A 144,179-nucleotide genomic window follows, 5' to 3' on the forward strand; every position below is an offset into this window, starting at 1 on the left:
GAGGCACTGAGGCTGCTGTGACCTCGCAATCACAGGCAGCAGCCATGAGCCAGCCACTGGCCTAGGAGGCACTGAGGCTGCTGTGACCACACAAGCACAGCCAGCAGTGGGCGCTGCACACTAACGAATGAGGCAGTGAGTCTGCTGTGACCTCACAAGCAGAACCAGCAGGGGACGCTGGACACTAACCTAGGAGGCACTGAGGCTGCTGTGACCTCACAAGCACAGCCAGCAGCCATGAGCCTGCCACTGGCCTTGGAGGCATTCCGGCTTCTGTGACCTCACAAGCACAGCCAGCAGCCATGGCCCTGACACTGGTCTAGGAGGCATTCAGGCTGCTGTGACCTCACAAGCACAGCCAGCAGCCATGAGCCTGATACTGGCCTGGGAGGCACTGAGGCTGCTGTGACCTCAGAAGCACAGCCAGCAGCCATGAGCATGGCACTATCCTCGGAGGCACTGAGGCTGCTGTGAGCTCAAAAGCACAGCCAGCAGCCAGGAGCCTGCCACTGGCCTATGGGGCACTGCGGCTGCTGTGACCTCACAAGCACAGCCAGCAGCCATGACCCTGACACTGGTCTAGGAGGCATTCAGGCTGCTGTGATGTCTCATACACGGCCAGCCTCCAGGAGCCTGACAGTGGTCTAGGAGGCACTGAGGCTGCTGTGACCTCACAACCACAGCCAGCAGCCATGAGACTGCCACTGGCCTGGGAGGCACTGAGGCTGCTGTGACCTCACAAGCACAGCCAGCAGCCATGAGCCTGCCACTGGCCTAGGAGGCACTGAGGCTGCTGTGACCTCACAAGCACAACTAGCAGCCAGGAGCCTGCCACTGACCTCAGAGGCACTGAGTCTGCTGTGACGTCACAAGCACACACAGCAACCATGATCCTGCCACTGGCCTATAGGGCATTGAGGCTGCTGTGACCTCACAAGCACAGCCAGCAGCCATGACCCTGCCACTGGCCTAGGAGGCATTCAGGCTGCTGTGACCTCACAAGCACAGCCAGCAGCCATGAGCCTGATATTGGCCTGAGAGGCACTGAGGTTGCTGTGACCTCACAAGAAGAGCCAGCAGCCATGAGCCTGGCAATAACCTAGGAGGCACTGAGGCTGCTGTGACCTCACAAGCACAGCCAGCAGCCAGTAGCCTGACACTGGCCTCGTAGGCACTGAGGCTGCTGTGCCGTCACAAGCACAGCGAACAGCCAGGAGCCTGCCACTGGCCTAAGAGACACTGAGGCTGCTGTGACCTCACAAGCACAGCCAGCAGGGGGCGCAGGACACTAACCTATGAGGCACTGAGGCTGCTGTGACCTCACAACCACAGCCAGCAGGGGGCGCAGGACACTAACCTATGAGGCACTGAGGATGCTGTGACCTCACAAGCATGGCCAGCAGCCATGAGCCTGCCACTGGCCTAGGAGGCACTGAGGCTTCTGTGACCTCAGAAGCACAGCCAGCAGCCATGAGCCTGCCGCTGGCCTAGGAGGCACTGAGGCTGCTGTGACCTCAGAAGCACAACCAGCAGCCATGAGCCTGACACTGGCCTCAGAGGCATTCAGGCTTCTGTGACCTCACAAGCACAGCCAGCAGCCATGAGCCTGATATTTGCCTGGGAGACACTGAGGCTGCTGTGACCTCAAAAGCACAGCCAGAAGCCATGAGCATGGCACTGGCCTAGGAGGCACTGAGTCTGCTCTAGCAATACAAGCACAGCCAGCAGCCATGAGCCTGCCCCCGGCTTACATGGCACTGAGGCTGCTCTGGCCTCACAAGCAGAGCCAGCAGGGGGCGCTGGACACTAACCTATGAGGCACTGAGGGTGCTGTGACCACACAATCACAGCCAGCAGCCATGAGCCTGCCACTGGCCTAGGAGGCATTCAGGCTGCTGTGACCTCACAAGCACAGCCAGCAGCCATGAGACTGCCACTGGCCTAGGAGGCACTGAGGCTGCTGTGACCTCACAAGCAGAGTCAGCAGGGGGCGCTGGACACTAACGTATGAGTCACTGCGTCTCATGTGACCTCACAAGCAGAGCCAGCAGGGGCCGCTGGACACTATACGATGAGGCACTGAGGGTGCTGTGACCTCACAAGCACAGCCAGCAGCCATGAGCCTGCCACTGGCGTAGGAGGCATTCAGGCTTCTGTGACCTCACAAGCACAGCCAGCAGCCATGAGCCTGCCACTGGCATAGGAGGCACTGAGGCTGCTGTGACCTCACAAGCACAGCCAGCAGCCATGAGCCTGCCACTGGCCTAGGAGGCATTCAGGCTGCTGTGACCTCCCAAGCACAGCCAGCAGGCATGAGCCTGACAGTGGCAGGAGACACTGTGTCTGCTGTGACCTCGCAACACAGCCAGCAGGGGGCAATGGAGATAACCTATCAGGCCCTGAGTCTGCTGTGACCTCACAAGCACAGCCAGCAGCCATGAGCCTGCCACTGGCCTAGAAGGCACTGAGGCTGCTGTGACCTCACAAGCACAGCCATCAGCCAGGAGCCTGCCACTGGCCTAGGAGGCACGGAGGCTGCTGTGATGTCACAAGCACAGCCAGCAGGGGGCGCTGGACACTAACCTAGGTGGCCCTGAGACTGCTGTGACCTCAGAAGCAGAGCCAGCAGCCATGAGCCTGCCACTGGCCTCGGAGGCATTCAGGCTGCTGTGACCTCACAAGCACAGCCAGCAGCCATGAGCCTGATATTGGCCTGAGAGGCACTGAGGTTGCTGTGACCTCACAAGAAGAGCCAGCAGCCATGAGCCTGGCAATAACCTAGGAGGCACTGAGGCTGCTGTGACCTCACAAGCACAGCCAGCAGCCAGTAGCCTGACACTGGCCTCGTAGGCACTGAGGCTGCTGTGCCGTCACAAGCACAGCGAACAGCCAGGAGCCTGCCACTGGCCTAAGAGACACTGAGGCTGCTGTGACCTCACAAGCACAGCCAGCAGGGGGCGCAGGACACTAACCTATGAGGCACTGAGGCTGCTGTGACCTCACAACCACAGCCAGCAGGGGGCGCAGGACACTAACCTATGAGGCACTGAGGATGCTGTGACCTCACAAGCATGGCCAGCAGCCATGAGCCTGCCACTGGCCTAGGAGGCACTGAGGCTTCTGTGACCTCAGAAGCACAGCCAGCAGCCATGAGCCTGCCGCTGGCCTAGGAGGCACTGAGGCTGCTGTGACCTCAGAAGCACAACCAGCAGCCATGAGCCTGACACTGGCCTCAGAGGCATTCAGGCTTCTGTGACCTCACAAGCACAGCCAGCAGCCATGAGCCTGATATTTGCCTGGGAGACACTGAGGCTGCTGTGACCTCAAAAGCACAGCCAGAAGCCATGAGCATGGCACTGGCCTAGGAGGCACTGAGTCTGCTCTAGCAATACAAGCACAGCCAGCAGCCATGAGCCTGCCCCCGGCTTACATGGCACTGAGGCTGCTCTGGCCTCACAAGCAGAGCCAGCAGGGGGCGCTGGACACTAACCTATGAGGCACTGAGGGTGCTGTGACCACACAATCACAGCCAGCAGCCATGAGCCTGCCACTGGCCTAGGAGGCATTCAGGCTGCTGTGACCTCACAAGCACAGCCAGCAGCCATGAGACTGCCACTGGCCTAGGAGGCACTGAGGCTGCTGTGACCTCACAAGCAGAGTCAGCAGGGGGCGCTGGACACTAACGTATGAGTCACTGCGTCTCATGTGACCTCACAAGCAGAGCCAGCAGGGGCCGCTGGACACTATACGATGAGGCACTGAGGGTGCTGTGACCTCACAAGCACAGCCAGCAGCCATGAGCCTGCCACTGGCGTAGGAGGCATTCAGGCTTCTGTGACCTCACAAGCACAGCCAGCAGCCATGAGCCTGCCACTGGCATAGGAGGCACTGAGGCTGCTGTGACCTCACAAGCACAGCCAGCAGCCATGAGCCTGCCACTGGCCTAGGAGGCATTCAGGCTGCTGTGACCTCCCAAGCACAGCCAGCAGGCATGAGCCTGACAGTGGCAGGAGACACTGTGTCTGCTGTGACCTCGCAACACAGCCAGCAGGGGGCAATGGAGATAACCTATCAGGCCCTGAGTCTGCTGTGACCTCACAAGCACAGCCAGCAGCCATGAGCCTGCCACTGGCCTAGAAGGCACTGAGGCTGCTGTGACCTCACAAGCACAGCCATCAGCCAGGAGCCTGCCACTGGCCTAGGAGGCACGGAGGCTGCTGTGATGTCACAAGCACAGCCAGCAGGGGGCGCTGGACACTAACCTAGGTGGCCCTGAGACTGCTGTGACCTCAGAAGCAGAGCCAGCAGCCATGAGCCTGCCACTGGCCTCGGAGGCACGGAGGCTGCTGTGACCTCACAAGCACAGACAGGAGCCATGAGCCTGTCACTCATGAGCATCACATTCATCAACCCTGTTTTATTCATCTTCTTAGTTTACCATGAAGAATTAATAGATTCATAAGATAGAAATGACAATTACTTCTTATTCCGACTGCCTAATTTCTGCTATATTTTATTTATGTAGGGGAACATTTCTTGATGAAACTTAGAGGGTGATTCAGAATCCTATTTCTCAAGCACCACTTAATTCCTAAAGATGCCTAGAAATAATCAATGTGTTTGTTTTGACTGCAGAGTTGCTTAGACTCCCAAAGTCTTCTGAGTTCTCGGAAGAGCTAGGTTAGCTGTGATACAAACATGAGTAGGGAGATACCTATTCTCTGCCTCTGCCTTGGCTTTCCAATACCCCTCTAATTACATATTACTTGAGTCCAACAATATTGTGATGGATTTATAATGGAATATTATGCTGTAATTATTTAGCAGTCTCACCCAGATTTTGATATTTACAGATTTTATTTTTGAATAGAAACATTAAAATAGAAAAAAAAGTTTAAAATATACGAGTAGGCTAATATTAATCATGATCACAGAAGAACTGGATACAAGACTGCCTTGCTATTCATTGCAAAAATAGTTTAGAAGCTATTTGAATTTTTATCTAGTGGAATCTCTTCAGCTAACTCCTAATTTTGAAAACAATGGGAGTTTTATTGATACCTCCAGTGGACTGAGAATAATATCCAAAATATACAAGTTAATTTTGTTTCTTTCTGGAGCAACTTTTTTTAGAGCTATTCACCTGTTTGTTTATTTTGGTGAAAATGCAGGTTTTTAAAATGTCAGTGCAGTTTTGTGCAGTTTTCTATTTGACCTCTCACAGCTATCAATATATCAATATATAAAATATCACAAAAGCAAGTATGTGATTTAAAATATAAGCAATACTTTTCATATTATAAAACAATTATTGCTAATGAAAGGTCAGGAAGTAGTACATAGGCATATAGTCACTACTATGTTGATATTATATATAATATAGTCAAATGAATGCATTTAAAGGGAAATTATTAGAAAACACTGGTTTCACGCAAAGGCTACTGAAATCAGTTGAAGCTAATCTATTCACTTCTGTATGATTATTGATCAGTGCTAGTGACCTCTTTCAGGGCATTTTTAATAGAATACACATGCAAAATTAAATAATACTTCAGAACAGTGAGCAGTTGTAGGAATGAGGAGATTGTATAGATCATTGTCTGAGTTGCAAAGGATAGATGGAAAGAAAGTATTATATGGATATGTTTTACACAGAAAATTTTAAAACCATAAATATTTACTAGGAAAACAAGAAGTGAAAAACAAAACATAAACACAGAATGGATTCTGAAAGAATTTAAGCAATGGATATTTCATGGAAAATAATCTCATCTTCTCAGACCTGAATATTATGTTTGGGTTAGAAATGAATTAAACTGATGAACTCGTAAAATCTATGACAAGATATTAAAGAGGAAATTTAGAAAGACTAATAGAAGAGAAGATGTCAAAAATACCCAGGACTAGATACTCAATCAAAGATAGTCCATCAAGCAAAACAGGAAAGAGAAACAAAGCTGAGGAAAGGATATTGTATAAAGCATTTCTTTAAAATTATTACTTGACTTGATCATCCTGAAGAACATTCAGTGGATAGAGGGAAATGCTAAAGTCTGGAATAAGAAGATAACGAACTCAGGATACTTTGAGATAAGTTAATTTCAGCTCTGTGATCTTTCATAACTGTGGAACATTGCTTATGATCACAGAGCAAAAACAGGGATTGGCAGGACACACCAGCATTGAAAAGTAATTCATCGCTGCTGACAAAACAGAAAAGGAACTGATTAATTGCATTTGTTTTAACTATTCTTGTTTCTTTTTTAGGAATTTTAATTTCTAAAAAATTAAATATTAAAATAGTGTTTTATCAGCATAATATTTCTGAAATGAAAACTGAAAGCTTCCCACTGCAATTATGGTCCTTATTCAAAAGAAAGAAGTCTTATGGACAAATGAACCTACAGGTGACAACCTTTAATTTTCTGGATGCTGAAATGTCAGTCCCCTTTATGTGGCTAGAAATATTCTGAGTAACATTAAATTGCAGACTTCATTCATGCTACTCCTGATATCCTTCTGAAAAGATGGACATGAAAAGCAGCATTTATTTTTTGAGGTAAGAAAGGAAATAGTGGAATCAGAAAGATTTTTCACTGCTGGAGAGTGACCACAACACTTTGTACCCTACTGGCATACTGGTTTATAGCAAACTTGAATGTATGAAACTGACTGACAGAAAACTAAGATATGGGAATACACACACAGGAACTTAAGCATTGCAACCAGATTTTTAATCTAATGCCTCTGCTGGAGTCTTCAGATAGGCTGAACCATGACTGGAAGAAATATTAATATCTTTTGTGCTATACTGGGCTAGCAGATTCTTGAATTCAAATGACAAAGATCATTGCACAAGTGAATAATTGTCCCTTAATTTTGAGATTGTTAGAATGTAACAGAACATCAGGTTTTGAGATTTAACAATAAACACTTCACAATGTCATATAAGACAAAATAATGTCTTTTAAATCAGTTACCAAATAATTTGATCCCCACCCTTCTTACACTTTAATTCTATATTATCTGGTTTTTATATGGATGATGGATAAGATAATTACGTGGTTGGTCAAATGGATTCATCACTATTTCTTGAAGAGTTTGCGTGAGAAAATCCTTTATGCATTACTAATCCCTCCCTGAAACCTAGCAATTTTTCAGGAAGAATCACATTTTTTCTGAAGGACTGCATTCCTTCTCAGAAGTGCACGAACAACAACATTGCCATTACAAAATCTCTTTTGTTACCCTATCAGTCCAAAGAGATTATTAAAACTCTTCTAAGTGAACATGCAGAAATCTCCTGGGAATTCCAAATATACATAAACTTAGAAAAGCTGGTTCAACAGTCTTGCTGGGACTCCCGTTCCTTGCAAGCTGTGCTAATGCAATACCATGATCCAGTGTGCTTTGGCTAGCATAAACATCTTTAGGAGGCCCCTGCAAACTAGCACACACCAGCTCAAGCTTGCATTTGTGCTAAAATGTGTAAATAGATTTTGAAATAGAGAAGGCTTATACTCTTAACCCATACATTCACGTACTACTCATCCAGTTCAGTTGGGAGTACAGATATAGATGTTCAGCAATAACTTCCTTATGTATAGCAATGGTATATAGTATAAATATGCTGTAAGTTACAACTTAACTCAAAATCAATAGAACTGCTCTGTCTTCATACCACAAAATACCTCCTTTAGGATACAATATCTGCTTTAGGATAAGCACAATCATTCTCTGGGTTCCATTCACTAACTCTCATGGGAGCTTAGACACCACAAGGCTAATAGGCACCCACTTGTAGATAATTGTATGAGGAATCTGCATCTTAAATTTCATATCACCTAATGGGAAATGTATTCTCTGGTCTGAGAAAAGAATAGCTTGAGAGAATTTTACTATTCAGTAAAGAGTGATAGAGTGATATGACAAAATTTATTCTCACAATGATTTTACAATGATTTTTCAAATTCTTCCAATGTTAATAAAGTCATTCCTAATTTACAATTAACAATGTAAGAGCAAAATACTTCTTTCTTTGTTCTTTGAAAATAGAACCATTATGCAAAATACAATAAATTTATATTATGCAAGTGGAAAATAAGCTTTATGGAGGACACTGTTTAAGGTGTCCTGAAGAAACTCCACAGAATTTTTTTTTCCAGTTGCAGAATGTATCAATTTCCAGTTTATTGTAATCAAAGTAAATTTATACATTACTACTTCTAATTTTCAAACTGTCATAATATACTCATACAGTGTTATCACACAGTCATAGACAGATAAATATTTATGTGATGATGAAGCTTTCAGAAGCCTTTGGTGTATTAAAGTATACTCAGATCTTTACTCACAGTGCATATTAATCTGAAACAATTATTAAACATATGCAGTAACTTTGCTAAAATTTGTTACAGAATATTTTACTGATGAAATGGCTCCAGGATTCAAATTATTCATTACTTACCCCTGTTCTTTGAACTTCCAAGAAAATTGCTCTTTGAAAAGATTTCTCCCACACTGCCAACTCACTGCCAAGCTCTACATTGAAATAATGACTCTTGCCATGTCCAACCATAACACTGAAACAGTATGGCCTCTGGTCTTCAAGATCATAGTCTTGATGAATACCTAAATACAAGTTTGCTTGTAGCCAGCAATCATCAGCAAGCCAGAGCTGAAAGACATGTTTCAGTATGTGACTCTTCGTCTAGCAAAAACAAGCAGTTACGGCAACATTGTCTTCTGTAAATGACAGGTACTCACTTATTTATGTTGTTATATTAACAATTATCTTGAAGCAATGTTTTGAGAATTAAGGAATATTTGCAAAGACAACTTCTCTTTTACTTTTTATTCACTTTAACCTGTATATACAATCTGAGCTACTTCTGTACTTCCAAAATACCATCAAAGTAATCTAAGCAATACATACATTGTAATTTAAAAGGATTTTATAGTAATGAAGTTGAGGAGGAAGGGATGATTAGGAGGGTGACCAGAAGGAAGTTCTCTGACTAAGGTTAGAGAACAAGCCTACCAACGAAAGAGGGAAAGAAGGATTTTGGAGAGATACTGGGGATAAATTTGGGAGACAGCATATGGGAGTGCATCAGAACTTCTAAGAAAGCCACTGGCTGTAGAGCAGATAGCATACTATTGTTTCTCCAGAGGATGGTGGGAGAAGTTTCTTAAAAATTCATCCATGATTCCAGGTGATGACTAAAAGGTCTGCACTATCATGCTGAAGAGAGAGAGCAACACCTATTAGCAGGTGTGTTGATAATATATGGAACTATATTTTATATCCTTCCAGTTCTGTTTCTCCCCTTTTCCAGCTATCCTGTGATCAACCATTTGGAAGTGAATTGCTATTTTTTGTTTTATATGTGAACTTGAATTCAAACTTCTATAAGCAAAATGGTGTCTTACCTACTTTATAAAAATGGACTGTTTAAAATAGCAAAAATTGTGACTATGATGTCAGATACCAGTTCCAAGTAAAGCAATTCCCTCTAATTTAAATATTTTAGCTTTTGAATTTATAATCTATTATAAAAGTAAATATATAAATATATATAAATACATATTATATAATATATATTCTTTTATGTTTTTTCATCATAGGTTTTTCAAATGTCTTCATAATAGCACCCCTTTGAACTAGCATATTTATGAAAAAATCGGCAGGAAATAGCCCCTCGCAGTCAGTGGAGTTGTATCTGAGATAAATTTAGCTGACCACATACCTAGTTTAAGTTGCACAGTTAATCAAGGAACTGATTAGTGTGATTTTGTGAAACAAAAAAAAAAACACCTTTTAAAGATGAAATAAAACAAAAGACTCCCCCATATAGTGATAAATGCTTCTACGAAAGAAATTACTTTTGAAACAGACTTAAATGAATGGTATCTTATTTAAAGTGTTTCCCAAACACTAAACTCAGATTTGTAAGATTGAAAGATTGAGTTTCTTTCTCTTGAAGCACTTTTAATGAGCCCATTTCATTTTACAGTTTTGGTCCAGTCATAGATTACTCAGAGGTGACACTGAAAAGAACTTCTTATAAGCTCAAAGAAATGACATTTTGTTTACAATCAAGTGGAGGGAAATTCCTGACTTGCTTGAATGCAGTTGAAGAGCTCTGCACCAGCCTTACAGCAGAGTACAAGTACTCCACGCTAGTTGGATTCCAGTCTGCTAATGCAGTAAGTTATTAACAATCTAATGGTTATTCTGGAAATGACAACATGAGCTTACACAGGTCCCTTAGTAGCTGCCAGTGTGCCCTGCAACTACAAGGGCAGTGAAGTGAGACCCTGCTATCAACTTCAGGACAAACCAGAACTTCCACATTACTCTTTTATAACCAAAATACATCCCTGTAACACAAGGTTTTGTAAATGAAAACACACTCTTACAAGAAACTTCCTTTATGTTTCAGTTTATCATTGATTAGCACGAAAACTGAGAAAAACAAAACTAAATTAAAAAGCCAGTCTTTCCAGCTGCTTATAGATTTAAATATTTTCACCAGTTGAATTTTCAAATTATATATGTTTTAGTTTCTATATATTAGATAGGGCTCTTTCCCACCTCCCTTTCTCTTTGATGGCACAGGGAAGAGAACAGTGAAAGAACAAAAGGGACTTTGCAAAGAGAATCCCATTTGTTACGCTCTAATGTCACCTATAAAGAGCGTTTTGTTTCTGGGTTTAGGAGAGGTCTCTAGTCAGGCAGATATGGGATAAAAGCAGATGCTGGACTGGACATAGGTGGCTTTGAAAAGATCAGAATGCAGCTTTGTACCCAAGTCCTAGAATCCTGTAGTCAGAATAAGCACTTTAAAGATTTTGCATTCATTTTTCCAGGACCTATAGTAGTCTATCATAACCTACCAAAGTCTGGACCTGCAACCCATGTACATAAAAACAAACAAATAAGCAAACAACTGGGATCTGAACATCTAAATGTAATCTACAATCATGTATATAAAATAAATGCTTACAAGTTTAGGGTCCTGTGTCCTTCCTGTTCTAGATGAACACACAACCACCTTCACAGAAGAGCAGTGAAGGCTCCCTTTTCAGTAATAAAAAGCAGAAGAAAAAACTGCTCTGCTAGCACATTCTCCTCCAGGTACTGCCCCATATTCACAAACAGCACCAAACTTCTCATGTGGGAACTGAAAATTTTGCTTGTGTTCGTGAACTACTGAGTAACATAAAGCTGGCATATCTAACTTTATGCCATTTACTCAAACCTAAGCTGTGATGTGTGCTGTGGGTGTTTTAGGGGGCACCTTGGACGTGGCATGTAATACCACCAGGGTACACTGCACTTCATTGTCAAAAATGGCCCTGCAGCTATTCTAGGAGAGAATGGTCTTGAGGCAGTTCAAACCGATTTTCCCATGCTTTTTTGGACTGATGAAATGGAAGCTGAGCAGAGATTCTCCTATGTTCCCAAGTGTCACCTGTTTTTCAGCAGCCATGGACTAATAGGTATTAAGCCTACTTCTGCTTTGAGACTCAGTAATGCTTACCCTGGCTCTTAGACTAATACATATATATTTTTTTACTTTGACTGAATGTGAAAATGTGATGTGTGGAAACACTATGTATTAGAAGAAAATGAAATGTTTTTTAAGGCAGATTGATTTTTAAAAAGTATCTAATGTTCTTGCCTCTGAACTATACAGATTTTCAGTAACAGTTCCAGTAAATATGGAGTATGAGTTAAGATGTAGGGGGAAAAATGAGATAAATGAGATCAGATTTTCAATCATCTGGTTGTTACCACTAAATGTTCATGTATATTCAAGTGTGAGAATGTGAAATATGAATATTCATTCACATATTTGCATATGTATGTTTAAGTTTGCATGTGTGCGTGTATATATATGTACATATTTAAACACACACAAACCTAAAATATAGCAAGTGTTTTGTGTTAAAATCTAATTTCCATATTGAATTCTTATTTTCCATTTTTAACTTATGTTATAATCAACACGAGAAGCTTGCAATCTGATGTGTAACAACTGACCTTGCCTTAAGAACCATCTTTCCTAAGAGCCAAAATGATACAATATTCTCCACTACACCCTTACAGTAGTTCTAACTAGCTTCGGAAAATCTTTAAAAACACTCTCCCAAAACTGCAGTCTTTACAACATGAATTCCACCTTTGAGTCTGCCATGCAGAAGCTTTAATCTCTTAAGAATTTTGTCCATGTTTGTTGATTCACACAATTTCCTTCATTTGTCATGTATACTAAAGAACCAACAGAAAAGAAACTTCAGTGTTGAGTTCAAGCTTTTGTAAATTAGTTAATTTAATCACTAAGATTTGGAATTAAGCATTCATCTATTAAAATGTCAAGGACATTACGAGTTGAATTGTGGGTAGTTTATTTCCCACTTTTTCTTAATGAAAATTAAGAATTTTCATTTTTTTCATTTTTTTCAGCATTTACTTCAAGCAAATTCTTGTGATGTCCTTGAAATTAACCTTACCAGAATATTCAAGGAAGGACTGAGTATGAAATCAGTAGTAACATTTATAGGAGAGAAAACAAAAACAATGCCTACTATACAGCAAACCCTTCTCAAAAGGCTTGACGAGTATCTACTTTGTCGCTGCCCAATTTATTTATCTGGAAAATATAAGGTTTAATAAAATTTTAAGGAAATAGAATCAATAACCTGGGACAGAGCCTCTGCCCTTTGCTGCAGTGATAGGCAGTGAAGGAATCTCCTCACTCTGGCTGAAGGGCTGGAACTGCTGAACTTTTCATTTACACCAGCAAAATTGGCCACTGAAATCAGTAGAGGCTCCTTTAGCTGTCAGCTAAAGCGAATGACACCTCTGTAAAATGCAGATGTCAGCACATGTTTAAGAACTATTTTTGTAGTTTCTGTCATCTCACATATTCTTTGCTCTGTGGTTATAACTTGATCATATTTTCAAGTTTGTTCTTCTTTTCTATTTTTTTTTTTTTTAGTCATTATCAGCAAAACAAGCATAGGAAGTATGCCTGTGTTGTTGAAAGCTAGTTTGGAACAAATAGTTTGAGTGGTCGAGATGTTGTACCTATCCATACCTGTCACCCCATTCTTTAAAGAATTTGGTCATTACAGGGAACTCCATTCTGAGCCAGACAGAAAAGGGGGATCGAATGTTATTGTCAGCTCTCTGAAAGATATATTTTTTGATCTTCTCCTTCTGTAACTTGTCCTGAATAATAACTGTGTTGCATCAGAGAAGCATCCGTAACTAGCACTCCCTTACAGTAATGGAACTTAAGTCGGCGAGCTACTGTTCTCCTTCTGCAGTTACGTACAGACAGCAGACCAACCCGTCTTCTTTAGAACACTAGCACATGGTCAAAGGAATAACAGTAAGGAAAGGGTCAGCAGCTGGTCAGAATTGTTTTCAGTTGGTTTGGAATTTTTCAATGAAATAGCATTTCATGAAAAAAGACTGAATTATTATATTTTTTCCTGGGAATTCACTCATTTTTATTTTCTTCGAAATATCTCTTATTTAGGATGGCATTTCTTGATGTAATTCTAACAGCAAGTAGTCTAGTAGTTAAAGCACTCATACAGAACGTGAGAGAGATAAGTACAAGTTTTTTCCAGCTAACTTCCCATTTGGATGGCTGCAAACTGGTACCATTACTGTCTTTCTGGACATCATCCTGTGTAAACTTCATAGCTTGCAAATATAGTGAAGGAAAGTATAATTTCACAGTTAGAGTGCAGTCTGGGGACTCAGGTGAATTACAGTCTTCTTATGGCTCTACTTTCAGTCTTCTGCGACTCTACAAGCATACTTTTAATATACCTATGCTTGGGTTTCCCTGTCCAAAATGATGATGATCAAGTTATTTCCCTCACCTGCAAAGCAGTTTCCGATTAGCTGGTAAAGAACTAACTTAATCTATCTGATGGAACTTATCACAAAAATATCTTTCACAAATCAATTCTATAAACAGACTGCTAATGTTTGGCCAAAAAGTCATTCCTCAGGACAAGCTAAAGAGATAAAACATGACAACGTCTCTAGACTATGCAAAAAAGAAAAAGAAAAAAACCCTACAATACATGAATGCACCATGTTGTCCTTTGTAAGGTAAAACCAATTATAGTGTTAGTAAGTTACTCACAATCTAACAAGGACAGAATTTTGTATTCCTTATTATGCAAATTAAATAACAGTACCTTACATAGATCAAAATTACAAAGAAAGCATTTTTTGTCACAGTCATGTAAAAATCTGACTCATTAAAGAGAAATGCAATATCAAGCTTCATTATGATTAGCTGTTTGTTTCATTCATAATTGACATGGCTGGCTGTAATACTGAAAAATGTCTTCAATTTGAAAGTATTTTAGTAAGTTGCTCGCTTGGAACCTAATCCATTTGCTGTAGTCTCTTATACTTACATAGACAATGCAGCTGCTGCAAAGAATAGGCTTTATAACAACAGATAAACTACTTGAATGTTAGCTACTACCAGTTAATCTTAACTTGAGATCATCATTAACCTGAAGAGGTAAACTCTTTTTACTAAATAGCATAATCGTAATTTTTGGGAAACCTACCTTGTGAATTTTAAACAGAACCTCACAGAGATTTTTTCAGCTCGTACCCAGTCTAGTGTGCTTACCTATAATATCAAAAGAAAATATTAAAAAACATATTTCTTTTTACATATTTCTATTAAAATTATGAAAAGATGAAAAATTAAAAAGATTTCACCAATGATTATTCTACTGGATACTATAAAAATATTCAAACATTACTACACTTAATATCCAGGATTTAAAAAAGACTGCCAAATAGCATTTCATTTTTAAAGAAACAGAACCTAGAGGGTTCTTACTAAAATTAAAACATATTTAATTACATTTTTTCTATTATTACTTCAGTATGATGGAAACCTCTTTGTAATCTCTGTGGTGAGGTACATAACCGTATTTATTTTACAAAATGCTAACAGAACTTTCTCAAATTCAGAGTCATTCAAATGCACTCCCCAATTTAATAAAAATTTTAAATCAATAAACCAAGATGTGATCCTAAATTCAGCTTTGAATTCACATACACTAGAACACGAGGACCTTAATTTTATATTAAAAATGAAAAAGGACTATATATTTGCAATATCTGACATTAGAAAGAATGTCAGCTGTGTGCCTATATTTCTTAATACTAAAAAGAAATGGAATTTTTTGTTTTCTTTTGATTTTGTTACAGTATCCTGTTGACATTAATGGCTGCTATAGCTTGACAGTTGGAATGATATTTGAAGTTTTTCTCTCTAATGTCTAAGTCATGTCTTAATCATCTGCTTTATTTTAAAAACAGGATCTAGCCTATGCAGTTCAAGAAAAAAAACATGAACCTCTAAGTATAAAAAATACAAGGCGAATACACATTATTTTCTTTATATTATTTACAGCAAAGTCATGTTTTTTTTCTTGGTGAATGCACAGGTATGACTGTTCAGATACATGGAGAATGTGACTAAACCGAACTCTGAAAAGCACCACAAAACTCAGGAGCAGACTGTGGTGATTTTTGTCAGTAACTAAAAGTTATTTCACCTGAATGCTGTTTGAAGAGTAATGTGAACTCAGTGTTAATTTCTGTCTAATCTTATATGCTCTTGTGTCCACTCCAACAGGAACTAATGGGCATTATTGCCACATATCTGTCATAGCTATGAGTTTAAAAGCAGTGTTCCAGAATTTACCTAAAATCTTTCTTCCCAGCATGCAAAACATTTCACTTAAATTTAGATATCAGAAGTGTGTAATATTAACAATCTAATCTAATTCTTCATAAATCTAATTTTAATTCCCTCATGTTTGAGAAAGAAAAAAAAAAGACAAGACAGTGGTTCCTCCAAGTTGTCTCACATCCTTGCCATAGGGTTTATGAACAGACTGTGGAAATGCTTTTTCTTTTTCTGTCACTGGATATAGAAGTTGGTAACTACTTTAGATTAGATATGTAGCTTTCAGAAAACCAAACTTAGTTGAGATGAATCACATATTACAAACGAGACTGAAGACCCCTGGAAGTGAAAGCTGTATCACCACATCTTTTCAGGATGTAAAGGGACTCATATTCCATGGTTGTCCATTTGACAGTTTTTGTATTTTAAAAATTAAATTAAAAAATCACCTAAATACAATGCAATACAATTCTTTCTGTAATATTATAAGCATTGTTTCATCATAAATTAAAGCTCAAGACATTACTTAATGATAACTTTAAAAGTACTTAATACTACCTTAAAGGAACTTTGTCTAATTTTAATCTAATGTCAGCTGCTTTAGAAAACCAATTTAAAGCAATTTTAAATATTACACTTGTCCTCCCATTACTTTATAAAGTGCAGTAATTTTTGGAGTCATACATTACCGATTTTAAATATTCTGTTACTATTTTCTTTCTAGTGAGGTGCAATCAATATTTTATTTGAATTTTGATTTTTAATTATTGTTAGGAGTTGGCAATAACACAAGATTAGAAGCAACTGGAACTGAGGAATTATGGCAGATTCATAAGGGAATGCCGTACATTCAAACATGCTGACATCGGGCTAAGTACTGCAGGTCTTTCCTTGATTCTTATTTAAAGGGAAGTCTTTTTTACTTTGATAGTCGTTTTGAAAATAAACTAATTAAAGATAACAGGTTCTGTCCCATTATTGTTGACTCTCAAAAGATCTCAATGCTTCTTGCAAAATAAGATTTATAGCAGAGTGATATCTAGTTCATTATTTGGTCTTGAGTTTCTGGAAGGAAAAAATTTCTTTTCATTCTCAGTTAAAAGTATGAGAATCCTCCATCCCTATTAGTGGCTAGACAAGACATAAAAGCAGAAGCACCTGCTTAATTTGCTGTTTATGAAAGTGAACTTAATGACAGAGGGTATAACTTAAAAGTTGTCCAGACAACTGAATTTTCATTTGCTCCTACCTTCTGTTTTGATTCCTGAAGATTAATTTAAACTGCTAGGGTTTTTTGCTTCTGTTAATGATGCTGCCATGGACACTGGTAACACTGCTGTGCCATTAAATTCACTGTGAATACTTCAGAATTCTCCCCATTATCCTGTGGATCTCTTTCATCCTTTGACTCTCTGTAACCTCTTATGACCTTTTGTGCAGAGATAGCAAGGGATGATAGATCACAATCAACAGCTATATAAGCCAAGTCTTTATTTTACTGTGTGTATCAAGGAAAAACTACCATACTTACAGCCAAGAGTGAAACAGCCTGAATATCACAGTGTGCAAGGTCATCAGGAGAACACAAATGACATTTGGAGGGATTTTAAGGAAGGGAAATAAACATAATGCAAAGAGATGTTGGAATCCAAAGGGGCAGTTGACATTATTTATAGTTTTCTCCTTAGAACTATCCTAGAATGTCTAAGTTTAAAATGTTATTGTTATAGTCTGCATTGCTTTAAAAATATCGCAAGTGATCATATACTTCTAGTCAATGAGAAAAGCTGCAAAGAATCAGAAGAGTTCACAAAAAGTGCAATACACTTCATTTATTTTAAAAGATGTCTCAATTTATCATGAGCATATCCATCATAACACAGTTAATAAATAGGTCTAAGATAAATGAGACACTGAAATATATTCCTTAAGCAATAAAGAAGTTTTCCTCATTATTGTCTTTTGGAATTGTTCCTCTAAATATTCCATACATTGCAATATTTTGGAATTGTTTTAAAATGACAACATATTTACTTTTTAATAAAGCATTTGACAAAATATCTCAGAAAGTTATATTCAGAATGGGTCAATTAAGACTGAGACACACTTTCGTTCATGTGAATTTAGGTCTCACAAAGAGTAAAAACTAGTGTGAAAATATATGAGAATACCTAGTAGCATTCAGTCAGCTTCCACCTAACTCTTGTCTAATACATGAATTTATAACCAAATTTAACTGAATGCTATTATTCACAACAATATGGTGAAAGTCTAATTATACAGTATTAGAAAGAATTGCATTGTTGAGCATTTTTCAGGTGTATAGCCAACTCCTAGCTAACTCAATGCACTACCTGGTGAAAAATTGTAAAAGTTATTGAATACTGTTTTTGTAGATATTTGGTTATATTTATTCCTTCAGAAAGAGTGTAAAATAACACATTCATAAACTGGCAGATGATGCTGAGCTCAGATGAAAGGCCACATGAACACCCATGAGGACACAGGGATAATACAAATGAACAAAGATATAACCTGAAGTGACAATTCTAAATCCATAAAGAGATACTGGAATAACAGACCTGATTTTCAAAAGTGCTAAGTGTTTAACAGGTACTTTTTCCTTCAGTGTGAGTTTCTGTGAGCTCCTCATTTTTAAAAAAGGCATTCTAATGGATTTAAGAAACTAAACTACACTGTTCAAGCCTTCTCGTTTTAAGTATTTAGACCAAGTAATCTGAACATCAGTTCAGAAGAATGCTCAAATTCAAAATATACTTAGCTCTAAATGGGCACATAATTCATTGATTTTTCTTAAAAACACTGTTAAGATTTTAGAACAGGAGAGAGAAAACAACAAAATTAAAATCATTTTGACACATGCATACAGGACATATGTATCCATGTGTTAGACAACAAACTGAACAACAGTTATTCCTTAGAAGAGAATTCTGCAATGATACCCAACAAAACATACTAAAGGATTACACTACAGATATAGAACATAAAGAAGGAGATACAGTCAATATAATTTTGGGGCATATATAAGGGAGCATCACACTTAATTAAAAATTGTAGCATGACTATACCTAGACCTAATCTAAAACTCACTGAAGGCAAAAGGAACATACTCTTTGGCTTCTGTGAACACTGAACCTGATTCTGGAAATTTACAGTACCTAAATAATATTAACAAATTTTAATATATTTAAAGAATAAAACTTAGGGAAAAAATGAAAAAGATTTTAATACCTGGACTACGGAGAAGCTTCACTATCTGACAAGTAAGCAGAATTATCCAATCAATCTAAAAATATTTACAAAGGTAAAGACAAAAAGATGAAATACTTCCAGATCAATAGATTCACTTCACTGGCTTCTTCATGAAAGGGGAAAAAATCATCCAAGAAAAAATTTCAAAAATTATATATAAACTTTAAAAAGAAAAAGATATATCAAGAGATGTTCCTGATGTGAACTATGATATAACAGTAGGAACCTAAAGATGTCTAAAACAACCTGAACTAGATGCTACAAAACACACAGTAAAGAGTAGTCAGAGCCAAGCAAAGATGTGAACTAAAGAAATAAGGATTTATATGTAGAGTTAGAAAGTCCACTGAAAGCATCCATGGCTACGCACTGCAGCTCAATTCCTATTATGTTACATTGGCAATATACACAACGTACAATTACAATTACAATTGCCAATACTTACCACTTAAATAGCGGTACTCTTTCATATCAAAGTACTGTTCATGTACCAATTAAATTACCTGTACTTTTCTTCTCTGTAATTTTTTGTCCAAGGTAAAAGACTGATAAAATAGAGTATATTAGCTTCCTAACTATTTCTATTGCTTTCATAGTACTGTTGCATTTATTCCTTTTGTTAAAAATAAAAGTAGGATAGACGGTCAACTGTCTTCACTTGAGTCACTTCAGTGCTATTTATCTAATCATCTCAAAAAACACATTAAAGACTACCACAACAGCTTCAAAGATATGATTACTTTAAAACTGGAACCTAAAAATGATATTAAACTACGAGGAAGAAGAAGATAGGAAAAACAAAACAGTACAACTTCCCCACAATTACAGTACTTATTCTGTGAACACAAAATATTTTTTTCTGGAAATTTTCAAGTAAATCTCAACTACTTTGTTATTAAATGAATGTTTTTGAAAATTTTGTTCACTGAATATGTCTTCCCAATTTCTTCTAGGATATGAATTCAGAACTTTTTCAAGATTTGAAAATAGACAGAAATTTATCAGATGCTTTCGGAATGTAATAAAATAAAGCTTGCATAGTAACATAGCCCTAAAAATAATTTTTTATTTGTGATACGGTGTTTTTCATATTTGATAGTTTCAAAAGTGTGTCATAATTTTAAACTGTAAATACGGTATCTGTGAATTAAATCTGTAAATCTGTTAAATGCAGTCAGATAAGCTACTTTAGGGATGCAGGAAGAACATTCTTTGACAAACAGCCTTATTGTTTCAGCTTCTTTAAGTGAATTATGATCAATGATGTGATCTAGGAGTTTTTTTGGATCTTGGGAAGGTCAAAAAAGAGTGTATGTCCTGTTTCAGGCACATCTCTGTTGGCTGTAAAAAGGAAAAAAAGAAAGAAAAAAGAAAAATCTTTCCTTGGCATTCCTCTTGGCTTTTATAAAAAGTTCAGAAAACTCCTTTCTCACTACCTCACAAATACATCCACTCCATTTCTCTTCACCACTAACACTCTACACTACTTCATGTAGTTTCTATTTGTAGACTACTCACAAATTTTATACCAATACTTTTGTGAACTTGGGTTGTGGGTTATTACCAATACTGTCCTTTTATATCCCCCTGTCTTTCTCTATCTACCCCATATCTGTTCTCTCATTCTGTTCTCTCATAGTTACATTTCAGGTTTTCTGGAGAAGAGACCTTTTTGTTGAACCTTCTCTGAACAGCAACAAAACTCTGAAATATTGGTCCAGGACTATAATTACTAAGAACTACAGTAACAAAATAAGCAATAATGTATTCTGCTTCAGCTATTTTGCCAATTTCAAGTTACAAGTCACTGAAATTTCCATACAAAACTGAATATGTGCCTCAGTTTTGCAATTTAGCATTATTTTACCAAGCTTTTCCAATCAGTCATTAATGCCATGAAAGTTGTTAAATATTTCTAATAAGAAAAAAATTCTCACAGGCAGCAACTATCAGTGATACTTATTCAGGAAAATCACATGAAAATTAAAGGGAAATCCAGTGACCAGTGATGAGCAGAGCCTGAAATAACAGGTTAATGGCAGATAACAAAGATGATCACAGAATCAGTAATCTAACACAGGATATGGTTCTAGATGTGCTATTATATATAATAGTCAGTGATTAATGCACTTATCTGAATGAGAGATGGAGAATCTGCTTCCTCTAGACAAACATAACTCTTTCTAAAACAACTGGCAGTTTGTCTCCTGAGGGCCATCATTGTTGTCATTTCACGTAATATTCATATTCACTTTCCATTTTCCTAGTTGTTTCAGCAGAGGTGATCATCTGCCAAACTCAAACTGACTGTATTTTTGCCTTGAAGAATTTCTTGTCTTGAAGTTAATGAACATCTACATCGTGCAGCAAATTTGGTTTTCAGACGGATTTGAGAACAGGCTGTAGGTTGCTGATTATGCATTAGTTCTTAGATGTCTAGTATATTGCCTTAAGATCAAAATGAACTCTACAGAGAAGGAATTGTTTTAATTTATACATGCCTATTGTAACCACTACATTTTTTTCATTTGTATATCTATATAACCGAAACATAAATTTTGAGGATGGAGTCTTCATAATAATTTCAAAATAAAGACTCGATTTTTCATATCTTTATTTAAGAATTTTTAATTTTTAAATCAAATTATGTATACGATGAGATAACAAGATCTTCTCTTCACTGTCGGTCATGTTTATATTCTTGGATAAATTTCCACTCTTTTAAAAAATTAGCTTCTTCAGAATTAAAGTATTATCTTGCAAAAAAGAAAATCTCCCAGAATTCCTTGGATATAACTGAACTAAAATATTTTTACAGTAAATACAATTATAAGTGGAAACAGCATAATAAGAGCTTATAGAAAGCACTTTGTAATCACATCTGTTTGCTGTTTTATTTATATATGGTAACATCTAGAGGGCAATAATTCAGACTCCATCAGCTGCAATAAAAATGCATGCATTTTTAGCCCTTAATTATCCCCTAGAGCCAGCCATGATTACAGAATAATTGACAAATCTTACACTGGTAATGACTCGAAGAGTTGTTTCCCCTTGAGTTATCTATTCTGTAATATTTACGGCACCTACCATATCTTTATCCATTTTCCATAAGGGCAATCTAAAATCTAGTTTCGCTAAATCTGCCAAGTTTTGTCCTGATACTGTTGCATAAAACAGGAACCCCAATAAAACACTTCTTAGGCAGAGCAGACCTCAATACAGATATTATAGATATTCTAGTCTCAGCATTAAGCTGCAACTTCACCATAAACTCATTGGCTTTATTCAGGAATGATCTTGATCCAGAAAGATTCACATATTGTAAAGTGAGTGGATAAGAATTCTGTTACAGAGTGTATAATTAACTAACCAGACTGACATAAAAACAACAGGAAGAAATTTTTGAAATGAATGGAGTAAACACAGGCAGTAGATCCATGCTTATGCCTTATAAACACAAATTACACATTCTTCAGTTCAGTCTCAATTATAGGTCAGTGCCTGCTGCAGCCATTCCCAAGCATCTGCTTTTTGAACTTTCACAGTCCAAGCTATTTAAACTCTGAGAACATCATATCAGTCTATTTGTCTCTATAAACTACAGAAAAGATGCACTTCTAGGGCCAGTGAAGATTCTGGGGAAGAAAGTGTGCAGATGTCATGTATATTTTACTTCTACTTAAAACAGGAAAACATGAGAATATACAGCATCTGATGACACAAAAAAATGACTTTGCTAAATCTGATATGAAACCTAATTATCTCTTTTCCAAGGCCTTTGTGGATATTAAATCTATGATAGGAAGTGTCATAAGTTATGACCTATAAGTCATAGGCGTATTTACCTAAAAGACATTTCGATTACTATCATTAGGTCTAAATGTAAAAGCGTTTCAGCACATCACCAATTTCTGTATATAAAACTCTCCTGCATACAGCTACAGCTATGCACACCATGCCAAACATATGTGACAATGTTTCACTCCATCATGAACAGGTGCTGGGTTTTGTATCTGTACATGCATATCTCTGTGTACATGTAGAACCTCTCATCAGTTCATAGTGACAAACCATGCAAATAAAATTATATGCACAACTGAAAACAGAAAAAGTTGAAAATGCGCCCATTACAGTCAAACAAGAATAAGCCTATGAGCTTTTTCCAGCATGGAAGATGTTAAATAACACTTCTTCTTGGAGAGGACAGAAGATATCATACAGCCTTTTAGAAAATGGCTTGTTCCTCATCATGGAGCTAGAAAACTCCCTGGTCTACACATCACAGCTGAGTTTTCTAGCCCATTTCTGTTACTGTGGTAAGCAACTCTGTTCTTGATATCTGTTCTTCCTGGGAAGCGTCTACATTTTTGAAAGCACCATCTGAGAAACTGTTTAAGCAGAGTATAAATAGAACGCTACTCTCTATAGTAGCTTCTCTGAAATTACAAAATCCGTACTTGATCTGTACTTTTCTTGAATTTTGTTCATTGGTAGCCGTATTTTGTTTATTCTTTTGAAAGTTAGAAACTGTATTTGCCCCCATATGATCTCTTATACACAAAGAAATAGAGTAAAAATTGTATTAGATGTTTTTATAAGCAGTTATAAATTATGGATAAGGTCATTACAACTAACTATATGACTTGTACATCATCTACTTCATGTACACTACAGTGTGGCATTGTCAATAGCATAGCATCAGAGAAACATGTCTGAAATAAAACATAATGGCAAACATTTAAAGATCAGGCAAGATAACAATATTAATATTTTTGTAGTAGAACAGTCCATTTGTTATATTTCACTTAATGTAGTAAAAAAAAAATCAGTGGGGATAATAAGAGCAGCATAATTAAATATCACTAAAAGTAGTGTAAGGCTTCTTGTGGGGATTTATGTTTGAAGCTACAAAGTTACTCGTGCTTGGACATGCAATACAGAACCAGTTTCAGGATGCAACATGGGCCAGGGCCTCCCCAGGGCTGGTACTGGCAAGGGCTGCTGGTGGGACAGGGCTGGGCTTGGCCTGGCTGCTGGGGCCCGTCCCCCTGCTCTGAGGGAGCAAGGTCCTGGTGACAGCTGGGGCAGCCCCAGCCAGCTTGTGGCTCGAGATCCAGGTTTGAATTCTAAATGGAAACTGCCAATTTCCTTTTTAAAAAATTTTTTTTTATTCCCTGATATAAAACATCTGTGGTGTGATTACAGATCAGGAAAACTGGTCAATGGGTTTTGGGATTTATGCATTCTGTCATTGATATTGTACACCTAAGTGCATCTGATTACTGGGATGACGTAACACCATGACCAAAGGGGTTGCCTTTGTTCCTTTTTTTTGAAAAGCCATTGTTTCTACAAATACGTTGCACAGAAACACTGTAGAGTGTAGTAGATAGTGACAAATAAGATGGTAAAAATGCTAACAAACATTTATCCTGACTTGCCTGTTCTTAGTAGAATATGATAAATGAAGTAGTTTATTCTCAATTAGTATCATTTAGATAGATAGTTTTAATTATATCAAAAATTTTCCTTCCAAAATAGGTCTGAACATCATAATTGAAATTCATAAAGTAAAAGACACATGAATAATTGGTGTGCTATTTATTTACTTTTTTGGTTTGTTTTTCACTATAATTGGATTCTAGTAACTGAGTAAGATTTTAGTTCCTCAACTTAACATATAAACATGAATATTCTTTTGCAGAAAGAAAAAAAAAAAAACTTTTTCCAGATGTGTTCTCTCATTTTAAGAAAAGTACTATTAATTTGCCATTTATAAATGTTAGAAGTTTATAGGAATCACTGGGTTTAGAATTTCAGTCTAGAGAAAGAGACTGTTATTAATTGCTTCTGTTCATAAATAAGGTTCAAAGAGTAAGTACTTCACAAAGGTATGCTGGTGGTACACATAAAAAATCAGATTTGCTTTTGCCTCTGCTGAAGAAATCAGGAGACTGACCACTTTCTGATCAAGAATTAAGAAAGCTATTTAGCTGCAAATGTATTTTAATTCTACATTTTGTTCTTTGTGATGTATTTAAAGCAATGGCTCTCTGAAGGGAGAAAGAAAGCATAAAAAAGCTTCCATGTGGTATTTATGGGTCACTTTTAGGAGCCGAGAATTTTCCAGTTCATTTCTCTTCCCTTCTTTTAAATTAATTTTTAGTGTTTTACAGTGGTATTAGGTAAGTCATCTGTTATGAAATACGATTCTAGTTTTTAGCTATGGAAATAATCAAAGCAGGATGTTGTCACTTATTCAAACTGTACATTTAGGATTGGATTCTCTGTAATAGTTCAATCCCTAGCCTGTATGTAAAATTCACAACTTTAGTATCGGTGGTGTATTTCATGATGTGACTATCTTTAAGAAAACAGAGTAACTACCAAGTAATTACACCTGGAAAAATGCCTCAGAATAAATGTAAGATATGAAATTTTGACTATAACCAACCAGAAAAGAATCTGAACACAACAACTTAAAAAAGTAACACAAATGTTCTCCATTAAGAATTTATTGAGATATCCAGATATGGTAGGATTTTCAGAGGACCTTGAAAAAGGTTAGATATCTAAAGCTTACTGAAACATAGTGGCATCTATGGCTTTAACTGTTTTTGAAATCTCAGCTGACAACTCTACTTGGTAGGAAAAAATAAACCCAGACATAACAAACAGGTTTCCATCTACAGTTAAATCCTCCCCCAAAGTATATATATATGTGTATATATTTTTACCGGTGGAGTGCTGAAAATGTAGAAGGATGAACCCTTCAGTGCCAGAAACTTGAATTTGTAGAGCTGAGATGAATCAGTTCCTTCAAGTTTCTCATTTACCCATCCCATATGTATGACCTGTTGTTGGAAACTTGCACGGGAGGAGCCGACGGAGGGAAGACCCAGACGCTCAATATGAGTGATCAGTGTACTTCAACTTTATTAGGTGTGGTCTTTCTTTATATAGTATAGGACTAATCAGGCTCATACATATTGCAAAAGCTGAGCTCCTTATTGGTAACAGCAATTTGGTTTACCCAGCAACTTCTGCATTACATCACCCGCAAGTTCCCAGGACTAATCATTGATAACACCTTGGAGCCAAGGACAATGTGTCCTTGGCTCTAGCTGTTTTTACTCTCGTACGGGACTTGGCTCACATCAACTGTGTGCGATATGCACTTAGTTCTGCTTCCTTTAGTTGTTCAATCTTCACATGACCTCTGCCCTCAAGCCAGTCCTCCACAATTCCCCCGTTTTTATTTTGTGCGAGAAAGACCTTTTTAGTTAATTGTTCAAGCTTTTGTGTTAAGCAGCCAAAAATCACTCTTACAGCAATTAAAATTAATACAATTATGAATAGAATACGTAGCCCTTCTTTGATCAAGCTCAAAATCCAGGTACTCACATTACCAAACATCTTTCTAAACAGATCATCAAACCAATTATACTGTACGGTGATTCTCTGGGTGTGGTCCTTTAGCCATTTCAATTGCTCATGGATTGACTGTCCATGATCAGAAAGATTAAAACAACACATTCCTTCAAAATCCTCACACCCGCGTCCCTGTGCCAAAAGCAGAAAGTCTATAGCTGCTCTATTTTGCAACACTGCATGTCTCAGGCTATCCATATCCTGTGACATTTCAGAGAGAATTTGTGTAGTAACATTTGATTGCTTAACAGCCCAACAAGCAAGTTTATTTAAATTAGACATGGCATGCGCAACTGCAACGTTAGGAGCTAAAGCTGCGGCGAAAAACCTTTCCGCAGGCCCCCATAATTCTACATCATCAACACAATCTGAACCTAGTTTTTTCAATTCACGTTTGCCTCGACGATTCTCACTTCTTCTATGTTTGATTGCTGCAGTCAGATTTGACCAACGCTGATCATGTAAGTCAGGGGCGAAGAGTGTCCTAATGAGTTCGGCCAGCGTTGAAATTTTTTCTTGAATAGTTCGTTTTGGTTGTAACGGTGGTGCTATCCATTCTAGTACAATGGGTTCCGCCAACCCTCTTTTTTCCCCGTTTTTATTTTGTGTTGTGTAATGGCTCCCATTAGGTATTGTGGGCCACATAAAATAGTAAGATCAAGTGGCTGATTTTCCAGGCATCGGTGCGTAGCACGCGTAGTAATTAGCGATGCAATCTCCTGGAGTGCTCGTTGCTGTTCCTCTGTGAGCGTGACGGCAGCCGCTGGGTCTGTTCCCTTCAGCAAGGGGCGTAGCAGATTTAAAAGTTCATTAGGAATGCCGACAACCGGACGGATCCATTGGAGGTCTCCTAATAGTTTTTGAGCATCATTGAGTGTTCTTATGTCAGTCCTGATTGTCAATTTCTGTGGTCTGATGGTGGCATTCGAAATATGCCAACCTAGATACTGCCAGGGGCTGGATTCCTGTACCTTTTCCGGGGCCATCACAAGTTCCTTTTTCTTTAATTGTGTGATTAGATCAAATTTTTGTTCAGGAGAAAAGGGGGTTTTTTGTGCCAACAATATGTCGTCCATGTAGTGATATATCATGGTCTCTGGCCGCTGTTGACGTAACGGTTGAAGTGCCGCATCGACATAGAGTTGACAGAGGGTTGGTGAGTTTCGCATACCCTGCGGTAGTACTGTCCATTCAAATCTTTGGTCTGGCCCCTCTCTATTGATAGCAGGGAGTGTAAATGCAAATCGCTGTTTATCATCTTCATGGAGGGCTATAGTAAAGAAACAGTCCTTTAAATCTATGATTAGCAGGTGCCAGCCTTCTGGGATCATTGCTGGATTGGGTAACCCCGGTTGTAAAGCACCCATGTCATGCATCTGTCTGTTTACGGCACGTAGATCATGTAAAAGTCTGTATTTGCCGGATTTTTTCTTGATCACAAATATTGGGGTATTCCAAGGGCTGGTAGATAGTCTTAGATGACCTTGTTTGTACTGTTCCTTTACTAGTTCATGTGCTTGAATGAGACTTTCCCGTTTAAGCGGCCATTGCTCTACCCACACAGGCTGATCAGTCCTCCAGCTGAGTGGGATTGGGAAAGTCCAGGCAATGGCCGGTGCTATAAAGGGTGTTCCGAGGTAAGCACCATACCCATCTGGGCAAGGATATCGCGCCCTATTAATGTTTGCACTCCTTCAGGTAGGGGTAAAATGGAAACGGAGCAATTCACCACCTTGTTCCCTATAGTCCATTGTAGCGTCGATGATTTTCGGGCGAGGGTGACCCCGCCTACCCCAGCTACCATAGAGCTGGTCTCTCGGGTTGGCCAATGTTGGGGCCAAATCTTAGTGCTAATTATTGATACATCCGCTCCAGTGTCCAATAAGGCATTAGTGCGTACAGATTCTTCTTTATACTTTACAGTCACGGTTTGTCGGGGCCTTTGATGCATTCCGACAGTCAGTAATGCTGCACTTCCAGTGGAACCAAAAGCACCATAGCCTCGTGGTTGCTCTTTCGCTGGTGCCACCCCTTCAGTCAGGTGGGGAAGCGGAATAAGTTGAGCTATTCTCGATCCTTGTGGTATGTGCATAGGTGGAAACATTGCTGAAACCACAATTTGTATTTCCCCGAAATAGTCCTTGTCGATCAATCCTGTCAAAACTTGTAATCCTTTCATTGTAGCGGACGATCTTCCAATCAGTAAGGCACCTATCAGCTCATGATTAATAGTTACTGGTCCATAGACATTCGTCCGGATTCTTGTTGGCTTTGTATCCAATAAGGTGGCGTCTACCGCTGTTGCCAAGTCCAGTCCGAGACTCCCTCTGGTGGCTGGTCGAAGACAAAGGGGTTCATGCCGTTCGGAGTGGAGCTGGGCGCCGGCTGAGGTGGTTGTGTTAACTGCGGGGGTTGCTGAGTTGTTGTGGTGAAGGCCGCCTTTTGTGTCGTCGCGGGGCGGCTCGTCCCGCTTCTCCGGGCGTTTCCCAAGCCAGCCTTCCAGCAAGCCGCTCCATCATGTTTGCTGCTTTTGCAGTTGGGACACCATACTCTACTAGCTTGGCATTCTCTGCGAAGATGGCCAACAATGCCGCATCGGTAACAGCGTGCCGCAACGCCGCATCGGTAGCAGCGTGCCAATCGTCGATCAGGGGGGATATTTCCGCCGGGATTTTGCAAAGGAGCAAGGGCAGCGAATACCTGTCTTTGATTCTGTTGCATATTATCCCGCAACGCCTGTGCTTGCTCTCTCCTGCTCTCTCCTAATTGTTTCACCGCCTCTACTAGCATAGCTTGCGGTCCTACAGGTACCTGCGCCATTCTTTCTAGCCCCTCCTCAATAGTCCATGTTCCTGGGAGTGTGGCTAAAATACTACGCGTTGAAGGGTTACTATTCTGTATTGCACATTGTTTCAAGATAGTCCCTTTCAGGTAATCTGGTACCCCTGCTGCTTGTATAGCATTGGCTACTCTGTCAATAAACAAGCCGAAAGGCTCTTCCAGGCCCTGCTTTATTCCCATATAAGATGGGATACCCCCCTTTTTTTTTTTTCTTTTTTTTTCTTTTTTTTTCTTTTTTTTTCTTTTTTTTTCTTTTTTTTTTCTTTTTTCTTTTTTTTTTTTTCAAACTGCTTTTATTAGTGGTTTCTGAGTATTAATATCATAGAGAAAAACTTATTTCACATTGATAGCCTGAGATGGGTGTCTTCAGATAACTGTGGCCAAAGGAAGAGGAGAAGGAGGAGAGGAGAAAAAAGGGGGGGGGGAGAGGGGGGGGGGAGAGAGGGGGGGGGAAGAGAGAGGGGGGAGAGAGAGAGGGGGAAGGGGGGGGGAGAGAGAGAGGGGCGGAGGGGGGGAGGGGGGGGGGGAGGCGCTGAGGGAGGAGGGGGGATCTGCCGCATGGTCAATGTTACTCCTTTTGGCAGGCCTGTGTTCCCAGACCCTCCCTGGGCAATAGTAAAGGTTCGAGGGGGGTGATGGGTATGGGAACACAGGGGACACCTCTGCATGCGGGGGTTCCTTGAACCCATCGGGGCTTCCCAAATGCTCCGCGGCGGCGGCAGCTACTTTCTTTCTTTTTTTTTTCTTTCTTTTTTTTCTTTTTTTTTCTTTTTTTTTTTCCTCTTTTTTTTCTTTTCTTTTTTTTCTTTTCTCTCTCTTTTTTTTTTTTTTTTTTTTTTTTTTTTTGAGGTGCGAGAGCATTAGTAACTGCCCTCCACGGCTTCATCAGCTTTTTTGCTGTCTTGTTGTCACTTATTACTTCATCAAACAACTTGTCCCCAAATTTTTTCCATTCAGTTTGTTCGAACATGGTATCTGGGTTAACAAAACACCCCTTAGCCACTCCGTAAGCTAATAGCCCTGGGAGTTCCTTATGACATTCTATTCCTTGAGTACCTCGCTTTTCTAAAAAGCATCTTAATAAATAATAAGCCGCTTGTCGCGCCGTGGTTACTCACTTACCGTTGCAACCTTTGCAAGACCTGCGGCAAGACTTTCTGGCAGGACCCCGTCTTGTCCTGGGCACGGACCCCCTTTGTTTGTGTCCTCTCCACCTCCTCTGTAGCTCTGGCACGTAGACCCCCTTTTGTGTCTCGTCGCCTTTAGCACAGCAGGACCAGCTGTCTCTAGCACTCTGTCGACTCCTGAGTTTTTAATCACCGAGTCCCTGACCGGCAGGGTCCCTGTTCGGGCGCCATTTGTTGGAAACTTGCACGGGAGGAGCCGACAGAGGGAAGACCCAGACGCTCAATATGAGTGATCAGTGTACTTCAACTTTATTAGGTGTGGTCTTTCTTTATATAGTATAGGACTAATCAGGCTCATACATATTGCAAAAGCTGAGCTCCTTATTGGTAACAGCAATTTGGTTTACCCAGCAACTTCTGCATTACATCACCCGCAAGTTCCCAGGACTAATCATTGATAACACCTTGGAGCCAAGGACAATGTGTCCTTGGCTCTAGCTGTTTTTACTCTCGTACGGGACTTGGCTCACATCAACTGTGTGCGATATGCACTTAGTTCTGCTTCCTTTAGTTGTTCAATCTTCACATGACCTCTGCCCTCAAGCCAGTCCTCCACAACCTGTAAAACAAAGTCATTGAAAATTAAAGCTCATTTTTCTAGCGAGGCATAAGACAGACCTGAATAGGTCAAATCTTTCCACAGGGAAGAGTGTCTTAGATTTGGATGCATCATTCCCTGCTTCTAAACTGCCCTTCCATTGCTATCACACTCTTAACCTTTTAACCATTCCAGTGTGTCAAAAGTCCTTGAAGAGACATAATCCATATTGAACAGGTTTTCTGAATCCTGATTCTATTCCAGGCAGCAAAGTTGTATCCATGCTGGTATGCTGTGTGCCAGCCATGGAGGAAAGGGGAAATTTAATATGTAAAAATTAAGCATAGTTATTATCGTAAAATTAGCTGTTCTAATATGATTAATTCAACCATATTAGAAGGTTCCAAAGATAATCTCCTTTTAAAAAGTCACCTACATATGTTTCAGCAGACTCTCATTTTAGCCAGCAGAAAAGCTGGGTGTACTAAAATAGTACAGCCAGTACTCTAGATTCTACTTTACCTTTAGGACAGTAAAAAGCTGGACAACCTAGAACCTCTGTGACACATACCTCTTAAGAGAGACATCTGAATAAGTCACAAGATTTATCTGAAAAAAACTTTCTGTACGCTCACCTTTGTTGTTGCTAATAAAGTGCCTTTGTCACATTGATTCTTTCTTTATATACCTTTTTTGGATTAACTTTATCACATAAGAAGGATATGTGCTTTATGTTGTAGTAAAATTAAATGTCAGTTTCACTCATCACATAACTTTGCTCTAACAGTATTATAATATGTCCCTTTACATTATAGATTACATTTTCTGATCAGCTGCAGACATATATTTTGGGCTTGTGCTCTAAGTGTTTTACTAAAATGGAAATGTACTATTACTATTTTTATTGTAGCCACATGATGCTGTGACCAGACTACTTGTGGTAGGTCAGAATCAAAAGTCTTGGTTTCAAGTATATCCTTTTCCACACTGCAAACAGATTTTTATAACTATTAGCACCTATAAACTCAGTGATAATCTGCCTTGGTATGATGGAATCTCTTTCAACCCCAGACCAAAAAACCCAAAATTATACAAAAACATATTCACTGGACTAGATTTTGGGTGGACTGTGAAACCTTTTTGGAGAGTATGGTCTTTCTATTAACTGATTGCAACTTTGTAATATCGCTCATTTAATTTCTTATAGAAACAAGCATATGGATCATCATGAGGTCATTTATTTGTTCTATTTCTTCAAAGACTACAGAAAAAAAGAGCAATACTTCAGTTACACTTTGAATACACTGGACAGCTTATTACTCTGCTTGACTGAAATGAGTAGCCAAATTAAAAAGTCCAATTCCAGAAACACAGGATCTAAATCAAAAAACCCAAATAATATAACATCATCAAAGCAAACAGTCTTAGAACCCTGAAAATCTTTTTTGTTTTTTTGGATGATTGATTTAATGATAATTGCCAAGAAATGTCAAAACTGATTAATAGCTTTTTCGGTTTCCATTTTTTTTAAAGCCACTACTTAGCTTCAGATTGTCAACATAGTTTCTTGAATGAGGAAGCAATTTTTGTGCCTAGCAGTAGAAATAAGAAAAAATGCTTTGCTGATTTCTATCTTACAAAAGAAAATAAAAACTCACCCAGAAAAACTAGCTAGTATGTTATAGTTCAATGTGAATTTAAAGAAAAGAATCCCCCTTCAAAAGCTTTGAAAGCCTTTCAAATCATAAGGTTATGGTTTCTATATTTACACTATGAGACTCTTACCTAAGTATTAAAGGTGCCAGTAAAAAAAAAAAAAAAAAAATCTATTGGCAATTCTTGCCTTTTCTAAAAGGTATCTATTCTTACATCATCTTGGTCCATTTTTTTTTTTAATGAAAATGTGAAAAAAATCAACAAGGAGCCATTGGTAGATTGATCTAAAAGTCAAAGAAGAATACCCCTGTAGAAAATTTACTGAATGTATGAAGTCTCAGTACATACATATATTTAGGGAAAGAAATATAATATGGCTAGAAGACACGAAAAGTTTTAGTGGTTGTTTGGTTTAGAGTTTTCGTATATTTATGAGAAAGCAATATTTGAGCTGATTCAAATGCAGATTGCTCAAATGAGATACTGTCTACAAGAAGAAATAAAGTTAAGCTACGTGTTTGAAGAATGATTGCTACTGGAAGATTTGGAGTGAGCTCAGTGGGTTTAGAGCTGCATTACTGTTATTTGAATTAACTGAGGATAATAAAAGGGGAAACTAGAAAGTAAGTGCTAACGAGTATAAAAGAGAAAGAGGAAAGGCAAATGCAAACCAGAGAGACAAGGGAAAGGACATTCAGGAGGAGAAAGACACCAATATTGTAAGATGGAAAATAATGAAACAAAATAAACATGAAATTAAAATGAAAAGAACAAAAGAGAAGACACTATACAGGCATGCGAAGAAGGAAAAATCAGGGAGAAAAATAAATCTGAGAGAAAAAAAAGCCATAAAGAAAAGAGTATAACAAATTTATAATCAACTATAAAGACAAAAAATGCCTAAAAAGTAAAGAAAGAAAATAGAAGAATTTTATCAGAATCAGTGTTTAATTAACATATGTAAGTAAAATTACGCATCTTTTATAAAAAATATGAAAAAAAGATCTAACATTTGTTTACTTTCTCTCCATCTCTCCTTCTTGTTGACTGGTTTATTTAATGGTCATTTAGGCCATATGAATGGGTAGAAGAATAATTATTCAGTTCAACAGAAGTCTGTATGGAAAAAAAAACCAACCAAATATTGGCACTCAATAATAAGCTGCTTGTGGTTGATAAGTATGCTAGGGAGATTTTGACTAGACCAAAACCTTCCATTTGAAATTTTAAGGAGTGCTGATTTGGCATAACACTACAAACTACCCCATTTTCAGCACTGCTTTTAGCACTCCTTTCTTGATCAATCTCAGACTGCTATTTGAAACTGCATGGAAAAGTACCCATTCACCATTGCTGTGTTATTAATTTCCTAAAGTGTTCCAATATACTTTACAAAAGTTCCTGTAGGAACAAAATGAGCAATGGCACTCATTATGGGGTGATAATATGTCACTAACAAAATGTAATCCGATGACAGCAGATGAGTGAACATTCTTATTTGCACTTACTGTTTTGCTATAGGAACAGAGCATCTAGATGACTGGAAACGTAACGTGTGTTACATTTAATAAAGTTATCTGTACATTTTGTGTGTAGTGCTGTTAGTTAAATAGCTATGAAAAGTAAATGAAGCAAAACACTGAAGGGGAAAATAGTTAAAGAAAATCAAGTAGATCTCTGACATATGAAAGGTCAGAACAGATGCGATAGAATGCTCATTTAGTTAAAGGAGGAGAAGAATCTACAATAGAAACCAGCTTTGACTGCAAGTCAAAAACTAATGTTGTATCATAAAGCATCATGGAACAATGCAAATATAAGAAAGCTAAGAGAAGTATATATTGCGTTAATTTTAGCTTTAGTTCTTTTTCTGGTCTTTTCCAAAGCAAGTGGCAGACTTTATATTCTAACTAGTACTTGGTGTGGGGGGGGGGGGGAGAGAGGGACTAATAGATTTTTCTGTATCTTTGTGACCTGCAGGCCTCTCACATACATAATTATCATAAAAATAATAAATTTTCAAAAAAAAAAAAATCGGCCTGCCAGAAGATCTGATGCATTACATTGATGTTTTCCATTGTATTTAACTTAATCCATTTCTGTCAGAATGACATATTTAACATTTATTTAAAATAACATGTTTTAGGGATGAAACTACAGAGAAATTTAGAAATGACGATACCCTATTTTTACATGCTTCAACCCCAGAGGGAATTTTTTAAGTCCAACCTAGGCACAACTTGAACACCACAAAAAGCAACATGTCCACATTAACAGATAGGAAACCATGAAGATGGGTATACATCTGACTTCATTCATTTTCCCAGGAGCTGGCTGCCTATGTCAAATTTGGATTCAGAGTCCTTTGGGTAGTGACTACTGTTTCCATTACAGGGCTGCTGGTAAAATTGGGGATGATGTCACCCACTTTTTTTCATAATAACCTACTGGTTATTTCATAATAGCCTTCTCTTTCAAGATAGGATCTAAAACCTAAAGCTTTCTCTTGAGAACAGCTATCAATAAGTTGCCTTTGGAAAAAATCCTTTTCTGAATGCAGCAGGAAGTGATACACCTGTGTTTGCCTTTTATACAATAGCTCAGTGTAATGCCAAACCTACTGGCCAAAGTTTGAATTCTGTGGCACAGTTGCCCGCTATGTGATATGAGCGCCTGATGAGTAGTGTACATGTAGGTCAGTGTCCATGGCTAAATGTCAGATATATTTTGCCGGAGTAGGTGTGACTAAAATTAACGAAGGGTGCACACCTGTACTAAAGTCAAGACTATCCAGCTCTCAACTTCTTGTCCAGAAATGGTATGTGAAAACAGTTATTACAGCCCGTATTGCTCTCTTTGATGACATCTGGGAGCCTTTCAGAAAAAAAGATCCAAACAGAATCATAGAATAATTTAGGTTGACAGAGACCTCTGGAGCTCATCTTGTCCAACCTCCTGCTTGAAGCAGTACCAATGCAGATCAGGTTACTCAGGGACTTATCCAAATGAGTTTTTAGTATCAACACAAATAATATAACATAACATAATATGTATTTTTTTGAATATCTGTCAAAGATGAAGATTCCACAACCTGTCTGGGTAATTTGCTCCGGTGTTTGACCAAATTACCAAAAGTTCCAATATTTGAACATATTCAGATGTTCTTCTTTTGGGAGACCATATGTGGTGTAATGATTAGTGAGCTGGGCAGTTGTTCCTCTTCTCTCTCCCAAAGCAGCATTCATATCTCAACAGCTGATGGTCAAGCCTTATTTAACTATTGTGATTCTTGTTCTTCCCTATTAGTAGATGCCCTGTTCTTCTACATATTCTTGTATTTTTTTTAAAAATCAGTGGGACTACTTGTGCAGCAGGAACCCAATCCAAGTAACAGTGGAGAACTCAGGTCCTTAGTTACTCTTTTCTTAAATTTCTGTTTAGTTTTTTATCAAAATTACAACCACCGTAAAGTGAGCTTAAAAAACAACTCCTCACCTAATAAGGACTCAAATTGTTTCTTCTGCTGTTCTGGAAAATTTTTAAAAAAATCAATCTATAGCTGCTGCAAAAAGATCCTCAAAAATAAAATTCAGTCTGAAAATTTACTCCCAGCTTCCTTCTGCATGTTATCCCCTAATCAATCACATGATAATTCTGCTTAAAAATGCGTCAACATAATTTTAACTGGAGAATCATCCTGAAGGAGAAGGACTGATCTTATAGTGTGAATCCAGTGAAATCACTGTTCTATAAAACTGAGTAGAAAAGCAATTAGTTCTAAAAGCTGTGAAGAGGAGCTCCCTGTGCAGAAGACTATATCTTCTAGATTCTTTCTCACAATCATAAAGCAGAAATAAACAAATCAAATTGAGAGATAAAATAGAACTAGAAAACTACAGAAAATGGCAATACGGATGTCCAGACATAAAGACAGGAAATCTATACAGTAGGTCAGCACTCAGCCTGGAGAGCAGAAATTGAAAAGAGAGTAGGGAGAGGTCAGAATGGTATGGAAACAGAGAATAAAGAACAATTGTTTACAATTTTTTATATTCTAGGAGCTTATGGAAGCTCGATGAAATTATCAGGAAGACAGCTTTAATCAGAGAACATGATTTTTCACAAAAAACAGAATTGCATTGTTCCAGTCACTGTCAGAGTATCTGTAGACCCAGCTGACAGCTGGAAGCTATGGTCAACATATTAGGGTAAGAAATGCTGTTTAAATACTGTGTTTCATATACTTAGTTCTTCAATAGGAACTATTGGTCAGTCTTTGAGACAGAATTCTTTAGTCTGACCCATTCTAGAGTTTCTAGAATCAAATGTTTCGAAGTCTTCCAACTTTAAAAGAGTAAGCTAATACAAGCTATTTCACTAACACAAATATGTTCCATTCTAAAGAGAGAAAACTGGAACATACAAACACCATGACACACTGTGAAATGTGTTAGTTTTAGAGGGCACAGTGAGATTTTTGAAATATGTTCAGAAATGCAACAAGGATAATCAGAATATATTGATTTGTTCCATCAACTTTGACAAATTTCTTAACCTTATTATCTACAGTTTCTCCATCTTCAAAATTGGTATAATAGTGATATTACATCACAGAGGAATTACATTGTAACTATCTGACTAGAGGTTCAACTGTTTATGTGCTTTGAAGTGGTGTTTATTTGTTCCAATAACTTTTATTTTATAAGTGAAAGTGTTGAGGTCCCAGAAAAAATCTCTGAAACAGATCAAGAGAATTTCATTAAGAAGTGCATAACTGACCTTCCATACAAATAAAGTAAGAACAATTACAAAGGAATATCTCAATTCTATCTTTAAGTGGTTGCATTATGTTCAAAGGAGTTTACTCTTGCTGTTTCCAGGTGTGTGAGTCCTAAAACTATAGTCTGCAAGAATCTAACTTTTGAAGACTAACTTTTGAAGTTTGGAGAAACTAAATTTATCACGTATATGATATAATTGTAAAATGTTTTTCTTTAATTTATGAAAATGAAAAAAGAGAAATTGATCTTGTAAGAGTATGTGCAGTGTCTGAATCTGCAGCATGAAGCCAGAGTTCATGGCATGCCTGAGACAGCAGTTCTACTATGAAGAACAGTGGGAAAACCCCTCATATTTGAAAACTTATTCACAATTAGGTTCATACAATCATCAAAAACAGAGACGAAAAGAGGCTTCTCAGAAATTGTTTAAAACCTGCTCTGAAATGCAGGACCCATGATACATATTTTATTTCTAAAAGACGTTTTCTTAACCTCTTAAGGACCTCCAGTAATGGAGACTCTATAATTTCTTCCAACAATCTATTCCAGCACTTTATCAGCTTTACCAGAGATGAAGAAGTCTATTCCTCATGTCTAACATGAGTCATCTGTGCTATAATCACAATTCAAGACATTTTTTGCCCTCTCCATTAAAGTCTCAAATTGCTTCACCCTCAAGAGTAGAGGAAATAGAAACTCCTTCAATCCATAACTGGAGCAAAAATTCCATGAATCATAACATGTAGTTTGTGTAGCATCATTCCTTGCTTCTTTCCACATGTCATTCTCTGATCAACCACATAAGAACATTTATTTTCTTCCATTCTGCAAGATCAGGTTACCATTTCTGAAGACTTCTTTCATACCTCCCTGTCTTCTCTTCTTTAATTTACACAACTCCATTTCTTTCAATCTTTCCACAGAGACCATGGAAAGCCTTTCGTCAAAATCTTTTCTGCAGCACAGTGCACAAAATTAGCTGGAACACTTTGCACTTATGTTTTGCAAGGTACTCTCACCTATACATTAACATATAGGCCAGAATGCTTGCCTCTTTATCAAAGGTCACAAAGGAGACATTGTAGTTATGGTATGCAGCTCTGGCCTGAGGTTAAACAAACAAGGTAACAATGTAAGAAACTGCTGGACATTGCACACAATGTACAGGAAAAAGTGGTTGGCCAACTCTAGTCTAGCACTGCTGAACTAATAAAACATTAACGGGATAAACTGGCAGGCTAAATATATGACAGGGAAGCATCAGGAAGTCCCCTTGGGTTAAGAATATCAGAAGAAAGAGAGGTGCTGGCTTTTTGAGGATGTTGAGGATCAGTGACTAAGGCCAAAATAACCAAAAAAGAATATAAAAATGAGAAAAACAGGGATGATGAAAGATTAAAAAGTCTGTGGGTTGCTTATTTGGAGGGAGAAAAAGAGAGAAAAGGGAATTTAAGGTCAACCATGTGACTGGGACTTTTGAAAGGCCCCTGCTAATCAGCCCTGTGCCTGACTACCACAGCCTGATATAATAATAAACCTCTTGTTTTTCTGATGACACCATGTGTGTCCAACTGGCTTCTGTGGTCAGTAGCACTACGATGACCTCCCTAATGCTAGCAAGGGGACAGAGGCTGGACTGAACTGCCCAACAGACTTTATGTCCCCAAATACTTTTTGGAAGAATGAGTTGTTCCTACAACCTCTCACAAATATTTGTTGATTATTCTTGCTTACATGCTGTACCATTAACTGGCTTCCATCCTGTTTTTCAGACTCATTCTTCAATACATCAAGATCATTCTTATGTCCAATGCTGTCTTTTACAGCTTCATGTCTACAAAACTAGTACACATACTTTTGCTAATGCATCGTAGGGAAAATATTCAAGTGAATTGGATCTGGGAGATACCTTTTCAGGACTCCATCAATATATCATTTAGTTTTAAAAGTGAACCATTTACACCTATTCTTGGATTATCCAACAAAGTTTGTACCAGGAAATCTGGACAAAATTTGTTTAGAATACTCTCATGTCAAGAAGTGTCAAAAGCTTTACTGAAGTCAAGATATGTCAGCAACTACTTCTCACCCATCCACAAGATGTGTTATCCTATCACAGAAGGAAATTAGATTAGATATTAACTACTTATTCTTGACAAATCCTTCATGGCTGCCACTCATCTGCTTGTTATCTTTCATCTGTATACAAATGTTCTGCTTATTTATTTCAGATTTCTTTCAACGGTTTGAAGTTAATTGACTAGTCTCTAATTCTCCAGTTTCTCTTTCTTTTCAGTAACAGGCACTGTGTTTACCCTTTCCCAGTCTTTTGATCTGTCAGCTGGCAGTCACAAATCCTCTGAGATATCTCGATAACAGCTCTGAGATTACTTTGACCATTTTTTCACATCACAAGGCATTGAAAGCATAAGTACCACCAAAATTTTCCTTCATTTTGTAATCTGAGATCTTGCCATATTTTTCTAGTATTACTTGCAATAACCATCTGCTGCAGTTGACCTTTTTATTGAAGGCTGATCTCTGATAAACTGAGTAATGGCAAATATTTTCCTTTGTCATCTCCCTGCTATTAATGAATTCACAGCATAATTTTTTGTTACCTATATATCTCTTGCTGGTTACATCTTAATCTGTGTCCTGGCCTTTCAGGTACATGCTCTTCTTTTATAATCACTGTATCTAGAATTTAATTTCTGTATGATTTCCTCTAGCAGTCAATGAAAAGCTCATGATTTAGGCAAGCAAGTGACTCTGTTTACTGAAGATATATGTCAGAAGAAAAACAAAAGAATGATTCAAACCCCAGTTAATTCAATTAGTATGTTACTGTGCCCTTTGTAGGCCTTGACTCAGGTTGCAAAGGTCAGTGAACAGTTCTGGAATAGTATTGTCAGCAAATTCAAAAGCATGTTATGAATTGGTGATACTGTAGCAGAAACACAAATGTAAAACTTTGGTATAACATCGTGGAAGATTCACAGTTGCAGGGCTGCAGATGAGAATACCTGTGCACTACCATGCACAAGTCTGGTAAAGGACACAACTAAAGCAAGGCTCCAAATTCATGAAATTCCTCTCATGTTCTAAATCACTGATTGTTATAAATACTGAAATCCATACAATCACTACAAAAGAGCAAATGGAATATACATATGCAAACAATTACAGGGAGAGAGTTCACCTTTTCCTCCAGCTGCAAAAAATCAAAACAAACAAGGAAAGAGACATTGCAGGAAACACTGAAAATCTGTTTTATAGCATATAAAGTAAAATTATACATAGTGTTTATCAAGATCCGATGAACATTTTCTTCATACTGAGAAGAAAAGGTATTGCTTCAGTGGGGGATGGGAAATGCTCATATAGTCTTAGAAAGCCAACAACTCCGCAAGTTTTTTTTTCTGTACAGAGGGAATCACCTAATTTACTGTTTCATAAAAAAATATGCAGCAATCCAGTGGTGCATATCTTTTTGAAAATTGAGTCACAAATCTAACTGCTTACAGATAAGAGAATTAAGTGCTTCCAAGTCTCTAGAGTACTGCAACAAATTATATCAAGCAGAATCAAAAGTTATAGTGTTTGGAAAATGGCAGCTCTCCACACTCAATAAAATATTGTACAACCTAGCTCAATCTCCCTGTCTTCTTGCAGAGCACCAATCTGCTCTAAAAGTACCCAGTGCTTAGGTGCCTCATGCTTCCAATCCTCTGCGGTCTACACAGGTTACGTATAGTGTCAGGGCTTCAGCAGTGGTACTTATTTATATACACCTGTCAAATTTTTATAATTAGTCCTTGACAGAGACTAACTAGCATGACATGGTCTGGGATAACTAGTACTCTTCAAAAAATTCCCAAGAACAGTTTGGGTTTTAAGCACTGGCAAAAATGAAATTCCAATAGTTTAAATGCCTCCCAGTTTAAATGCCTCCTTTGGAGGGAGAAGAGACATTAATAGTATGAACGTAGCGAGACTGTGCCAATTAGCTTGTTGACCTGGTACTGTTTAATTTAACATTATAAATATAGTCATAATAATTACAACTGTTGCTACCACTACCTCTAGGAACCTCTTCCTAACTTTGGATCTTATATGCAGGACAAAATGCAAACTCTTTGATTAATGTCTTCTTTGGGCAAAGAGACCCAGAAATACAGCTGTTTTAGATCTGAGAACCATTAGTTGCATCCCTTCCCTCTACAGTTTTCTTAGCTATATGCCCTTGGAATTCATCTTGTTCTGGATTTCCAGAATAATATTTCCAGTTAAACCAGTCAAGGACAATATGAAAGAAAAGCGAGAAACCCAGGTTTAGTGAACTAATTTTGCATTTGTTGATGCCAAATCCTAGTTTGTTACAGACCTATGAAAAACAGAATCTGAATGGAACCTGTCCTGATCTGATCTCACCCCTTTTCGAAAGATTGGTTTGGATTCTGAAGGCAATGAAGAAAACTCATGGCAACTGACACGATGATGAAACTCAAAGGCTCTATCTAATTCTTCAGGAATGTCCATACTCAACAGGAAGGATAAATCTGCAACTATCACAAAATTTACTTAAGGAAGCTCTTCAAACCACCTCCAGTCTCTCAAACTTCTCTTTTCTCTGTCTTTTAAATCAATTATATTAACAAGAGCAGTTCAGGTTTGTACACACATTATGTAAGTGACATCAGTCTTGCCTTAAATTTTCCATTCCAGAAATTTACGTTCTAATTGCATCTTTCCTTCCTTTCATATTCTGAAGGTAAAAAGGGTAATGGATTTGTACTGCTTAACATTAGACACCTACCTTAGATAGTAAGTTAAGAGGCTACTGGGGTCTTCTTAGGACCCCAGTACAGTCAAAGCAGAAGGAGAGGCTATATATATAATCCGTATAAAGGATTATTTAAAATACTGATTGATATTAATTTCCACATTTGAATGATGCTCTGGAAAAGAATATTTTTCTGCCCTGACTAAATGGATAGTTTATAGACGCTAGCCTGTTAACCTGGGAAATCAAATTAAGCATCTAATGTTGGGTCGTATGACTGTCCTCAATATTTATTTACAAATTCAGGAAGAATACTTCTTCCTTTTTTTGAAGTATCATATTACATGCACAAAAATTGAGATGAATAAAGTTTAAAAGAATAGAGTCAATCATTTGCAGTTATCCATTAATACCAAAAAGCTCATTCTTGTATCATCTTCATTCGCCTTCTAACTCTCAGCAGCTTGAACCAAAGTCTTTAAATCCAACTCTACAAGCTGTCTGTATCAACAAAGACTGCTTCTAATGTTCCTGTACTTAGTTTAAGAAAGAGCTTCTTAAAAGCAGACATTTTAACGTCCATTAGTACTTCTGTCTTTAATAAAATAGAAGTTGGAATTCCCTTTCGAGCTTTTCATGTGAATGCTACAGTATAGCAGATTTGGCATTTCTTTGATTTCAGTACTCCTGCAGCTCCAAAAAAGTGACAGACCCAAGAACATTAAATAAATTTTGGAACATATTATTAATTACATTAGTAGTTATACCATACTGCAGGTAGGTAAGCAGGTTACAGGCAGCAATTCTCATTTATCATTATTCTTCATTTCTTTAACTTACAGATAATTAAATGTATCATTAAATTTAAAATGGGATTCAGATGTTACGAAAATAGTTACTAAAATATTTGTAGTAGGGAGTTCATCCAACAACATATATCCAAATTCAATATCTTTCCTCCTACCATTTATAATCACCTGTTTTTCATATCAGTTTGATTAATAATGAGAAGGAATAATTAAATGCTCCCTTCTTACATAGGTATTCATTTTGTTTTAGGGATAATTTTTGGGTATCTACTATGCACAGAATTAACGTTTATAGTAGTTCTTCAGGTGTACTTTTTTTTTTCCAAAATGCAGGCACAAGTATAACAAAATAAAGCAGTTTCCTGGGTAAGAAAATGTAAATGGTTAGATATTTTTAATGACTTCTAGATCAGTCTACAAATGTCCAACTACGTTTTTTAGATAAGATGACAAAATGGTGACACATGAAAGAATATACAAGCTGTCTAATTAATAACAAATATTTTAAACATTTATTTGATGTCCATACAAAATACTTCTAGACTCAGTCTTTTAATTCTGTAGTAAATTTCTACAATAAATTTCTATAGTAAAGCAGTAAGTAGCAAAAGACAACCTGGCTAATTTTCACTTTTTTAATCTGCAAACACAGCATTCTTGGAAACAGACAAGGACTGGGCTCTTTTTTCCTGAGTTCAGCACCAGATTGATGCAAGGATAGCAAATAAGTGTGAAGCTCATTAGTTTTATGATATAAAATTCAATTTATTTCCCAGAATTATAGAATTAGCCTGGAAAAAGAAAAAGAAAATTTACAAAGTAAATAGAAAAAAAAAAAAAAACAACTTTGCAATCCCACAGTAAGTAAGAAGGCTTTCCAGTGTAGTAAGTTCATTGGGTCTTTTTGACTAGCTAGAGGTGCAGCAATATTGCATCAGGCTCCCTAAGCTCCAAAAGCCCTAGACAAATGGTCACTGCAAACATGTATTCTGCACAGCATGACACATCCAAAGGATACTATTTGCAATATATTCCTGAGCTATCTATGCATAATAATGTGATGTAGATATAAAGTCACATCAATTTGTCAGACTCGCTGAAGCTATAGGCATGCAAGCATAAAGTATGTTTTCCAAGACATATTTGTAAGTTACACTGTCTCCCTCTTTCACTTATATCATGGCTCCATCTAATCCAGTGATATAGCCTTCTTTTTTAATTTTCCTTTATTTTTATTTTTTAATAAACAAGTGCAATTGGGGATTCTACTAGTTACTGTTGATTAGTGAGAATCTGCTGTGTAAACTATGACATCTCAAAATTTAAAACAGATTTTGCAAATGTGGTTTTAGAATTTGCAAACTGACTAAATGTCTGTATGTAGGCTCTACAAATTTTGCAACTTAAAGCAATGAGAAGAATTAGAAAAATTAATAATTTTTGTTCTGGCATGATGAATACATTTCATTAATACAATTAAAGTCTTACCTGGTCTGAGGGAGAACAGCATTTATTTGTCATTTTCATCTATAGAACAGAGATTGAAAAATACTCAGTTATTAATATTCTGATGCTAAAAGTTACTGTGAGGCAATTAGCACTGACATAGTTAATGCACACTGGTATTAGTACTTCAAAATTATAAGAAATTTTTATATTTTCAGTGCAGAAATACTAGATTATAATTATCCTAAGCCTAGAAAACAAAGGACTCAAAAGACAGGAAACCTTTCATCACAGTTTTCAGGAAATCCTTCATAAAGAACTGGCTGTATGAATTTACTTTGCCACTGTGAAAATATTATACTGTACTATAGATATCTCTTTTAGATCTCAGTTAACAATTATTTAAGCAGATCTGTAAATTAGGCATGTGCTCAAGTACTTTGTGAAATGAAGGACGCAGCATATAAAACAGATTAAGGGAATTGTTTAGGATTTCCTTTTGTTCAATATAAAGTAACACATCTTCCTTTTTGCTCACAGTTTAGTCAATGAAGAGGTGTGCTGATTTTGGCTTTTCTTTGACAGTCATAATTGGCATAGGTGACTGCTGAACAAACCTTGACAAACCCTTCTTTAAAGTGAAACACTTCTTAATGCGAAATATTAGTAACAGTGAACTAAAGATATGGGATTTAGACATGAAAAGATTGAATGACTACAAGAAAAGACTCCCCTATATCTAGGGATAGAACCTGCAAACAGTCACACAGCTGATGAGCCCTTCCAAACAATCTTATCATCACAAAGCATTTCCCCTCATTTTATAAAAAAATGAAAAGCTTGTGATAACAGACCAAAAGCTACAATTGCACACAGGAAAAGATACAGTCACTGGAAAAGAGCAGAAGAAATCCAAGGCTATTACCAGTATCCTAGCAAGAGCAAGAGATTTGCAAGACGAAATCTGTGGATAAACCTCAAAGGCAGAGCATGACAGTAAGAGGCCAACAGGCCTTGCATTATTCCACAACACCAGCCTCAGCTCTTGTTGGGCTTGGTCTGGATCTGTCTTGGTATGTCTGGAGCTGTGTTACAGCTTGTTTAGCTATAACAATTATCTAAAGAGCATGAGACTCATTTTTTTTGAGAAAAGTGCAGTTGTGGGGTGTAATGTTATATATATACTGTCGCGGCCCGAAAGGAGTCGTTCAGGACGACCTCCCTCCCCTTGGGGCCAAACGACCAAGTTCGTGATGCCCTTGGACTGAATTAAGGTGAAACGACACCAGCCAACCGGTTTTAAGATTTATTAACACAAAGATAAGGCATGTGGTCAAATAGGATAATTCAATGGTGAATACTGCAACTAGCTAGACAAAAACAGATCTTACCAACATTCAACAAAAGAGAGGGGGAAAGAGAGAGAGAGAGAGAGAAAGATATCACCACCCGTGGATCCAGCGGCGTCCTGTTGGTCCTCTTCCTTTGGGAGTCTCGGCAGTGGGGTGGCTCCCGTCTGGTGGTAGGTGGGTCCTCTTCACCCTGGGTGTAAGTTTTGGTGGTGCGCGTGCAGTAATTACAACTCGAGTTGGGTCCGACCCTAGGTTAGCTCAGAATGACACGCGTGCAGTGGTTGCAGCTCGAGTTGGGTACCTCCAAAGAGGGACCCTGAACAAAGAGATCCCTGGGCAATTATAGCTTTTTCAAATTAAGTTTCCCACCCCCCCACGTGGTAGTTCAGACCAATAGTAATTTTTGAGTCTGGGGTCTCCTGCTCCTTATTGGATCTCATCGTTGTTCCTAGGCAGGCTGTTTCTTTTCTCCCTTATCTTTTCTGTTGCAGTTTCTGCCGACAGGTGTGTCTTCCATCCTATAGGTGTGTCTTCCTTCCTCGGGTCCCACCATCATCTCTCAAGGTCTTGACAAAGAGGTGGTAACTCCAGCAATTAGCACTGTTTCAGCAGTGCACAGGAATGCAAATTGCTGGTAACTCCCTTATCGTTCCCGCCTGCACCAGCTCTGGGGCCCTTTCTCACCAAACTAGGGAGTGCGGCCTAAGGCTTCAGCAAATTTAGCCACTCATGCCAAGCAAGTTTTATAGAAGTTGTGCTAAAAACGGATCCCAAAGTCTCTGCCCGATTGTGGTCTCGTTCAGTGCAGGCTCGGTGTGTTCCGGGTGGTCGCAGGGAGACCATCTCGGGGGTCGCAGCAGCCCAGTCCTGTTTCCGCCAGGGACAGATGGCTTGTTCGGGGTTATGGCCTGCCTGCACCCCATGCACCAAGAAATGTTTAAGGCAAAAAATTCATTCATCTGTCCGCCACATATACATATGCAGATATTTGTAACTAATTGATAGCAATAACAAGTGCTTATTCTGTATGGAACCACCCTAAACAAAATGACCCTAGAATAAAACGCAACACAGAGGAATACAGCATGATAGCAAGGGCCTTGAATGTACACATGGAGGATGACACAAAGGCCCCAGGGCTATAAGAACTTGTCAGTCATAGGCCATAAGGGATCGTTCCCCCCACTCAGCTTTGCAACCCACTTGAACTGAATTGTGTATTTGAACCGTGCAGGTGTGCCAACTGAGGCCCTGCGTGATGAGGTGGCCAAAGCTGACCTGCCGGCTGCCTGGGGCAGCTGCCAGGCCTGGCTATCACCCTGGCAAGGCATCTGATGGTGCGCAGGGAGGGTCCGCCAGCCCCTTGGAGGGGTCATGCTACCCCAGAGGAGGAGTGGGGCCACCACAACAGAGGCAGGCCACAGACATCTGCACCATAGCTCAGGCAAAGACCAAGGATGAGCATTCCCAACATGCAGCTTCCAAGCAAAAGGGGAGCCTCCAGCAAGGCTTCTCCCAGCTCTCTCCCACAGCTCTTCTCACAGCAGCCTCATCCCCGGCTGCATGTCAGCACTGGCCTTGAGCACATGCAGCCAAATCCCTGGGATGGGGTGGGGGGTGGCAGAAATTGTTGGCCACTCTCAGGGCCTTGACAGTAACAAACTGGTGGGAACCCAAGAAACCTTATCTGTAACCTGCGTGCTACAAATTAGTGAAAAGCCCGGTGTTACAGAAGGAAGCAGTCCTCACCAGTCTGATTTGGGGGATTGGTAGCAGACTTAATCTTGGGCATTTGAGAAGACATAACAAAAAGGTATCTTAAATACTTTAACATCACCAGGAATACCATCACCCCCTGCCTATCTTCAGCTCCAGCAATTCTCCAGTGCTTTAGAGAAAAATATACACAAGAAGTAACTACTCAGAAACCAAGCCACGCACACAGAAAATACTATTTCCCTGCAGGTGACCACAGACACACTAAATTATGAGATCACTATAACATAATACAGTGCAAATAAACAGAATAAGCAGTGATCCTGTCTCCTTTCACCTTGCTTTCCAGTTAAATCAAACTATTTTAAGTTCTCTTTATAAAAGGAAGAAATTCTGTTATCTGACTTTCTACCTTACTATGTTCAGATGTGCCTGTGAAAATGTGCGTGAGACTGGCCATGCAGATTCTCTGGAGAATGACAGAAGAGTAATGTGAAGAGCATCATCACAAACAGCATCGCTTCCAGTTATTAAGGGCAATATGGAAGGATGCTTTGGATTCCACAGCTATTCACCACATAGGCTTAACTCATTCTTTATTCAAAGCAGGGATGGTTGCAGCCCTGATGTAAGCGGGGCAAGGGGAAAGATCTCCTTCTACATCACATTGTGCCCCTATGTCACTGGACTGAGCAGAGGGAAGTATGCACTCTCCATACTGCACAGCACCATGTGTTCCCTACATCCCTCCACAGCTGGTGCATTGTGGCAGGAATACAAATGGAATTTGCTACACCTTGTTGGGAATGTATGTGTTTTAAACACTGTAGTACAGTAATGGGTGTTTGGAAGAGCAGGGAAGCTAAAACCAAAAATCTGGATCTGCAAAGAGTGCGGTGGCTGAGTCAGACAAATAGAACTGTTAAACAATCATAATTACTATACTGTGTTTAAATGAATGCATAGGAATCTGCAGGGGGCAGGAAGAGAATGGGGCTGCCATGACTCAGCTCCCAGGCTGGGATTTACCTCACTTAGCTTTGGCAATTCAAAAAAAAAAAAAAGTTATACATTTAATATATCAATATTCTCTTTCTAATCAGCAGAGACATATGAGGATCTTGACAGCTGTCTCTTTCTCTTTTCGCACAGCAAGAGGATCCTATTTGATTGGCTAAATTTAGCTGACATGATTCCTACCCTTACTGACTACCCTTTACAGTCTCAGTGGTTTGATCTGATGTACTTCCAAATAGGAATTCCTGCACTGAAAAACAAAAAGAAGTGGCAGAAAAGATACATTCTCTTGTGCTACTACCCCTAGACAGCAATAGAATGGTTTGTATAATCACTGAGCAATAAGATTTGTATACCGCTTCCTACAGGTTATGGACACATAATGGATTTTGTTTTGATCTACATGCACCTCACATATTGGTTTGTAAAGAAAGAAAGGCCTACTCCTCTTTCTTTTTTATATGAATGTTCAAAGCTCATATTTCATAAGCCTCTCTCTAATCAAACTGAAATTTCACTCCACTGTTGTAGATATACATGTACATGTAAGCATAAGAGAAAATGTTTAAGTCCTACAACACATGGAAATTAAATCCACTGTCAAAAGCATATATATGATTTAAGATTAATATCCTTGTTTTGAAGCCAAATTTTAAGTTTCTATCATCCTCCAATGAGCTGCTGGAATGATTTAAAAAGATCATAAATAATGGTTAAAGTGGAACAACTGCATCTTTTTATTCCTTATCTGCTTATGAACTGTTCATTTATTAAATTCGTTATTAAATTTGAAAAACACAACACCTTGAGAACACACTGCAAAAAAGAGAAAACCTTGAGAGATCTATAAATATAAGAAATAAGTTTCTATGAGGCAAATGAATCGGCAACATCAACTTCAGGTGTTTCTACCTATCATGTCTATATTAATGTTTGGTGTTATGTATGAAAGAAAATAATTAAAGCCCATGACAAAAGCTAAAAACGTTTAATAGATAGCTATCTGAATGGTGCACAACAGAGGGGGGATTCTAAATTATTCCAAAGAATTGTCTCCTAAAAACATCTCCTGCACAGCGCTGTCACTTCCCTGCAAAGAACCCTCTAACTAAACAAACCAAACAGTAGCAGCGAGAAGCACATGCAGATCAAGTTGCTGCCTATGCTTTTTGATTCATTATGGCAGCTTCACTGCCAGCTTCTGTTCCTTTTCTTCCCTCAGTGTCTTTAACTGTACCTCCTTTTGTGAGAAAAGGGTTGTAAGAAGAAATAGATGGGAGGTGCTTACTCTCTGTTTTCTTCCTCCTCCAAAAGGTAAATGTGAAGATCTTGGAACACACTGAGGAGACTAAGGATTGAATCATAAAGGAAGAGGATAGGGAAGTTTCCCTTTGGTAGAAAAGTATGCAAAAAACAAGGGTATGGACAGAATGGTGAATAGTGGGGGGCATGGATCTTTAGAAAAAAATCTGTATTGCTTGTAAAGATGACAATTACTGGCAGGTTTTCCTAACTCAGCATACAAGGGAAATATCAGGAAGGCAGGCTGAAAAGACACGCTTACATCTTTCTCCATGTTGCCATATTCGCTGTGCTTTTCTGTCTTATAAGAACTAACTGTCTCCAGGCTAATACCAGAATCATTATTTCTCATCTACAGAGTAACACTTTCTAGCTATGCTAACATTCAGTGGTAGCATCCTTAGGCAGTGACAACTCCTCACGTCTTCACTACTGAAAGACAACTCCTCCCTTTCACTTGATCCCCTGAGAGCTTGCCTTTGCATAGAAGTTAGATGTTTCAGTACTTCAAAAGAGTAGTCTGATATTAGCAGAAGTGTCAGATTGTGGCAGAATTATTTTTGTATTGTCTACATTAGGACTGTCTTCTGGCATCAGCAGGGGATCTGGCAGAGAGCTGCCAACTGCTGAAAGGGCAAAGTGGCAAAGCATTACGATGCAGGAAAGACAGCATGCATTGTAAGAGATCAATTCACCTCCATCAGGATCTCTTTAAGAACTAAAAGTCAAAAATAGATGATTCGAATGGTATGCAAACATGTACAGCAAAGAATGTATACAGAAGAGGCACAGATAGGCACAGGTAAAGCAAGAATGACTAAGGTGCAGGAAGAGTTGCTAAAATCAAGAAGCATAAACATCATAGACATAGAAAATCTGAAAATATATAGAAGTAAAAGTGAGCAATGGAAAATATGGCAGAAAAACTTAATAATGGTCAGGTGAAAAGGCTGAAATTCTTGATGCCAATAGTCTTAGTAACAAGGCCCATTGTGATCACGTACCTAACAGAATTCATTTATCTACAGACATGACAGCATAGGACAGAACAGGAAATGAATAGGTTAAATATTTGGAGAAGCCAATGAACTCAGTGTTGGCATGTACTCATGAAATTAACCCTTGAGAAGTTAGGAAATTACCTGAACTCCAAACCCTAACCCTAATCTCTGAATCCTGATTATCTTCAGAGACTCCTGGAGAATGGCTGAAATTTTACAGGACTAAAGAAGGGCAAATACAGGAAAAATAGTCTGAAGAATTACAGATACATAGCCTAACTTCGACTTCAATAAGATGATCATAGAAAAATACTGACCATTTGTGAGATGATAATAATGTAATAAAAAGTATTCTGAATAGATTTTCAAGAAGTCTACTGTAAAGGCCTTGCCCTAGGCACTGTGGATTTGAAATAGTCCCTTGGCCCTCCCAGTCAAGGAGCCTTCCTTTACTGTAAACTTCTACTGAAATTGCATTCCAGCCTCACATTCTGATCTTTTTGCAAAAGGTTTTGCAATAAAATGGTTTCTCACTGACTTTTACATCTGTTGTTCTGATGATTAGTAATTAGTTAAAATACTACTGTGGCCAGACCCTATTCAGTTGTTCCAAAGGCTGCACCTCTGTCACAGCCTGTTAAGCACTAAATCCAAGTAAAGATTTTACCCACTTCTAATATGATCTGTGTAGAGATTACTCTCTGCCTGGCTTAGAACATGTGAATTTATCACTGCTGTTAACAAAGCTTGATCAAACCCCTACTAAAGAGGAAGACACAAGATGCAGTATTTTGTTTACAGAATTCTATATTGTGATAGATAACTGAAAAATGAAGATTAGTAAAAATACTCAGCAGATAACAAAATATTCTTGTAGACAGGTCATAACACAGTGAGGACACTATGTCAAGACACCTGCTACCACATACATTGCATTTCAAAGAAACAGACCAGAACCCTACCAGTAATAAAATATATTAATAAATACTTTGCTTGTACAGCCACTTTTACTGTCATATTCAGCTACATACTTGGAGTGACTTTAACTCATGGGATTTTTTTAGAAAGCAAAAGAATTGTGATTAGGAACTAGGAAGTGGAATTGCTCTAAAAATATTAAAGTGAACTTCTTTCCACTATTCACACAGCAGGCAATTATGAACATTCTTGAATAATGTATATTATTTCCCTAGAATTATCAAATAGAAACAATAATCTCTAAATTAGGTAATTTACTAAATAGTGCCTAGAAGGGAATATTTATAAAGGATATATCATAAGCAAATTTACTGATTTTGTCAAAGACCTCCTTAAATAATTTCAGATTAAAAAAAAGAATTAATTTAATAGAACTACCATGATCAAATATCTACCATGATAAAGTAACTTTTGAAGACCAAAAAAGTCAAATTATTATGTAGTTTGATCAAAGATTGCTCAAACCTGATACAAATCCTACCCAATATAATCTGAATAACTAAGCATCGATTAACCTGGAGTACAAATTAAAGATATTTATCCTACCAGATCCTGGTTTATAGAAGATGCTTCAGTCTTAACACATCTAAAGAACAAGATTAAAAATCTGCCCAGGTAATTCTCTCAGAGCAAACTGTGCTTGTATTTTTTTCATCATTGATTTCTACCAGTTCATAAAGACTGGTATATATTTTCAATAGTGTACATTATCAAGTTGCCTATTTGACTTTATGTTCCATTCCAGAATTTTCAATAGTTTCCAGTTGTTCTTTCTTGGAATAATAACCTGTTGTCCAAATAACGATTTTCTGTTTCTCTGGAGTTTATTTAGTACCTCTGTTTTCAATAACAAATGCTACTTTTGAATTTACAGGAATAATTTACACTGGCATAAGCACCTCTATACCTGTAGGCAAAAAGATGGAACACATGACTTTAAATAAACCAATTCCTAGACAAATTACAGACGTAAAAATACTGCCTCCCAATGAGCCCCTATAAGTTACACTTCACTAGTTACAAAATTTCCACATGCCTACTTCAAAATCAACAAATGCTAATTTCTGAAGGCATGTTTTAAGCACACTAATTTCGAGAAAGTACAAGTGATATAATTGGCCCTATCCAAAGCTCCATTATATGATTAGAAAGGGTCAGTATTTTGCCTTGAAAGAATCTTTAAAATAATAAAGGCAACCTGAACTTCTATTTCTCTCTGTTTTACAATAGTACTGCAAGTCTTGAAAACTTCAGGACAGCTTTGATTTACCAGAAGCCCTGTCTCTTCTCTTTCCTTTCTCCTTTTCCTCCCAATACACACACATTTGTTTTATATCGCCTATCTTAAATGTGAATTATTTTCTGTCCTTGGAAAATTAGAAATAATTTTAAGACAGCATAGACAAAAAATATGCAGAAAGTAACATACATTTTGAAGTGTCAAACCACTGATGTTAGTTGATATTGCTCTCGGACAGTCAGCACTCTCCTGGGCTGTATATAACTGAAGTATCCCAGTACTAACTCCATCGAGTGCCAGCACTTCAAATGCATTAGATCTGCAGTAAGAAGAAACATATCCATAAAGGAAGATATGTCAGTTTTCTGAAACTGCCCAATATTTTTCAGGGTTCAAGTGATCTTTACAATCTTTGACAAGTTTTGGGTTTTGACTTTACAAAGTAAAGGAAATGTAACAGAAAGAAAGATAATAATGGACAGTATCAGGAGCAATACAAACAATAAATACTTTCTCTGTACCAGTATCTATATGCCCTGATCATTTATTTACTAGGGTATAAATATATGTTTACAATTACTGAACTTAGTGTAGCATACTGAGGACATATGCATTAAATTTTTTGAACAACTATAACAAATCCTGAAACCAAAATGACTTTTTTTCTGCATTTCTTGCATTTTGGTTTCATTTACTAAGGATGTATAAGTTGCAAAGAATTGACTTCCCTAGTTTTAATTTCTTGGATTCCTATAATTTTCTATATAAAATTCTAAGCAATGCTTCCTTTAAGCCCCTTTATGACATAGAAAATCTGAAAAATGTACTTAAAATTTCCTTTAAAGCATCTTTCAGTGTAAGGCCCCTTTTCATAATAGCATCTACGTATGCTAATTGCTAATTGCATTTATTCACTTTCTATGCATCTTTTATATAACAACTTTATTCTGCAAATGCCAGTGCTTTCCTCATTGCTTGCAGTAAATTAGGCACCATCCATGTACTGCTGAAATCCCACACATCTGGATGCTGAAATGGGATATCATTATGCATTTTGAACTGTTAGATTTTTTGGTAGGAACAACAGAAAATTAAGTAGTGGCATGGAAGTGCACTGGTTTAGATATCTTTAAAATATGTGTCATGCAATGTTTTCAGCAACAGAACTTCAGAAAGCTCAAATACTACTATAAAAGACAATTATAAATAGTTGAAAGATTGTGCATATGTTTCTTTTGTATATCATTTGGAAAATATTGCTGCTATCTGCTATATTTGTAGTACAGATTATTTATATGCTATATTGGTTTCTTTTCAGAACTAACCCAGAAGAAAATAAGATACTGACTCAAGAAAAATGCTCTATGTGGTTGCAGGGTTTCCCTGTGATTCTCTGATCTAAGGCCAAGTCCAATAATGCTTAGTTTATGATATATGTCAAAATAAGCATTCAAAGTGACACATGGAGGTTACAAGGCATGTTTACTCATGACTTACTGAAAAAATTATTAACCTAACATTTGTCATTCATAGGCAGTTTGATGGTGCACATGAAGACTCCAATCTATATACTTGCTAAAAATGGTATTATAAAGTTCCCATCAAATACAATATTCACAAGACAGTATCCATATATATATACGTATATATACACACCCCTCTGAGATAGGAAAGTTCCATTATCATGTATGTAGACAGTGGAGCATGGAAAAAAACTGAATCTGCTGCCATGAAGTTAACCCATTCACAATGCCTACTTTAGACATCAAATTTAAATATCAAAATTAAAATACATTTAACTGAAGCAGGAAATAGTAAATGCTCTCCACTGAATCCACAGAATGCCTAGGATTCTAACTCATCCAGAGCAGATGCATGAATGAATGCAATGTGAATGCCCTATTCAAGTGGCACAAAGTTATACAAATGGCTGATGAAAGATCACAGAAATAAACTCTTAAGCTAACAACTAATGCACTAGACAATCAACATAAAAACAAAACAAAACAAATTTTATTATAAAAATGAACTAATCTTTTATTGTTTGAAAGCATGATGCTGGCAATACTTCGGATGACACTACAAACTCCAGTTGTCACATCCTTTTCCTTATTAAAATTGGTAATCAGTTATAAAAGCCAGTTGACAGAGTTCTGAACGCTTCAGTCACAGGATATTTGCACAGAATCAAAGAACATGGTGTGAGGGATCCTGAAGGTCCTCTAGTCCAACCTCCTGGCTGACTGGTTTACATTACAATTCTCTTTTCAGCGAGAGGACCAAAACTGGACACAGTATTATAGATGCATGTATTTGAGATGTGGCCTCACAAATGCAAAGCAGAGAAGAATAATCACTTCCTTCAACCTGCATACCATTTTATTACCAATGCAGCCCCATCTGTCTTAGCCTTCATCACTGAAAGTGCTTACAGCTGACCGCTGCTCAATGTGCTGTCCATTAGGATCCCCAAGCCCTTCTGCAGAGCTGTTCCCTAGCCAGTATTGTTGCATGGGCTTATTCTGACCCAGGTGCAGGACTTAGCATGTGTCTTTGCTGAACTTGATGAGATTCCTGTTGGCTCATTCTTTACCTTTTTGAGGTCTCTCTTGATGGCAGTCTTATCTTCAAGAATGTCTACTGCTCCCAATTTGATGCCATTCATGGACTTGATGAGGATGCGCTCTGTCCAGCTGAGCAGATTACCAATGAAGATGTTAAACATTACTGGCCCTACTACAGACAGCTGAGGAATAATACTTGTAAACAGCCACCAGATAAACTTTGAACCATTATCCACTGCCCTTTGAGTCTAGCCAGAATTTCATACATCTTGTAGTCCACTCATCTAGTCCATTGTCCTCAATTTGGCTACAGGGATGCTACAGGAGACTGCAGAAAGTCTTGCAAAAGTTAATATAACACCCACTGCTCTCCCCTCATCTACAGAGAGAGTTGTTTCATCATACGAAGCAATCTGGGTGGACAGGCGCAGTCCTGAGCCCCCAGAGTCTCTGTGAGGAACCTGTCAACCTCCTGTTCATCCTCCATGATGCTATGCAGCTGCTCATCTCCTTCATCTCCTCTTCAACTGATAGCTCAACCACCTCCTCCACTGACCCCATTCCTGGTCTCTAGCCAATGTGTCCCTGTAGCCTGTGACCGGGACAACTGCCTCCTCCCTCAGGAGCTCTGTCTGGTTTAAGGCCTCTGATGTGCCATAGGTAGTCACACTGTCTGGTACAGGGGACGGAGACCTGCAGTGCACCACCACCACCACCACCACCACCACCACCACTATGCTGACTTCAGCAGAAAGCTGGTTTTGCCAGAAAGCAGGCCCCTTTGAAGCAAGTGACTGAAACAGAACAGAAAAAGAATAAGCAAAGTTTACAGATGCCAACCAGTAAGTCTGTGCTGGTAAAACAGTGGTTTTGTTCTCAACATACTGAACTTTATTATGATTATTTCTTGCCTTTAATTACAGTAGTTTCCCTCTACAATTCACGTAACATATTGTTCTGTTTGTAGTCTGAAAAATATAACATATATACAGAAAAAAGTAAAAGCAAATATGGAAGCTAAAAATAAAAGCTAAGTAGAAAACTACTGAATGCTGAATTTTTCTTTTCTTTTTATGTGAAGTAATCAATAAGTAACGCAAGCACAAAGACAGCATTGAAATTCAGGAGAAAATAAATCCTGGAGGCTTAAAGATCATGCCTTTCTCCATTTCTTCAAAGCATGGGTGGGGGGAAGAGGCACAAGTATGCGCCTACTCCTTTTAGCTAAGTTTTGTATTTAATACTGAAAAACAGGTTTGAGAGATCTCAAGATGCTATGTAGTCATCTCATCACCACAAAATACGATTAGATACATCTTTTTTGGCTATTTTTTCCCTCTGTGGCTTCAAGATCATTGAAAGACAGAGCTAGAGGAAATTCCCATCTCTTCTACTTTTCCTGTTACTGTACCGATTATTGCAAATAGAACCAGAAATGAATGGACTTCAGTTCAGACACCCCCCAAAAAGAAAAAAACAGGAAACAGAAATGTAAGCAGTTACTGCTCTGAGAAAGATTGTGTGCTGGTGCTTTACTCCCAGTATCATTTCAAATACAGATGGGATGACATTATCAAGAATTTTACATAACTATTTTAAGTGACTACCAAAGCTCATGAAACTCATCTCTGAATCAAGTAAAAGATAAAGTCCTTCCAAATACAGAAGTCTCCACTTTAATAGATGCATCAACTTTATGGAATTTTTCCCACTTTGCCATGATTGGAAGTATTCTTCACTACAAAGCAGCAATCACCGAATGTATCATGTATAAATAGTCTTACTGAGGAAAGTATCACTTAAACTCCCAGACTGAGAAAATTGAAGGCCTTTTTTTCATCTTGAAAGACTGGAGTTGCATGATTTTCTCCAATGTAGCCTGTTCAAAGACAGCATCATTGTGGCTGTGAAGTGACAATCTGGAGGCAGCCATCCTTCTCCAACATTTAAAATATCTCATCTCTTCCTCAGGTGTGGAAGAAGGATAACAAACATTAATTGTTAGGCATGTGTTTCACACATTAAATGTAAGAGATCATTTTTGCTGATATGTGACTTCTATGGGGAAAAGTACAAACACTTCAGATGCAGAAAAATTTCTGATGAAAAGAGTCTTCTTTTAATATTTCATATTATGTTGTTAGTTTCTACAGCTTTCTCTCACTCTACATTTATGTAGTTGGACAGCTACTGAATCTGGCCATACTGTCTTTAACTGGACATTGCATGAGTGTGAATAAGAATTTTAGAATGTTTGCTTTTCCTAAACTTTAGGGATTTGGGCCACACTACCCTTACATTTCTTTGTTTAATAAAATAACACTGTTTTAGTGAGAGTGGCAGTCAGAATAACAGATAGGCATCGACAGACTTAAATTCAATTCCTGACTTTGACACTTCTTGGTAATTAATAATAACTAATACTAATAAAACTTAAAATGGCCACTGTGAATTTTGCCATATAGAGCCACTAGCTATTAGAGAGGTGTTAAGCAAAAAGACTTTTATAAGAGAAAACACCTTCTCAGTGCCAACTGAAATGCAAAAAGCTAAATTTCTACTTTTTTAGAAGCTAAGGATTTCAGCAAAAGATACTTTAAGATTTTCAGTATCTGAATGTGGTATGTGAAACAGTCTGTCCTTTAGATTTATCTCAAAGTTATACGGTATTTCCTTAATAAAAGCCTAGATGGTTGTCTGACAGCAGCTGTTTTATCCAAAGTTTACTAACATGTTGTTACAGACAGATACACTTGATCAGCTTTATATCTTCCCAGGTCCTAACTCAGTCTTCCGCCCTGTTTCTACATATTTTGATGACTGCCTTCAAAGTTTCTTGTGTTTCTTACAGCATTTTCTAGTGGCTTATCTACATTACTCTATGGCTCTCTTGCTAGAATTTCTACTTCTATTTAGGCTTAAGTTTTATGGATTATGGGTGGATATGAATGAAAATTCCTAAGAAAGTACTCTCTGAATCTTTATCTCTTTGAAATTTAAGAAATGAAGGGCTTTAGTACTGTAGCTTTTATATACCCTCATATTTTCAAATAATGATCAAGTTGCTCATACAATTGGGTTATTAGCAGAAACTGTGGAGCTAAAAATAAATGAAGCTATTAAGCATAAACCTGGATTGCATTTTGTGTTTGTTTTAGCTGAACATTTTGCTTCCCATGCTGTCACTTTGCTTTATTTTGTATTAAACTTGGAGTAGTAGAGTAAGATAACTGAAGTGACATAGAAATGATGCTTCTAGAGAAATTTTCTTACTAATTTGCCAGCAGAAGCAACTCCCAGCTGTATCCATCAGGTTTGTAATAATACATGCAGAGAAAAAGGAGAGGGGGGAGGTGGGACGGTTTTAGTATTGATCCGGTCTCTTTCTTACTCTGTTCTTCATGAAGTCATACAAATAGTTACACTGGCACTATGAAGAAGACAGAATAGGGTAAAACAAGCAGCTGAAGGAGAAACAAGAGAGTGGAATGCAGGTATGAGATAATTTAATTGGCTTTGCTGCAGGGAGAAAAGTCTGTGGAATTACAGTCTGTCACACTCAGCATGCTTTATTTGTATGGAAGTAACAGATCAAAGAAAGAGGTGGAGGAGTTTTGCTGGAAAACAGGAGCAGCTTGAATTACTGAAAGCTATATGCAATATCACTGTACTACTGTTGTCTCTTGAGTGCAGCATGTCTAGTAGGGCTGGTCACTGTGGTAGGCTGGAGAACAGGGTGTATGTGTACTTGTGAGCAAGTGTTTTATAATTTCAGTGTAATTATGGTAAGGCATAATTCAAGTGAGATGCATTTCACCCAATTTAGCCATGTTAAATTCTATCGCCTAAGTATATGGATGAGAGGCAACAAACAGAAGTTAGAATGTGGCAAATTACAATCAGATATTAGAATTTTTATTTTTTTTATTTTTATTTTTTTTTGCCATGGGGGCAATCAAATACTGACACAGGTGCCAGGATCAAAAACTGCCACAGTGCGCCTGTGGACTCTTCATCCTGGGAAGTGTCCAAGACTTGACAGCACAAGATGTCTGAGCAACATGATCCCATTAGACCTGCAGTGAGCAGGGAGTTGGACTAGATGACCGCCAGGGCCCCTCCAACCTAAATTATTCTATGATTCGATAAGCAAGGCATGCTAAACTCAGGAACAACTTTGTTTTATCATAAGTAAATGCACAAGATAGGTGAGGTGAATCACTCTCTGGAGATATTTATTTCTCTCCGTTGACTCCAACATGAGTCCAGGGATTAAGCACATTTGCAGACGAGCAACTATTAGATGTTGCAGTCAGATGAGATCAATCTCACTTATTAAGTCCCAATCCCATAAAGATTTTAAGCATGTGAATAGTTCCACAGAACAGCTGGAATGTTGGTTTGCCTTACATTATCGACATGCAGAGCATAATCACATTAACTCAACTTAAAAAAATACAAGAAAATATTACTAAATATGAATTGAAAATGACAAAGAAAAAAGCAGACAAGATTGATTTCATTCATCTTATTGAATGAACTGGCAAAGTAAATACAAGCAAAGGTAAGAAAAAAAGGAACCCTTCAGCTGTATTTTTAAGAAGTCTTAATGCAAGTATTTATATTTTCTTTTAGTCACTTGGATGATACAGAGGCATGTTATTTTCTAATTGGTCTTTCAGCACAATGGGAGTGTGTAGGAGATGTGAAAATTTTAAATAATAAGCCATCCTACTGCATTCCTTGTAGGAAGACTAGATTTATCTTAATGATGCCTTTACAGATGACTTGACAGGTCAATAGCTTCAATCTCTTATATATAACATATAGGTGTCTCTAGTTATTTCCTGACACATAAGATGGCTAACAAAATCTACATATAGATAACAATTATTGGACTGCCTTGCCATTGTAATGCTCGTTCATGTTCAGGTTCAATTTCTTCTCAGGCCCTGTAAGCCTTTCAGTAAGAGGACAGTCTACAGCCCACAACAACTGAATTGTATTCATCAGTGTCATGAATACAGAGAATATCAGGTACATTTTGTTTAAATTATACGCAAATGATTACTTCTTCAAGATTTTCAGCTCTCCACATGATTTAAATATATAGTTTATACGGCATATGAAATTCAGATGTGTTTGGGAGGGAAGAACAGATGTTCATGTGCATGACACACTTAGCAATGTTTCTTTGAAGTCTGCAAACCGTCTGGTTTCAGAAGGAAGACCAATATAGCTTGCTCTTATATTTTTATTATTATTATTATTATTAATAATAAGCTAACATAGTGCAAATCAGACTTTTTCCATAACACACCTCTGAAAACAGTCATTTCTTGAACAAATAGGTATTTTAAAAAACAAAAGCAATAAAGCTCAGTAATGAGCACTACGACTACTCACTTCAACATACTCAGCTCACTGGACTTATTTCTTTCCTACTTTGATGCCCAAGTTAGTGGAAAGCAAGCAGGTCTGCCACTGAAACCCAAGGCTATTTATCCAGAGGCATTTATTGAAGACATCTGGGGGCAGAGTCTTGCTGAAATAATCCTAGTGGATTAGAATTTAGTATGTTGTCAGCAAGCAGAAGAAAAGGCAAAATAAGTCTCACCACCTCCAGAAAGAAAAAGAAGTAATAATTCTTTGAGCTCAGTGGTAATATTAATATGAACAATCTTCTGACAGTATTAATCTCTTTATTTTGGGGGGTGGGGATAGGAAGATTTATTTTGCCTTTTCTTCTGCTTCCTAACAATTTGCCTTTCTGTGATCTAGGATTCTGTACTCTAAGGGATGCTATTTAGTAGAAGAAGCACAAATGAAGAGATGTGCAACATGTAACCATTGGGGATGAGGGGAAGTTCTTCCTGAATACATGGATTCTGAAAAGAATGAGGATGCTTCATTTTTGCTTGTGGCACACTTAATTGCAGTATAGATTTTAAAGCTAGAATTCAGATAACCATTGTGAGGGTGAAGATTCAAAAAATAAGCCAGTTTACTTCTCTTGCTATGCTGCCGAACAAATTAAAGGCATGTATATGAGCTGTAAAGAGCATGTAAATACACTGCTCTACACTGCAAAGAAACAGCAATTTCCTTAATTTTCATGTCATTGATTTTTTGATACATTTTTAGACTACAAATATCTGGCATCCTAAAGGATGTCTAACTTTTGGCTTAGACATTCTACTTCACTTGCTGCATAAGGAACAGGTACTAAAATGCTGAGAATCAGTACTCAGAGCTGATCTCTAATTCTGTGTGGCACAGTTCCTGTCTAGCTTTTCTTTCCTGCCTATATCTTGATTTTTCCCTGAGTTAGCAGCTCATTTTAGTCAAGGGTATGTCTGTCTCTCACTGTGGAGAGATCTGCAGAATGCCTAGCCACTTCTTGGATATCTCTTTGTTTCTATTCTGCTGAGCAGACTTTATTCTGTAGCCTGCATTTACTTGATTCCTGACAATTGATTTCCAAAATATCTTGCTGCTTGAACAGAACTGTGACAAACTTTAATCTTCCTTAAGGATCAAACTGCCCTGTTACAACATTTACAATCCCTGATGTCATCTCCCTGCACTTTGTACTGTTAGGCTGCATCCCATTTCCATTAGTTCCATCTTTTTATAAGAACATAGTGCTCCTTTTCTGTACCGATGATGCTGATTCTGTGTCACCAGTGAGCTTGATTAGTGTAGTTCTATGTTCTGCATCAACAGCAGCCAAGTTAGTTCTTAAGGCACTCTATTAATAGTATCTCTCCAAATCAATAGTTTCTTTTTCACTACAAATTACTCTCATCTTTTCCGTTTACCAGATGTTACTGTCTGCCATAGTTTCCTGCCCTACTGCCCCCTTTTCTTGAATTAGATTCCAGTTTGGCTGTGGTATTTTTCATTTACATACTCACTCTTTGCTCAATTCCTTCACCTTCCTTATTTCAAAATGGTTTGCTTAATTTCTTACTGTCCTATTTATTTACCTAATTAAAGGCATTTTGTTAACCCACTGAAGTGTTAAAATGGGAAATAGAAGACTTAAGAAAAATTATCTATCTTAAAAACCCAGTGAGCCAATTATAAAAACAAAACAAAACAAAAAACACAATACACTGCAATAATTATAATGACCAGAATATCAAGAAATAGAAAATAACACCAAAACCTAATTAAGCTGTTTTTGTAATTGGGATCATAGCTACACAGACTCATAGCCACTGTGCCTACGTTACTTCCAGTCCACACATTTCTTGAATTTAGCTTCCATCTGCTTCCAAATGAGTTTGGTTTTTTTTTTTCAGACTCTAAACTCATAATGTTTGAGAGGTTATAGATACACAATAATTCACTTCTTAAGACTCTGCATACTTTGGGTAAGAAAGACATTGATCTCAGTATTTCACTGCCAAACTTCTATTACAATTAGTGACCAACTCGATCCCTAATGTTTCCATCAACAAGTAGCAATTAACAGTATTTGCAAGAACAGAATTTTCACAGTATATATTACTGTAAAATTTACACAGAAAACAGGACATTTAAGACACTTATGGGTTGATGAGAACTTTAGGATGATAAAAGCAGTGGTGCCTTATTATAAAAACAAGCAAATAAAAAAGTTATTGATTTAGTAAGTTACCAAAAGGAGTACACCAATCTACATGCATTCAGATAAACTTCAATCATATCAACAATCCGAAATATACTAATTAGGGGTGACTTGGGTAGTTACTATTTCTTGCCCATACTCACACTCTCTGAAGACATAGCTGGAAAAATCCTGCGCCGAGAAGAGAAGAGATCTACTACATTTCTTACCTCTTCTTTAGGTATCCTGGGACTGTTTTTCTTCTGTTTTTGTTTTGTAATGGGGCAAACACACTTCATGGACTTGCCCTTTGCAGTATTTCTGATTATTCCTCTTTGAGTATAAAAAAGGAAAAAAGTCCTTCCTATTCTCTCTGGTTTCCGTTAATACCTATGGTGCTAACAAAATCTAATATATGTGAAAAAAGGTACTCTTTGGCACTAAGTAAAAAGACTTAAGACTTCATGAGAAAAATCAAATGAAAAATCAAGTGAAATGAAAAGTCAAAGGTAAGTCCTTTTCCTTATAGTGAAGAATAGAATAACAATCAAACATACAGGTTTTCCTGGCCATCTGATGACATAAGAGCTAAAAGTATGCATTTTCGTGCCAAAGTTACTGGAAAGCTCAGAGGAAGTACCAAGCTATTTAAAATGTGTAGTTTAACCACAAAGGAAATGATATAACCTAATCTGATTAGCTTAGATTAGAACTGATCTAATATCACACTAAAGTTATATTATAGTCTAACAGACAACTCTAGCTTATAAAATGTTTCTAATCCAAAAAAGGGTCAAAGACATTCAGCAAGATGCTTACATGCTATACGCTGACATACTCAATATTTTTTAAAGGCAACAAAAAGATACCCTTCAGTAACATATCAGACTCTGTTTGACCTTATGACAAGCAATCTCTTTTTTGTTCATAAGGTTGTCTGAAGGCTGGAGATTATTTACAACACTGGAAAAGGAAAGCTGAAAATTATGATGGCCAAGGAAAGAAAAGTGAATGAGGTCATCCACACTGGCTGGCAGCAGCTTTCCACATCAGAACAACAAGAATAGTTGGGCTTACACTGTACAAAACCACGTATTAAAACAAGCCACAGCAATTAAGCAATTGATTTTAATAACAAAAGAATGCTAAGTCTGCTGTGGCTATCTGCAAGAATCTCAGAGGTGAAAAAGACGGTTTTCCATTTGGGAAAGAAGGACTGAAGAATGCAGTGTGTGTTACATGGCTGAGTGGACAGACAGCAAGATACTCATACAGGCTTTAATAACCTTTCCCAAACCATAACATTTTGCACAGTTGCAAGTAAATTCCTAAAGCAAGCAGTACATAGACCATTCTGATACAGAGAATGATGCAGATCACTCTTTCTAAGTTTAATTGATGTAAAGAGCAGGGAAAAAGGCCCTTCACACAGGTCACCCAGTAGAAGAGAAAGCACACAGCTGCGTATGTGATACTACAGAAAACAGTTCCAATAGTTCTCAATGATATGGACTTAAAAACAAGAGTGGCTGTTCCAGTGCCAGTGCACCTTCTTAAGATCAACTGAGATAATCCTATATATTATCCCAAGGATAATATATAAAGTAGTATATAAAAAGAAATATATAAAGAAGCATTACAGCAAAACAAAGCCATGACAGAGAACAGGAGGGATTCAGAAAGTAGCAAGGATGACATATAGATTCATAAACTCATTTAATACTGAAAAAGTAGGCATGCTGTTTACCTAATGTATGCAGACAGACTCTAAATAAATATTCAGAGAATGGCAAAAAAAGCAAATTGGTCAGCTAGACCCATGATACATTCAAGGAAATTGGCACAGACTCATTCAAATGAATGTAGATTGATGGCTGAAATGTGAAAGGGAGTCAAGATATGCAGATATGGTTGAAAGAAGGGATTTTATCCAGACTGATGTTACCATTTATACTTATAGTTGTTTATAGGTTTCATTTCATGCAAGGCAGACATTTGATTATATAAAGTAAGTACTGAAGACAAATGCTGGAATTTATGCTTACACAAACATGGAGAAATGTAAAAGAAAGTAATATGTGGGATAATAGTAAGAATATAAGCATGTATTTCAGAGGAGGAGAGAATAGGTAAGAGCAGTCTGGTACCCCTCATATAAGAATACAACATTGGTAAGAACATGGGACTGGCCTCATCAGCAATTACTCCCAAGGTGGTCTTCCTTTAATGCTCACATGGATATTCCTGCAGGATTACCAAAAATAAAAAGCAGCAGGGTGCATATCAGTAGAAGTATCATGTGATAGTGATAGGCTCTAAGGAATGATTCCAACTTCCTGTATTGTTTAAAAGAAAAGGCAAAAGAACAGTAATAGTGGAATGCTGTGTACAGAAAGTATATATTGGAGTCAGATGCATCACAAGAGACTGTATCTATCTGAGGCTGAGGCTGAAAGCACTAGAATTCTAATTCCTTACATGAAAAATACTTAGAAGGTGTTTTATTTCAAGGCAATCTCAAAATGCATATATTGCTGACATTTTCTGAATTGGAATCCATTCGGATTGCTCCAATTAATGGACAGAGTGCACAGAATAGGAGTGAAACTGCTTCTAACTAGCAGGGTAGTAACTGAACTCAGTCGTTTAAATGTTTTGATTTCTTTCCACTTATCCTTTAAGTGCAATAACATTGATCATTAGAGTTGATGCCTAAATATGCATGCAGAGATTTGTTCATTTAACCCACAGGAGAACTTCTAAGCCTTGTTGTGATATATTTATTTTGGAATGTATAGAGGCCTGTTATAGATTTGGAAGAATGACCATGTGAACTTCACAGCTGAAGGAGGGAGAAAGAAAGCGGTGGAGGAAGTGATGAGAGACTTAGCAAAGAATAGAATTAAGAGCTAACACAAAGACTGGGGAAGAACCTAAAACTCTCCTGGACAGATTACTATTATTTGATTTGTGATGCTTTAACGCAAAGTCTGGGAGAGGAGCTGCCACCTGATTCAGGTGACAGTATACACTTTTGCTTTCACATCTTTTTGTTAGTCCAGCAAAATCAGCTCTTCTATCCTATTCCACAGATGCTTTATAAACCATTGCTTAGGTCTCTGAGATGCAAGATTTTATGATTGAAAATACTACTTTTTGTACCCTGTACTTTATAAAACTCTGTTACAGTCAATATGAGTTTCTATATGACAATGGTATGTAGCATAGTCACAAGAATTGTGAGATATCTCATTATTTTTTTAAAAAAGGTGTTAACTGACAATATCAAAACTTGGGAATATGGAATATAGGAGTATTCTCTTATAGAGCTATGGAGTGAAATGTAATACCTTAAAAACTAATTCAAGTAAAGCCAAGCTTAACCTCTGAACTATCTGCTGATGGTAACCGAACTCCCAAGATAAAATGGATTATGGAAACATATTTTATGGAGCTATGTTTACTATACTTTTTACTTTGTCATTGGTAATCACCAAGCATGCCATTAACCTCAAGGGAAGATGACCGGCATATACATATATCTTTTATGATAAAAACTAAAGATTTTCATAATGCAAAGAATTCTTGCACAGCCAATGCTCCAGAGCAAAATATTAGGTCCAGCTAACTAACCCAGTGCTTCCCTTTTTAGATTACAAACCTTAATTTATCTGTTCCAGCTTTGTACCTCGAGATGTGAGCCATCGACAGAGGAACTGATAAGGTGTCTAGCCAGCGCTTCTTGTATTTTGGTTCATTAGCTATGGGTGAAGAAGGTGATGATGGAGCCTGTACAAAACAAATGAGAATCAGTAAGCACAGTCTATCAGACAATATAGTGCATAAAGCAAGAATATGCATTTCTGGCTGTGCTTGTGTTGGAAGTGAATAATATACAGCAACAGAACTATTCAAGAAACTCAGGATCTAGTAGAAAAATGTTAAAAAGTATTTGTGTAAAAAAGAACACTGGACATCTTGATACTATACTTGTGATTTGATTTCAGTATTTCAGTAATTTTAATTTTAGTATATATATGTAAAGACTACAGTAGTCATGCAGAATACTGGTTTCTTATTTACGCATTGTGACTTTTATCCATAGCATTATTTAATAACAGATTGCAAATCCTGAGTTTCATATTATCACTAACCATATACGGACTGATGAATTTAAAAATTTTATCTTTGAAGTTTTCCTCCAAGTATTTCTTCTAGTAAAGATTGCTGGCATTATTTAAGCAGTAAAAGATGTCCAGATCTCAGAACAGTGAAAATAAATATGTACCTGTATGACCTACTTAGTTCATGTTATGAGAACAAACAAAATAATATAACATTAAATTAAATGTGTGCAAATGCCGTTGCAAATGAAGTTAGGGGAATTAGACTGGACATACTGTCATTGATAAAAGGGTCTAGCCAAACCTAAAGTAGAGATTATATGGAGATTGTTCAGCCTCCTAATATATATTGCCTCTTATGTATCACACCTAATTATTTAATTAGTTCCTGAAGGCACCACAGAATGAAACATGATTAAAAAAAAGTATTTTTTAGATTGTTAAAGGTGTAACAGAACCACTAACACTAATATATATATGCAGTGGTATATATATGTATATATATGTAGTTTGTTCTTTATGACATAATGTCCAGAGGTTTACACCATTTGTAAAAACAGAGGTTTACACCAGTGAAAGTACAGAAATATGCCCAAATTTAGAAGGAAATGGTGGCAATTGGTTTTGGTTGCAATTCAATTGATTTGAAAATTGTGTTTACAGGCAAAAATCAATTAAATTAGAAACAGCTGAGTAACTGCTGGAATTCATTGTTCAGAATACCACTCAGGATTTATGATCATGATTATGTACTGCAAAATGGGAATTATTAAATGGGAACAACAGAACAGCAAGGAGCTTCTTACAGAGTGCATAAAAATGATAACTTGGAAAGTTTTCATTGGTACTTTTATCTCCTCACTATCATGACATCTGAGCATTGCACTCTTTTAAAAAGATAGGAATACTATTTACAGAGAAGCAGCTGAGACAGATTCACAGACACAGCTATTAAGGTCAAAACTAGGCATCTATGTTCTCTAACTCTGAACCAAAATTACTTATCCCAGGTTGTAAAGAGAATTTTCTAGTACAGAATGTAGTTGAAAGCTGGCTATTTTAAAAAAAGGTCACAAATATGCACTGAGTAGTACGTACAAAAGCAGACAAACTACAGGATGACCTGGCTTCAGCTCTGTTAAGCCCTGGTGTTCAAAGGCCATAAAACTTAACTCAAAATAAAGCATATTCTGAGAATTGTTTTATTTCTAGTTCTTTTTCTTGCTCATAAGGTTTTAGGGTTAACATTTTTTCCTAAAGCTCTTATAGTCAGCAAGGGCTGATCTTTCTATTTATTTCTTTAAATAAATCAGAATAGTGAGTTTCATATTCTAACAGGACCACTGAGAATTAGTGACTGAGGAACACATTCTAGTAAATGAAAAATTTGTAATGAAATTGCCAGAATTGGTAATACTAAAATATCTCCTAGGCTTCAAACTGTTTGGGGAAAAGAATTTCATTTAGAGTATTTGCAAAGTACCTAGGAAAATCCAGCTTTCATCTGATTGAGATCTCCTGGTGTTGTTGCAGTATGAATACTTAATAATAAAGTTCATAGACTAATTCTAGTCCGTACAATTAGCCTCAAAAGGCTAAGGTGTCTCCAGAGCTTTGTATAAATTTTATAAGATCATAGTGAAGAATCTGTTGCATATTTTTGAATTCTGTACAAATGATTTTGTGACATAACCTCATGCAATCCGAAGTTGAAAATGATCAACATAATTTAAAGTGCCTATCTGGAAACTGAAATGTCTAAGCATAAACCTGAAGGTAGTTTATTACAGTCAAACATAAATGCTTGAATACAATCACTGAATTTATATCCAGGAATCAGAAAGTAAAGAAGTACCACAATTTCTGAAGCATCCTCACCTATTTTTCCATTCCCCTCCACTCTCTAGATATGGATCAGATCTAGATAATCTAAACTTAAAAGCCTGTCTGTAATGACAAGGAATAGGGAAAGGATACAAAGGGGTCAAGCTGGTGACATTCTCAAATGTCTACTTCGTACTAAAACATATTCTACTACCCAGTTTATGTTGGAGCACAGAGTAGAGCCTGACCCCTCCTTCTTAAGAGAAAAAGAGGGCATACACATGGCCATAGGCCACCATGCAAAAAGTAAACTCTGTCATAGGACCAACACTTCATTTTGTTCAGCTTGTCCTGTAACCTATTACACTTCAATTTGACACTCATCCTTTGATTTTATCCCTTCAAAATTAGTGAACACATAGATAAACATAACAAACTGGGGAAGAATCAAGTCAACACAACTTTTGCAAACAGAGGTCACGTCTCACAAATCTTTCAGAGTTGTCCAAAGCAGTCAACTAATATGAGAGAACCACTTGGTAAGGCACACTTGGATTTCCAAAAATCATTTGTCCCACACAAAGATTCTTAGCTAATTTGCTATGAAATAAGGCAAGATAAATACAGATAAATAATTACCTAAAATATAGCAAAATATAGCAATCAAAACACAGCAATTAATAACCATTTTTCACTGTGGAGGGGCATTTTCAGGCTCCCACAGACAACTGTGGCCCAACCTATGCATATTGATGAATGAACTGGACAAGGTGGTGAATGCTGGACTGACCAAGTTTACTAAGCATACCAAGTAATGAAGAACAATAAAAAGAAAATCAAAATGAAAATAAAGAATCTCATGATATTTAATATTTCTCCAGTCAAGAGATAAAATGACAGACAAAATTATTGTAAACAAATACTTGAGAAAAGACAACATTAACTTTCCATATGCTGTGGTAGGATATGAACAGATGATTACTGCTCAGCAAAAAGATCTTGCTCTTGTGGGAAAAACAAATGTTGAAAGGTATGGAATGGCTTCCATGAAAATGAGTAAGTAAACAAAGACTCATTAGACTAGAAAAGAAACTGCTGAGGGGGGTGTATGGCAAAGATTTATAAAGCCACAAAAAATGCAAAGAAAGTGACTAGGAAACAATAGTTCACTGAGTCTTTTAATATAAGAAGCAGAGATATCAAATAGAGGTAAAATGCAACAGGGTAAAAACAAAAAAAGGATGTATGTCTCCACATAACATAGAGTGAGGCTGTGAAACTTTCATCCACAAAGTTGTAGGTGCTAAAAGTTTATATGTGATCAAGGAATACAAATATATGGAATCAAAATCCAAATAGGGCTGCTAAATGCAAAGATACAAACTCCGGCTCAGGAAGTCCCTATGCCAGAAATCACTGGAGGTGTAGAGAATACACCATAGAAATAACGCTATATATTTCCTCTGGTCTTGTATTTTGTCAAGAGCATGTTTTGAGGACAAAGTCCAGTGTGCCGAGCTGGCTGCCCTTCAAGCCTTCTGTCTACTAAACAGCTGCTGCTCATGTTGCAACTCTCCACATCACCCTTCCAAAGCACTAAAAAAAATAGCTGTTTAGGGATCACCTCTGCAATCACATCTTTTATCCTCTGGTCCATTTCACACCTTTGACTTTCTGCTGAGACCACCAACAATGCTGCCAATTAATGCCATTTTGTTTGTAACACCTGTCCATTAGGAAATGGATTGAGCAGAAAAATCTCATTTTTGACAGAACACTGAACAAGAATCAGTTTGTAATGACACATAATCACTACCCACCTGGGACAGATGTGAGCTGCTGACCTGGAGGAGGGAATGATTCTGTATCCCATTAGCAATCACTGACCTATGAAGGACAATTTAGATGAGAGCTTTGTTGTTTTTTTAAACATATTCTATTACAACTCATTATGGGTCAACCAAGAAGTCTTTCCATAAGTAGAATAAAACATCCTCTGTTAAGTGGGAGCCTTAATTAGATATGTCTCTATAATCAACCTTCCACTATCAGAACATAGGAAGGGAGAAAACAGGATTGCAGCTGGCTGTGGCTGTCAACTTTTCATCTTGTTGTGATATACGATTTGCAGAGAGTGGGCAATCAGTTGTTTTACCTTGCTTTTTTTAAACTGCCACTGATTCTAAATCTCTACAGGGGAAATATCATGTTATTGGAGGAAAGTATTTCTGAATCTTCCCTAGTAATTTAATTTGCAATTTCTCTTACGGCTGCCCCTTGAAACGGTGATTTTCTAGGTTGACACAGCTCTTTCTTTAAACACAGGCTTCAGACAGGTTGAAGCTGAGTTAAGCCAGTTTTGGGAGCAGAAAATACTCAGGGTCATGCTACTCAGCGTGCTTAAGCTTGCACTTAAATATGCTCTTTACTTCATACTGCAAATATAATCTGTTTTGCAGGAAGGCAGGTCTTGCAAAGTCTTTATAGTGGATGAAGATGAAGGAATACACCTGGAATAGCAAGGTATCTATTGCAAGCATTGTCATAGCACAACTGGGCAAAAAAACAGAGGCAACAATTATTGGTAGGGTTTATTCTTAGAAGACTAAACTGACTAGCATCAAGTATTTGTTCCCTTTAAAGAAGCTATCTTTCTTTCTTTACTACCATGATGCCTTGCTCTGCTGTCACCACCTTTAAGAAAGAAAGTGAGGGCAGAACCTTTTTTTTAGCAATATCTGAGCTTTCAATGGTCTCTTGCAGTGTATGACAGTAAAGATGATAGGACAAGTCAAGGATTCAAGGCTTTCTCATTCCAAGCAATGCAATCTTACTTCTGGTGGCAAATTTTAATTGAAAAAAGGTTCTAGGAACCTCACTTCCACTTTCTGGAATGCTTCCATTTCCAGATATTCCTGATAACTGAATGCCCATCAACCTCCTGTTTTGATAGGCTCTGGCAAACTGGAGATATTTGAAGCAATTTCTGCTGCTGTTGCAGAATCCTACTGGAAGGATGTGGGCAAGAAATAGCTAGGAAGATGTGATTCTTTTGGGGGTACTCTGAGTTCCTTATCACTTCTTCTCAACCTGCTAATGTGTTTGGCTGGTACTGGTTTGTTCCTCCTATCAATGATGTTTCTCCACTGAGGATGGTAAAGGCATAAACCGATTTCCCAAAATGTGCCTTTTGGATATACCCAGCATTTACTACTCAGTAAATATTTGAATGGAATACAAAACAAAACATTAGCAATGAAAGCAATGTTCAAAAATAAAATTACAGGTTTAAAAATTTAATAAGTTGGGTTTAAAAATTTATCATGTGTAAGAAGATTTGTTTTACATAATGTGGCCAGTTATTAATGTAACCGGTGGAAATGATTTCACAAAAGGCTTGTGTTCTGTAAGATTTCAATCTTCTATCAAAATCCCTTGATTTTTGCAATTACTTGCTAACTTGCATGTTTGCAGGTTTCAAAAGACTGGCAAGATATACACTTACAACTTTCAAGGAAACTTGGATCAAATACATATGGGCAGCTAAATTCTTATATTGAAACTTAACTTTCAATGAAGTTATTGTTTTGGTGAAGACTGACAGGTAAAACTATCTACAAGAAAATGATTAAGAATCAAGTGGGATACCCACTAGGAAAAATTACAGCCTAATTTTTGTGACTTCCTCTTGCCTTCTGTAAGATCTTTATCGATAATTCAGAATTCATCCATTTTTTGTTTTAGAGAATTTATCTTTCAAAGCATATTATTAAACTCTTGAACTTGTTCTGTAAAAGTGTTTTTTCTATCAAGAACATGCATATGGAAGAGCATGACTAATACCAGATTACTGCCTGCTGTTGACACTGGATAAAATAAGAGGTTATGAGGATGATATTATTTATCTTCTAAGGCATTTTTTTGCTATTTACTGTTTAGTAAGCATTATTGAAAAGTTCTGAACAGAAAAACAAATCTTTCTCTATAAAATATGTATATGAAAATGTTAGCGGCATTAATACAACATTTGATAATACAACATTTGAAATTTATAAACGGAAACTATACTGAAACTATAAACTTAACCCTGAGGCTGAAGTGCCGAAAAGTGCCCTTATGTTCAATACTTTCATTTTCTAAAGCTATAACTGAAAACATTGGACAATCACTTTTGATGGATTTAGTAAAACTTTGAGTGTAGTAAATTTAACTTTCTTGCATCTTTACATCTCTACAAACCTCCATTACCAGATATATTACAGCATACTCAAAAGAAAGCTTTCAATGTAACAAGCTTTTCAAAGTAGGCTGATTTGTCTTACAGTTAATCTGGAGGAGGGGCTTTAGCATTTTATAATTTCCAATGAGATTGTACAAGTCTTTGAATATGCTCAAATACATTAGTTCTGATTAGTAAAATTGTGTTCAGGGGTTTGTTCAATGTAGACTGATAACTAAAATGGGAAGTGGAGTGGCAGAACTTGAGAAGTTGGAAAGCTCATCCTGTATAGTCTAAAAGCCTCAGATCCAGCCAACACCCTGTGAAGCTGCACCACTCTAAATGAGGCTATAATTTCATGTAATTTTCACTTTCTAAGGCCTGCATATTCTAGCATCATTGCCAAAACCATGCAGCACTTCCACCCTCTGCACAAACACCATTTGTACAATTACGTGAAGAAGTTTTTGCCAGCTCAGTTTTAACCTAGATCAATTCCCCAATCTAGTTCACTGCAGAAGCATGAAAAGGTACACAGGAGGCATAGATGAGAATTACTAGTTTAGGGGAAGGTAGAATTTCTTTCACTACTATTGCTGGCTAATGCAAACTTAAACGTACACAAAGCTATGGCCTTAGCATGCAGTGTCATGATCAGCTTAAGCTGATATAAAATCATGCTGGTGCTGATGGCAGTTATTCTAACCTTCTGGTCTTTGTCTCAGGCATGTTTCCTTGTTACATTTCTTGCAACAGCACCAGAAACCACACAACCCACAATGAATTGAATGACCTCTCTCTCTTCAGCTGTCAGTCAGGTCAGTGACTGAAATACGTGTATATACATATATATGTATATATGTATACCCATATATATAGGTAGGATTAGTTTCCAGTGGAACAGTGAACTGATCTGATCAATGTATGGCTGAACATTACTGATTCTTGGGAGAGAGAGGAAGCAGAGGCTGGAGACAAGTCGGAGAAGAAATTAAGACTGTTCCATCTAGCAGTAGCGGAGTCTTACATTAGCTTACATTAATCATGGAACAGCAAAATTACAAATGTTCAACGAGGAGCAGGGACATGACTTGAAACTCTTGTGATGCCCAGCTAATGAAACACACTTTTGAGATAGCTGCTGTAAACAGGAGTCAATCAGAGTGTTAGACTAGTCTCAAAATTCATTTAATGATGATATCAAAATACCTATGCATTCCTTTGATGCAGCATCAATTCAGCAGAGGGTTGGTGTTTATTTATTTTTAATGGAATGCTTAGATGCAAGTGCACAATTCTGTGGTAAAGCATGCATCACCAAATCATTTAGTAGATAGAGGCTTCTATACAGGAAACAAGGTCTTCCAGATGAAATAACAATTTGGAAAAGTAATTTGAGGTCTTTAAAATTCAGTGAAAGCAGCAACTTTTAATTACACAGCTCTATTCTACATTATTTTAATCGGCAGACACTGTTTAATTAAATTGGAAGAATGTGAAACAGCATGTGAAACAAGATATTGCCCCCTCTCTTTCTGTCACAGAAAAAAACATTTTGATTTGATTCTAAGGCTATCTCACCTGTATGCGTTTGAAATTTAATGGCTGCTCTCACAGACTTTTAATGTTTTTTTAATTTAATGGTTGCTCTTGCAGACACTGAACACCTATATGCGGTGTTTACATGAGAGTCTGTATATCAGTATGTGTTAGTGGCTTACGCTGCCCTGTTCACTGCAGTAGCTATGCATTTAAATCAGTTGGATTAGTAATTCTGCTACTAGTGAGGCACAAACTAAAAACCTTTCAATTATATGAATTTCTCCAGAAGTGATTTACAATGGAAATATTAATGAATATTTCATTATATTTGTGCTGCCAGGTACTATTACATTATTTTTTTTAATGACTCAGTAAAGTAAAAGCCTAAGATATTTTTTGAGAATAGACTATTTGACAGAATCTTGCACCTTTTTCTTTAGTTTCCCTCAGGCTAGTATCTAATTGGTTCCTGACTAACCTCAATGACCTTGCCTGGAATGCCTTTCTAGATATATTCTTTGGGGGGGGGGGGGGAGGGGGAGGAAGGGGGGAGATAGGGACGGTCATGGGGAGACAGAGTAATTTATATTTAATTTCAGCACAAAAAGCAGAAAGTAATTGTGCCGCTCCTCAAATTATAACTGCACTCAGAAATCAAAACATTATGTTGTAGGTATATAAGGAATAGAACAGTAAAGAAAAAAATGTTGAGATTAATATGAAATTATACTATAAATGTGAGTATATCCAAACTTCAGCTATTGCAGACAATTTTGCAGACAATACAAGGGTAAAGAAAATAAGCCGAGTGATATGAGAAAGGATAAAAAAACCCTAAGTAATAAACTAAGCTTTATTTATCTTCTAAGCCATTTCCTTTGTGCTACTGATGAAAAATAAAATGAAATAAAATTGTAAGAAATATGAAAACAACTTATTCACAACAAGAAAGAGCTGTTTATGGGAAAAATTTGTAGAAATAATAAATGAAACCAGAATAGCTACAAAATGCAACTCAAGTTATTGTTTTCCGCTTGGCATTTTAGTTCCGTAGTTTCACTGCTGCACTTTTTTGTTATGCTTATGGCTAGAAGTCTCAACAAAGACTACACAAAGCCAGAACCTTTCATCTGACCTTTCTTGGTCTGATTTCTTTTCCAATGGGAACAGAAGAAGACCAGTCCTACTTAAAAAATGTAAACCTTCCTCTTGGACAGTATGTGAACATTGGATCAATTTTCAGAGTTTTAACTGAATTTTTTCTACTAGTATTAGATATCATAAAATAATAAATATTGCTCAGTGTTTACTTATTTAGCAGCTAATAAGACCTTTGCAATTCCGTATTTCCATTCACCAGACGTTGCTAAGGCTCTAAGTTTAAAAAAAAATCATAAAATATATTTGAATTAAACTTCAATGGTAAATTAAAAAGTGTTTAATTTCTGTGCAGAAGAAATGACAAACAACCATCAGTTTCAACACCAGAAGAAATATGTCTGGTGAAAGAATTAACAGAATTGACTATGGGGATCAATGCAACTAAAAGATAAGACTTTTAAAGATACAATTTACTCATTTCAATAATGTCAGAGTGAAAGTCCCAATCAACTCTAATCCGAATTAGAGACATACAGTGTTTTGAACAACTAAATCTAAACTAAACAATTTTCTTACTCAATATCAAAATAATTTCATATACAATTCTATATTAGTAGAGTAAGAAGGCATTAATTAATTGTCATTTTCCAGCCTATTTTTCTACTGCTACTATTCCTGAAAGGTGTAATCAGAACAGAAAATTCAAGATTATTTTTCCCTGTATGCAGAAAAGAGACAGCCATTTCAAATTTATTCATGAAGTAAAAGGAGTGCACTTATTTGCAGTGTATTTATCTCATTTCATATAGGCCCACAGCCCAGCAGCAGTCCAAAATATTTAAGTGTACCTAGCTATGCTCATCTATTGTAACACTTTTCTTTTCTGTTCAGCAGATATTGATGACTACTTTCATGACAGGAACCAGCACTGTCCTTCTAAGTAAGGGGACTATTCTTTGTATTTGTTACATTTTATACACATACATTACTAAATGATGCAGTGTAAATTGAAAGTCAATTTAAAGCTTCAAGATCTATACCTATAATGCTTTCATTCTCAGTGAGAAAATCATGGACTTTCAGATCAAGGAATGGCTGAGTCTACTGGCATCACATGCTAAACCATTCTAATAGAAAAAGTATTGATCTGAAATCTTGAAACTTCTCCAAAGTGAGCTACAGGATGGTAAAAATGGAGAATAAAATAAAACTTCAGAATGATAAATAGTGTGTTTATACTGAATTGGAAGATGCCATATAAGCAATCAAAAAATAAAACCATTGAAGCTTTTAGATGTAGGGCAGCAACTGGATCTCAACTCAATAGCCCGATCACTTACTAAAAGTATCCGTCAGCATAGCTTTTACTCTCTGCATGGGGGTGTCCATCCCCTTTCTTGGAGCCTTTTCCTTTTTTGCCTTTTACGGGCTTGACTGAGCCATACCTTTATCTCTCTCTGAAAACAGGATCTTGCATAGCAAATTAAACATTTAGCATCTTACAGGTCCCATCAGCTGGGCATTTGTATTTTTAATTTTTTATAAGCTGTAGCAGGTGATGAAGTAGACAATGTCTTTCTTAATGCAAAACATTTTAATTTAATAGATGAAACAAAGTAACTAAGGAAAAAAGATTTTAAAGCAATTTAGAAAATCCTAAATGCTTATTTAGTTTCATCTAACCAACCAAAGTCATCATACACTTTATAAAAATGTAATTAGCATTCTTAAATTACATGAACACACAGAAAATCATGGTCTACTTTGGTCTCAGTTCACTTATCAGAATACCACTTTTAGACCATTTACCTTATCTCGAGGAAGCTGGATTTTCAAACAAATGAAAAATGACCACATTCTCCCCATGTGCCTGGCAACTATCCTACTGAATAATAATAATTCAATGGTATTTTTATTGTACCTTCATTGTATGTCTTTATTAAAAGTTATTTCAGACTTTTTCTTTCTCTTGAGTGGGCCGGCCTGGAAATCTAGGGCATCTGGACAGCAAGAAAAATATCCATATTGTATTTTCCCCATTGTTTTGTAGTTAGAATCATGGAGGTACATGACCTGTAATCACCGGCCTTGAGGCCAGCTCCTCCTTTAGCACTAAGGACTAGGTGCTTCTAGATGCTAGAGCTGATGGTAGCACAAGCTACCCCTTCCTCTATCCACAGTAGTTGGCTAGATAAAATATAGACTGTTTTGCTTTATTTCACTTCTAGGCCATAGTGTCTGGTGCTTAGGCATAGCTTCCCATGTGAGTTTATGTCAAACTTCAGAAAAAGAGAGTAAGTTCTGTATAAAAACAAATTCGTTCCTAAGTATTCTCCTTTCTTTGCTTTCTGTTTTTCTGCCTGTATTTCAAGCTTACTCAGTCTTTTGTGTGCTACCTTGTAAACTGCAACTCTAAATTAATCTTTTACAAATTTAAGTATCTCCAGCCACTTATTTATACTTTTATAATGTGTAGAATTCAAAATGTGTAATTCCCAAAGTACAGTCATAATGATTTTTGTAAGTTATTATGGAACACTCATGTTGGTACTTAAAAGGCATTAATTTACTAAAACATGCTAATGCAATCACATGCAATCCTCTGACCATAGCCCTCTTCTTATAACATATGCTCTTTGCAAAATGGATTGCTTGCAGAGCACCTGGTACACAGGCATTCTTCAGGCACTGCAGAGTGATGGACCCTGATGACTGACTGGGGTTCCTTGGTAAGACAATAACACAACCGAAAGGAAATAATTAACTGCAAACAAATAAGCATGAAACTTTCTGAACCTAGACTCAGTTTGGACCCTGGGCCCTAAGTTACAGGTATCACAGCATAGATGAATCTCAGAATTTCGATCAGACGAAAACCAGCCTTAAGGACTAGTTTAGAGAGACAATGCTCAGAAAAGTGCAAAGTTGTGGGAGAAGTCTACGGCAGGGAACAGACACTGATACCTTTTGCTGAGTCAAAAAAAAAAAAAAAAAAAAAAAAAAGGAAAAATAGAAGCAGCAGCCTGCAGTCCATTCTCTGGATATACTTTCTGTAAAATGGGCACCCAGTCAACAAGAGAAAATTAACTGTCCTACTTTCCCATATCTTCTTAATTTTATTAAGGAGAAAAAAACCCAACCCTCTTCCCACAAGAATCAAGGTCTTCTTGTCCTAATTTATACTAGTAGATGCCATGGCTACATCCCTACAAACCAAATATTGTGGATCCAGGGAGGGGTAGATTGTGCTACCATCAGCCCTAGCATCTAGAAGCACCTAGTCCTGTTCCCTTCACTCCTCCCCCAAGGCTGGAGCCATATGGAAGAGCATTTGGGGTCTCAGACCAAAGACTTACTGATTCAGCTACTGCTTTATCTTCTGTGAATCATTTCACAGGCTGGACTAGCTCTTCCTGATGGTTTCTGCTGGAGTAGGTCCAGCTGCTACCGCTGTTCCCCCTCAAGATAGCACTGTTAGCACCCTCGCACCTTCCAGTCCTACAAAATTATGCTGGGGCATGATAGATGAGGGATCTTTCCTCATCTATCTGTGCTCGAGGAACATGATCTCAATAGCATAAGCAGTCTGCTGTTGGAGGATTCACGGTGAGAGTTTGGAGGCAACCCATGAGAAGGTGAGGCAGCTGTTTCTGTAGAGGCAAAGACAGCAAATTCATCAATCTCTACTTCTGTTTAGAGGTACACAATATATTGGTAGCCAGACCCAATCTGCCAAACACCCAGTGCTACTTACAGCACAAAGTTTGCAACTTTTTATGTGGATGCATAAAGTGAATTCAGCGGGCACAGCTAAACTAGTAAGGAAAATAGTGTCAGTGCCTGTTCTTTGGCACTGAAACCAACTAGCATTGTCTGGCCATATGTATTTCTCTTAACCTCCAAAACAGGGTGGCTGGCCCATGTTAACTTCTGATCCAGGCCTGGTAGTTGTTTCAGAAAGAAATATTTGGTTTGGGCCAAGCTATGCCAAGTATCCTCTGATATTTTAACAATATTGCTGATCAAATTCCTGTGCCAAAGAATATTTGCTGACACCATGCTATTATGGACAATCAGAACACTCTAGTATGGTCCAGAAGTTCCAGGCAGCTGTGAAAGAGACAGAGATCTCTACCAATACTGGCATATCACCACTGGGTAGGACCTACCCCAAATGAAGAAACAAGCAGTCCTTGTCTCATTCTTAAGTGCCAATTAGTCAATACCCTTGCCTAAGCCCATGCCAAATCCTATATTATTGTTCATTACCCATGAAATGGGGAAGCAACCAGACAAAAGTGTTGAGAACTGTAGGCAGGTATTTCCCTGTTGTGACATCTTGTGCCTTTGCTAGCCCACTGCATGAGATAGTGTAGGGAAGGAAGAACTCTGAAAAATAATCAGGGGAGGCAAATGTTATTCATGAGGATGTACTTACAAGAAATATTACAGTAATAACACCGGTTAATGGGAAGAGACAATATGATTGCATTCAAAAGGAAAACACCACAGTACTAAAACTGCCAATGCAGCAGCTAGTCTGATTGAATGCTTGGAGGTAGGGGACTATATGCCTGAGTCTTCTGGGATGCCAGGAAAGGCCAAGATACTTCAGTTATGCATGTATACACTTCAATCTTGCAAGCAGTGTGAGTTGGGATGTACTTTATTACTTAGTATAATTGTTAATTAGCCTGTTATACGTGTCACTGATGCTTCATGACTGGAATTCCCCTTTGTGCACAGGCTTCTGAAATTTCTTCCCAACATTGGGTGCTTTGTCCCACTTCTGCTCATCTCTATAATGTCAGTGTGTACCCCTAAAGCAATCTATTTTCCATGAGACTTTAGTTTCTTCCCAATCACCACTAAAATGAGTACTTGTATCAAGTCCAAAGATCATCTTGTTCATTCTAAATACCACTTTTTAGTGCTACAATAAAAAGATTTTTAAAAAGCCAAACCAAAAAACTAAAAGCAGAGACTGTGTTCTTGAACCTGCCCCTTAATACCTTATCACTGTGGCAGGCACCAGTGAAAGAATCCAGTGTCTCTACCTTTACCACCAGCGTCCTTGTAGTAGTCCTTTGGATCACACACTACAATTCATAATCTTGATTTAGCTGTTTACAAATGACATCTTCATCTCCCAGGACGTGAACAGGAAGAAGTATGTTCAAACTATGCTGGAGGATGACTTTTCAGAAGCCTCCTCTTGAAGCAGATCACTGAATATGATCATGGTGCCAAAGGAAATAAAGCAAGCCAGAAGAATGACTCAGTAATCCTGCGGCAGGCATTCTCCCACTCATTAACTATTTCGTATGACATTAACAATGCTAAGCATAAAATACAACCCAACATGAACTGAGACTACCCAAACCTCATTGCTGAGCGCCTTTTGAACAGAATTGATGGAGTACCTCTCACCCGACTTACGCACATAGAAAATAGGGAACTCTTTATGGAGATAGAAGATGCAGGTGTGATTCCCTAAAGGTTAGATAGCTCCTCAAAACCTAACTTCCTGCCTTTTGGATTAGGTAAGTACTCTTAATCACTAGGCTATTGTATTAATAGCTTCAGAAACTACTGTATTGTATACAAAACCCAAACCTGTTAGTTTATGAGTTCTCTGAACCCTAAACAGATCTTAGGAGTGAGGTTTCCTCTTTCAAATAAATGAAAAATCTTACATAGGAAAGAAGCACTGAAAAAACAAGTATCAACGCAGCTCTGGATGTATGCAGTACCAGAAATTTAAACTTATCTACATTCATCAGAAAAAAAAGAAAAAAGAAAAAAGAAACCCACAGACTCTAAAGAACTTCAGTTCAAGGCTTTTTATTTTTTATTTTTAATTAAATAGATCACTCGCACATATTCCTAAATTCTATATGAATTTTACTTTAGCTGTTTATGTCGTATGTTTGTGTGCATGCATGTGCACTCAGGCACTGTGTAATTCAATGAACATGAGATAAGAAATATTAACCTCCTCATAGGCAGCAGATAAAGGCATCATTGACGTATTCCATCTACAAATAGTGGCTACTGACAAACAAGGGATTCCTACAGCTGCAAGCTTAGGAACATTAACAGACTTCTTTCTGAAGCATTTCTTCTCAACTACAAAGTCACATACCATATTCAAATAAGGAAATCTTTATTCTGGGTGAGAAAACTCAACTGTTATTTCAGGGAAATGCAACTTAGATAAAAATAAGAAATAAAACATCCTCCATTCTTTCAGGAGCTTTGGCAGTAGCCTACCTAATCTGATACCATATAGAATCAGTCCCTTCCTAAACTACTTGACCCATTTATCAAACCTCACTCTGATTTTGATAGCAGGCTGTGGTTGTAGAAATGTCTCTTTGCAGATCTGTCTCCAGGTCCATTGAGATCTCTTTCCCTTCTGGAGCTTCTTTCAGCCATATGGCCTACAGTTGTTCCAAAATGTTTTGTTTAGTGATTCTCATTGAATTCCCATGCACAGTGCAAAGAGTAGCTTTACAAATTTTTCTATCATTCCTCACCACTGAGAATAGCTGAGTTACACTGACAGTTCTTGAGTGTTCCTTGGTACTGAAAAACAACCCTTAAGGGATGTAACTTACAGTTTTGTGAGGAATAGCTTTCAGAAGGTTTAGAGTTTTGTATGTGCAATAACAATACAAGCAGCAGGAGGGCAGTTCACCAATATAAAACAGATCTGACTCAGTGCTTTACTGAGATTCTGTCTGTTATTATTTTAGAGATTCAGCCTGACTATATTAATCAGCACTAAGAAATGGACTGCAAGATCATGTAGCTGCACTTTATCTTGACATAGAGAGATCACCTCCAGGTAATAAAAACTAGTTTAGTTTCTTTGCCCATATAATTTCTGCCTTGCTGATAAGACTGTCAAAACCCATGTCATTTATGATTGCTACAGATGCTATTCTGAGATACACTTGTCAGTGAATCAACTGATACTGCCAATAAACACACAACAGGTGGTAAGAACTTTTACCTATACTGCCTTTTACTGCATGTCAGAAAAGCAGTGCACATGGGCAGAATATGAACTGGCTTTATTTTGGGTGAGAAAACCGAACCATTATTTCAAGAAAATGCAACATACATAAAAACAAGAAATAAAACATCCTCCATTCTCTTAGGAGCCAGTAGTCTACCTAATCTCATAGTGTGTAAAATCATTCCCTGCATACAGTCAATCTGATAAATGAACTAAACCAATTTAAAACTAAACAATGTTAAATGCAGGAGAAAACATTGTCATGGTTTGTGCTTCAAAACCACATGAAATAATCAGAACAATAAATGAAAAAAATAAACATAGTATTGACCCCCATTTTTCTTTAAATCAGTGAGAATGGTGTGTGTCCATTCCCTTTAAAAAACAAAATTCAAAAAATTCTTCATAATTATAGGATTAAGGTAGTAATCCCTGTCTAATGCCTTGCATCTAATGCCAGCACACGGAACAGATGCAATGAGAACATATTACTGCTAGGAGCCATTCAGATACTCTCAGACAAGAGCTGGTGATGTGTCAGTAGCATCCAAAATCCATAGGTTCTCTCTGCTCTGTGCACTGCCTACTCCCATCTCAGCCATCTCCTCTCCTCTGTGCATGCCAACACATTAGTCTGAGGATGTAAGTACAAGTGATTCTTAAACTATGGTAGAGTATGAATTGGAGGAGAAAGTATAAGAAATACTGTCAGAATCAATACTTTAGCCCAACCAGATTACATGTGTTGGTAAAAACATTCTGGAAATTCAGCTAGCAACTTCTGGCTTATCTCTTGCCTAGATTCCAATAGGTAATATGAAGTAGCAATTGATAAGTATTTTCTAATCTGGGGTACGGCTGCAAGCATCTAAGCACTGAAAACGCTATGGAAGGTATTATATACAAAATAACATGCTTCAGAAGAAGAAAGTAATTCCCTATTTTAATTTTTTTCGGCAAAACAGAACAACCCTACTGACCTCCCAACACAAACCTTTTCAATGAAGAGATAAGAGAGTTTGAGATGCTACCGTTTAATTAGGAGAAGAGAGACGCTCTTAACATCTTAATTCTATAAAGCAATATAGAAAACATTTTAATAATTTTTGTTTTAAGCAAACTGAATGCTCTGTGAAATTACTGGCCTTAGAAATATCAGATAATCTTCCCAATCTTTAGATCCTTTTTTACTGTACTATACCTCCTTAGAACTCACTTGAAGACCTTAGTCCCCTTCTTGAATATTATAATGACCGTGAATATGCCAGAAAGAGTCAGTATACGGTACTAGCACTAGTTATCTTAATTCCATTCTTTAACTTCAGGATTCCTCTAAACTTAACAAAAACTTACATACTGTTAACACTTCTCAAAAATCGACATGAGTGAGCCTCAGAAAAAAAAGGAGATACCTATCTATCACATTCATACTTTTACTTCATGAATAACAGTTTGGCTTCTCTTAAGGAACTTCACCGGATTCAAAAGCTATGCACAAGCTACAAGTGCATTCCATAGCATGCTGTACAATCCTGGACAATCTTTTCTAGAGAAGGGGACTTTTCATAGTGGTGCAGCTCCCCTGTAATCCGCACATACTGGTTTTCACATGAAAACCATGATACAGCAGTGTGTGCCTTATTCTCATCCCAGCCTGCAGCTGACATCTTTGTAGGTCAACTTTTTAACTTCGTATATCTTTGTATTTTTTTTTTATTCCTCTCCTTTTTGCTTCAACATTTACATTTAGTCTTATTAGGTACAAAGATTTATATTAGGGTTATTTATTATCTCTATCCCTCTAACATCTAGCAGTATAAGCTTGGAGTTAGCATGTGTACAATATGTGCACTCAGACTTGAAGGTAGGAAGTGCATCTTGGTCCTACAGATACAATCTAAAAGAATCTTCAGAAAAGAAGAAAAATCTGCAACCAATGTTTAACTACATTTCTTACATTTTAAGACACTATTCATCAGATTTGGGGGAAGTTTCTTTCTTTCAAAGAAAGTTTCTTTCTTTTAAACTTCCCCCAAATCTGATGAATACTGTCTTAAAATGACATACAGGATAAGCTGAAATTTGAATGGGGTTATCACCACTGCTTTCTCTGTTCCTCCCATTATTGCCCCAGCATTTAGACACAGTCTAAATATAATGATAAATCTTATTTTTATGTACTAGTGATATTTCTGTAACACTTGAGAACTCCTAACACAAAACAGGTACACTGTGCTAAGCAATACAGCCCACAGCAACAATAACTACATAACTATATATATACGCATGAATGTAGGTGTATATACATGTAGTGAGAACACCTGCTGAAGATCTGGTGAGGAATCAGTGACTGGCAGCGTACATAGTAGCAGGCCCATTGTGTGAAACTATGCACTGACCAAATTCCCATCAAGGTCAGGCATGCATATTCCATTTTGTCAACAACGTCTAGCTGCTTTCCAGACAGTAGCTACTCAGGTTAGCACAGCTGAGATGAGGAAACACTTCTAGTAGATTTAAGGGGTCCTTAGGAACAACAAGTTGACTCCCACCTGGGCGTCTGACCTGTGTGTCCTACCCGTGCCTCCAGCAGCCTCCCATTGGCAACCCCTCCTTGTGGTTCCTGGGGCTCCCCATGCAGTCTGTAGAGTAAGTCCTTTGTTAAACTTATCCTGCTTAACCCCTTATGAACCTTGAGTGTCTCTCTCCGCTGGTATGTGACCCTCTCTTGTCCACCTTGTGGTCACAATACACACATAAATTATATATAATATTATACATATATATATACATGGGTGCACATGTGCACATACACATACATATATATATGTGTGTGTATATATATACATGCACACATATAACCTGCAAAACTTGAGTCCTTTTTAATCGTACTGAAGGCAAAGGGTATCAAAGATTTTAAATACCTGAGCAGGAACATGACACTCACCTCACATAATCTAATTTTTCAATGTTGCTCTTACAATCAATTAAAATAGATTCTTTACTACAGTAATTCAATCCTTGTTCCTGCAATGCTAAAAAGCTGAGAATTTTTGTACTGTTTAGAAGTATTATCAAAGTACCTAAACCCTTTAGGACCACCTACAATACCAGTGGATCAGGGACTATAACGAAGTCATACTCCATAAAGATCATACCTTTGTGCATAAATAAAGTTACAAATACACACACATGTACATGTACATACATACATATATAAATACATATATATATATATATAAGACTATTCAATGTATTTGCCTTCCCTGAGAGACTGTAATTGTGCACACCCACAGGACTGTTGAGTACCTGTGGTAGCATACCTAAGAAGGTGATGTATGTTTTTTATATGTTTAACATTAATTCTTAAATAGTGAAGCTCTTTTAATTTTTTATTTGCATTCTATTCAATTTTTATGGCAAGTAGCCCAGTGTACAGTTCACAGAAAGAAAAAATTCATCATATGTTCATTGGTGAAACTGATAAAGTTCGTATTCTGGGAAGAGCAGTTGGGCTCCACTGAAGAGAATGGACATAACCTACCAAGATTTGGCATTTTTGCCTTATTTTCTGCTTAAAAAAATTTTTTTTTCTAAGGAATGTAAAAACTATAGTAAATGATAAAGGAGACTGGACTCTGGAACAGTACGTTTGTGCCACAAGTGCATGTATCCTACTGTGAAGAACAGTCACAAAAAGGTACCTAAAAAGAAACTATAAATAATGTGAACAGCCAAAATAAAACTCTTAATGTTCACATGCCTGACAGACCTGGCTAAAGCACTGTGTCTTTACAGTGAAAAAATAAACTGCTATGGTACAAAGCTAGAGAAAAAACACTATGGACACAATATTCTGCATGTTATCAAAAAATCAAAGTAGAAAGACTTACCACTTCTTCATGGGTAGCACTTTCTACATTAATACCATTAACCTAAAAGCAGATATGATAGAGAGAAAACAATTTGCAATGTGTAAGCTGGCTAAAGAAATAAACATAAAGCCAAGTATGAAACAAACGTGTCTGCAGAACAAGCAAATGTTTACTGACCTGTATTATTGCATCTCCTATGAATAACATTCCTGTTTGGTCAGCTGTGGGATTACAAAAAGAGTACATTTGAATTGAAAAAGGTAGTGAAAAATAATGCTATATTGCCTTTCAGCACTTGGTTTAGCGTACTGTTTATAACAGTCACCTGAAACTGCTTTGCTTGTGAAAAATACCAGTGGCAATCAGTTACCATCCTGTAAAGCTAATAGATTCCTTCCAATTTTAAGCAAATTAAGAGTTACTTTCCATGCACAAAGAACTTTTTTAATATGGAGCACAAGTGTAATTTCTCACTAATGAAGGATTTCATTAAATTATGTGGAAAGCGTATTTCACACTTTTCATTAGTCTTCTACAAAAGGAAAATAGGAATTTTGAAAACTGCTTAGCAGCTCCTTTCCCCCCAAACAAATTTACAGGGACTGCTATAATTAAAGAGGCTGTGCCTAGAATATAATACCACTCTTTAATATGAAGTTTGAGTTAGCTTTGTTCCTGAGAGTAACATAATACATTATTTCCGTGTGTGATTTGCATGTGTCCTGCCTTGCAGAATTAATGGGAACACTGTAATGAAACTGTAAGGAAAAATAATTCTGTATAGGTACAAACAATGACATTTCTGGAGGTGTACTCACTGATTTTTAAATTCCGTAATTTTTAGTGGAATTTGAGGACATTTACCTCTTGGAATTTAGTACTTAATTAAAAGCAAGGCTCTGATCCTACCAAGATTGATGTGGTTAACTTAAGTATATGAACAATCACATATACGATTGTGTAGGATAGGATAGTGAACAGGATTGAAATTCTAGCTGAGGTATGAGGATAAAGTCAAAGGGTGCAGGAGGCATGCCGTGCCCACTGTATGAGCTTGAGCAGTGAACAGAGAAATACTGTATGTGTTTGTATGAACAATAATGAAGCACAACAGAAATGGGTCAGCAGCTCAAGCAGCTGTTGTTGACACTCCTTATACCTATGCTATATGGGTTTCAGAAGTTTTGTTTCAGACTAGTTAGTCTGGTCTCCCAGACTGAATGGTCCCACAGCCCAGGTGAGGCAAAGCTGCCTAAGGAAAGCTATTGCACAAGCCTTCACTTTCTGGGATGTTGGCCCCTAAGCAGCCCATCCAGAGACGCACCAGCATCCTGTTGTTTGTGCCACACAGTGACATACTCCTGATGCCAGTAGTAGCTACAATGGGCTACATCGGCAGAAGTAGGCCTTACTTACAAGTGATACAATGGTACCTGCTATTTGAACCTCCTTACAGTGAAGCAGAACTTCAACTTCAGTTGAACAAAGGTGTAATACCAACAGAGTAAGATTTCAACCTTCTCCAGGAGGGCACCCTTAATGAAGCAGTCCTGGCCCTCCTGGATATTATTTGGTCTGTGTGGGGGTGATGGCAGGACCCACGCTCCAAATCACTGCAGCAAAGCAGCTGTAATCATACATACTTCAATGGCTGCCACTCAACTAACCTACAGGCCTCCAATATGATGAGGATGTCATGCAGCAGGCAGTGTTGTTTCCTTGAGGGCCTCTCTTCTTGGCTTGTCTGGGAGACCAAAGCAGCTGATGTCACCACTGGAAAGATTTTAACTGGAAATGGTGACACTTGACAAAAGAAGTACAATAAAAGAGAGGTGGGGGCACAAGGAGTTTGAAAAAAAGTTCTGAAAACAACAGAAGGGCCAGCAAGAAGGGAAAGCCTACTGAGCCAGGAGAGGTTTGGGTGGAAGATGAGTTGCTGCTGGAAGAGTGAATCATGAAGAGCCAGAGGCTGGTAGTTGTAACCGTCCTCCTAGTTGTTGACCTAGCCATGACCCACTACCTAATTCTGGTGCAGCACAGCCGTATAATCTTGACTCAGACTTCTGTGAAAACTGCTACATTTTGAGAAAGAGCTATAATAAAATATGCAGATAAGCATCATGCAGATAAGAAAGTCAAAATTGCAGACACAGGTAAGATTGTTCTGACGGGGCTAGTTTGCAGCTGAAGATGGAAGAGGAAAAACACTGACATGAAAAGGTAGAAAATCTCAAGAGAGAAAAGCAGGGAACTGGAAGATGGTAATTCAGCAACACTGAAGATCAAATCTCTTCCAGGGAACAATGGAGGCTGAACCTTCCCCACCTGGCTGATGACTTCCAGGCCAGCAAAGACTCACTAGGTGTCCCCCAGGGGTAATGAGTACTGCAATACCAATGTATCGTGTGTATTAGCCAATATATATTACAGCTTAAGAGCACAAAGCATTTATATTCTTGCAGAGTCTCTGCACAGTTGTGTGTGCCCAGACAAAGTAACTGAGAGAAGGTGGGTTACAGGATTGATACCAAATGTTCTGTGATCTGAAACAAAACATTGAAAATAAGGACAATCAGGAGATTTGCTCCAAAAATGCAATATTGCTCCAAACCAAAACAATAATGTAGAAACCTCCATGGTTGCTGTAATGGCACTAGCTGTCATCATGGCCAGTGATGGTAGTCTGGCAAACCATCTTTGAAAGTCTCTTATTTTGATATCAGCCAATGGTCTATAATTTAAAATCAAAGATGGCTTCTAACAAAAGTATTTTGCCCAAATCAAATTGCAAAGACGTGCGAAAAGATGCAGAACTCATATTATAGGTTACAAGTATATTACAAATTGATGTTATCGGAAAGACTAAACAGATACTACCCCTTTAAAACAAATAATTTTGCGACCTAGGTGAATGCCAGCTCTAAGGGAATTACTCAGTTTCTCGCAAAAATGTATAAATCTACAAAAAAAACTGACAAGAAGCTGTGGTTCAGGGAATTAACCTAGTTGCTACTAAAATAAGAGAGAAAAAGAGAGAAAAAGACAGTTCTGTTTCTCTAGGACATATTTTAAATATTGAAGACAAGTGGATATATCATTTAAAACTTCACTGGTGTTTTCACTGGAATTATATGCTCTCTACACAACAAAAACATTTCTAACTTCAAGTAAAATGTTCCAATTTATGTGGAGTCAAGTTTCACTTGAAATAATATATAATTTTGGTACCAATACCAATAATTTCAGTGATCTTGAACTGAACATGGCCAAAAAAAAAAAAAAAACTTTCAAAAGAAAATAAGCACAAAGTAGTTACAAGCAGAAATGTACCAGGCTTTAAAAGAACATTAAATGTATGCTGCAGCAATTAGTGTTAAAACACTTTTAGTCTTCATCTTAATTATCCTTTTTTTAAAAAAAAAGCTTTAAAAGTACACTGATAAAATTCACAAATGATACTGCAGTAGGAAGAAAGCATCTGGGAAGTCCAAAGGGAATGAAGTAGATGAAATGATATGAAATTAATCAAATAAAAATTTCTTACTTTTAAGAATGTATCAGACTTGAGACACTTTCCTGAAAGCAAGTTGCCCATCATTGAAGTCACTCAAAAATTCAGAAAGAGTCATGGACTATGTGAAATTATTTTGCACTTGATGAGAAGAAAAAGGAAGTAGAAGTAATTTTTTCTAGCTTTACCTTGTTTGTGTTTCATATTCATTAGGGCTGGAGGAGAGCTGTATTAAATTTTCTAAACTTTGTAAGGTTGTGAAGCTGTAAATTTTACAGAACAGATGCTAGGGAAATCCTGACTTACCACATGTTAATTCATGCACAAATCATAGTTCCTAATACAGATTCGATTCTTCAAATAGTTTATTGTGCATATTTTCCTACATTTATCAAAATAAATATTTCCATTTAATTTTTCAAAAATTGTTAAATTCCTGAATTACATAGGAAATATACAAAGCAGTAAGTTCTCTGACACTGTATTAGTTTTGCACAAAAACATGATCAGTTTTAAGTATATGATTAGCTTCATTGACTTTACGGACCTCTCAACTCATAGGCTTAACTTTAAATATAGACATAAGTATTCACTGCATGAGGAAAATGAAAATCATTAATTAAGAAACCAGATGAAATAAAACAAAGACTGGAGAAACTGGTAACCAGAGTACAAGAGACTCCTTAAAGCTGTACAGATGTGTTTTTCCCTCCTCTCCCATGAACTAGTCGAAGTGTCCATCATGACTGTAAAGAGACACTTGGTGCCATTTGTTTTATTACTATATTTTAAGGACAAACAATTTGACATTTCTAATCAATATTTGAAAGTGGAACTCTCTTACTTCAGACATTGAAAAATACCTTGTTGGAAAAGCTTTTTAAGTGCACACATTCTTTACAGTACTATGTTAAATTCCATTTCTTTGTTTAAAGCAAAAAAAAGGTCCAAATTTCTATTCTTGAATATGAGGTTCCCTCAGCTTAGTCTTCCTCCTTTTCATATGTGTCCAGTTTATCATATAAAGAAAAGCTTTTAACTCACTCAATAACAAAATGTGTTTCAAAACACCATGTCATTATTCTAAAGCACGAGGTTGCCCACACTGTAGTAAGTAAACTACTGGTAGTACATGGGAAATTTTAGGACTTGTTTCCTCACTTCTCTCAGTGCCTGTGGAGCAGGCAGAAAAAGATGGCTTCATGTTATTGAAGTACTGTGTCTGCCTACACACCCACTTAGGAATTCACTCGTAGACCCTACATGTACACAAGCCTGAAGTCTGACACACTGCAGAAATCAACTCAATGTGAGACATGCACAGGAGAAGTGAGGTGAGACAAGTACTGGACACAGGAGCAGGTCAAGTCAGGATGTAGCACGGAGACCTTTGGAGACACCTTTGGAGAGACGATAATAGGTCCTACGTGAATGAAGGAGTGGGATATTCAGCAGTGATACAGAAAATGCCACTACCCTCCTCAACATCCCTGAATGCCTTAGTGGCAGAATGAATCTCCTGCTGACTCACAGCAGATTAGTGATTAGTTACTTTATGTGAGTAGGTTGACGAACTGTTAAAAAGCTAATGCCATCTTGCCAAACAATATTTTAGCTGGTACTCTTATAGCTGCATATGCTCTTGCTTCTACAAAGTTAATTCCAGATAAAACTGTTTTGGCCTGGAAGACCAGAAGTATTTTGAACTTGGACTATGTAAAAAACAGCATGAACTATAACAGTGTGCAGATAACATAATGACACCTACCCACCATCCAAGTATCTGTGCAAGAGCTGATCACTCTTAGATGGAGTCCTCCTCGCAATTTGGCATAGGTCACAGTCACATGCATGCAACTGACACCAGGAATTGTCTACAACACCTTTGTCATAGATACGTGCTAGCAATTGTAAACTTCAGATTTTCTTCAATAAAAGAAATACTAATAAAGTGAGTCTTTTTCTGTTCTACTCATTGGGCAGGCAGGGTCTGCACATAATAGAAGGCGGTGTTTTTCTTGTAACACTAGGAAAGTTGGTAAAGTCAGGTCATGGGAGTGGGATCATAGTTGTCTAGAAACTAAATATATGTGCATGGGTCAACATTCAACTACTAATGTTGCTGCTTTTAGCAGTAGTAATCTGGGAAATTTTAGGAAACCATGATTTATACCAAAAAAATTGGCACTTCTTTGTTTGCAAGTGAAAGGTATTATTTTGTTAGTAATTAAACATGTGCAATTATTACGACAGAAGAATCTGTGGGAGCATACCAAAAATGTTAAATCATTTGAAGAAATTAATGCAATTAATTAAGTGTGATTTAGTGTCACTCCGTGGTGATCAGAAAGCCAAGAGCACAGATGTAGGCTTTGTAGTCTAACTATGGATTGCTTGATTTTACTTTCTGTTTCCCTCCTCCTCTCCGCTGGCACATAATTCAAAATAGAGTTGTATAGCTCTTATTTATTTACTCTCTCAAGATTACTGCAGAGCTAAGAAGCTACACAAACAGAAGGTAAACATACAAAGGCAACTAGAGGGCAAATATAGGAATCTGTAAAAGCATGAGAAAGACTTACTTGACATAATGTTGCCAAGAAAAAGGGGAGAATACTATATCTAAACACAGCAAGTTCTGACTTCACATTACTATAAAATAAATCTGGGTAGTAAGCCTTTTGCCTTATCACAATAGCCCGTAATTGCATCAGATTCCAAAAGCTAAGCAGGATTAGGCTGGCTGAATACTTGGATGAGAATCCCATAAAATAACTGCTGCTGCAAAAGATGATGCTTTTTGAGTCAGTAAGTTTTGCTCAAGCCATGAATTCATTGTTAAACTAATGCCTTACCATGAGGGTAAGAGAAAGTACACTTCCAGAAGAAACTATGCTATTTGATATAAGACTATTGAACACTGGAGTTTATTTGCTCCCAATAGATTATGTGGAATTTGAGATGATTTATCTCTTTTTACACTGATAGAAATATTTGTCTCAATATTCTACCCAAATTCCATGCTAGCTAGTGACCTTAATTTCTGCCTTTATTTCACTGAGAATACCAATATTGTGATTTTCTCCATTTCTTGTAAACTACTGCTAAATAAGTTGATATTTTTTACTGAAAAGGAAACAGCTGTTGCTCTAAGAGAGATATTTACCTCAGAAGAATTACACGTATTTCTGGCTTACAAAATACACTGTTGAGTCCTTGAGTACTGCTGTTACTATCAAAGGAACATTTGCAAAGGTGCATACAGGAATATATGTAGTATTCTAATAATGAGCATATTTGTTCAAACACAACTAATTTAACATGGCATTAACATATTAAGGAAGTATTTGTTGTAAATAAAGATATCCTGGATGAAAACAGGATTTAGTATAAACTATAGTTTGATTTCCAGACGTTGATTCTTCTCAGAATTATTCTTCATACTTTATGCTACCCATATCATTTTCTGGATCTTTTTTGCTGTGAGAAACCTAAGCACTGTTTTTCTAATTCCCGGTTCCTAGAATGCAATGGGAGCTACAGTGAGATGGGAACTATAATCCCAAAAAAAAAAAAAAAAAAAAAAAAAAAAAAAAAAAAACAGACCTCATGAGGAGCAAAGAGAATCTCACATTGAGAGCAGACAGATTTTCATAGCAGTTTTTGAAGAAGACTTAGACAGCAATTAAGAATAATAATCCTCCCAAATCAAACATGGATATCTCATCCAGAAAAATGTAACTGAGTCAGGTTCCACTGGGGGTGGGGGTGTGAAGAAATGGTGGACACTTCTAACCATATATACTTCAGATTGTTAGTGTCGTATTTACTATGGTCCTGTAACAAAAATGATTTTCTCTGTTCCAGTATTATTACCATTTTTCTTCCCTATTCTGCTTTATTCATTTCTAGCTCTGTTTATCTCTGTGATTTTCCATCTCTTTTTCTACTCATTTTCAGTGTGAGAATCCCTCACAGGCTGTTCTCTCATCCCATTCTCCACTCCATTCCCTGGAATGATCAGCAAGCTTGTAGTCAGTTCTGATACTTAAGACCATCTAAACTATTTTATGAGATCTTTTACAGAAATAGGCAGCTTAAGGGGAGATTTTACAGTTAGCTCATGATTTCAAAGCCTGCTTTATTGCTGTGAATTGCTAGAAATTTCTTTTTTCAAATGAAAAGTTGTTTTAATTCTAAAAGAATCAGAAAACGTCACACAGGCAAACGTAACAGGGATGAATCTGTTTTGCAGATGGCTTTGCTTTTGACACTGGCTTTGCTTCTTCACTATTTCCCTTCAGATATTACAAGCAAAAAAGCAGGTTTTCAGAATAAATTGTTTATTAGAACATTCTACCAATAAAAGTGCTTTCCCCTATATGGCTGGCACTGAGTCCAACTTGAAAGGAAAACTACTGCAACAACAAATTCATAATATTTTTCACTGCAGACTATATCAATGGAACAAATGTTGTTTTCTTATAAACAAATACTGTTTTACATTTTATATAAGCCAAAAAATAAACGGAGGCAAATGGGTAAGTGCAATTAGCAACCGCAAAAGCATAGCAATTGGCATCAAGGAAAAGCATAAACAGGAGAAAATTCTTTCCTTAACTTTTAAAAAAATTAAAAACCCAAACCTTTTCCTGCCCTGCTGTGACTTTTAGAAGGCAGATGATATTATAACTGTCCTCTGCGTCTCTTGCCAATTTCAAAAAATACCATTTTGATACTAATTGCCTAATAACTCTGAGAGCCTATATTACTGCCAGAATTTGCCATTTTTTTTCTGATCTGGTGGGGGCAATAAGCTCTATGCATTTCAAAACATAGAAGACATGTGGAAAAGTCCTGGGGATGACTCCTTTTTTTTTAATTAAATGTGCTTTGTATATCAAAAGATATAACAGGAAAAGCTTTACAGTTCAGTTAAATTTCTGCCCGTCTATCTTTTAGCACTGACTAAAAGAAAAATTATTGAAGGCTTTTGTATGATTTTCTCATTGCAAGCAGGTTTGTGACATCAGCTGCATTGACAGTTTATCAGATGATCTGTGTGAAGTGTCAACACACACTGTGATAAAATAGACTAACTTTCGACCTACTTTAGGAAATTAGGAGAAAAATGCAAATAACTTGAATTTCCTGCAGAAGTCCAGGTATTTGTATGTCTCGTTATCATAATCTTAAGCCAAACTGCTAAAAATGTGATTCTTTCAGTGATTTCCAAGCAAATAATATTCAGTGTGAAGTCAATTAAGAAAAACTGAGACACATGAAGTTACCTTTTTAGTTAAGGGAAGGGGTTTAACGTAACACAGATTATCTTGTATTTGTTGCCAGCAAAGAGAGCCCGTATGAATGTTATCATGGGTCAGCTGATGAACAGTAAATTCTCATCTCATTGTAATTCATGTGCCTCACCCAATAGTGTTGAGTGGTATAACTTGTGAATGTGTGATTATGTGAATAAATTTGTACTAGAGGAAAACATTTTCAGTTTTATGCACACTTAGTAAATCAGTTCTTCCTCATCTGACTTTGTCTTTATAGAAAAATACCTATACTAGAAGTTAAGACACATAAAATTGGAACTTTAGTCATGGAAGTACTTAAAACTTCACTTTTTCAAGGAAACACATGGCACCTAAGATGGTGTAATGAGAAACACAGCATCTTTTTTTTTAATATATCTTTAGAAAATTTGAAAATGCTACATTACTACTGTTATTTATTATTTGAGATACATTCCTAACTATAGCCAATAAGTTCATTACTTTTGAAAATAAAAGTAAAAATACTCATCTATTGTATAAGGACAGAAGTAAGTAGCAATAAGTAAGTAGCAAAAGCAACAGTTACAGTTGTGAGCAAGCTATGTTTATTGTTAAACAATATAAAAAAGTTCTACCAGGCAAGAATAATTAGGACCCCATTAAAAGTCAGTGCAAACTTAGTTAAATTGATAAAAATGCAGCATTTCTAGGATACGGTTAATAGTATCAGAAAGTCTTTACATGTTACTCAATATAAACCTGATAATATTTTAAGAATGAGTACAGTATTTTTCAGTTGAAAATAGTTGCACACATTTTAAAATTAATTAATCACTTGGTGAATAAATTGAGGAATGCAGTAAAATGTAAAGGAAGATGAATCTGCTCACATAATTGCAATATTCTAAGGTGTAAGGTTAGCTCTAATACACATATGATTAATATCACAGGTAAAAAGCCTACTGAGCTGAATAGCATAATATAAAGTCAGACAAGTTATGAATATGTAACATTTTATATAGAAATAAATTAAACGCAAATCTGGTATCTTCAATCTTTTCTTCCAAAATAGGTAACTCAGTTTCCATTACATACCATTATAGAATGCAAAAAACGTTGTAACAGCTGTAGATATGAAAATTGGAATACTTACTTGACAAACTGAGGTGATGCCAGAAATAGCAGAAGTATATACATTAAATGAGTTATAAGGAAAGAAGAGATATATTTCCTAAAATAGCCTAAAAAGTCTTTAATTCATAAATCAGTACAAAGAAGATAAGAACAGTGAAAAGATCAAAAATAGAACTCTTCTGAAATTGCCAAAGGATGTTATTAAATTTCTCATATTATTCCATATGACACTATCTCCCAGCAGAAGGATCACTACATTTGCTCTTTCCATCAAATATACTGTATGATTCTTGGTTGTGCTTCTGCCCCAAAATATCTGCATGAATTTTCTTCTGAATTTAATCGGTATCTTTCAGTGCACTGTGAGTCTGTATTACAGACCAGAGGATGCTTTCTGTCCAGCTGCTTGCTTCTTCAGCTTCCACACTAAAGCACCATGGTAAAAGCAAGCTCCAAACCCAAAGTCCAAAACACCATCCATCTTCAGAAAGATTTCAGGTGGTTCTCTCCTGAACAAATGATCTGAGTGAACACGTATGGTCTAGGTCTCTAATTTGCCTGCATGGAATAATTATAATTTTTTTCTTCTACCTGGACTGTAATGGTAATAAATTCAAATAGTATCTTCCATTTAATTAGATTTCTGAAATTCATGAAGGAACTACGTTCAACCAGAGGTAGGTAGAAGAAAGAATAGGAATTGTTCATATCAGTGGTATCCTAAGGCAGTAGTATATTCACTGAAATGTTACATGGAAGAGATGATAATTAAAACAGTATACTGCATTTTGATACCTTTCTCTATTAAGATTAAAGTATGTGAATGATAACTGTAATACTACAAGTTCACTGAAATTACAGATTATGGTTTTCAGATTTAATATTGATCTTTTGTTTCATAAACTGCAAAATGCACCTTCCAAAGTGAATATTGATCATGAAATACATACAGAACTAAAGTACAATATCCAGAAACATCTTTACAGAATCACAGAATGGTTCAGGTTGGAAGGGACCTCTGGAGATCATCCTGCTCACGCAAGATCACCTGGAGCACATTGCCCAGGATCCTGTCCAGATGGCTTTTGTATGTCTCCAAGGATAGAAACTCCACAACCTCTCTGAGCAACCTGTGCCAGTGCTCTGTCACCCTCACAGTAAAAAAGGTTTCCTCCTATTCAGATGGAACTACCTGTGTTTCAGTTGTCTTTCATCCTGTCACTGGGCACCACTGAAAACAGTCTGGCCCCATCCTCTTGACACTCTTCCTTCAGATATTTATACACATTGATAAGATCCCCCCTCAGCCTTCTCTTTCCCAGGCTGAACAGTCCCAGTATATGAGAGATGCTCCAGTCCCCTCATCAGGGGATTTAGTAAGCCTTTGCTGGACTCACTCCAGTAACTCCATGTCTCTCTTGTACTGGGGAGCCTAGCACTGGACACAGTACTCCAGGTGTGGCCTCCCCAGGGCTGAGTAGAGGGGGAAGATCACTTCCCTTGACCTGCTGGCAATGCTCTTCCTAATGCAACCCAGGATACCATTTGCCTTGGCCACAAGGGCACATTGCTGCCTCATGGTTAACTTCTCCACCAAGACTCCCAGGTCCTTCTCTGCAGAGCTGCTTTCCAGCAGGTCAATCCCCAACCTGTACTGATGCATGGGGTTATTCCTCCCTAGGAGCAGGACCCTGCACTTCCCTTTATTCAACTTCAGGAGATTCCCTCTACCCATCACTCCAGCCTGTCCAGGTCCCTCTGAATGGCAGCACAGCCCTCAGGTGTCATTCACACACACACACATGTATATAAATACACACATATATAAAGCCTCATTTCAGGAAAGAAAGAAAGTGACTGTGTAAGTCTGGAATTGGGCAGCTAGTTCACTCTTTCTGTTTTTTTAGCCAAATCAAATAAATGAAAAAATTTTTTATATCAGCCTAAAATGTGAATACTTTGGTTTTCTCTCTAAAAATGTGTTTTGAATTCATCAAGCTCTTAAATCCTATAAAAAGAAAATTAAAGCAAATTCCACAACAAAACATAATTTTCAAGTGAAACATACAAATATGTCATTCCAATTTTTCTTTTCCTGGGGAATCATTTATAAATAATTTTAAAGCATACAAATATTTCCAATATCTTCTTAAAAACATTATGTTCTTAAAAACATTTCTCAGATCTGATTTTAAGTATATGCCTGTTCACTTAAGCAAACAACTAAAAATTAAGCTTGTGCATCCTTCTACTCAAAGAATTCTTTAGTTACCTCAATAAGTCCCTTGTTTCAGCATTTAACCCTCAAAACAAATCCCATTATCATATATTACTCTAAAGCCTCAACTGTAGAATTAATTTATCCATACACTTTTCACTAAACATATAGTGACTCCATATCATTGCAACTTAAGTATGTGCTTAATTATTATTTTGAATAAAAATATATTCTTCAATCAGAGATCAAACTACTTGCCTCTTCTTGTTGATTGCTATTAAACTGTTCATAGAGATGTTCTTTCTATCCACAGGTAATGAGGCCCCTGTTGGTGCCTGACTAGTCTCAAAGATGCAATACTGAAAAAGAAAAAAATCCTAAATGCTAAGAATGTTCTACTCGGTCCTGTCAAACCAAACGTAGTGCTGGAGGCGTGGATCTAAGAGCGAGAACACTGAGTAGATGTTATCTTCAGATACCTTTAGCTTTCCAGTAATAAAGAAAAATAACATGGGCAAAATAATTAAAAATAAATAGAAGAGAATAAGAATAAACCTGCAAAAATATTAAGTCAAATATGTGACACTAGGAAACAGTGTACAGATATTAAATAGCGTGCAAGTTCTAATGTCCTATGTTCAAGTAAGGCCTTTCTTCTGTTCAATGAAGGACTCATGTTCAACCTCCACCTTCATCAGTGCAAGGTGTAACACAAGCTTTTGATCCACTCTGACTTCCTTATGCACACAAGCACCTCCATCTGGGCTTAACTCGTCCTTAAACTTGACCTTGTTGGCCCACTGGAGTCAAGCTCCTGGCTTCTGGCCACTGACCCATTCAGACTAGCCTTGGTTACCTCAGCTGTACTACCTTTGTGAATGACTGGGGTCAACTCTGAAAAAATACTTAGGGAGGAAGCAGCACATGTGCTTCCACATTAAACCATCTTTGTTTGGCATCTATGTGTAAATGAACCTGTCATAAGCCCTTGACAAATCCACACTATGTCCTCTAAACAGAAGGCCCTGAATACAGGCAGCCAGGATGTGGCATTTGGTCATAGACACATTCTGTGTTTGCAGAGTGCAAGGTTGCAAGCCAAGAATGTTTCAATAGCTGAATGTCCTGAGTTTGTTCCACTTCTTCCATGGTACATGCCATTTTCAGTCAGAAATGGACTAACCACATAAAACAGAAGTTTTTTCAATATAGCAGCATGTGGGTTATACATCACCTTATAGAGCACAGAAGGTGGGAAAATGCTTTCAAAATCCAAACTATCCCTCTTCCACCAAGTTGTATTTAATTTTATTTAACTATTTTCATCATGCCTTAGTGAGCTGAACTCACTGTTCTGTTTCTGAAGAGATGAGTCTGTTTCATCATTGTTGCTTGTCTGACTTGACATGTTACAAGAGATACAGGCAAAGCTCACAGCAGTAGTCAGATTATTACAGCAGTTCTCACAAAAATGGAATGTTGCATCAAGGTAAAAAAATGTGATTGCTAGCTTCATAATTCTACAACATAAAAGAGAAATTTTATCCTTGACCGGTATAATAAACTTTTTTTACAAACCCCGCCCCCAATACTATATGTGATTAAAAGTCAGTTATACGTACAATGAAGTTATTTTAAAGTCCACGAGGATTTACAGCCTCCAAAAGCTCATAAAGACTCCCTAGTCATTTAAAATGAAAATAACAGATAATAGGGAGAAAAATAATAGGGAGAAACATAGAAAAGATCATGCAATTTAATTCTTACTGTGTATAAGGATTTTAAGGGACATTTAATGGACCTGACAACATTTCTCATAGGTTCACTGTGCATCAAATAAGCCTAAATGATCTGATTCCTTTCAACTAGCCATGTTCAATTGTTCAATCACCCATCTGTAAGAAAAGGAATCTATACTGGACTGCAAAACTACTGCATTCTTTACCATAAATTAGCTGTTAATACTGATTATGATAACAATATGAGTAGTACACATCTAGAAGCTATTAGCAAAACACAAAGTATTATGTAATGATTCACTCAATTTGAAGTCAGCTTCAAAAAGGAAAATAAAGGAAAAACAATATTGTATTAAATCTCCTCAAAGAAAAAACTAAGAGAAAGTATTGATCAATCTGGGAAAATTTTAGTTAGAAGCTTTCACATTAATAGTTAGTATATTTTCAAAAACGTATTTTGTGAAATTACTAGTAATGTTGCTTACATTCTGAGTCAACTGGAAAATTAGACACATGGGCAGGAACAACAAATCCTTGTTTTGGAAGTGAAATAATAAGCTATGGGACACTTTCTTTGAGGAGCCCAGTAAATAAAGGACCACTCATTTCCCATGTATTTACTATTTCATAATCAAGACTTTTTTTTTTTTTTTTTTTAGGAATATGACTGTTCAACTCACCACATATGTGATGCAGAGTTTACAGTCTGTTTCCACATAGTTTAGTTTCCATGTAGTTCCAGTCTATCTGTAACTGTCTATCTGTGACTGTCTAATTACTGTCCATATGTTTCCATATAGTTTGTTCTTAATTAAATTTTATTCTAAAATTTTGCAACTAGGTAAGTAAGCATCTGTAAGTGCTATATTAATATCTAAGTTTCATGCTTCATATTCCTGTAACTGCATTTCTTTAGAAAGATCTAAGAAGCATTCAGTTGCTCTTAAATATTTAGCAGTTTAAACTATCCTCTTTTTATTAAAGAAATACAAACAGCTGTTATTACCTCTGGAAGAACATGTCCCATCTTTGGCATTTTCCATGGTGTTGCCTTTAGCCTTCCACAAGTGACTCATATTTACACAAAACTTACCAGTAAGGATTCCTGTGTGATCTAATTCCAGACAGTATTTTGACATAGCAGAGATAAGCACTGTAAAGATATCTAGATGGCTAGTTTGAGAAGTAAATAATTTCTTTTATTAAAATCCCTACAATTTTATAAGAATATATTCCATCTTTTCCAGTTTTCCTGAATGCCTACTCTTTTTCCTAATTACTGTAGCAGAAATGATTTTATTATTACCCATTTTAGGTTTTCCAATCTTATATTTAACAGATGATTTGTAAGTGTTCCTGTGTTTAAGCTTTCTTATACTTGAGGAAACATATATTTGCTTCTCCTTAAAGTGTGCAATTCAATAACTCTGGAAAGATATCTGTATCAACCGTGCTGGATTAAAATGACTCTAAAGTTAAGTACACTGCTTCTGTTTTGAATTCATAAATGTGTTCATGTTTACTTGTTCTCATTTAGAGACTGACATAGTACTTCTCTCCTTCTGAAATCAACTTTAATAAAAGCTTTGGTGGTATGAAAAAATGCAGTATGTTTGTTAGGACAGAACACAGAAACCACAGAGAAATGTAAAGTACTGCGGTGACGAGGGACATTAGCAAAACTTGCTGTTTCTTAATACTGTTGAGAAGAGCACGTATTCAGACAGATTTCAGGGCATTCTTACTGTGATTCATAATATATGAGATATCAGCCTCCAGAACTGAATGGCCACTTAAGCTTGTATTTCAGAAATCTAGGGTTATGCTTTTGAATTGAGTGTCTGTATATATTTCAGTGAACTTGTTCATGAAAGTCATATTGATCTGGAATATAGTGAAGTAGGGTATCTTCATCTAGAAATTATAAACAGAAAGATCACAGCTCCTTGAGGGGCCTCCTAGATAGACAAAAATTTAAGAATCATATTTATTACCACTGTTGCTATAGAAGTGTTTGTGTTGAATAATTAAATCAAGTAAATTTGAAATCCTCATCCTATATCAACAGCTGAAGTGTTCAGCTGTTGCTTAGGTCAATACCAACAAAATCACTTCCTTTCTTCACCTATAATTAGGAAATTTAAAGAGGGCATAAAGACAGCTGACTAATTACATTATTTAGGACAGCAAAAGGCTTGCAAAGGTACATACAAGAGAATCAACTACTTTAATATATTACACTTCCAGCTTTTGGAACTATAAAATAATACTGTATCCAACCAAAGTAAAGTTGAGTGATTTTGCCCATGTTTCCATACAAAGGGTGTTATCTCATTGCCACCTTTCAAGTTAGACTACCAGTTTCACCACTATTAGTCTCTAGAATAACAGAAGTTCTTGTTAATTTATTCACATTTTGAACACATAGCTGTTTAGTTAGAGATAACTCTGCATGAGTCTCATCTCTCCTCATGCTTAACATATCCTTTTGTTATAACATTATTCTTTCATTACATTATATCATTATTCTTTCACAATTTTTATATATTATATATTTTTATAAATATGCACATATATATGTATATAATATACATGTGTATAAATAAATAGGGAGAGATAAAATTGAAAAAAAAAGAAAGCATGCACATATGTATAGAACTACTTTTCCTTTAAATAGTAGTATTAAACTGTTTCCTGTAACATTAGAATCTTAAAATTGAAATCTTTCCTCAGGGTCATCTATGAGTTACATTTGGACATAATCTCTTTATTAGCTTTAATTACCAATTAAATATCCTGCTATCAAGATAATGCTGTGAACAGATTTTGTTATTATCTTTTTTCTAAACAGAATACCAGCAACATTTTGAGATTTCGATATCATCTCCAAAAAAAGATTTGCAGAAAGATTTGCAGTATGTGAACATTCCAGACTTCCAAGTTTTTCTCAAAACCTTTCATGCTTTTTAGAAATATTCATTTTCCAGAAGAAAACAAAAAAGAATTGTTTTCTGTTGTGCGGGCATTCAGTAACCAGAATGGGGGTGCATGATACGAAATGCCACAATAACCATTTTGATCACATGTCTATGCTCCTGCAGTGCTACATCTTTTTTTTGCTAATCACAAAAACAGTTAGGTTGGAAGGTACCTCAGGAGGTCATGTTGTCCAGCACCCACACCAGTGGTGCAGTTAATGCATATACTACCTTCTTTATACCTTGTTAATTGGGTCAGTGTCTTCATGCAACTCACTGATTCAGCCAGGATCAGCATTGTCTCTTATTGTAACTGCTACTCATTTTAGAGCTTTCTTGGACAAAACATTACAAGATCTTACAACAGGTACCTTCTGAGAAGAGACTCTCAACTCTGAGGTAAACTGCTGATCCCATAAAATTGTTGGTGCACTAGTTACTCTACAAATAGATACAGATTTCCAAAAATTACCTACAATGTACAAAATAGTGCACATAACTATTTGATATTCAACCTTACAATAAACTTTGATTTCAAGTATTGTGTCCTAAAAGAGCAGTAGATATCTTTCCTTTATTTGTATTTAATTGCCTGAACTACATTCTTTAGACCTGGATGCTTATACTTCTCCTTTTAACTATATATTTGTTTTCTTCGTGTGATTTATTATGCTATGCATTAGAAGCTTACTATTGTTCCATCTATAATTGATATGAAAATATCTGTTCTCTTCCTCACCATAGAAACAATCCTAAACAACAGAATCTTAAACAACAGAAACAATCATAAAAAATATTATATTGATATATATAAACACAAGTACTCTATGTGTAAGAAACTTAAAGCACTCTTTCCAATAGGATATTCAGTATAGCCAATATACTGGGTATTCATTAGATATCAGCTGGAAATAGGTTTCCAAGTTTGGGTATTACACTTCTAGCAAAATGTGGACCCACTAAAGAAAATGCAGAGAAGAAAAAAAAAAAGCACAGTCTGAGATCTAGGAAAGCATGAAGCTGAACATGGTGCCAAGTAGAAAAAAAATGCTCAGCCTCTACTACACAAAGCAGGAAGAGAGTCTGATAAGCTAAAAAGATGATGCCAAAAACCTGATCCCAATGGCTCTGAGTCCTTTAAGGAGCACAGCATGTAATGAGTATCATTATATAGTGTTCTGTCTTTTCTTGCAGAAAAGGTTATAAGAAATGGCCATACTTATTCTAGAGAAGACAGGAAACATACAGATTTATCATAGAAACATGGTAAGTCTTCAAATATTTAAAGGTTGCCTTAGTGAAGAAAACAACAAACTAGTCACCATGTCCATGTCCACCAGACACAAAAATATGACTTTGTTTTTGATCAACTAAAACCTTTATTTCACCTTGCAAGGTGCTGCCTATCTTTGTGTAGTTCATTATTCCCACCTACGTGCAGTGGTTCCACTGAACTGACCCTTTCTTTTTCACAGTTCTACAATTTTTCAAGATCGTTCCAAATTCTAACACTACCCTGCAAAGGAGGTTTCTTTTGCAAATACTTGTCAATGTAATAATTAACTGGGTTGGATTATACTGATTTATATCTGGTGTTATCACAATAAAAATCAACATTACAAATCACTCTCTGTTTGCTACTAGGCACAGTAAGTCATACCATATGGCAATGAATTACTGTGTCAGGAAAAATATGCTCGGTTCATATTATTTTATCCTCTGGGTTATTAAAGTTAAGTGTATCAGTAGATTTCCTATAACATAGTTGTGTTTTTATGATTAATGTTAAATGCTATGTTTATGACACAGTTGTGTTTCTGCTGTAAAAAGTGTATTTTCTAAAGCTAATATTGACCAGTAAAATTTCAAGTACAAGTCTTAAAGACTTGAAAAGATTATAGATTTTAAATTCAGCACAAAGACATATGGAGCGCTTGGACATTTATAGAAAGGCTTAAAGAAAGTGTGATGCTGAAGGAATGATCCATAAATGTATTTTAATTCTGTGTTCAAAGAACCTTTAATTTTCTCAAGAAAAAACAATGTATACTATAGTACTATATATTTAAATAATATAAACATATATTTTACCTGCTTGGTCTTTAAATATTTTTGATATGACGACAGGCACTTTGTGCTCAGCACCACCCTGCAAAAGATGTGTATTAACCATGAGATCCCAATTAAGACTGTGGTGAACTATTTATACTGAAAATTAAAAGAAAAACAAACAAGAAGTTATCCATACCTTTATGTTTAAGCCCAAGCCACCAACTGGTTGTCTACGAAGTGTAACAGTTCTGTGCTTTAAAAAATTGCAGAAAAAATAAATTTAGGTGAAAATATGATATCTGAACAAGCATATAAAATGTCTTTGATTTTTTTTTTTTAATTTTTAAAAGTTATTTCTCAAAGGTACCCTAGAATCTGGGTGATCAAGTTCAGTTCTGAGGTATGATTCAAGACTGACTTCATAGGCACTCATTTAATTCCCTTACCATAAAGGTCTTTAACACTGAGAGCAGAACACTTTTATATTGTGAATTCTGCACACAGGTTTTTAATGTTTTACTTTTCTATTACTGAAGCACTATTCTTCCTAGATGGAAATTTTTACATCCTTTTGCTTTGACAAATGTTTTTGTGAGAAAACTATATGAAGAGATTTGAGATGCAAATTTTTACAGCTGAATTATTTTCTCTAGCTGATCATTTTTCAATTGCAAATACCAATGTTTTCTAATCCATATCTTCAGGCCTATGTGAATTTTCTTGCAGCATATGCTTCTCATGATTATTTTCTTGCATTTTCTGTTGAAGTGCATAAAGAAGATAAACATTTATCAATATTTTTCTATAGTAACCTATCATATGTTTAATACTATATTGAATTTGACATTTCATTCATGTGTACCTCTCAGTGCCTGACACCATAATAATGGAACATGTATCTTTACTTCATCTGTTGACAGTAATTAATAGTTGAGCAGGACTTTTTTAGCAACATGCTGAGCGATACTGCATATAATGTCGATTCTCAGCACCTACAACAGTAACTACTGAACATTTAAGGTAAAATATTTTTCTTTTTATTCTGTATATCAGAATCTCATATGAGATTACTCTTACATGTAAATTTCTGATTGGGCATTTTATGATTTCACTAATTCAGATAAATGTGAATTTTGATGTTCAACAGTTAAGCCCATACCCAACACGTTATTTATTTTTTCTAACACTCAACTTAGCAGACTTGTGACAATATTGACTTGGGGGAAAGGGCAACAGTAAGTCATACATTTCAGTTTGACTTTAAGAGGGTAAAAACTAAAGCATATAGTTAAAACTTAAGAATACTTCCTTGCATTTTTAAAGTTTATCTTTTCTGTTCCCATGAATATTATACTACTGCAGTCTGTGCTAAAATGGAAAAGTATTCTATCATGACATATGATAACTGATTTAATCAAAGGTGTGTATGATTCAATCTCAGACTATATAATTCAGCTTTAGTGAAGTATGTGCTGTTTCAGATTATTTCATTGATTCTTCATTTTGAATTGAATCAAAACTTTTAATCAAAATAATCACGTGTACTGAGAAAGCTCGGATCCAATCTGATTGAGAATACATGGATATCTACGTTTAAAATCATTGACTCATTCCCAAGAGCCATTTTTCTATGACATAAATCCTACTCACTTATTTAATTTTTTTTCTTTCCCTGCACCTATACTTATCCTCTCTAAAAAAATTGTCCCAATATAACTCATTGTACAGAAATGATGAAATAAATTATTTCAGAGTTTAGATTACTTGAGCATTATTTGGCAAGAAATGTACATATGCTGCAAGGACAGCTTTTGCCTTTCTATAATAAAAAAACAAGCAAGATATTGTCTATTGGCATTTTCTCCATTCAACTATAACTAATACACATATTTTATACAGTTGACAGATAAATTTCAACTGATAATACCGATTAGATTATTCAGTTCAGAGCCCTACAAAGCACTCTACTCGCATAATAGTTTGTTATAATTTTGATATTTATATTTTCATAGCTTATAGCATAGGTCATTATGTAGCTCCAAATACTCCTATTAAAACATACTTTGACATAAGTTATTACACATATATCTATTTTTTTTTTTTTTAGTAACAGCCTTTTAAATTAGAGCTACATTTAAAAAATGCAAAGGAACCCTCTACATGTAAAGATGTTCAAATTGCCAAGTCAAATACCAAAAGCTGGACAGTGTCATTATCAAGATCATTTAAACAAACTCATCTCAACTGTTTGCATAAATCTGTCTTATGAAACAGTATTGCTATTACATAATCATATATCGTTCGCTATGATCATGACTAATGGTCATACAAGACCAAATCCTACCTCTGATTTTCACTGAAAGATAGATTTTTGTTAGTGATTTTCAATTTTCCAAAAACTGAAGAGTGTATAATTGCAGAAGAATAGAAGAAAGCTAAAATTGGGTCAATATTTAAAACATATATACATTCATTATATCACAGGGGCTTAAAGGTCAGATGATCATAATCTGTCAACCAACCACCTGTTCCATTACAGAATGGCAATCAACCCAGCTCATAAAAATTTAAAGGAGAATAATTTTATGGAAAACAGAGCTTTTCAAATTAAATTAATATTTGTTATGCAGTTTCCAGTCTTAGTGACAGGTACCAGTGCTGTAATAACCCACATAAGGCACCAATCTGACACCACAAAAATGCTTAATGAAAAAAATAAAACTACGCAAAATAATATGGCATATTTTAAATGCATTTAAACTGGCTAACTAAAAGATTCCAAATCAAAATTTAATTAAGATAAAGTCATCATTAAGTGGGTATGCTTCTGGTAGGGTAGTGACAGTCCCTGGATTATTAAAAAAGTTAAAAAAATTAGTGATCTGAAAGAAAATCTAAATTAATTGCAATAATGTTTGTACATTGTTTGTTTGACACAAAGTGAGAAGTAATGATCACCAGGACAGATTCTGAGTACATAGTTATTTTGATGATTTGTTAAATTGGAAGTAAGTTACAATACATATTTTAATACAAGCAAATAAAAGATAAATTCTTCTTGTAACAAGGAAAACAAATTCCATAAATAAATAGAGCAGAGCACTCTATCTGGAAAAAGGTGATTTTCCAAAAAAAGTGAGTTCTACTGAGTATGAGAAAAATCTGTGTTCCTAAATAAAACCACAGCCAAAAGCACTAGTGTAATCCTACATCATTAGATGACTATTAAGCAGGAATATGGACACTTAAATTATTTCTGTATCTGGCAGTGGTGCAAACACTTGAACAAATACAGCAAGTTCTGATAAGCTCATTTTGAAAATGATAACACACAAACTGGAGAGGCAGCAAAGAAGAGCCACAAGAATGCCAAACAGCTTGAGAGGTTTGTCTTGTAGTGAAACAGATACCAGGACTTGAACCTATTTAGCTTTTTTAAGCGTATTTCAGGGATGGTCAAGCACAGTTTTAAGCAACTTCCTTGGCAGAAGAGTGAATCTTACAGACAAATATAGTGCAAATTTCAGTGACATGAAGTTGAAAATAGACACATTCAGACTACAGACACAACATTTTAAACCTTGCTACCAGGGTAAACCATAATTGGAATTTAAAATAGTGAACATTTTTTAACAATAATATGGCCTTTAGACCTTAAAATGAAATGATATTTCTTTTTTATTTTTCTTTAAACCATGATCTATCATGTTATTTCATGAACACAGATTTAATTCAGTTCTAAATGCAGAATTATTAAAATCCTCATGGGCTTTTTATGGTACTAACCGCTACAATATCTGGGTTCACCCATAGAAATAAAATCAGTTAAATCTATCACAAGTAGCCTCATCCTACAGAGTAAGAAGGGAGGCACCTAAAGATTAAAGTACAATTTATTCTGTATTACTAATGCAAAATGCCTAAATATATTTTTTTCTAAGTATTTAATATTTGTATGAACTTTATCTGTTTAAAGAAGATATGAAGGCAGAATTCATGCAAGATGATGAGAGCTATGCAATTTACCATGTTAGTATCATATGTCTGAGTTCCTTCCGCACGGGAAAGACAGCATATATACATGGTTCATTACAGAGACTTTCAGGAACATCATATAGCAGGATCCCCAAGTCTAGTCTCATGACAGGATGCACAGGTTAGTGATGCGGGATGTAACTCCACTGGTAGTTCTCCCAGTGGAGGATGGTCATGTATTTTCTTGCTGTGAGAATCTCTTTCTTAAAACTGAGATCCTAGATAGTTGAAATAGTGGTAAATGACCATCAGGCAAATAGACAGGTTTTTGACACCAGGGAAAAGACTCCAGAAAGTCTAGTCAAGTGCAAGGTGATACATCTCACAGGAATCTTGCTCAGCCCAGAAAAAAACAGGAAGGAGTCTGTAGGTTTGATCTACATGAGTACCAACAACATAGGGAAATTCAGGAAATAAGCTCTAGAGATAAAAACTAGATTGCAAGGAAGTAAGTTGGAGACCTGCACTTCTATAGTAAGATTCCCCAAAATGCTTCCAATACTCCCCACAGGACGGAGGAGACAGACAAAGCTCTAATGTCTGCCTGAAAAGATAACTCAAGAAATATGGATTCAGATTCATCAGAAACTGAAGGAATTTTTGAAATAAAGGGAGCCCGTTCAGGAGGCACACACTTCATCTGGACTGTAAATAAGCCAAAGCTGCTGGTACTTAAAATTCAGGAAGGCTGTAAGTGAAATTTTAAACTGTAGGGCTGGGAAAGAAGTACAGGTGAGCATTATTGTGGACTATGCTTGTATTATGGATATAAGCAGAGAAATGCTGTATGCTCAAGTGAAGGGTTTTTGGAGAGGTAGAAGACGACTGTAATGCCAGAATGAAAACTATACATAAATATACATACATATAGTAAAGGTAAAATAGTCTGCATGAACAGCAGAGTAGAGGCTCTGTGAGAAAAAAGAGCTTAGACTCAAAGAAAACTAATAAACCAACTACCTCATCAAATAAAACAAAATCTCTATGGATTCCAAGCTAAATACAAGCAAGACTGTATATTACAATGATACGAGTCAACTAGGTTGACAACAGTAACCGAGATATGCAAAGAGGTGATGAAAATGAGAAATATAACACTGATGACAGATTTAAATTAACCTCATGTAGATCAGACAAATATCACACCAGAATATAACACAGTCAATAAAATGTAGGTGTCTATCAGTGACTGCTTCATGGAGCAGCTGCTTATGGAGCTTGCTCCTGTCTTGAATACCACAAAGGATCTACTCTGTAGCAGCAACCACTGTGTACTTTAGATTCAACATCTGCAAGAGCAGCAAGTTCAAAAATTCCACTGCAATTTTGATCCCAAAAGAGGAATTATGCAAAAGTAAGGAAGTTTGGTAAAAAGGAATATAAAGTTGAATATTAAATCTTCATAGGCGGTGTGAAGACTACTTAAGGTTACCACGCTGCAAATGCAGAGCCACTGAATGTGGCTTAACAAAGCTTAACAAAGACAAAATGAAAGCAGCATGGCTAAATAGCAGGATAAGAGAGGTTATCAGATGTAAGGAGTGGACATCATATTGAAATGAAGACAAGAGAAAGGAACATAAGCAAATGAAATATAAAAACAGAATTAGACATTGGAAGTAAAGAGAGTTCAAAAAACAACTGACAAAAAGAAACAAAGAATCAAAGAATCAAAGAATCAAAAACAATCAAAAATAATAATAAATATTCAAATATATCAGGAGCAGGAGGTCTGCCAAAGAAACTGCAGGGCCAATTTATGATGAAGATATAAAGGAGTACTAAGAGAAAATAAAGCTGTTAGAGGGAAGATAAATGAACACTTTTCATTAGGGCTTACTGTGAAAGCAAATAGAAATGTTCCTCCAATACTCCTTGTAGCACAAATGATATATGGATCTGTATGATTCTGAAATAACTTTAGGAGCAAATTGACTAAATAACATAGCAAATCACCAGGGTCAGATAGTGAGATTATCTTCACTGCTTATACCTGAGACAAGAAGGATGAGTGAACTTGGAATATCTGCAGAAGGATCTCATGAAATAGTAATTATAAAATAGCAGATAAAAGACAATAGTAGATAAGTGTTAATGAGAGAGTCTTTTTTTCCCCCACATATATTACTTTTATATAAAGTTAGGATTATTTCTAAATCAGTTATTTCTATAATGGAGTCAAACCTCGGGGTTAAAATAGATAGTTCCACAACAACATCAGTTCAGTCTTCAGCAGTGGTCAAAAACACAGATCAAATTTTAGGAAGTCTAAGCAAAAGAATAGAGATAAAATATATAAATAAATATATGTGTGAGTGTGTGTGTGTATACAGGTATGTATATATATAGGTATACATATATGTAAATTATACCACTGTAAAAATCCAAAGTTCACCTATCCTTGAATTATGTATACCAATTTGGTCCCCTCATATGTAAAACTTCTGGAAAAGGTTTAGAGAAGGCCAATAAGGATGATGGAAGGACAAAAGAGCTTCTGTACAAAGAATAACAGAATAGCCTATAACTCCTCAGCCAGGAAGAGAGATGGACTGGGGATCAGGAGAGTCTTAAAAAAACACAAGTGGCATGGAAGACAGTGAATAGGAACCAGTCTTTATCATCTTTTGCAATACATGAATTAGGAGGCATCAAATGATACTGTTAGGAGCTAGGCTCAGATTAAACAAAAACGGGTGATTCTTTGTGCAATGAGTAGCAGATCTATAGCGTCTGATGAGAAAAAAATTTTGGATGCTGAAAATCTAGACTGGACATGGAAAATAATTCTGTTAAGAGCTAATACAAACTACATTTTGCTTCGGAAAACCCTGAATAACTTCAGGCAGGGAAAGTGTTAAGAAAAGCATCATATATTCCTGCCCTATCCTTATCCTTTCCTAGGGATACATTAATGGCTACTTTTGAAAAAAGGATACTAGACTCAGTAGATCTTAGGTCTGAATCAGTACTTATGCAGACAAAATTTCACAGCAATGAAACTTGGACAGAAAATTATACTAGTTTTGTATGCAGTTATGAAACAAAATTCTAATACAAGAACTTCATGCCAAAACCAAACTCTAATATTTGTAAAAAACCAAATCTTCTGAAGACATAAATGGTAACTTTATGCATGATGAAAACCTAATGTTTTTGTATAATTCAAATATAGAGACAGCTTATTTTACCTCTTAGTTGCCTGTATGTTATGTATAATTTTTCTATTCAGACTAATTTATTTATGGTTTGAGGCTAAAGTGAGGCAGACATCTGTAGCTGTCTTAAGAAACAACCACAAAAATATAGCACTACAGTTGACTGTATGATAACTGTGTAATATTATTTCTGTATAGGCAAGGAAAACTCTTTAGAAAGTGTTACAATTATCAATCTGAATCTGAACAGAAAATCTGAAAATAATACTATTTTGTTTTTTAACTAGTGTTTTGTTTTACTAATTATATCCTTTAATAATTTTTTATTTATTAAAGCCATTCATTCTGAAGGTTTCCAAAGTACTCGATGTGTACACTATAAAGATCACTTACTCAAATTGTGCTACAAAGCAGAAGTAATTCTGTACCTCTTACAGCAGATAGCATAGCAGGCTTTTGGGTCTCTTGTTTCTAGGAGATTAGAGGAAGAATAAGTGGACTGCATGGAACTTCAAGGTGCATTTGAGTAGACAGAATGTAATTATTAAAACTGTAATTGTTCAGGATACCAATATGAAACATTCCTACCTTTGTGGGACCTTTTATTGCTGCAAGTAGACAAGGATTCAATTGTCCATTTTTCCAAGTGATACTGGCTGTGTAATACCTATCATTATGTTTAAGAATTGGGTTAACATTTTGGGAATGATATTAGCTAGCTTCTAAGCTTTAAGAAACAGATTAAATTGACAAGTATCAAAAGTACCAACATAGAAAGAGAAAACAGATTTACCTAAGTGCATGGTAGGCAGAAGCAGTTCTGTGACTGTATAGCCTAGCTGTTTCATTTTGACTTAGTTTACTGTGGAGAAATGTATATTTTGGAAACAGGCTTTTTCTTTAAAAAGTTAATTTTAAAAAAGAGTAGGCCAGTAACATTCTCATTGTTATAAAGTTTTAGCATTGTATGGTCAATACTTCGTCACAAAATTTTATAAAATTAGATGTTCAGTTTTTCCCCTAAATTTACAATCAAGGAATCTTTTAGAGGGAAGCACAGAAATACACATTCACTGCCAAAGCCCAAATAGGACTATAATTTTCTTAATATTACAGAATAATGGAATTTGCAAGATTAAGATTACTTCTAACACTTCTTATATAGCCCTATAATAATAACAAGAGGTTTCAAGGACCAACATATCTATCATTTCATAAAAAAGTACTGCTACACAGAACTGGAAATTTAAGATGACAGGCAAAAGCCTGTAACAGATGGGTAAGACAAACAAATGGAGAAGTTGAAACAAAGCCTAACTCTGGGCGTAAATCCCACTGCAAAATGATGGGTTCCAATCTTGATATCTCTACTAAATCTGCTATCTGTTTCTGGAAAAACTGAAATCATTGAAAGGTCATAAAATGAAAAGTTAGAAAATGTAGGTGCATAAGATGAATTCTTCCTGTGAATTCTATTTAAGGTTTGAATAGAAATAAAATTCCTAAACACTGTCTCTTTGGTCCAAGAAACCAAAGTCGACTCACAAGAATTAGCATATAGGGATTGTGTGCAGATATGAATGTTGTCTGTGAGTTCATTTCAATTTTTGCGCTTTTGTTCTTGATGCCAATTAGATATCCAGTGTTAAAAAGCTATTTCCTGGAATTTTATAGGTGCATGGTAGAGAGAACTATAGGATGGACAGGACCCTCTGTGAAAATGAGTCCAGCCACCTGTTAGGGCAGACAGTCAGAGCACAGAACACAACCAAAAGGGTAAATAAAAAAAGCATCTTATTGGTAAAGCCAGTATTTAATTAAAAAAAAAAAAGTCCTTTAAATGCCTTTAAATGAAAATGTAGCTTATTGGGGGGGGGGGGGGGGGGAGGGAGGGGGAAGGAGCAATCCAGAAATCCAGTTGTACATGCCTGAATAAAACCTTTGTCTTGTTCCAAAGCATGGAAACACTGGAGTTCATGGTTGTTGACCATGAACAGGCTTAGATATGTTCAAAGACAATGCAACTGCATTTAAGGAAGCACTTTGCTTTTCATGAAAGACTAACATCAGCAGTCATCACGACAGAAGCAAAAGCAATTTCTAGGCAAAAAAAACCCTTGTAGCTGCAAAAGTGAAAGGGTGGAGTTAAACTAACTTTTGTGGTTAGAAGTAATATTTAGAAGTGATCAACTCGTTTGTTCCTCAGTCACTATCATGCTCATGGAACAACATTTGTTCTGAAGGGAGGCCAGAGCACAACCAGTGGGTTTATATCTTGTCACAGTACGTAGCTCAGAGACAAGGGCTTTATTTCAGAACAAGATCTTGTTCTGTGCACAAGGGCAAACAACTGCAATGCATAAAAAAGCTGTTCACGATGTGAATAAGCAGAAAGGATTTTGCCCTAACCTAAGATGCTGACACGCACAGACCACAGATGAAATCAGACTTGGGCAGGATGCAGTTCAGTACTTATGTCGCTTTCAACAACCTGTAGCTCTCCAAAGCTTTAAGCATGAAAGCAGTACCAAAAATATATTTGTTAATTAAGCCTGCATTTTTTTGCTTAGATGTAGTCCCAAAAGGTTTTAGAAGCCCTGGGAGAGAGAATTTCAGGGAGAGACAATTTCAGGAGAGCTCTAGATTGAAATAGCACATATAACTAAACAGATTGGGGAGCTTAAAAGATCTCAGTCATCAATATTGAAACAGACAGCAGCAAGGCAAAAACTTTAAAGAACTCCAAGAATGATGCGAGAATATGTTGAAAAGCAAATGCAATGCAAACTTGAAAACATAGACACCAAATAGAAGAGCAAGAGATCAGTAACTAGAGAAGAGACTAGTTGGTAACTGGAGGCATAAAGTGGAGGTTGTAACAATTTCCATTGCTACTGAAACTATCCTTTAATACTATGTATTTTTCAAAAAGTTTTTAATCCACTTCTCAAATCTTTCTATGTCAGGAAAAACATGAATTACCCTCCTCATTTTAAGTGTATTTCCCTACAAATAAATCATAAACTCTGGCTCACAGACCTAACTCCTGAGAATGATATAGCTGAAAACAACCAACAGCTTTAATAAAGTTTCTCAAAGAACATCGAGACTTGCCTTATGATACTTTTTAAATGTAATTTGGAGAACTATGTGGTCAAACACCTGTCTTTTAGTTATGAGATAGCTCTTGACATAGGTGACCTATTATGTTCTTTTAAAACACAATGGTTTGATAGAAAAGTTTATCTCTGCATGTGGATGGATACAAATATATAAAAGACTTTTCTAGAGATGTGAATGGAGCTTAAGGGCCAATGTCAGAAGCCAATTATAGTTCTAATTTTTGGTGCTGCTTGCTGTCTGTCACTGAACAATCACAGAATTCAGTTTAGTGTTTTGTAGCAGGATTTTACATCCACCCATCAATGTCTACCCATTTTGTCATCATTACCAGATTGTCAACATCCAGCGCTGGCAGTCGAGGAAGGGGATCCTTCATTATGAAGAGTATTCTATTTGTGCGTTAATGAACAAGGGGAGAGATTTCATGAGGAGGTACTTTAAGCTTTCCACACAATTTGATATAAAGGGATATATTTGGGAGAAGATTCAGTATGTATATATATATATATATATATATATATATATATATATATATATATATATATATATATATATATATATATATATATATATACTGTGTATATATATAGTACATATATATATATACTGTGTGTGTGTGTATATATATATATTTTCAGCATATATATATGTAATGATCCTAGGTGGCTATAAAAGTAATATACACAAACATAAACACTTGGAAATTTGAGTTCTTTCTAAAAAAGTACGCTCATACAGCAAAGAAAGGCCTTCTAGAAAAGGAGAAATAATTATTTAAACAATTGTTCGTCATGCAATCTATTTTGTATCCAAGATAAATCATAACAAGGCTAGGAGATGCTAGCCGGCAGTCATGACTATTTGGCAGTTGGCACTGGTTGTACTATAGTTAGAAAGAAGCAGACAAGAATAAGGGAGTAATTTTAGGGTAAACAACCTGGTAATCACACTGAAAGCCGTGAACATGCCATTGCCACAGCATGCAGAACCTTCCAGAGGGGCAGGCTGTGTGTGCCCCCTTCCCCAGCAACAGCCAATCGCCAGGTGCCACGGGAATTTGAGCCAATCAGAACCAGGCATTTTCACCCATAGCCAAGAGTGCTGAGGTTGCCGCGTGGACCCAGCAAAGCGCCCATGGAGGTTGCCGGAGTGCCCAAGGGCACTGGCCCCCCCCCATGTCCTCCAGGGCCACCTGGTCTGCACCGCCAGGGCACAGGCAGGTCATAGGAGAAATGTCAACATTTGGCCTGCCCAAACTCTTCCTGCCACCTCCTCCATTGTAAGGCTGCTGTGTCACTTGTCCATATATCTGTGATTAAACGTGCTTTGGTACCTGAGACCATCTAGCCTCCACATTGCCAGCTCCATCTCAAACCATAACACACTATTAACTTAAGCAAGGTAAGTGGCTAAACAGCAAGCTAGGAAAATGCAAGCAAGGAAATCATTCACTGCTGCATTGTTCATAGTAGTTCAAAGTCTTTGTTGTTTTTATTAGATAAAGAAACTTTACTCCCAGTTCTGTGGTTGTAATCTCCTCTACTGGAAAGAATAACCTCAAAAGGCCATCTTAGATGTTGGAAAGAAGGCACCAAATTTTCTCCAAGTGACACGGCAGGGTGACGATACAAAACAAAAGCCAGCCTTAAACAATAATGCAGAATTTACCAGCCAATCCCTTGGGAAATATTCAGGGGACAGGAAGAAGTGGAACAAAAAGGTACAATAAGAAGAGCTAAAACAAGTCTGTAACAAGTCCCACATGGGTGCAAGGAAAGAAATAGCATGATACAAAAAGGGATAAGAAGATGAAGATACTTAAGATACCAGCCAAATCTTTTCTTATTGCTGAAGCTGCCACAGGAAGTTATAAGATAAAAAATGATTGAAGAGACAGATGCTGTGAGAATGTAAAATGTAAACGTAAAATGTATCACCAAATGCAGACATCCAGGGCAGAACAAGAATATGTAAAATCCTTTGGTGGGGAGATCACCGCAGACAAGGATTTTCTCAGCTACACCCCTCCACCTGTTCAATCCCAGAGCTTCCTCAGCATATTGCTCTGCATATATTTAATATTCTGCCATGTATTGAGATTTCCACCTACACTCACATAACCCTCACTGCTCGCTGATGAGCAGCACACTTCCACTTCCTACTGGATGCAGTCTGCCCTTTGCCCAACACTCTTGCTAGAAATAAGGATTTTAAACTACAGAAGGGACTGCATTTGCCAAAATTCTATCAAGGTGGAAGTCAGAAGAAAAACTATGCCTGGGAGAAAGAGTGTACATGACAGCTGTAACTAGAGATGGTACTGGATTATGATTTATCACTGACTAGTATAGGCACCCATGATAAGGCTAGTAGACTTCACATATCATTCAGCATTTCAGAAGAATTGCAATGCCAGTATCTAGGACTGGATTAGAGAGGTTCCTTGTTGCAGTACTTTGTAGTCTGGGATCAAAAAACAAATTATTAAATTTAATTAATTAATTAAATGCCAAAAAACACTGAATTTTGATTGCTTCCTTACTGACTCCTGTTACTACTTACATATGTCCCACAGCCTTTATGAAAGACCATGAGTATCACAAATCTTAAGAAAACAGTGAAGGTTTCACCTAAATTTCACAGCCACTTAAGACTGAATCTGCCATATTCATGTATTTCTAAGGGTTGTTAATACGGCTCTCTCGGGAACTGTAACCACCAGCACCTTACCCTTAACTAGGTAAACTGTTATATAATGCAATGAAAAGTAATGTAAAGGCTCTTCCATGTATTGGAGGAGGGTGGAAATCAAAGACCGGTTTTACAACAGAATGTGTTATACTGTTGGTTGTAACATGTTTAGCCTTCAGCAGAAGCTTTTTGCTCAAAGGCTGTCTGTATAAATTTTAGCCCTAAATCCATGTGATTTTTAAAATACTGTTTTATAGTCTTAGAAATAGTTTTATAGTCTTAAAAAGACACTGTAACTTGTCAGGAAGTGGAAGAAATTAAGCAGAAAATGGAAATACAGGTCAAGAAACCTCAATAGAGAGAAAAGCATGCAGTAATCCTCTATGGCAACATGTGATGCTTCATTCTCCAGTGCCATGAAAAGGAGGTAAGCTGTAATAAAAGACAGGTAAACAGAAAGCAAGAGAGTACTGTGAATATAAGAGATAGTTGGAACTTTTAACACAGGTTTTTTGTTTGTTTGTTTGTTTTTTTGTACAGGATGTCATCTTTACCCCAAAGCAACAGGAAAAAAAATGCAGCTATAAAAATTGACTGAGGCATGCCAGGACCAGTAGAGGTTTGTACAGAGGCAAAGCAGATCTTTTCACATGCAAGCTGAGATCTGGGACAGCTGTAGATGATCCTTGCTAAGTGTAATAAGGTGTTTTTATCAGTTTATGTTGTTATAACTATTTCCATTACTGCAGATCAAAGTCTTAGTTCATTTTTGATAGAGTAAAACGAAGTCACTCATTCTATTTTTAAAGCCTGCCAACCTAAAGGAAGATTATAAAGAAAACTGAACCAGACTGTTCTCAGAGGTGCACAATAAAAAGAGGAGAGGCAACAGTCACCACTGGCAGCAAAGGAAATTCCAGTTGAGTATAATGGGAAATAATTTCACAGTGAAAGTGGTTAAGTACTAGAACAGGCTGCCCTGGTGAGAGATGGTGGAATCTCCATCCTTGGAGATATTATAAACTTGAGTGGACAAGGCCCCAAGCAACCTGAACAAACTTGGAAGCTATCCTTGCTTCCAGTGGGAGGTTGCACTAGATGACTCCACCCCTATCTCAGTGGGAGGTTGAACTGGATGACTCCACAGATCCCTTTCAATCTAAATTATCTTGTGATCTATTCTAATAAGGATGAGTCTGAGAAACCACAGTGTAGTTCATTCTCCAGGGTGTGGTGATCATATTACAGATTTCTCAGTGACAATATTGGTATAAGTATTGGTAAAAGTTCACAAGAATCTCCAGGAACTCCCTCACTGAGTTGTAAGATTAATTTGGGACAGGAGCTATCTTTGGTGATAAGAGAAGATTTGAGACTTGGACTGATCCCAGACTGTGAGAGCAACAATATAGATAAAGGCTGTGCAGATCATCTACAAATCTGGATTTTCAGAGTTGCTAATTGTTATTACATATATGGCCCCAGTGGCAATATATAGTTATATTTCTTTCTTTTTCCATTAAGAATAAGCTGATTTCTTTCAAGTAAAAAGACATGCTATAACAAGAGTTACAGCTAAATCCTTCCAGAACACAGCTGTTCTTTAGCTGAATAATTTCAATGGCATTCGCTGTTACATGTTGGCAGGTGTGAAGGCAAAGATGAACAATAGAGGCTGTATCCACCGGTGTCCTGTTCTATCACTAAAGATGCTTATGTTTCCACACAGTCAGATATTCTGCATCTAGCTATCGAAGATTTTTAACTGTTGCACAATCTTTTGCAATATATACAGTAGCAATTTACCAATCCTGACAGTTTGTCATGGCCCCATGTACAATAACAGATTAATTTAAATTTTAATAAAGGATGCATATATCTGTCTGCCTGTTTGCCTGGTTAGCAACACAGAAATACTGATACTGTATTGCTCTCTTTTCTACCTTGTTGGTAAGGGCACTTAACCTCAGCTAGATTCTGACCATATCTCAGGGAGATTTTTTTTTCAGGGATATCTACAGTGTCCCTTTTATTATTCTCCTCTGTACATTTATTACTATTTTTGTCAATGCTAGTTACTTTTTTGCCTTTAATAATAAACCAAAGTTATTTTCTGTTTGTCATGCTGATGAATACTCATATTTATTATTTATTTTGTGATATAAACTTCTAACTGTTCTCAAAGTGACAGCAACAGGAGCTTATGATCTTTAATAATATATCCTAAAGCATTATTTGATATCTGTCTTCTAAATATCTAGGCCAGCTTCCCAGAGTATGGAAAATAAATAACAAAAGGCTAAATAATGTATTTCCTCCATACAAAAAAATCTAATTTTCAAAAAGAAAAGTCTTTCTTTAATCACCAGCTTGATATTTCCAGATAAATAGAAATGTTAGTTATTAGCTCTTATGGCAGAATGGGCACTGGGCAAACAGTAATATTAGTAGTTACCTAGACAGAAATGTACTTGGGGTATAAAGAAACTTTTAATGCAGACCTATTCTCTAGAGGTTTGCTAAAAGAACGTGCTTTTCTGTCCTTATTAGCATCTGAGTTATAAAGAAAAAAAGTCATAGCAGTCTCATCAGAGATTTAAACAGTACATTCAGATGCTTGTTTCTTTCTTTTTTTTTTTTTTTTTTTTGGATCAACAAAACAACCAGTCTTGCTATTTTTTGTCCCTATTCACCTACCTTATCTCAATGTGGCAAACTCCAGCTAAGACAAGACCTGTGAAACTGGATTGTGTGCCCAGGATGTGAAGCTTTTGTTATTCTAATTATATTAGTCTCCCAAAAGCCTCTGAAGAGTCTTCTTCCAATTAACAAGCCAAGAGCCTGCATCAGAAACCTATTTGTTCTACCACTGATCAAGTCAGAGACAATTCAGCTCTGTGGGAGGGACTGATTAATAGTGATAAAAAGCTAAATGCATTTCTTTTTTCTTACTTTGCAAGTGGACTTCGCAGGGAATAGACACAGAAAGGTAATAGAAAGGAAAAGAAAAAATGTTTATGAAAAGTGGAGAGGCATAAAACTGGGCTGACAGCAGGAGAAGTAAGATAGCACTTACTAGATAGTAAGATAGTGAGGCACTAGCAATATATGGGAAACTAATTTTAACAAGTGGACAAGCAAAAAATTACAGAAATATCACATCTTAGTAAAGCACATCATATTATGAAAGCATAGAAACAAATGCCGTCCTGTTTCTCCTTTAACTGATAATGGATTCTTTCCCTAGTTACCATACAACCAATTTGCTTCTGTGGGTATTGTTAAACTATTCATCCTGAAAAAAAATTACCTGTTTTTCTGTCAGTATTTTCAAATTTTGCTTCTATGAATGATTCTCCCATACATTCTCCTTTTCCTACCAATGAGAACCCTGTGAAGTAAGTCACAAAGACTTGTTTGGAGTGCTTGGACTTTCCAAGTCTGAATGACTGAAACATTTTGTTGGAAGGAACACATATTTAATAACATATATAGAGAGATAATCAAATAATATATAATCAAACACTGAGAACATATTATTTCCCACAGTGGTTCCACTTCTGGAAGGATTTTTTTACATATTTAAAAGCCATCTTTTCTATTGTGTAGAATCTGGTATCGAAATGCAAAGACAACTCTTTCTTTACCTATTTCTTCTATACATACCTTGAATTCCACAAACCACATTCCTCTCCCTTATTATTTTACATCCAAGTCAAATGTCTAGTGAAATGGGCTAGTGAAATGGGATGAACTGCCATCAAATTACAGAAAACCAGCTCTACATTTTCTCATGAACAGGTGAACAGCTTTCTCAGTGTTTAAAAATGTATGGCAGAGACAAAATACGAAACAAGTAAAGGTCAAGATGATGCTAGTAGAAGTAATTTACTCTTAGTAGTATTTTACAGTGAGAGGACCTGCCTTTTACCTGTACAATCAATGTGAGATGCTTATGGAGCAATCTGTGTTGCTGAAAGTCCAACCCACCCCAGTGGCTTGTGTAGTCCTCTGTATTGCACAAGCTCAATGAACTGGTCGGCCCCATGGAGGCTGGAAGTATATGAGAAAGAACTGATAGCGGAGCAGAACAGGTAACATGGAATGCTTTCCACAAAACTGGCTAGAGAATTAAGTACTGTCACAAGTAGATACAGAACTTTCAATATTTTCCCATTCACATATTCCACCTACGAAAAGCAACTCTAAAAGCAGAAGTTTTTTTCCTCCTACATATCTGAGATGATTACATAAAGAAAGCAAATGAGTTATTTCTGTTTTTGTTATAAAGGAAATAGTGTGATGAATGGCTGTGTGCAAAATACAGATTAACTATGAATAATAAATAATAAAGGCAAAGTATAGAAAGGAGGAGAATAAATCAGTAAGACAATGTGATTGTCTATAACTGCTATAGAAATGCCTTTCAGGTTACAATTTTCTATTAATATATTGAATTATACATAGTCATATAGAGGACAAGCAAAATTATTTTCTTGAAACACTTAAAACATTTAGCTCTTCTGAATTTTTCTTCAAAATTTTAGAGTTAGCAAAGAGAGTGCTAGAGGACTTCCAGCTATTTCACCCTGATTTCAAATTCTGCCTTTGAGTTCCTATATACTGGTAATTTATATTCTGTAAAAACTAAAATGCTCATCTTTACATTACACTCAATTGGCATTTATTTTAAAAACTAATGCTCCAAAAGTTTCTATTTGGTCCAAAGTAAACCAAAGCAAATATTGCCACGAAGCCTTGATTTAATCCATTTTTCTCATTTGAGTTTGACAACAGAAACTCATGCAGATTGAAGATAACACTTTCAAGAAGGGACAACTTGAGGAGATCTTGAAAGGCCCATAGAAAAGCAACAGGTAAGAGCTTTGTAATTTACATTTTAGAGTCTTCAGCAACAAAACCTACAAAAAAACTTGAGGAAAACTTAAGGATAACTTAGGATTAATGTAAACAATCAATAAATATTGTAATAGTAATAATATTGTAATATTGTAATAACATCATAAACAAATGATAAAGATTAAGATTTTCAAAACAATTCAGTTTTTCAATTTATAATTTCTATTATATAAATTCAATGCATTTGTTTAAAAAAAACCCCCACCAATTATAGCAATATGGAGAAAAATAGTGAGAAAAATATTATCCTGTCCATTAAAGGAAACAAGGAAAAAGTTCAGCCGTAACATCAAAATAACATGTGAAGATGAGAATTAAATGAATTTAGAAAAGTACAAAGCTATAGGCTCTACCACAGTACAGGCAACTGGACAGGTTGAGGAAGACCCAGTTGTTTGTGTATGATCACCTGATGTTTCAGTGTTTTCCTGGAAAGGTCAGCTTGGCAGAATTACCATATTGCCTACAAACAGTGCAATGAGGAAGAATTCCTTCTTAATGAACTTCATATCTAGAGCCACATAGTACTTTGCAACTCAAACCTAGATTGCCATCTGACCTGTATATGAAACTCCCTCACTTCTACACATTAATGCTACTTCTATATACTGGAAAAGCTGTTTACTTTCTGACGTAGTCCCAGGCTATGCCCTTATCTCTAGGCTTACCTACTAACTTACCTACCTAATTGTTACTCGTCATGAAATACAACCTAGGATCTTCAGCTCATTTCGTACACAGTGGCTACATGTCAGAGCTCTGGTACACTACATTGACTCTTACTTTCCAGAACTTTTTTCAAAATCCTACTTCTTATCTTAAAATTCCAAGTATTATCAGAGCCTGTTTTCCTGTCCTGTCTTCTTCCAGCAAATGCTACTTAGGGGACACATACAATGTAGCAGTAAAGTGCATCAGGCTTGCTTTTTTGCTCAATGAAAGATGATCAATATAGATACAGATTTGATACTTTTTTTTTTCTCAGATGCAACTAGCCTGTGCTAATTCAGTCAAGAACTATCTCAGAATTAAATAGGATGAATTTCTGTTCTTTTTCAATGAAAGAAAATTTATACAAAAGGCATCTAGATACCACCAAGACCAGAGCCATCATGTATGCTTATATGTACAGACACCATGAATTGCAGCCATAAAACATTTTACTATGACTTTTGTAACCACAGTTTGCATACAACTTCTCAGTGCTACCAATAATGTCTGTAGTTAAAGTCTGCACCTTTTCATGTTTCTCAATGAAGTGGAAAGTATACACAAGCTGACGATTTTTGGCTCAGGCTTATATTTATTTCAGCAAACCAACCGGAATGTGACATGCCTTTCACTTCACTAAGTGTTCTTCCACTAGCTGCCCACTGATGCAGTCTTTTTGCACATTTTTAAAAGCAAGTCATGTTCCATTGAATTACACAGACAAGGTTTGAAACCAGTATATAGTTTCTAACTTCTAAAAGCTGTTTGTTTTTGTGTGATATTAAACAAAAAATACAGATATTTACTGCAGCAGAAATTTATGTATGTGTTACATAAGCAGGCTCTCACTCTCGCTCTCATATGCACAGACATGTATACGTGCGTGCGTGTGTGTATGCATATACAGATACCCCTATATACTTTTTGGCTCTTAATCCTCAACAGGATATCATAAACTTACATGATAACTCCTAGTGCTAGATTTTATGTTCAGATGAAATGTGCCATATAACAAATAGACAAAAGACTCCCTTTTTGCCCTCTCTCTGAGGAGGCTGCCATGCATTGTTCTAGCGAATACCAGCATGGTTCATGAAATTTATTTTACTCAGTAAATTTGGGATATCTACACTTAGATTTAAGAGGAACACTTTCATATGAGGAAATAAAAGATGCTATTTGAAGATGTCCAAAACACAGATGCCATTGTTGTACTCATTATGCAAAATGTCTCTAGATTTTCTAGCAACAATATTAAATGGTGATACAGAAGACTTTTCTATAGCTTACGGACACCACATGCTTATCATACTAGTAGACATTAAAATGAATACCTACTTCACACCATCTAACTTTCAGTGTGATCTAAGATGACAAACAGCAATACCATATTTACTTTCAGAATCAATAAAATAAATCTAGATTTCTCTCAGCCTTTCAATTATGCCTTTTTAGAGCATTATAAATGGCTGTGAATTAGAATTCAGAACATTCACCTGTTCCTTCTTTGTATTAAAGAGGTGTTACAAGTAACTCCACATTCATTAGGCAAATTCCAGTATGGACAAAGTGCTTCTTCAAACAAGACTATTTTAATGGCAATTTAGTTTTTGCATGTACTTGTATATACAACATTTAATCTATGCTGGATTTGTCTTGATTTCTCTTTTAAAAACTTTCTTTATAAAGTAACTGTTCCAGTAACTGGTATCAGAAAGTGAGATTTGAAGAGTAGAAGTATCTCCTAAAAATGACATAGTAATGTTAGAGACCATACACCAAATTTGTATGTACTTTGTAATAAAAGAATGCACAAAGTGCCTAGAGAGTTGCATCTCAATAGGACTTAGGTGCTTATAGTGAGAAGTAAAGGAATATGTGTTTAAATTCATTTGGGCAGATAAGAAAATTAAATGCTGGTTGCCGTACCAATACATACCGTACTGATAAGTTTTCTAGACATTGGCCTCAGGAAAAGAAAAGGGGTATGTGTATGTATGTGTGTGCAGAGAGAGGAAAAGAAAAGAGAGCACAGTAGCATACACATCACATTAGTCGTGACATTTAAGAAAGCTTAGTCACTATTCTGTCTTTGAAAGAAGAAACACTGAGGCTTACTTTCTTAAGCAAGCTCAAAAACTGTCAATACCACACAGAAGAAAACAGCACTTTCTAGATGGAGCTAGAATTGTAGATACATCCTTTTATCAAACTTCTATTGTTCACTACTCAGGGCAGGTCCTCTCTGTCAGTGTACTTGCTTTAGAGTGCTCCCTGTTCAGTGTAGTATTTTGGGACCCTACTCAAACTATCATAATTCTTTCAGTGCACTGTATCTGCAGCCTAAACGTCACAGCTGTGAATTCTGTTTCAGAGTAGACATCTATGGGCCAAACTTTGGTCTTAATGGCATAAGCATTTGTCTTCAGTACTTTAATGTTGAAAAAGCTTGCAAAAAATAAGGCAGACATAAATGTAAAAGTGTTATTGAGGTGTATTCCGTCTTCTTTTACAGAAACTGTTTACTTGTTTACATATAATTGTTTTTCAAATGTAATACTGAATTAGAGCAATAGTTTTCAGGCTTTTTATGCTAGTGAATATTTGACATAAAAAAAAAGTTTAAAACTCTTTTACAGAGATTTAGATTGCAGAAGTTCTCAGTAACTCAAAACTTCTCTCTCTTCCTTCCCTCCGCCTAAATGGCTTTTATCATTTGTCATCACTACTTTGGCCAACTGAATAGAGGCGTCAGTGTCTTTAGACCTGCATGAAAATTTATTCTAAGGAGTTTCCCTTGCTGTATCTAAAAAATACTCTGCTCTAGTCTATTGAGTCACACTGATCCTCCAGCAGAAATTACCATTTGCTGGTTCTTATGCTTAATAAATATATTTATAGCTTCAATAGCACAGCAGTTTAATTTTCAACTGCCAAAAATACATTTCTAAATAAGCTTTCTTCATTTGTAAAAAAAATTCTTTTAGCATCATACTTGAACTTAAATTTAACTTTTTAAAGTGAAATAAATAAAAATATTTTATCAATAATCCTTATATCTCAGAAACAGTGATTAAATTCTTTAATCCAATTATGAAGGTTTTCCTGAAAAATTAACTCTGTTGAAATTTCATATCTGTGGTTTACTGATGTTTGGGAGGACATGTGAGAAGTGAGGTCACTAATTTTTATCCTATGTCACTTTAAATTAAGCAGAGATAGAACTTTAGGTTTGCTGTCTGCCCCACAGTGCTCTCACAACTAAGTTAAGGAAGACTTAAATTTACTCTCTCATAACTGTTCTGATATATTTTATACACAACTTCCACTATTGTGATCAAAAGACAAAGGAAGGCATTTTCCTGGAGCAGGAGAGAATTCAAATTTGAAATGACCTCGACTAATACAAAAAAGTTTTTAAAAAATGGGATGAAGCACCACAGAAAAAAGTGGAAGGTACTACACTCTAGGAATAATAATCAATTGCATGTAATTGGGAAAACTTGTACCACTCCTTCAAGAAAGGAAACAGGCAATATTAGTGTACTATCTTGTTGCAATAAAGGCAAACACAGATCATTTCTGTGGCTCTACTTTTGGTTCTCTCCAACTGATTTGCTTCCCTCCCCGCAACAAAAAACAGTGCCCAAAAGTGAACATAGCACTCTGGCTTTGTAGTACAAAATGTTCCCTCACAGTGCTGAATACAAGGGAAGATTATTTCATGTCCGTGAAGTAATCCATTACCACAGGTTGCATTTAATGCATCCCAGTAAATTTTCTTTTTATATATTATGACAGTGCTGATTCACGGCCGCACTAGAGAAAAAGAGATAATGAACTGAAAAGAGTCAAGAACAAAGAATTAAAAATTACCAGAGATCTGTAATTCTGCATGAATTAGGGTTGTTTACCTTAAAGACAGAACAGCAGGGGAGATGATGACGCTTTTAAAGTCATATTACAAAGACAAACGGAACAATCCAATAAGGAAAAAAAAACCCCTCCTTTCTTTAGCATACTCCTACTGCAAATAAACTGAAGTCCTCAGATTGCTGGGACAGATTATGGATTTTCATCTCTGAGGGATTCTGAGAAAAAATTGAACATCTGTCTGAATTGTAGAGGTACTAATCCTCTTACATGGCAAAAATCCTGGACAGAATGATTTCTTTCAGATCTGTTTGTCTATGAAACTAATATTTAGAGTTATGACTTCTTGCATATGACTGGAATCGTGCATTCTTGAAGAATTCTGACTGGCTTTAAAAGGGTATCTACATCGAAAAACTTGTTGCTGTTACAGGAGAGACATGAAAAATAACTAGAAGACCTAAAGGAGTTTTTCATTTAAGGACCTAAAAATGGATTTGTGGCATTCAAAATAGAATAGGTTAATATTAATAATTTTCACACCAATTAATCTGAAGGAAGACTGTACCCTAAAGAGAACGGTAACTTTGTCTTTCATGACTAGAAGATAATTCCAGGTTTAAGAGGCTTTGAGTGAGAACATAAATACAGGCTTTTTGATGGACCAACATGGAATAAAAGGATAAGGACAGCAGATATGTAGGGATTATAATGATAATGAAGTCCTTAAACAGATTGTTTGGATAGATTATGGTTCCCTAATACTAGGGGTTTCTGAGAACAAGTTACAAAACCATCTGTAAAAATGCTAACCATTGGATGCCCAAATGGTATGGACTTTTCCCATATCTCAAAGAGTAACTCAAAACTGCTGTAGATCAGGAGGTAAAATGCTGTTTTACAATCACAGAATCATTCAGGTTGAAAGGGAACTTGGGAGGTTTGAAGCTCAATCTCCTGTTCAGATCAGAGTCAGCTCTGAGATCAGACCAGGCTGAAAACTTCTCTAAGGATGGAAACTACACAACCTCTCTGGGCAACCCACTCCACTGCTTGGCTGTCCTCCTGGGGAAAAAGCTTCCCCTTGTATCAGGTCTGAACCTCTCTTTTCAATTTTTGCGTGTTGTCTCTCATACTCCCATCATGCACAACTGTGAAGAGCCTGGCTCTGTCTTCTTGATACTCTCTCATAGGTACAAGGGGGGGCTGCTATTAGCTGCCTTGAAGCCATCTCTTCTACAGTCTGAACCAGACATGAGATTAAAATTCAAAGTTGTTCCAAAACACGGGTGCTCTGTCAGAGAGTACCAGTGGGTTCTGATGGAGGTCTTCTTCTGAGCTCCTATCCCCTCCCAGTCAACGACTTAATCAGGCTGTGCTTTTAACAGGAAATACTGAAGACGGGGAAAACAGGAGGGAGCTCAAATTTCCAGACACCGTTCTGCTCTAAATTCCTATTGCTCACCATCACCAGTGCCACAACTGTCCAGTTTCCATGTACAGAGGAGCACAGCACTGCCTTTACATGCTAGGCCCAAGGATATAACCAGGGGCCCTTACTGCTTACCCAACCGCAAAGTCCAAAGGCCAGGGCTGTGCTGGACACTCTTACACACTCTACCTTGTGCTTTGGTCTGAGGACCATGCCCAGGGCCTCTCCCCGCACACACACATAGCTCACTGCCAGCTGCTTCTGCTTCCGCTCTAAGTGAGCACAGCAACTGCAGTGGTGACCGCAGCACCAGCGTCTTGCACTACCCCTTGCACAAGAGGTGGCTGCCTGCCTCAGCAGTTCAGTCCTTTGGCCTTCGCCTGTGGCTGAGGCAAGACTACTCCCTTCCCCTACAGCTGTTCTCAGTTTGAATCTATGTACCCCTTCCACCCTCCATGCAGAAGCTGCCCCTTTTCCCAGCCAGCCCCCTTTACTTTGCCTTTACATCCATGAAGAACAGCAAGGTAGCACTGAAAGCCCATGGGTTTACAGCCTGCTGCATAGACAGAGGAAGAGCACCGTCAATGCAACTTCCAGAAGAGGGTACACCGAAAGTGAGTTGTAACAGGCAGCCGTGATGTAAGAACTTATTTGACTGAATAAGGTGGAACTGCCCACAGCACAGCCTTGCCCCAAAACTGCAACCTATATAGAAATGCAAACTCCCATGTAGCCCAATGATACAGTGTGTGGGTGTGCACTGTGAGCTATAGCTTAGAAACTGCACCCATTAGGATAATAAGTATTCTGAAAAGTAGAATGACATTCTACTGGAATAAATCCTGAGAGAAAAATACAGCAATATGGTGTTTGAAAGAACAACACATATTTGTAATAGAAAATGTATTTTCCTCTATGTGATGATGCAAAACTCAGAATTACAACTGTTTTGCATAGATAAAAGCATTTAATAGCATAAAAAAGATGAGGAAATTAAGATGCTAATTCTGTCAATGACTTTTACAAGAGCACCACATTTATGTAAACTTCAGCATAACTGAGTTCTGCATATGTTGAAATGTTTTGTTAGAACAAGGGTGGTATGAGCACTAAGCACCTACTTGCCTGAGCCACAGAAAATGCTGAGTCCCTGATAATCATCTAGGAAAATAAGTAACAAATGCATCATTCGTATGTCATTCATATGACACATGTGGCCAGCCACAGAGCATACAGCGTTTATTAATACATTAATCTGGCAAATATTGTCACTGATAAGCTTTAATCACTAAACTAGGCAATGCTGCACAGGAATTCAGGAGAGGCTTTGCTTCACTTAATCATTGATTTTAATTTTACCTTTTAAGTACAGTGTTCTTCACACACACACACGCAGTTGTGAAACTGAATTTAATAATTAAGATGGGTAATGAGAAGGTTTGACTGGTTAAACATTACTTGTACTGTAAACCCAAGCAGAACAAACACTATAAATAATATTTGCAATATAAGTATTCTTGCTTTCTTCAATTAGAAACTTTACTTAAACTTAGCAGAACATATCAAACGTAGCAGCTCTAAGTGCAAGCAAATAGAATGACAGAAAAAATAGTGTAGATGATGTTTTAAACACATTGCTTGTTTTTATTTTGCTTTACAATTTCCTAATAAAATTACTGGAAGAATAGATCTATACAACCTAGAAAGAAAATTAAATATTTTGAACTAGCCTTAAACTTGAACTGGAGAGGACTTTAGAATGCATCCTGTCAGCAAAAGCAAAAATCTGAAATCATATTTGTATTACCTAATTCTACTAATTCCCTCCTTCCCCCAAACTACAGTGAAGCAAGAGTCTACTTTGTCATTATCATGAAGTAGACTGAAGGGTAGTATTATTTTCATTTCTGAAAAACTAACCAAAATAAAATAAACTGTGAATTTTATTCCAGTCTGAAAGCAACTGCCAATGTTAATCTTTGATAGCAGGTTATTTTTATTATCACAAAGTCAACAGTAAGTTTTAATCTAGAATAATGTACAACCAAACTGACTTAACAGCTGCCTTACTTCTATCTAAGATGTATTTGGAATGTATCTTCTTTCAGCCTCTATTTAAAACAAACAAAACCTCAAGCCAAACCCACCAAAAATTAATCAAAAGGAGAAAAACGCTTGGTAGCCTAATCAGTAAGTAGCTAATAAGAGCATTTATTCTTCACTTATTTCCTTTTTTTAATTCTCTTGAGCAGTTCAAGTATGAGACTAGATTATGTATTTTGATTATAGACTGTTACGCCGTTTCATAGAGTTCACAATCACCACTGTCAGTCAGTGGCGAAGAACAGAAATTCCTGACAGCCTGTTTTTAAACGGGTGATTCATATTCATGCTAAAGCCAGTGGAATTTGTCTGATGGGCATTAATGATTCCAGGGTAAGTCAATTAAGACTAAAGGTACTCAGTCACAATATATTGTAAATTTTCAATGCAAGATATTTAATAGGTAGATATATGATTATTATAAGAATCAGAATCAGAAACAAAAATGTTCAAGAACAGATATTTAATAAAAAATTCATTCTGTTTTTCCCCCAAGTACAGATTATAATATATGAATATATGAATTATAATATATGAAATATGCATCTTAAAAATTACTATTTTTCATAAAGATTTTTCTTATTTTTGCATATCTGCATTTATCAGTGCTTACTGTGGATTAACATTTCACTACATCCAGTTAAAACGCATATTAATGTTAAAAGTTTTTAGAATATTTTAATTGCAGCATTGTGATATTATTTTCCAGCACTTCAGGACACAAGATTTTTTTCTAAATATTTAACTAGCACATAGAAATCTACAAAAAAGACTAAAAGCTCAAGCCAACAGCTGTTTGAAAAGATGCTCAAAAACCGTAATTTTAAAATCTATTTTACTGCTTACATCACAGCCTGTCCACCAAAAGCTCTCCTCAAAATAGCCTTAGGGGTGGAAGTTGGGATTTTCTGTTAATGACATTAGTCCTGCAAGAGAAGTGATTAACAGCTGGCTTTCAATCTGTGTGATCTTAAACATTACAAAGTAAGCAGTAATGTCTTGTTTAATTATTGCAAGCACAGTGTCAGCAGCTAATTAGATATGATTGATTACTGTCATCCTCATGCACCTCTCAAAAGATCAGAAATATCTGAATCCTGTAATGCGTGTTTAGAAAGTGAACTTTCAGAACATCAATTTGGATAAAAATTGCCTGTTAAAAATACAAATTCTAATCAGTGCTAAATAATAATGCCACACAGTTGAATATATTAGAACACAGTCCCTATTCCAGAAAATAGTCAAGGCATAAACTTTTAGAAAAAACATGCCTACTTTTATTTTGATTTAAAAGATATCTTTAAGTAAATTGATTGTTTATTGCTATACCTCATTTTTTCAGGGAACTGATCAGTAGGACAGAACTAACTAGCCTAAGAATATAAAGACACTCCTACGCTTACAGCAGGCAGTTACCACTTAAACAAGAAAGAAAAAATTTCACACTCGGAACTTGAAATACTTAGCAATAGACCAAAAGGTCCTCAAGAACTTTCTCTTTGGAGATTATTTAAGAAACAGCTAAGAGATTGCTTGAAAATTGATTTGATCATTTCTACTATTGGTACCGTTCAGCCTACCCTGATAGGTAGGCTGTTCCTTTTGATATATCAACATGTAAACAAAGAACATATTCCCTTAATATGTACAACTGGGAGTACAATTCATCCAGAGAGACTCGCTGTATTTTCTTAATTTGGAATAACCAAGTATGACTATACATAAAGGTATCATGTTTTTGTAATGAAATAGCTGGCCTTGTTTCATTTGTCAAATCTTCCCACTCCTGCTATCCTTCCCCTTTACTCTGATACAACTGTACCACATTCATTCTTTTTCTAGCCTTCCCATCAAGTTTTTTTCCATTCTTCTAAACTGTGTTGAGTTGTTCTGCCAGAACCAGCAAAGCAAAGCTATATTTAACTGCTTAATTTCTAAATAAGGTGCATGCAAATATTTCTGGCTTCTTTCTAAGTTTAAAATGACAAAATTACATTCTATAGTTTCATCATCCTCCTGTGAATACTGCTATGGCAAAGATATTCATATCATTATTACAGTAAGAATTTCCCATACTATGTTGTCTTCTACTACTATTGGACTTTCACAGTAAGATTTAGGTAAAGATCAATAACACAAATACAATGGGAGTTAAAAAACAGCTCCTGAGCATTAAACCAAGTCCAGGAAAAAAACTTCTATTTTCATCTGTAGTTATTGTTTTTACAGGCCACTTCCTCAGATAAATCCAGATGTCGGAAATTAAAATCCTTTTAAGCCATGCATTTGGCTACTAGCCTGGAAAGTAAGGAGACAGTGCAGCTACATGTTTCATCCAAAGGCTTAATGGCATATTTAAGCTGATCCTCTGTTACACTTTCTTCTTCTTTTAGACTTGGTTGCAAATTTCAAATATAAGTGTGATGATCAGTAACTTTTTAATACTTTCTATATCTGACAGACAGAATACTAATTAAATGTGTCAAATGGGTTGAAATACTGAGAGTACTCCAGATAAATCTGGGAGGGGATGTATGAAGACTTATCAGTATGAAAGCAAACATTTTAAGTCCTGAAATTAAGAAAAAACAGGATTAGAGTCATTAAAGAGGATAAAGGCATAAACTACTTAAAAAGAAAGAAAAAAAAAACTCTATTTTGAAATTATGGGCCTCTCTAGGAAACACAGTGGAATTGGCAGTAAATGGCTAAGTAGGATAGGAGCCAGGAAAAAGCTGAGAAGTTTCTAAGAAGTTATACCTCTTAGCAATCTCATATTCAAGAGCAGAGATAACAGCAGTGCCTAGACAGCCAATATTAAATAGTGGAGAAGAGTAATTTAAAAACTGATCATGCTAGGTCATGCTAGGAAAAAGATAAGAGAAGCAGTTTGTTTATGCCTAAAATACATAGAAAAACAAAATTTCCTGTAACAAGAGTTTCATAGTTTCATTCTGTTCTTAAGAGAGTTTTCTTAGGAATAATGTAAATATAAAAAATTCCAAAATGTGTATTTGCATATAGAATTTGTAAACAGTTGATTACTATGTTGTAAGCTTCACAAAGAATGGCCTTTTTCAGAAATGTGTAGTTTGAACCGATGAGTTTCTGAACTTGCTGGGACTGCTACACAGTATTTAAGTATTAAATCATTGTATGAGTTAATGGTAAGCACAGATAAAGATGGACTAGTCCCAACTGAGTCTTTTGCAACAAAGAAGTCTTTAAACAAGCAACTATTGTAACTGATTTAACAGTGGTTTAATGTAAGTCATTTCCATATTCTTTAGCAATTAAGCTTGAACCAAAAAATAGCATTGAGAATAAGCTTTGTAAAAAAAAAAGTGTGTTCAAAAAAATGAAGAAGCTGGTAAAATATTTGAAAATATCAGAGATGGGAAAACAAAAATTCTCAGCGCAGACTAGAAAAAAAGAGTACTGGAGCTTACCTTTGGGGACAGAAATAAACAGAAAAATGAATAAATTACCATGTTCAAGTTAAACAAGCATCCTTCAGGAACTAGAAGCTTACCCAAATAAAATCAAACAAAACAAGTTGGAAATCTAAGGGAAACTAAAGGTTTTCTGGAATACCCGGGAATAGATAAAAAATGCAGATAATGTGAGTTTTGAAAACTAAGTTATTTATTTGAATCATATTTCTTCAGAAAAGATGAAGAAAATCTGTTCTAAGTGACTTTTTATGGGCAACAAAAACGTAGTCAGAGGTGGCAAGTATATGCACTTTTAAAAGCAATAAATAATCTGGGGTGAATAAATATTTGTACAGAACTCGAAGGGACTTCTTATATTTTTAAAGCATACACTGTCTCATTAGTATCAAGATGACTGAGCAAGAAGACTAATCCTAAAAAAATATTCCAGGAATGGTGCTAAGTCTGATTCTGGCAGTTGAATATAAAAATTATTTCACATCTCTTTCTCAACTTCAAGAACTGGCTGATCTATAGCCAGTCCAGTCAACTGATTCTGATACACAGCTAGTGTAACCATTTGGCTTATGCTTATTCAGACACATTTATACATATATACACATGTACCAACTGACAAAAATAAAACTGTTAGGAACCAATCAAATAAATCTGCAAGCAATATTAGATACAAAAGCATTTGAAGGTAAACTGTTTGACAAAAGATTTTGACCTTTCAAGGGTTTTGACAAAGCCCTTCCTAACAGATATGCTTCAGAGTATAATAAATTTACAGTGGAAGTTGCTTTTTATTCATAAATGTCCCTCCAATATCATCTTATACTTACAATTATTAGCCATAGGACACTGGACTAGCACAATTTTCCATTGATACATCATGGAAAACCTTCACTCCAGGATTCTGTGAGTAAGGGAGTATAGCTACATCACATACTGCAGTTCAACACATGTATCAGGGAAGAGAACAAATAACAACCCACGTTCAAACACAATTTTGTAAAAACAACTGCAAAAACTCACATAAGTTGATTCAGAATTGTGTTTAGAATTGTATTTATAAACAGACTTCTCTTCAAATGGCAGATCTAGCCTAAGCTGTATACCTTGTGGACAGGAATTCTGGGATTCAGTTTTGGGAGGGAAAAAAAGACACAAGAAAGGAAAATATTAAAGCTCTGAGAATATGATTTTTTTAAAATTTTTGTTACTCTTGAGCAAGTCAAACTATCTTTGTTATTTTGTCATATTTTTAAGAGTTGAATCGTATCAACTGCAGGAAGTGTTTTCAATCTTTAGGTGCCTTAAAAATCCTAGGGTAACTAAATGCATCAACACCTTTTTTTTCTTTTTTTTTTTCTTTTTTTTTTTTTTTTTTTTTTTTAAACAAAGTCACCAGAAAGTGTCATGTTTACAAGAATACTTTTGGAAGATTATAGAAAAGTCAGGCTTCCAGTCAGTCCTAAGAAAGCTGGCAAAGCAAAAACATGATGGATAAGATATTACAGCATGTCACTGCAAAAATACTCAGCATTATTCAGCATGAAGACAGTCCACCTATGTAGATGACAGATTTCATTGAAGAGTAGTGTGCATGTGCTATAAAAACCTCTGAGAATTAATTTCCAAAATGCACTTTCCTTAAGCATTCCCTGAATCAAGCTTATCATGTATGACTCTTGCCAATGGTGCACAGGCAAGAAAAGGGCCCACAGAATAAACTGAGGGTTTGTTGTTGGCCTTTGGGCCTTTTTTCCTCCTAACAACCTTGGCAGACCACTACAGACAACCAATGTTGCCTATATGTTCTACTTTCCACTGCCTCCCAAAACACGAAAAAACTTGGAATTGAACATTCATTTAGTCAGCAGTTTGCTTTAAGTTATCACTCTTTTAAAGCACTATGCAGTTGGAAGTAACAGTTATTTCAGCTGTTTCCTGAACACAGTCATATCACAGTCACACTTAAGTTACTGAAAGTTTTCCCAGTTACCTTAATTAAAGTGTTTTACAGGGTTTTGATAACAGCATCAGCAGTACAATAAAATCATATGAGTACTGTAGCAGAACTACTGCCAGATTCTCCTAATGACATTTCACAGTGGAGATGTCAAAGGTGATAATGTCTATGTATGTACAAATATTTTGATGATGGGGGCCTGAATACAAAAGCCTCTGTTGTGCATATATATTTGAAGCACATTTATGAAAGGCCTTTGCTGGAAAAAGCTATATACTCTTGATTAAAATATTGACAGTTTCATATATTTATGCAAGTATAAGAGTCAGATTTGCAGGGCAAAAGACAAGAGTGTGTTCTTCGTGAAGGAAACCGGGAGAGTAGAGGTATGGATGCGGAGAGAGGGCTATTTTCTTGGCATAACATAGCATTTTGAGAAGAGCAAAAGGAGGAGAATATAGACTTTAAAATAAGAACAGAAGAAATAACAAGAGGAATTAACAGTAACAGCAGTGAAAAAGATAAAAAAGCAAAGAAAAGGAATAGGGAGAGAAAAATGAAAAAAAAAGATAATTTAAGCATATGTTTTTTAAATTAAGAGTAGTTGCCCATCAACAAACATGTCCTTCTCTTGCAGCACAGAGATACTAACCATGAGAACTTGATGTAACAACTATGCACAGAGTTGATATAAAAATCTATGTGAAAAAATGGAAACTGAGAATTTACAAAAGTTGCACTTAATGATAATACTATCCAAAACAATTGTAAGGATAGATAAAAAATAAGGCCACAAAACACACCTATTAAGCACACCGGATCCTGCCCAAGGTATATCATTGCTTCTTCCAGTGTCAGAAAGTTCATTTGGATGACCATTAATGTAAATCGTGCCACCACTTTCTACAACTTCCTTTTCAACATGTGCCGAGACACACATGCACAAAAGCTATCCTAAGGATCACTGCTATAGTTTATCATTGATTATTTAACCCCATTTATCTCTGACATGATTACATTATTAAGTATGTGCTTTTTACACCCCTTTTACACACTAAGCTGTACTTTCAATTACCACTATTCTACACCATAGAAAAGTAATACTTTTCTATACACATATTAAGAATTGACACAGTGAGAATATTACTCCCTCAGCCTTTCCGTAAACATTTATTTCTGTTTTGACTTGTTAGTTGCAGATCTAAGTATTATTACACCTGAAAAATTTCTGTGCTTTTCTTTTTGCTGATTTTTGCCTTAGCACATAAGGCACTGAAGATTTTCTGATTAGGGAGGTCAGTGCAGGGCACCTCCCATGCTCCTGCTTAGATTTTCTGCATTTCATAAATGTCAAAGGCCTACTTTTGGCTTCATTATCTTCTTTTGCTTTTCATGCTCTAGGGACACTTTTTTTTTTTTTTTCTAATTCAGACAATTCTTACTGATTTTAATGGGCCATTAAAAATCCCAGGAATAATCTTAAATAAACTCTCTCCTTTACTTGTACCTAAAACCAATCTATCATTTTCCTCTTACAAAAAAGAAATAGCATTCTGGCACAAATGAATGCATGTTCCACAAAATCCTAGGGATGTAATTTTATTCCCAATGAAGTCAACGAAAAATTCTCAGTCAAGTCAGGCTTTCATTGTAAAAATAATTAATTTAAATTGTATCACAAATGCCAGCTTTCAAATTGTCATATTTATAGCACAGTTATTGCAATAACTATAAAAATTCATGCAGAAGGACATCTTTCAGGATTATATCAATTTTCTTAACTGAAATCAATCTGAACCACTTACTCAACTGATATTAAGACTCTAACTTATGCTGGTTTTCATACTTCATTAACAATTCCTTCATGTTCCTGAACAAGTAATGGGTATATTACCAAACTATAAAGATGATTTCATCAAGTGGCTCAGAACATCTAGTATCAATTCCTGAATCCAAAGAAAGAAAAAGATAGATACTAATTTCTGGCTAGTTGAAGAGACATTATATACAGTAAATAGCAAAATTTTAACCTACATGAAACCTGTGAATGAAAAAATGCAAGTGCGATCTCATCATTTAGAATTGAAAATAATAATATAAAGAATCCAAGTTGTATTATTTTAAATTTGACTATTTTCAAGTCAATCTCAGAATATCAAGGACCTAAAAATAAATATTAAGTACTTCAGGTTAGAAGTATTAAAACAATTGTTGAAAAAAGAAGAAAGAAACAAGCAAAAAAAGCACCTGCTGTAACTGTGTAAAAAAGGTGAACTGTAAACATAAGACTGTATCAGACAGTACAGAAATATTTTTAAAAATAACATGATAAATGGAATAAATTTCAACTTCAATTTCAATTGAGATTCAATTGAGATGTTCAAAGCAAAGTTTTGACAGAGAAACAAGAAAGAAAAGACTTTAAACATACTGAATAATCTACTTTAAAATATGCAGACAATGTCGGTAACCCTCTTCATTATCTATTTTTCTAGTTCTGTTATTTTGGGGGAATGACCAATTAATAAAATGAATGCAATGCACTTTTTTGAGATCTGATTACAGGAAACATGGAATTGATAATCATGTTCACCTTCCTGCTATCACAAGCACCTATTTTTCTGAGACTGTTAACTTAATGGAAAACACTTACAGGAAACCTCTCACACAGAATCACAGAACTGTTGAGTTATTCACTGCTATGGCTGAAAGGTAAATCAAGTAAAATGACGCAGTCAAATTAATAAATCCAGAACGTGATGTATTAAATTGAAACAGCCACATGAAAGGCTGTGAAAAATGTATTTATTCTCTTAGATGTTTTCTGCTCTAGTTTAAACAATAATCTACAAAATAACATTGGTATAGATATCATGTAAATATACGGGCAACAAAGTGGGGAACAGAGTATAACGTTTTGAGGTCTGATCCTTTATTTAATGTATAACTTAAAGATTAGCTATTGCAAGATGGTAAGCTACACAGGCTAGTTTACCCTGCTGATTTTTTTTCTTTTTTACCAAAAGCACCATGCTGCTACCATTACACTATATCAGTCACTTTAGTCCTTTGTGTATGGACAGCTGTCCAATTGTATTATGCAAGACAAGAATTCCCATGTTTGAAAACAGTCCTGCTATGCTTTAAATTTCAGTTCCCACATTCTTAATTTGAAGACAATACACGCTTTAGAGAAATGTTTTTAATTCTTTTGAAATTACTGCAAAACCCACCAGAAATAATACAGCTGTAAAGATGTTTTTGTTCTTATTTTATTTCTAAAAGTTACTTCTAAATTCATAAATTGACTGCCAGTCTGTAAGTGAAAGGCATTTTTCCTCCATGTTATACTACTAAACAACTGCACAGAAATCTTGCTTTCTTCCAAGAGTCATAAAATTGGCTTCCATCAGACAGAAGATAATGGATATGATGGATAATCGGCATGCTCTGATTGGCTCCATCTATTCTCCTCGGAGCTGAAGAATTAACCAACCTGCAAAACAGCTGCCTAAAGAGTCTTTTACAGTAAGTAATAGTTAAGATTGTCAGGTAAGATAATGGAAACAGCAGTTGACAACCAGGTATTACTGAACTTCAGAGTAGATTGAACCCAGTAGTCCATCCCTGAAGATCCTGAGGACTCTGGGTCTGTTCTGAGCAGCCTAACTCCATTCCCCTACCCCATCAGCAGGAAAAGAATGCTCTAGACTACCTCCAGATTTTTCATAGAGTGTATGCAATTAACTGATTGAAAAACAATTTAAGGAGACAGGTATGTAATAGAAATCTGTTCAAGTTAAAATTGAATAAAATTCTGAGGGGTGCAAAGAAAAACAGCCTATGTGGAAGATGAAGGGGACTCAGATTCCCAAGCAGTTGCTCTGACCCACATGACTGACAAACTAAGAATAGACATTTTGATTTTTGGTGCTGGGTCTCCCTGTGGAGAGTATTCTCTCACTCGCTAAAATTCAGGTTTTAGAAACTGGCTTGAGGGAGAACCTAGAACAGCTTATTTACAGTTAGGCAGCAGCTTCAAAACAGCTGACTAATAAAATTGTAGGTTCCAAGACTACAAAGAGAACCCAAGCTGCACCAAAATAGCATTCATAATGTCCGTGGCATTTACCTGGTGAACTATCTGCCCATCTAACAGAAATTTATTTACATTTTTTAAGAAGGTCTTTCAGCACCTATGAGTACATTTGACTGAAGGTGGGAACAATGATAAGAAAGAGCTAGAAATTATTTTAAAAAATCAGAGCACATTTTCATTAGTATATGTCCTATAAAATACAGCCCTTAGTTAAACAAAACATTATTGAAATTGTAATTACAATATTAGTTTTTCATTTTCCATTAAATGCGTTCCACATATCTTAGAACTGGAATGATTAATGGTTTCTGAACAGCTTCAGTGCCCTTACAGTCAAAAGTAATACGAACAGAATCTTTCAAAGTCCAGCAAGTAAAAAAGGGATTAATAATCATCCTGCCAAGTGGATTTAGTTATTGTATGTTGCACCGTAATAACTGTAACCTTAATTATAGACCAAAAACTCTTTATATCCTTTCTGTACAGAAGACACAAAGATAACATAGAGCAAATTCATCCCATCAAATTTTAGACACTTTGCTGAAACACCTCAGTTAAGGACATAGTTATAGTAAACTCCCTGAGATTTCAGTTCCAAAGGGGTCTTAGAGATTAATTACCCTCAGAAGGTGACTCTCATTCAGCTAAAGACAGAGCCCAAGCCAGTAATCCAACAGCAAAATGTTTTAATGGAAATGTTGGTGAAATACATTCCAAATATAAAGGGGTTGAATTTCAGGAAAGTTCATATTTCTATTAAGGTGACTTTATTTTTTCTTAACACGCCTGTTCAAATATAAAAACTTGAAAAATATAGCTTGAAAATATACTATTTGAGGTAAACAGAAACTGATATGATCTGATGAAAGGCAAGAGCCAACCTCATTATGAAGGCAAGAGGAAACTGGCAAGACAGGAACAGGCACTGAACAGAGAGAAAAGTGGTCTGTGTTTGACATAATACAAAAAGGAAGAAACAGCAAAGATGGCAAAAAGAAAGAAGACAGCAACAAAATCTTGCAGCCTGTTCATCAGTCACAAGCCCCCTTAGCTCATCCAATAATATCATTTTGTCCTTTTCACTCTCATCCATCTAACTTGGCTCTGTCAAGGTTGAATATTTCTAATAGTCAAGATCAGGTAAATAAAGCAACAAATGCTTTTCACTTCCTTCTGATATTTTTAAATCACACCTTAATTTTGTTTAAGATCTCTTATGAGAAGGAATAATGAGGGCATCGAGAAGAGGACACTTAACAATGTGATATATACTATGTAGCCAAATCTTTATGGGTTAAAACAGGAGTTGCTGGCCCTATCAAAACTTCAGTTAAACCAATATAACTATGCTAGTTCTGCCAGCAGCACATTTTATTCAATCATATTTATTCAGCGATAACCCTCTCATTCAGGAAAATATCCCTGAACAACTTTAGCTGGAAGCTGGAATAGGTGAAATGCAAGTGAAGACTTGAAGATACAACCCTATCCCAGCTGTGACATCCATGCTATCACTAGAATGACAAACCTACATTCTTACCTCATACAGCATCCAAATTTTTAACTATAAAAGTTAATGATGAGATTATAAACATTCAGTAAGTTTCATATACATACCACTGTCTACTGGCTACCACATATGTTGCTTAAATTTTTAGCAATAAAGGTTTATCTACACTTGAAATGTGGACATCTGTAGAGCTTCTCAAAACCTAGCTATGAATTAGTGAGTGCAGGTATCAGAGGTTGTCTAGTGTAGCACCTTTACACTTCTGTAGAAATATATACAACACATACTCTCTTCAAGCCACTCTTGTTCACATAACTCAGAATGTAGTTTCAATACTTACTTAAAAAAATACTACTACTTATAAACTTGTATATCAGAATGCTCCTTTGAGAGCTAGATTAGGTTAGTAAACTGGGTGTTTAGTTCTGTGATACTCTGTCTTTGGTGGATAAACTTAATTCAGAAATTCTCGCTCACGGAAATTTTTGTTGGCCCTTCACCACACTTGCTTATAGAGGGGTTTTTTTTCTTAATCTGATTAACATTAGAGAGAAACAATCAGAATAATCAAATACGCTTAGAAAAGAACTAGTTTATCTAAAAGCCTGACAATCAGATGATAATTTATGAACTACAGCTTTACATACCTCTTGATGCTCTCAGCTCTACTGTTAGCACCTGTTTCTATTGTTTGAAAGAAACGAGATCTTTATAAAACACTATACAATACTAATTTTGGTACTGAATTTACTTATGTGACTTCCAACAAACTTAGTAACATCCAAAGATGGAGAAATGATACAGGTAAATGCTATAAGGTGTTCGAAATAAAAATGGATATTCACTGAGAGAGAAATTTTATCTTAGATGGAATTTGCTTTGATTCGATACTCAGAAAAGCAGCAAGTTTCTGGCTTGACAAACTCCCATAATTCATCCTTTCCTGCTTTCACTAACATCTCTTTACCAAAGCCTTTCTTTCCTTTGAAAAGAGGCTTCTGCACAGCTACTTGCATATTCTCCAACCTAAGTTACCTCAGTTTCTTTTTTTTAATCACAAAATATCACTGTGATATTATGTCGAGGGACTTTGCTTTTTAGACAGTCTTCTTTGCACAGTGTCTATACAGCATGTTGTCTAAGAAAGGATATAGTTATTGGCCTTTCAACATTTCCATATCTATAACTTAGTCCACTTCATGTTAAACTAGAGATAACTCATATT

The 144,179-nt window shown here is 36.5% G+C and overlaps 1 pseudogene; it reads right to left on the reverse strand.

Moving 5' to 3' along the window:
- Window positions 1-8,167: 8,167 nt before the first annotated feature.
- Window positions 8,168-116,582, reverse strand: LOC135330446 (gamma-2-syntrophin-like; annotated as a pseudogene).
- Window positions 116,583-144,179: the final 27,597 nt, after the last annotated feature.

The sequence above is a fragment of the Dromaius novaehollandiae genome, chromosome 21 (genome assembly GCF_036370855.1).
Source record: "Dromaius novaehollandiae isolate bDroNov1 chromosome 21, bDroNov1.hap1, whole genome shotgun sequence".
In the NCBI taxonomy this organism is placed as follows: Eukaryota; Metazoa; Chordata; class Aves; order Casuariiformes; family Dromaiidae; genus Dromaius; species Dromaius novaehollandiae.